The following is a 134343-nucleotide window of genomic DNA, read 5'->3' on the forward strand; positions in this document are numbered from 1 at the left end:
TATCAGAAGTCTGCCCTTGTATTACAGATCAACACCTGAGATGAGATTAAAACCAACAAAACACGTCTAACTGCTAAATGCATGAACCGATGGTTGGTTCATCCATCCTGGGATGAAAGCACGAGTCTGTGTGGCATCAGCGGCAGCTTTATCTTGGCTTTTTAATAAGCAGAGATGTACCTTCGTCTGGGCAACTGACCTGAGTGCAGGTGTAATTGTGAGGTTCAGAGCTGCCTCACGTATCAGCCACGCACACACTCCGAGAGATCCAGTCGACTGTAGAGACACAGCAGGAGAAGGTTCAGCCCAGGCTGTGACGGGAGGGGGGGTGACCAGCAGCGAGGCGTGGGGGCGTGTGTGCGTTGTTGCTTGTTCAGGGGTCAGACTGGCCGCCTGTAAAGCTCCAGGACACAGATGGTGCATGAAAAAAGAAATCCAAAAAACATTGTGAATATCAGAATGAATAAAAAGGGAAATCCAACCGTTGTTACAGCTGAAATGCATTTACGAAGAAAATAAACTCAGATAACGAAGACACGGGAGGAATAAGGTCAAAGGTGAACGTCCAAAGGTGGTGAAGCTGTCAGTTGAAGTTTAACGAGGAGCTTACAGGAGGATGATGTACTGGACTAGAACCAAAGCTCAGACCACCAAGCCGCTCAGCTGCCCACACATTGTTGCTTAAACACATAGTTCAGCGTGTATAGGCAGCTGTAACAAGGTTACGTAACATAGTAGGTCACTTTATGAGCAGAGCTCAATAGTTTTGATCATCACCTTTGATCTTTGGAAGATCAATGGTCCAAGTCCCTCCAGAACATCCAAAATTTATTTTCCTTGGCCCATAATGATTTCATTAAAACCTGTTCATAACGTTTTGGGTTCTTATACTAAAAGGCAACAAGTGCCAGCGGTCACATTAAGCTCACTGGCGGAGGTGACGATTACAGCGTTCCCAAAACCTCTTGATTTTTAAAAACCTACATTTGATTATGTTTTGTTTGATTGATGGATCTGTTAACATTTTCCGCCCCACTTTCCAGGCCTCTGATCCTGCCCCTCTGCTCTCCCATCCCTTGTCGCCTAATTAAAGCGTTCAGTATCAAAGCGGCCTTTTCCTTCTGCCTCGGACCCGCTCGCTCAACACCTTCCTGGTCAGTGAACACGGTCGGTCATTTCAGCGGATGCATCTGTGAACGGCTTCCAAACTAGCTTCTGTTAGACGGACTCAGGTCGTCAAAGGTGCCTAACCTGGAAATAACACAAGAAGAATGTAGCAGTAAATGAACAGCAATGCGTAAATAACTCTGTCACCACATGAGATGGTTTAATCCGGTAAAGAGCGTAACTGGCATGAATGAGGCACTAATCTGGGTGTGAGAAGAGCAGCTATGATGATAAATCATGAGAGGACTGAGCCTGTTTCTGCCACAGCTACGTTAATGACGGAGCTCCTTCAGGTGCCCGCAGCAGCGCTTTGGTCAGCTGATCCATCCGGTGCTCCCTGTGGGACAGAACGGGAGGTTTCACCCACCCACATCTGGTCCGTGGTACCTTGAGGTTCAGCCCCAGCAGCTCCACAGCATCCTCCGCTGGGCTGTTTCTATGGCCCCCATCGGGGTTCTGCTCTTCATTGAGAGAAGGAACGAGGCCCAACCTGCTTCAGTGACGCTAAATTAAATTATTATTAGGTCTAATCCAGAGTTGTCCGATTGAAATTTGGGTTTTAGAGGTCGTCGCTGGCAAGTACGGTAATAATGATACAGATTTGTTGAACAGTTCCCTCAGAGCTGCCTGAGAGCTGATCCTGGAACAGCACTTTGAAATCACATTAAGTTTTCTAAACAGCTCCGGCCAAAGGCAAGTGTGGCTACAGGAAATCCAATGTAGCTGTGCAAGTATAAGATTACGATCGCTGGATTATGTTCTTTTCGGCCGGTTTCTTCAAACAGAATCAGATGTGTTGGCAGACGCCTTCAGCAACAGTCTGTTCTTCGTTGATGTTCCATATTCACCCACCGCCACAACCCTGGGCAGGCCCCCGTTATGTCACCAGTGATCACTTAATCAATAACACGACATTCGTATTGAAGCTTTTGTAGCAGCAGCTTATATCTGAGCATTCTGGGCTGGGTTCTCATGAAATTTAGATGTGGATCCTCACATCAACACAGTTCCACAACAAGGAGCAGTCGGTTGATGAAGCCAAATATTCTTTTTAACTGGCTTCTGATCTCTCGCTCAGATCACATCTCTGTGGGAACTGATGCAGCCGAGATGGACACGAGAGAGATGAAATGGAAACACACAGTAGCTTTGATGTAAACGCAACAAAACGCAGCAGGACATGTAATAAATATGATCCTGCTGCGTGGAGCCACATTCTCAGTTTGTTCTTAAATGGCTGGTGACTGACGTCGGCGTTCAATAAACCGGGGTCGATCAGAAAACTTCTCACTGTCACAGCTCGACCCGCTTCCGTGACACGTGACTGATGTAAAAACAGGCTGACGTATGACAATAATAACCAAGGGTGCAGTGCTGTTATAGCAACGAGAGGACGTAACACGGCTGACCTTAAGGTTAGACTGAAAAACTCTCTGAACTGCAAACTAATAAAAACACATTAACGTCTAACCTTTAAGATGGCCGTGCTTTACCAGAAGCCACTGATCACAACCACTCAGAAGTCCTGGCAGTCGTGCAAACCTTCAAGGCGTCCGTCACACTTGGGCAAATGTGAGGGTTTTTACCCCGTCAAATTCCCCCCCAGAAATGATCCATTATTACAAAAGAACAACATCCCAGCATTCCCGGTTCAACAGGACCACCACAGGGATTTTCAGCTGCTGCCACATTTGCATGAACATGTGACATTCACAGTTATCGGAGTCACCACTCGCAGTAGTTTGCATTTCAAAAGATCTTTGTGAAAAGCTTTCAAGATGTGCATCCTCCCTATTTCCAGCCAAGCTGCTCCCTGCCTTTAGAGCAGAAACATTTTAAATCCAAGAGGAACAAATCCCCACATCCCTGAGGAAACATGAGATGGCCTCTAATGGCTCAGCGGTGGTGTCGCCACATGAGCGGTACCTCATTGTGTCCATCGATTTACAGCTTGTCCATCATCACCAACATGCATTTTCCCTGTTGTGTCCACTGTTTCACAGAAAAGGACAGGCGTAGAGGAACGTGGGGTTATTTTGGATATTATTTCAACAGTACAAAAACACACAGTACCCTGTGTCGGAGACATGAAATGCTTTATAATAGCCTAAGAAAATCAACGATAAAATATTGCCCACGTCTGAAGTGGAATAGAGACCTGTAGTATTTAGACTGCGTCCACGGTAACCGTGGTGCTGAACACACAAGAGTGGGAAAATATAATAGACCACCTGCGGAGAAAATAGGCTCCTCATTGAAAGAAAAGATGAGGGAGAAAGAAATGAATTAGCAGCTCAATCAGATTCTCTTGGAGATTAAAAATCTCTTTTAAAAAATGTACTTAAGCAACGCGAAAGAAATATGCTGGAAAACAGCGCCACCCGGTGGAGACTTTATTATTTACAGATTATTTCACCTCTTAAGATTCAGGGTGACACTAAATCTCTAGATTTATTTAAAAAAAACAACTTAGAAATAGTATTTTTACAGCTTCTACATTGAATTAATTGAGCTTGTTGAACCATTTCGTTACTATCAGTGCATGTTTCATCAGAAATGCTTCATATTAAGACATTGTTTTGTTATATATTAAGACATTTTTAAAAACAATCTTTGGGAAAAGTGCTTAAAGTTTGCTTGGCTGTGTGGCAGGTCTCACTCTTAGGACACCTTCCTGGGAACATGACACCGCCAGCACGCCATCCCTTCGCCACAGTCGGCCCTGGACGAGGCCCCTGCTGCCCCCTGTGTGCGCAACACACAGCAGGAACTGAGTTAACGTCCAGTAACCTGGTCTTGAACAGCTGCACGCTCACTATACTGACCTGCCCAGGGGCTCTCGCACTCGTACAACATCCACTCGTCAGTGCGGAAAGTGCTGTGGAACCACATGGCGTGGTCCAACGAGGCTGAAAACTTGGCCCTGTAGTTGGGATAAGGTAGCAGTGCTGTTCCCAGGAATGCATAATCCGACACATAAGCAGCAACACAGCAATGCAGCTTCATGTTGCCTTCACCTGCATAAGTCAGATGAAAAAGTATAAAGTTGCCTATCATCAGTATATACACATAAACCACATCGTAGTGCTCTTTCCCCCCATTGCAGCTTCACACAGTGCACGTAAAAGCAGAAACGTGGATGTATAGAACTCAAACTTATAGCCGTGTTACCGATATGTCCTCGTGCTCGCACCCAGAACAGCTGCTTTGGCTGAGTTGCGGTGTGCCTGTAAAAGTGTGGCGGGTTAACTGGTTTTATCTCAATAGGGACCTCATTGGCCAACAACTTGTTGAGACCTTGTCTTGCAGTCTCTGCCAGGTCTGGTTTGCTGTAACATAAAGGAGGGAAAACGGATCAATATTGGATTTCCACAAAGTACTATATTGATTTTCAACAGGCACATTAGTGGTTCAAGGAACTAAGACAGTCTGACTGCATATGTCCTCTCTGCAGTGTCAAAGATCTATACATTGCTATTATAAGTTAAGTGGCACAGCCTTCCAATCTAACCGACTGATCACGGTAGCCAGAAAGACCTCACCAGGCTTACCTGAGGTACTGGTGAATGAGCTCTTCCACAGTGAGGAGGTCCTCGGGCTGTGGGACCACCGGCATGGTGAACTGATGCTGCAGGGGACTCTCCTGCAGCATGTGGAAGGATGCTTGGCAGATGAGGATGGGCTGCCCATGCTGGATGGCCTTCACGGAGCGCACACAAAAACTGCGACCGTCTCTAGTGCGTTCCACCTGGTAGAGAACAGGAACCTTGGGATCCCCTAAGGAGAAAACGCCAAATTCGGATGACAAGAACCATAACTGATATCTAAAGTGATCCTTATCTTACCCGCTCGTACGAAGTAGCAGTGAAGAGAATGGGCATAATGGTGATCACTGACAGATTTAGCAGCAGCTACTAGGGCCTGACCAACTATTTGACCCCCAAACAAGCGCTGAGTACGGGGCACCCAGTGGTGAGTCCCTCTGGGCAGAATAGAAAAACAGTTGAAATCCATAAGATGGTTACATATGGCAGCAACTAATTCCTGACTGGTCTATACGCGTTATATATGCAGTGACTGGACCGCCCAAAATCAGCTTTATTCGTGTCAAGAAGAAAGAACTAAAGAGTAAAGGATCAAGAACAATTTCTGTCATCAAAAGTATACTTGCTGCCGGATAAACTCGGTTAGCTCTACCTGTACAGGTCTACGTCAAGCGCTTCTAGGTTAAGAACGCTGGTAACTAGGACGCTTTTCAGGTCATTATTGAAATGTGTTGCAGAACTATGAGGGATCCCCTCCTCAGGCGATTCAGGTGGAAACACGACCCCTGGAGATTCACCGCTGTTAGAAGAATCTAAAGTTTTGGTGCCATCGTCAGTTTGATCCGCCATGATTGCCTAATTTCTTCTTCGTGTCTTTTCTGTGGGCTGCGTTCTATCGCCCCCACTCGGTATGGATAGGTAATACAAGTACCCATTAATATACTTCCTGTAAACAAGGGAAATTGTGTGAGGTTATATAAGCTAAGCATATGATCATAATTACTAATTTGGTTTGTCAAATACATTCTTTATAAAAAGAAGTATTATATTTACGCCAATTTCTGGCACTTTGAGAAAATGCATGTGGTACAGTGTATTACTGCCCCCCTGTGGAACACACTCGTTACTGTTTCAGTAGTCGCTGTAAATAGTTTTTGTGTCGTGACTGTAAAGATTTATTAACTCTGTCTTATGAAAAAAACCCACTCTCACTACTATTTCGTAGTTTAATCTTTAAAAAAATCCAAAACCTAATACTGAAAATGTGGATACATTAATGATCTTCTTTCTTTTAAATCACCTTTCATTGTTCACCTCCCAACATTGTTCTATAAATTGCCTTAGTCTGGTAATAGTCTTTGCAATTTTTCTACAGAGTTACAATATTACCGTTTTTAATAAAGTGACCAAAAAGAGAACGGCTGTTTTCCTTCTATCCACACACAGCTATAGCCTTCATATTATATCTGATATAAACGGTTTAATCAGTAAATAATGTGAGGTGTAAAAAAGCATTAAGAAAGTGTTTTCAGGCACATGAGAGGAGGAAGCAAATATGTCTGTCGGCAGTAGATCTGGGACATGCGGAGAAAACTTTGATTAACGCTGAAACGCAAGCTGTCAAGTCCAGCGAAGCACGGATTAACTGGCCCTAAATGCCGGACTTTGCAGATGGCGGGTCAGAATTTTCGGATAGAGTTCATGGATTTATCCGAAATTGGGCTTACACGACCGTGACGTTGCGTTCATCAATTTGTAGATCCACTTCAATTCCACTTCTCAAAGCGCACCAAAGCGGGTCCACTTGGGTTTAGCTGTTTAAAGTAGAATTTTACGAGCAGCGCCTGAAGGGGGCATGATGCTGTGCGCGTAATGGATTTCCCCTGCGCGGCTCCTTATCGTAGACCAGGAGCTGCAGCCGCAGCACTCCAACCATCCTAAATCTGCTCCAGCTCTACGTGCCGATGACCTTGGTTGGTTACGTCTTTGGAACTGTGCATCTGTGGTCACCATGGCATCGTCTGACGGGCTGGATGAGGATCGCGTGTTACAGCGGGGGAGATCTCACAGTGACCCGAGCAGCATCACCGAGATCCGCTTGGGTGAAGCGCACAGAGCAGGTAAGAGGGGAGGGAAGCCAGCGGCATGTTGTCATGTGAACGCTCTCCGCCCGGACAGGTGGTTGGGCAGGATGAAAGCTGCGCTCGCCTCGTCGTGTTTGCACTGATTTTCTATGCTGCAGACGTAGCTTATGTGGTTAAACGTGCGTCATGTCCCCCCCTTCCATGTACTCCCTGCTGCTGGGCCTTTAACGTGAAGCTGCCTGATCGATCCCAAAATGGATCAGTGTTTATTTTGCGTCACGGAATCACCTGGTGACGCAATATATTTGCCTTAATAACTAGTCATTTGAAAACGCATCGATTTATTGATCTATGCAGTGATCGATGCAGGCTCATTTGCTCGCTGGTACCTCACGCCCACCTCCTCCAGATTCTTCTTCTCTCTACATCACGGTTTAAATCCCTGCAGCTGACACTGCTAATAAACTACATGTTTGCATCAGCCACCGACAGGCCCTGATTACCAACTTGTGTTTTTAACATGGAAAAGAATGCCCAACCTGTAGTTATACACACGGGATGCAGCATGTTGAGCTGAAGCAGACAGGAGTGCTGATTGTGTATTTGGCTGTTTCCATGGTGATCCAAATGGCAGAAGGCACCACTTGGCTCTCCAGCTGAGCCGACGTGTTTGTCTGCTTTATTCCCTGCTCGCCCTCCCAAACGCACTGAGTGATGTACAACAGCCAGCCATTCAGAACGAAATGCCACATAGACTGTGAATCCTGTTTATTTGGGAGTTGGGAGACGCATTGTTCCCGGGAGTTTCTGACCAGGCATTCACAGCTCGCCACACAAATACACTACGAAAGCTTTTACAAAAGTCATTGCGTGTGGGAATATCACTGATGGCTGGAACCTCCTGGCTGTAGATGTGTGTTCCACTCAGCCCTGTCAGCCTGCATGCCATGAATGCAACTGGTTCCACGGCTGAGGAGCAGCTGGAAGAGGGAGAAGCTGATACTGTGCAGCTGTTGTATCTGTACCCGGGGCTCAGCGACTGACTCAGAGCGTTCGGGGTTTGTGGCATAAAACCCAAGATGCTCGCTTTCACATGACTGCTAACAGAATTGGTGATGGTTGTGATGCTGCAGCCAGTCTAAACATCGGACCCTTTCACCCCCTCCTGCTACCTTCAGCTGATGCTGTTGCGTTTCTGGTTTCGAGGGCTTGTCACGTTGTTGTGGTTGTTATGGTTACATAACCGCGTTGGTGCAACTCTGAGGCAATGCTGGAGAGACCTGTCTCAGCCTATAGCCTTCACTGCCATTTTTAACTTCAGCTCAGATTCATCCAGCAACCTCGGAGGGGCTGAATTCATCCAAAGCATCAGTCAAACCGGGCAAAGGCAGTGGAGTCCCCACCCCCTCCCACACACACCCTACCCCCAACCCCCCACCCCCCACCCCCCACCCCTTTGATTAGCACTAACCCTTTCTTTGCCCTGGCATCACCTGCTGCAGATTTGATCCTGGCTCTTGAAGAAGCGAAGCGTCTCCATTTAAGGGGAGAAAAGGAGGCTGACGGCTCCCGTGGACGCTTGGCAGTGAAGCAGCCCAGAGTTCAGTTGATGGAATGCTTTGATAACGCCTGCAGAAGTTAAAAACAGAAAACCCATTGGTCAGTTGTTCTGAGAGAACATTAGTTTCATCACCAGTTCTGTGATGATGCAGAACCTTAAAGTCCATGTGAGAGACCATAAGTGCGGAGGGATTTCATTAATTTGGAGAAGCGCGGCACAATCAAAAGGGTCCTTTTACGCATTCACATCAAGCTCATTGAACCAAAGGATGGTTAAAACGGCTCAGAGCAGCTATTTTATAACAAGAGTAATGCACAAACTTATCTGTACTTATTTTCATGATAATGAAGTTAGTGTTCCAATCTTGTAGTAACTATACCAATAATAAAAATGATGATAAAGCCGTTTGAAGGTGTGCTGTTGGGTGTGCAGAGGATTTCAGTTCACACCGGCCCTCCTGCAGACAAACACCCTAGAATCTGCCCTCTTACAGCCTGTTTTGACTCCATTTCTCATGTTAACAGGCTTAAAACATGGATATTATTCCGTTTTTTATTTGGTGATGAAAACGGGTGTCTTGTGATTTGAACAGAAGATTGGATTATTTTCTATCACGCTCACAGGGCTGTGAAACGATATAAATATGGAGCTGCGCGTGGACATATCTGCTGTTTTGGGTTACTTCAGTTCGCCCTTGTTTGTTTTTGGTGCTGATACCAGCTTCATTCTACTCTCTTCACGCCATTATTTGATCTAACGCTGCTTCACCAATCTGACATGCTGCTCGAGCATGAAAGGCTGCATCCTCGCTCTCCTCTGCCGTCCTCAAACCTCCACCCCCACACACACCCTCTGTAGTTTTTCTTTCACACAGAAGGGGCCTGATGAGGACATCAAGATGTCCTTCTTTAGATTATGGTGCATAAATGCTCTTCTTCTCTGACTGAACGGAGAAAACAGCCAGTTGCTGTTGAGGCTTCTCAGCAGGGAACATGTGCGCCACGTGAGGTTTGTTCCAGCTACATTTAACCATCAACAGAGTAGAAGGGTACTAGCCATGCAAAAATGTTACTTTTTGGTCACTGTTGTTCGCATTTGTCTCCATGGAAACCTCAATAAGGAGCTTTTACCACGTCGCTCTACTAAATCATCGCATGCATCAATATTTCACATTTTACGTCTTTGCAGACTGGATCCAGATGTGGCGAAATAGTTTACATTCCTGATTGTGGTTGAAATATTTTAACTAGGTGATCAGTTTTACGTCATCGGATGTCCACATTTGTCTTTTAACATATATTCCTGCATTGTCTACACTGAAACTCGCCAGGACGTCATATTGAAAAGTCGGGTTTCAGATGTTGCAAATGTCACGCGTAGGACTGAGAAACTGGCAGAAGGAGGATCGGTGACAGGAAAGGTTGGTGCTAAAGGTCCCAAAATGCTGCAAAGTGGGTTCAAGAGCAGCCGAACGTGAACCTGTGAGAGGGAAAACCACAAGAGGGCTCTGCCTGGCACGGGGTGGGTGTTGAACAAATGAGGTAAGTTGTCATTGTCACAAGGAGTCCGGTGCTGCAGTCACCTGACGGCTCAGAATGAACGGAGACAAAGGGTTCGTACAAGGTCGCGCTGCAGCCGAGGATGACTCAGCAGAAACTGCAAACCGCGTTTTTTGACACGCGCTTCAAAGGAATCGGCCCTCAATGGCAAATCAAGCCTCAGACTGTGAGACGGGGATGAAGAGCCGCAGACAGAATTAGAAGAAGACCTGGGATCCTTTCAAATTCAATCAGAGAAGGCAGGAACAGAAACTCTCCACACAGACGCACGGCGCTCACTTTAGCCACCGTTGGGGTATTTTTAGAGCCGATGCAGCTCCTCAGTTATATTTTTTTAATTTCATGTTTCATTTCACAAGTCTTAAAGCAGAAATGTGGCTGCGGCACCGACAGCAGTCGTGACGTGAGTCTAATCCATCACTGTAAGTGAAAATGGCAACTTTGCACACCAGGAAGCCATTTTCCATTAGTGGCTTTAGGCTTTATTACAGGAAGACACAATAGAATAGTGCACAATTCAAAAGTTCCTCTTTTTTTTTGCCAGCTCATCTCTGTGGCCATTATGCACCAGACTACGCAGAGACGTCCCTGGGTGCCACCGACTGCGGGGCCTCAGAGAGCAGAACAGAGGCAGGACAAAAACATGACATCACCCCCCACCAATGTAGTGAAAGGAGATAAATGCCACAGTGTAAGTGGCTCTAGTGCCGCAGATGCAGCGCTGTAGCAAGAACTCTAAAAAAGACTGAGGTCACGGGTCCACAGTCGCGCAGCACATCTCTATTTGATACATTTTGTCATCAGAATTCAGCCGTGACTCTACAATAGTCCACGTTTATTGCATTTGAATGAACTGATTTGAGATGTAAACTAGTCACTTCATCAAAAATGTAAATCACAGTGCAGTGAGGATGCAGAACAGGCCATGAACTCTCTGTATATGAACTCTCTTCAGACAGACAGCTGCAGATGGACCCTGGTTTGCTGCTCTGGTGATCAGAGTTCCTCCACCTCCGACTGCAGATCAGTGCGGAATCATACGGAAAGATTGTGGACAAGCAAACAATCAGACGAGGTGGTTTAGTGTGGCCGGCAGCAGTACCGTAGAGACTTTCCTGTATGGAACAGAAGCGAAATCATCCAGAGGTCTGTACACAGCGGAGAAACATTAGGTCGATTTTGAGTCAATTCACAAATAAAAGTAACATTCAAATGTTTTCCAATGGTTGATTTTCCTGGAGATGAAAGGAAATTTGGACTGGATTGATCTTGTGTGCCGGCGTCACTGGCTGCAGCGCACACATTAGAGACCCCTCCCCCACTAGACACAAGCACACACACACACACACACACACACTTGCACTGTATCCCTCCCCCACAACTAAATATTGGAATGCTGGATTTTTTTAAAACAATGATGTCACTCGTGTCGGGACGTAAACATTGAGCCCTGATGGGTTCAAACCAACACAATTCTGTCTTTTTCTCCGAGCAACACGTGTTTCCCCCAGTAAAGGTGCACACGCCGTTGTTTCGTTTTAAGCGAGGGTGCTTTCTGACGCCACGTATATCATGGGGTAGAAATCTGCCCAGCGACTGGGTGTACTGGGGGTAGCTACTTAAGTTAATCTGTCAGCCGTTTACACATAATGTATCTTTTATGAAGGCTTCATGTGATGACCTAATTCTTCTCAGAGCAGCAAAGAAGCAATATGGTGCAGATGAGAACAAGCCCGAGCATCCAGCTGATCCTTTTACTATCCTCAACCCAACGAGGGAATACGGAGGCCCGACAGCGGCCGACCAAGCAGGCGACCGCTGATGCCTTGTGAGGGCGATAGCGAATGGCTGCGGACCATGGCGTCGCCAGCTTTACCCAAATCTGCGCTGCGTCCCACAGCAGAAAAAGACAGCCGAAGCAAAGAGAGAGAACTCCGCTCTCTGGGGCTGCTTGATTAAAGCAACCGCTGGCTGCCACAGTGGGAACGGGAAGGGTTCAAATACCAGAAAGCTGTGCAGTTATTTTGATATTGACATAGATTGACAGGACCGTGACGGCGCCGTGTCTCACGCACCGGTAAAAGACGCCACCAGAGGTGGTTAAAATCCTGCAAAGCGGCTAAAACTAAAAGGAAGCTGCTTAAGCTTTCACCCCCACAGCGCACTGCTGTACTGGGCCCAGTGGTTTTCGAGCCTGGTGGACGCTGGCTTATCTCTGACGTGTCAGTAGAGGTTCAGGACTGTCGAATATTCTGAACTGTGAAGTGACTGAACGCTCAGCTGGAGCCGCTTAATGTTCTGTATCTCAGCTGCTCTGAACCCCCCCAGGGCACCGGCATTTCTAACAAAAGGGGAGGCAAATGCAGAAAAAAAATTAGAACTATAAAGAGCCAACAGTGAGGATGGGAGCTGAGACTGAGGGACTGTGTTCTCTTCCGTCTTCCCTCTGTAATACTGGGATGTTGCCGTCTGTGACTGTTTGATAAATGATTCAACACATTTTAAAGGAGGCTGTAGTGGACTGGAGCAGCAGCAGGATTTATACACATACAGTAAACTGGTGCAATGTTGTTAAATGCCAACCGGGTCACTGAAACACAATCCACCAGCTTGTTGAGCAGCTACGAGTTTTATCAAAGGTCATCCGACACAAGCGGAGGGAGATATTGCATCGTCGTGTGCAGTGGCATTTACAGGAGTGACGTACGGATGAAGGTTGTGCATGAAACTGTCGGGAGGACCTTGGCGGCACAAAGATCAAGTCAGAATTCTTACAGCCATTTAAAGACGGACAAAGCAGCTCTCCAGCCCATCAGAAACCAACACTCAGAGCTGTTGTTGTTGTTTTTGTGGACTGATTCATCACACGAACGCTGGCTTCCAATCAGGACATCAGAAACATCCTCTGGTCTGGGCTATGAATTCAGCGTTGGTTGCCATGGTGATAATAGCAGGGTTAAAATAGAGCCACTCCGGTGACAGTGAAACTCAGGATCAGCCTCGGTGCGCCCGCCGCTCTAACCCATTAATCTTGTTTAGTAGCGCATGTCATCTAAACAGAAGATAATGGACACAGAAACATCACTGAAACACAGGAAATGAGCCTGGGATCAGACAGATTCATGTGTGATGAGGCAACGGAAGACAAGGAGGACGGACCAGCAAGAAGCCGAAGTGAAAGACACGATAAAGACGGGAATAATCCACGAAGAAATAGCCACTGTAGGTTTAAGGTAGACGTTGAGGTTGATGGTGAGCTGGTTGTGGTGCCTGTTCTCTGTAAATGTTCCAGGGAAACATAAAGCAGAACTGTTTTATCCTTTTCTCAGTTCCTTATAACATTAACGGTCCGTTAACAACATTAGAGATCTGATTTCTTTCATTTATAGGTCGCACAGTCTCGTTCTTTTGGTGATAAAGTCACACAAGAAGAGTAGAGAAGCAGGACAAGCAGAAAAATCAAATCCCTGACCTGTTTCTCTGGCCTTTATCTCCTCCTACAGCGGCCGAACCAGCACAAACCAAACTCACCCACCAATATTACCTCTTCAGTACTTATTAAAGGGTCCAATTCAGCTCAAAGCGGAGGTCACACCGTTTTTGTGTTAATAACTACAACTTGTGTGCAGATGTCCTCCATCTTTAACCTCATTAATATTAAATGGGTTTGTCTTCGCTGAGTGGTCCACTCACCCTTCAGAGTGTTGGATTATTGCACAGGCGTCCCCGAGGAGGAGTTCAGCTTTAATCACGGTTGATGTGTCCTGCTGTTAATGTTCCAGAGCTCCTTAAAAAAAAAATCAATCTGAAAACACAAACTGATCCGTTTACACTCCAACTCATGTTGTCTGAATTATTGATAATGTGTCTCTTGTGGCCTTCAGGTGCAAAGTTCTGGACTCTGGAGGTATTTGCAGGGGCAACGAGCCCAACGTAATCATGCAGAACTATTTATTTATTGTTTTGATACCTGGAAACACCCCTCTCTATCAGTGTGTTCTGGGGTTGTGATTTCATGGATGTTACTGGCCAGATTACAATGTCTATCCTTAAGATTTAATGCTGCACATTCTAGTTTTAAGTTTTCCCCACATTCATTCTTAACATCCAGAAGGCTCATTTGTTCCAGCACCTTTAAAACAGACACGAGAAGTTATGAAGAATGGAAATAATTCGGTGTGAATGAGCGCTCAGACTTGCGCGCATCATCGGAGGCTCCGGCGGTTGCATGTGTTAGTTTGCCCCCTCCCTCAGTCCACAGGGGCGGGGCCCGCAAGGCTCATCACCATGGGCCGCCCTCCGTGGAGGGTCCAGAGCAGCACCTTTCCGCCGGTCGGGGACGCCCACCGCGGAGAACAGCTGCTCATCATCATCATCGTCATCGTCATCGTCATTACCACAATTATTTGGTTTCTTTATTTTCTTTGCGCTCGTCTGCTGAAGAGGTCCTGAGCTCTTCGGGAACATCTGCTGGACTCTTTGAGTGGTTCCGTCCTGATCAGTGAGTGCTGCTCTCCGATCGATTACTCGATCTCGTTTTGATCGATTTCTTTCCTTAAACGCACAGATGTGTGAAATGATCCGTGTTCATTTATGATAAAGTAGTTAAAGGTTATATTTCATTATGAATCTGACACAGTATAATATGTAGTGCATAGTAATAATAATAATAATAATAATAATAAAGGTAGTTGTTGTCACAATTGCGTGCATTTATTTTTAGATTCGTAATCGTTTTTTGTCTGAACGATTAAGAGCTTAAAGAAAATGTATTTATTTATTAAAATTACGTTTCAGGAGTTTTACCAGGAATGGACATGTCATGTTTACATTTGTTCCATCTGGAAATGTCATTTAAACGTTTTCCCTTTCACTTAAATCTATTTTTTGTCTTTCATTTACTAAAATATTTACAGCCACCAAACTTAAGAAATGCAAGTTACACTGATGTTTAAACATTTTTCTGCACTCGGCGTTTCAACTTTATGTTACCTTCATTTTACTGCCGCACTGAAAAGACGTTTTACTAAAGGGGAAAAGAAATATTCACTCAACACTAAATATTTCATCATAACTTACAAATTAAAAATACAGCAACTCCGGGACTTGCATTATACATCGCTGCATGCTGGCACGTGATTGGCTGTGGGCCCGCCGACACCCTCCTCATCCACCCAGCAACTCCCTATTCCTCATGCCACGGTGGTTCTTTGCCTCCGAGGGTCTTTTCTGCAGCATCCAGCGTGGTAACCATGGCAACGGCGGCCTGACCCCGCGTACGCCGCTGCAGCTACGACAGGCTTGACCTGAATTCCTCGCTGCATCTGAGGCGGGCGAGCAGGCACACATGACTTCAGCAACTGACCCGTTTCTCATTATTGGCAGTCAAGACGCACAAACGTCGATTCTCCGGCGTCACGGCTGACCGGAGACCGTTGTGCTGCCTCTGCCCTGCAACTCTTGTGCATCAGCCCCAGGCTCTTTCAGACATTTGTGAGTGCTGCTATAGAAATGTAGGCTGAGAAAAGAGGCAGAAAAAGTCTTTATAATGCTTTGATGAAGAGTAGCGCCATCAGATCTCTGTTGTTAGCTCCAGTTTCTAGTATTTTTAGATGTTAAAGTAGCGGCAGGGAAACATATTTCCAAATGTCTAGATGGAATTTTAGACCCTAGGTTGACTGGTTTAGACACTTGAGAGTGAATGTTTTACGGCAGGAAAGAAGGGATGGGCTGTGAAATTATGATTAACACAGAATGACAGGACAGTTCCAGAGAAAACCTGTCTGACATGCAGTTTCCTTGTGAGGGGGGTGTATAAATGTAGCAGCTGCCCCAAAGTTTGACTGCTCAGCTGTTTGCTGCATCACTTTATACAAGAGGAGAGGACAAATTTCATCTGTCACTTAGACTACGACCTTGATTTTGGTCTCATATTAGGAATGTGTTGCCCTTTTGGCGACGTCGCCTGCTCCCTCTTCCCTGCACTGAATCACTGTCAGAAGTGTGCACGTCTGGAGCGTAATCGCCATAAACATCTATAAATATCTTCAGTGTCCCTCTCCCAGTAATGTGAAAATGGAGGAATGAAACATTGATGTCCTTGGACGATATCAATGAGCAGACGTTGTGGGCTTAAATCAGCAATCGTGAAGTGTTCGGCTCTGGTCCTCAGAGCTCAGCTGTGGCTTCCCGGAGGTGTCAGTTGGTGTCAGAGCCAGACTGTGTGGGAGCGCCTATTTCTGTCCTTCCTTCAAGGAGCCTCTCTCTCTTTTTCGCCTGCTCGTTTTGCCAATTAATGCCTCTTTGGTTCATTCTGTCTGCCGCCGTCTTGTCCTCACTGTTTAGTCTACAGATTAAATCGGTGCTTCCTTCCCCGCGACGGCCATGTTGCATTGATAAAACGTAAATCTGTAAATTGCAGTGAGCTACATTGTTTCCTCTTGATTGCTGATGGAAATTGATAATGAAAGCTAAAGTGTTGTTTGCAGCCTGAGATTAATATTGCAACAGAAACCAGTGAAGCAATACGTCATTAATGCATCTGTGGAGGTACCGGGACCATCCTTACCCAGCACCTTTACCAGGTTTTGAGATGTTGGAGGCGTATTTTTATGCATTCTGGGCAGCCTGAGCAGATGTGCAGTGAATTTAGAAGAGGCCATACTGAAAGTTGCATTTATCATCAGTGCGTCTTTTTAAATGCACTCTTTTGTACTTGTGTTTGGGGCCAGCCAGGCCCCCCCCCCTGCCCTGAAACCATGTGACTCACACGCTTACAATGCAGCTCTCTGTCTTCTCTTACTTGATTCGGTCTGGCATTTACAGCATTGAGCCTTGCAGTTGTTACTTTCACATGGAGCCGGGCTGCTGAAGTGGCCACCCCGTTGGAGCACAGGCTGATGCCAGGGCTGCTGTTGATCCTGTGTTGTAGATGAGATGGACCAGCAGAGGGTGCTCCACTCTGGCGTCCTGATCTCGGGGGTTCGTACGCCCCCTGCACGCCGGAACAGCAAGTTAGCGAGCCTGGGGCGCATCTTCAAGCCCTGGAAATGGAGGAAAAAGAAAAATGAGAAGCTGAAGCCTCAACCAAGTGAGTGTTACATCAGACATCGGCTGGTTCAGGAACCTCCCGGAAAAAAGGAACATGGAGGCCGTATTTGCAAATAGACTCATCGCGCAGTTGTTTTTTTTTAGTAGAATCGGTGAAGCAGGTTCACGAATGTGTGTCTTTTTGCAGTGGAGAAGAAAGCAGCTGCACGGCAGAAGCGAGATGACCTCATTAGGAGAAACCCCGGGGAGATGGAGACAGGTGCAGCACGAGAGATGCACACAGACCTGCACACTGGTCCGTGCACACATCCAGCCTGCTGCACAGATTCACGTTTGCCCTCTTCCTGCCTGCAGACTCGGATCTGGCCTGTGGGGGGAACAGTGGAGACCCAGACACCCCGACCCAGTCTGATGGGGAGGACAGAGAGGAGGAGCCCATGGCACCTCTGGCCAGCACCAGTGAAGACCTCAGCAGCGATTTAGAAACTTCCATGGGTACAATGCTGCTCTGTGATAATTGTAATATTTAAAATATTTCCTCCTGCAGCCACTGTTCATTCTGCCAGTCAAATAGTATTTATGTCATTCTTAGTTAGGCGTACTGTTGGTGCGACTCCAGAGCAATTAAAATAATAATATATATTTTAGATGCTTGGTCTCTTATTGTCCACTAGGAGGCAATAAAGACCTACCAATTAAAGCAAAATTGTGCTTTCGTTTCAGTGCAAGAACTGACTGATGCGTCAAACACAGCAGGGGGCACATGTGAAAGCACGGACAGGGCGGACGAAAGCGCCTCACAGGGCCAGTCCACCAACGAGGAGGCAGCGGTGAAGATGGAGCCTGCAGAGGTGAAACAGGAGGTAGCAGCGGCCCCACCTGCAAGACGGGCCAGCACTTCAACTCCATCCAACCTGCCAGTCCGGCTGCTGACCAGGCTGGGCAGCCTGGACGGTGAGTTTACGGGGGAGAAAAGGCAGCTTCGCTGGTTCCCCTCACTGGTAAACTGGGACGCTTTTGCCCCCAGGTGCCCTTCCAGTGCCGGTTAAAAAGTCTCCAGCCACTTTACCCAGGAACTTCACTCTTCCCAAAGATCCTCACAGCTCCTTGCTGCGAGGGAGAATCTCCACACCCCCCATCTCTGGGTCTCCCCACATTGGGACTCTTCACCCTCACCTGCCCCCTAGCTGTATCATTGAGGAACTGCACCGTGCTCTGGCCACCAAGCACAGACAGGAGAGGTGGGACGCAACAAGAGATGCATAATAATGAACGATACACTTATTTTCTTACATTACCTTTAGACATACAAGCTTCCTACCACATGCTCATGATCCTATGATCACAGTTTCCAGGCAAAAGAGGGGCGCTCATCTCTGAAGCGCCGTTTGGACGGCCGTCTGTCCCGCACGTCCAGCACGGAGAAGGAGCCCGCCGGCGAATCAGAGGGCAAGAAGGAATCTGATGAGAACAAAGAGAACTGGCGCCTGGATGAATACTTGAGCGACCAGGACAGCTGGAACGAGTCAGTGATCTCGGGTAGGTCTGCTGGCGATACACGTGCGCTCCAGTATTTACTCGGCTTCCATTGTATAAAGCCAGTAAATTGTGGACGCGCAGTCAGCGGATAATGAAGCAGCCTAATCTCTACTGGTGTTTACAATGACAGCATGAGGCTGCTAAGTTACAGCAGTCTCCCAACATCTGCTCTGGTGGCCTAATTCTTGGTCGCTCACATGTGGGTCAAGCATGGAGTTACGCTGGATTTAGGGTCCGATTACTGTGTGGATCTTGGGGGGCTTTTTCTCAGCTTGTTGGATAGTCAGTGTTTTAATAATTGGGATCATTTAGTTTGCTTTGGTGCTAGAGTTCATATTTGCTTTCCCAGAATGCTTTGGGAAATCCTCACTGTACTTTACATAAAACAATGTCTTTCCCCCAATGACGCTGACCTTGGCTCGACCCTGACAGGGACCCTCCCACGCAGGATGAGGAAAGAGCTGCTGGCCGTGAAGCTCCGGAACCGTCCCAGCAAGCAGGAGCTGGAGGACCGCAACATCTTCCCCGTCCGCAGTGACCAGGAGCGGCAGGAGATCCGGCAGCAGATAGAGATGAAGCTGGCTAAGTAAGTTATCGTGTGTGGATCCACATCAGCACCCCCCCCCCCCCCCCCCCCCCACACACACACACACACCTCCCCCGCTCCATTTATGCCTGTCTGATTACTCAGCATGGCAGGATTTCGGCAGAACAGTTGGGATGACAGATGACCTCGTGAGGAGTGTTTGTGGAAGAAACAGGTTTCTGTTTGGTGTGAGGTCAGACTGCACAAAACAGAGCCCAGATTTGGGCTCGGTAGGGGGGCGGGGTCAGCACTTTGGCCCAGTTTGTGCTCAAAAACCCTCACAGACACTTCAGTTCAGCACACGTGGCCCAATTAGGTGGAGTCAGGAGGAAGCTGGACCAGATATAGATGAGTCAAAAAGAACACAGTCGTGTCTCCTTGTGCATTCTGGGACTGCTGGGATCGGGTTGTTCAGTTACAGTGGTTTTTGTTTCATTTTTGCAGTTCTTTCTGTCCTTAACAGGGTCACACAGGCTGATATTTAGGGGATTTTGTGCAAGGCGGAGGAAGAATGCGCCCTAATCGTGTTTGTTGGGTTATGTAAAAGGACTCGGGCTGTTACAGTGCTGACTTTAATAGGCTTAAGAGTGAAATCAGGTTGTTTTATTTCAGAGGTTTATGCAGTGACCTGGTGAGCTTATGAAACTCTGTCCTCTCTGAAAACACCGTCGCAACTCCGAATATGATGTTCCACTTTAGGAGCTACCAGTTGTGGTCGCGTCAATGCATTTAGTTGTTGCAGAGCTGCATTTAAGATGCAGTCATAAAGAGTTAAAAGGCCAAAACATTCCTGAACAAATGCTGCTGTGTGCTGTTGTTGGCAGGCGTCACATGACACTGCTAACGTGGCAAGATCTGCACTCACAGAAGGTGACTGTATATTTGGCCGCCGGTGCCGAATTAAATGTTAAATGTGGGTGCCGTCAGTTGAAAGAATTGAATTATAAGCAGCGATGAGCCGGTGTGCGTTTCATCACGGCTGGTGCGGCTCCAGAAAGTGATGTAACGCCGGCGCAGATGGTTTCCTTCTCTGAGGCGCTCTGTTCATACGTCTTTGTTTGACGCACGCGTTCTTTCAAGGTTTCAGACAGGAATCTTAAAACAATCACTTTTAATTATTATTATTATACTATTATTAGTAGTAGGAGGAGGAGGAGGAGTTTGTGTATGTTGAGAAATGGAGCGTGTTTTTAAGAGATTGACAAGTGACGTTAGAATTCTATATTCTTGTTGAGGTTAAATAAGGTAGAATATACAGTATATTTATACTATTTAATGAAAAATATATGTGAGCATTGGGGCATTCTGAGTATGATGCAAAGCTGTTGCTGTTAATTGGATGGAATTCTAGTTTTTTTTTCATTACATACATTTTTTTTTACATTAATTTGAAGATTTATTCACGTTGAGCTATATAATATTCAAACCACAGTCTTATTAATGTTCCATTATAACAGCTGCCACCAGTACAGTGGTCAGGTGAAGACAGATGAAAATGTTTGTGGAGGAGAAAATGAGCTGGTGTTTGCCCCCCCCGGAGAGACGGTGAAGGTCTGATGGAGCCTGTCAGCCTTTTGTTTAGTGCTTAACTGCAGCTCCTTCTCCATGAGCCTTTTTCCTCCACCCCCATCCAAGACATTTCACAGGTGTGTGCCAGTCTGGATGTGTGTTCCCAGACACCTGTCGTTCCATGTGAGCTACACGTGACGTGCACGGAGAAACTCCCGAATGTACTAACAGGAAGATCTTGCTTTATGAGCAGTGTCTGATCTGTACAGTAGTGTTGAAGTCACCAGCCGATGCCATCAGCAGCAGACAAACATCAGCTCCCTTTAAAATAACGCCCGTAAACACCCGCACTGGGTCAGAGCATTTAAACTGCTTATGCAAACTGGAGTCCCGGCTACGCTTGCATAATAAAAAGAGGAAGCGATCAATGGTGTGATGGTTGTGTTCCTGTTCCGGACGGTGACACGGTCAGTTTGCCCCAGAGCTCACAGCTGTTGCGCCTCAGTGTCGCTCTGACCGAAGCGTCTCTGCCAGTTTCCACCTCCGTCCTCACACATCAGTGACAAACCCATCAGGTCACGAGTGGACGGGCTGTCGTCAAATATTTCTGAGCTTTTTGTTTTTTTAACATTTGTGTGCAATAAAATGTGTCAGCTTAGCCAATTTCAAAAGAAGCAAACTACTGTGTCAGTGGTTGACGATCTGTTAAACTGACATGGTGAAACGAAGCTTTTCATCGTGGGAATGACGCATGTAGGGGTTTCATACTCCTCCTGTTGGAGGCCAGTTCTGATTCCCCAGTTAGTTCCCCAAGTTAACACACTGGAAATCAGAAAATATCACATCATACACACATAGTTTAATCATGTCTGCTCAAAATTCCAACACTTCACGACTGAAATGTTTCAGACGCTGAAAGAACAGTTCACTGCTCTTTATAGTTTGGTCTAAAATATTCTGCCAGCTCATCACAACATGGCTGCCCCTCTGGATTTCTTCTCTAAAGTTAATAACTCCCTGGTGCCGGTCACTGCCAGACATGGAGGATTCAGAGCTGCTCGTTGTCTCCTGCTTCCAGAAAATGGAATAATCTGTGTTCAACTAATCCCTCATGATTTGTTTGCATGACTGTCTCCTGGCTGTGCTCTTACAGGTCTGAGTGACAGCAGGACTGGCTGTCACTCAGACCCTGAACAGCTCACATGTGCCTTTGTTGGGCGCTGACCTCACCGTGTGCCCCCCCCACCAGCGTCTCTGTCCCGCAGACCACACGGTCCTGCAGTTAACCCTCGTGGGATGACTCATGCTAAGTCTGCTGAAGGGCCACAGACCCGCCAGCTGTCCCATCAGGAACAGAACCACACAGAACAGTTTGTCTTTTTGATTTCGATTCTCAAACGAAGAGAAGCAACTGTTGAGCAAAAGTGAAATTTGAAGTTACTGTTTGGACCAGGACTAATTTCAAGATTTGAGGGGAATTTTTTGGTGTTTTGGGACCGGGTGTCACCTCTGCAGCCTGCTATAGCCCAATCATTGCTCAGACCCTCAACTACCAACGTTACAGATTTAGATCTCCTCCAGGCTTGTACCTGATTTATAAACATATTTTAATAGTAGCCTACGTTTACTATATCGAGCACATTCGGCTGGTGTTATTAGGATATATTAGAGTGACAGATTTGTCTAAATACACAAAAATTGTAACATCAAAGAAGAGGTTATGAAATGCCTTAATAGCAGACATGACTTTGAGTTGTGATGCAACACCTCTGGTTTTGCAGCATCGATCTGCATTCTGCTGAAGGCTGCAGAGCAGCGGAACAGCCTGGGACAGCAGAAGGGAACCCTCTGCTTCTAAATTTAGCTTCCAGAGGACAAACGCTGCTGCTGCAGCAGCCATAATCAATGACGCGTCTACGTCACAGTTGAGTTTACCTCCTGTGCTCTGGGTTGGTACAGTTTCCATTTTTTACCCTGTGATTGAACCGCTCCCCACCACCCGGAGGGTTTGTCCTAAAGAGACGGATGCACTGCAGCATTCATCGCTGTCCTCCATTACATGCCCCTGGCTGAGGGTGGTGTTATATAAAATAGGACCTGCTTTTGAATCTGAACGTAACTGGATGTGCTGAAGTTTCAGAAAAACATTTGGTTTTCGTCTTGGAAGAGGAGACATTAGTTGTCTGTTGTCGGGCACAGTTGAGCCTTCATACGACAGAATTGTGTGAATTAATGCTCATGTTTTTAACGCTCGTGCGTCTCATTGGCTGCAGCTTCAGCCTCTTGAGCCTTAAACAGGTAACAAAAATTCTTGTCTGGGAAAGTCAACGAGGGCATCGGGCTGTCAGAGCAGAGGCCAGGAGTGGCAAAAGTGTCCTCGGAAAAGTGGAGTGAAGCTTGTCAATAAATGCAGCGGAGGGGAAGAATTTAATGATGTACAAGAATGTAAGAGAGGAATTAGCAACAACTGACCTGACAGGTCCACATATTGTGCTTTTCTTACACAGACAGTAATTGCAGCAGATTACAGCAACACACAAAGTAAAAGCAGCACCAGACGCAGGTACCTCAGTACAAAGGTGCCAAAAGTGGGACAGTATAAATTATTGATAGTCAAAGGAAGCAAAAGGTCTCCTTGGTACTTTCCCACCATTCCTTTAGGGTATTTGCATATTTATGGCCTTTATTTAACCTGGTTGAATTTAGGCCGAGTCCACTTTCTGCAGACTGGGTTATTTAGCATGTGAAGCAGGACTGAGAAGCTCCACAGCTGCTGCCCAGGACCTCTATAAATACCACTGCACTGACCACACAGCAGCTGACAACAATATTAAAATATCTCAGTGCCTTATTTCATTTAAAGTAGGAAAGGTATTTTTCACTGTTCCTGGGCTTTTTACGCACTTACTCAGAGTTATGCTTTGATCAGCTCAATAGCAACATCATGGCTAATACACAGTCTCGGTGGGCAGCTAACCTGGCGTATAAAACCAAAATAATGACTTCCAGATCCAAGGCAGCCGGCGGCTGCATCTCTGTTTTGTCTTATTTCGTTAAGAGAATGAACTTTGTATTGGTTTGGATTTGTTGTTTTTTTTAACTTTTTTCACAGTTTTTTTCCACAAACAAGCTGGTCACAAGACCCAAAACTGCTATCCAGCAGAAGCAGAGCTAACGCCGTCGGAGCCTTGCAGGGCTCCAACTGCAGGACTAAAGTTAGCAGATGTTCTGCAGTAGTTGGGGAGACCTAAGCGCAGGAGGACAAAGCGTGCACATATATAGCACCAGGCGAAATCGTCAAATTACACGTTGTCACTGCTGAAGCCCATCCCTCCCCCACAGGCAGTAATTAACATTGTACAGTGGCTTTTTTCCTCAGGCTCGAGCTGTGAGTACCCTCTAATCCAAGTGTCAAAAGTCTGAAAGATTGTGCACCCACACGCTGCAAACGGCTCGGTTTCCCCTCCTCCCTGACCTCCCGCTAAATTAGGGGTCGATCACCGGGGGCACAACCTGAAATAAATTAATAAGTTTGTGTTCGTCCCACATTGCTGATTATCTAAGTGCGCCAGTCTTGTTTTCTAATCCACTTGTTCTATCACATTTAAGATCTTGACAAAGTAAATTTGGATCAGATCAAATGAGAGACTGTGCTTTTTTTTTTTTAACCACGCCAACAATTATGCACTTGACCCATGCAGACAGTTTCACCTGTCATTGGATGTGAAGTCCTCCTGACCTTTTCTCAAACACCTATAATGGACCTTTGCGCTGACAGAGTTGAGCGCACGTGTACAGTAACTGCAGAGTTGGAAGGATGGCTGCTATTTGAGGTTGGCTCCACACTCCCAGCAGGTTGTTCCAAGAGCCCGACATGATGCCCGGCATCCTCGGGCCTAAAGGGCAACACTTTGGAAACAAACGGCCGCTTTCATCAAGAATCAATTGTTGCTTTCATGTCCGAGTCTTTGAATGTGCCCCGTAAAACTGTCCTCAATAGCTCAGCCAGCCTTTGAAAAGATCGTTTTTTCCATGGCGCTATGAAGCGGTCGGGGTAGAACAGGAGTCCAGGCAGCATTGTTCAGATACAGTGGGGGGTAAAAACACAACATGCTCTCAATCACCAGGTTACATAAACACCCAGCTTCCGGTGGGCTGCCATTAAAGCGGCTTCCTTTATTTATTCATCTCAACATCACCGCTGCTGCCCTCACCCAGGAGGCTCTCCCCCTCTGAGTCTGACCTTGGCTCCCCTCTGGCTCTGTCGCTGCTGGGATCGGGTGAGGAATTAGCGCACACCTCAGTGGACGGAGCGGGCCGCTGCCCGGCCCATGGCGCCTGACTCATCCCATTCTCCTCCGGTTTTCACGGGCTGACATTCCCATCAGCCCCTGTCCTTTCAGGCAGCGCATTGCTCTGACACGCGGCTGGGTGCCTCAGTACACCAGGAACTTTTACCTCTGATCTGAGAGGAGTGGGTGAATACTGATGAGGCACAAACTGCTGCAGGAGGCCGTGACTGAAGGCGTGAATTTAACCGACTGACTAATTTTCATCAAATAATTTGACTCTGTTTAGGTGATTATAGCTTGATTATATACACCCATTCACAGGGGACCAAATCCATATGTACAGCAGTGTTTGTTAGATTTCTACTGACTAAATAAAAATGTTTAAAAGGCCAGTTTGATTTGAGATGAACTGACTAAATCCGCCTTTTCTCAACTGAAATTCTACTTTCACAGAACTTCTCCAGTGACATCGAGAGCTCTTTGTGGCAGCACCATGTCATTGGAGGAAGCCACATCCTAAATCACGCCCTGCTGCATCTACTACTTTACTAGTTAGGACCATAATTTAGCAAATGAGCATCAGGCTATAGATGGAGCCTGAAACTGTGTGACTGAGATTCTAAACACGGGAGGAAATAATAAAATCAAGTGAGAAATTCGCTGTCCACAACACAGGACTGCTCGTTTTCTTCTCTCCTTCATGATGCTGGAGCTGAAGTCTTGTTCAGAACCAAAGAATGCTGACTCAGGGTGATCCAAAGATCTAAATCTGGTCCGTGGGTTTATGTCAGTCTTGCTGTTTTGTGCGATGACGACGTTATTTTGTAAAAATGTGTAACTAATGCTCTTAAAAGGATAGAGCTGAATTTCACATCCCTCTGCACTGATTAATTGATAACAGAAGCCTTTCAGCGCAGGTCCCTTTAAAGTTATGCGCATGCGGGCGTGCGTGGGGAACCTCCACCTCAGTCCCGCCCCTTATTTAATATTATGCGTGCGTAAAAGTCTGTCCGCTCAGTCCTCGGTGGAAGCGCTCCGCATCTCCTCCTCGCTCCTCAGCTTTTAACCGGTCAGGTTCTTTTCTTTCTCCTCAACTGTCTCTGACGCGTGAGTTTAAACGCGCGACCGGACTTTTTTCCCCGATGTGGATTCTTAAATGTTGTGACAGCAGAATTATCCGGGTTTTGGACTGGAGCTCGGGCAGGTCGGCTGCTGGATGCGCGCATCTCGGCGCAGGCTGACGCACCGACAGTGTTTGCGGTTTTAAAGAGACTGAAAGGAGTTTGTGAGGACGGAAACTTCAGCAGCGCCGGGGAGAAAGGATGGTCCAGAACGTAATCTTGGTGTTTTTCCGCAGGAGACTGAGCCAGAGGCCGGCCGTGGAGGAGCTGGAGAGCCGCAACATCTTGAAACGTGAGTGCCAACCTTTCCGAGGCTGAGGTTCATTAAGGTTCACTTTTTAGCACATCACTTTAAACGCCATCTGTAATATGAGCTATTTCTTTTTACTGTTAAATAGAGGTAATTGTCAGATTCCTTTTGATTCTCTTTAGCAGTCTGAGTGGCTCAGTCTGAACAATTCTGAACCAGGCCTGAGAGAAATGGGATGCCACATTTCTAGAGAGCCTGTCTCAGTTCCCTGTGGAGACTTTACACCTGTCTGAGCTCTGAGCAGCTGCTGGCTGCAGCCAGGACAGCAAAAAACCTCCAACACAGCAATATCTCCAACACAGCTTTGCCCCTGAACACAAACCAGAAGCAAATCCAAATAAATCAGGCAGAAGATTTAAAATGATAAAGGAAATCTAAATTAGGCTCTAATTAGGCTCATGATGTAGTCCCAGGTTCCAAAACCAGTCCCATAACAATGAGATTTTGGGGCAATTCAAATAGATTTTATTGATTCTCTGGGTGTGATTAAGGAAATGAGGCAATCAGGCGACTCGGACTGGATTTTTGATCTGTTTTTGTGCGTCAACAGAAAGAAACGACCAGACTGAGCAGGAAGAGAGAAGAGAAATCAAACAGCGTCTGAACAGAAAGGTGCGTTTCATCTCTACAGACACACATGCAAAAAGAAGGCTTGGCTGGTTTTGTCTTTCATGACCGAGGCTTCGTTTATTCTGTTATCTGCGTGATTCATGATCCTAATGGGACGCGGGTCTCCCAGTCGACACGTTTAGGCTCCCCTAATGTTGCACCGGCCCACTGGTTCGAGATGCAACTCAGTCATTTTGTGATGTAATCTGCTAAAACACTTCTGGCCGCTTTGCAAATCGCCGCTCTGCTTTCAACGCGCACGTGTCTTTGCGGATGTGGCAGAAACGCTCTCATGAGCTGACAGTTATCCCTACGTTCCAGCTGAATCAACGGCCGACGGTGGACGAGCTGCGAGAACGAAAGATCCTCATTCGTTTCAGCGACTACGTGGAAGTGGCCAAAGCTCAGGACTATGACAGACGTGCTGACAAACCCTGGACCAGGCTGTCAGCGGCTGACAAGGTAGCAAACACTCCAATACAACCTCTGTTGACCTGTGGAAGCGGCCAAACGTGGTGTCAGAAGCCATTTTCTGCTGCGTTTGTTTCTAAAATTTATCCACATTTGCGGTTTGGACCTGTCAATTAAGAACCCGACAGTCATGAAATAGGAAGAACTGTTAAATGGCTCGGTCCACAGTAGCAGGTCGATTTTGAAGGCTGAAGTTGGAAGGTTTAAATTCCGCTTCAGCAGACACAATCTGGACCCCCGGGCATCGCACCTGAGCTGGCGCTGATCCGCACTGTTGTCCCGTCCACAGGCAGCGATACGGAAGGAGCTGAACGAGTTCAAGAGCAACGAGATGGAAGTTCATTCATCAAGCAAGCATCTGACAAGGTCAGTTTCAAGAAACCTTAGCGTGAGGCGACAATGCTCACGAGTTCAGCGTGACTCAAAAGTGCATCATCTTACAATTTCGGAGTGCACCCAGCAGAGGCGAGGGTTTTATTTTTAGCTGTATCCGGGTCCCCGGAGACGTGAAATGTGCACCCATTTGCACCAGCTCGCAGCTGGAACAAATGTCTCCTTGCTTGTGTCAAAAGAAAAATAGATTTTCTTGGTTGTAGTAACAGGGATGGTGATTAATGACAGGAAGATGACTCTAGTCCGCCCTCTCACTTCACCCTCTTGCTGCCTCGTCTAGGTTCCACCGGCCCTAGCGCGGTTTCTTCTGTGAAGAATTGCTGATATCTGATTCTGTCAGTGAAGATCTGGAGTCTTCCAGCATCCTGGTCCACAGTCAGTAGATGTCCTGGTATTTGTGTCCAGTTTGGAGGCTATGTCTCCAGAAACGAAGGCTGCGGGTGGACATGGACGCATGCAGCCAACTCCACGTGTGCTCGGAGGAACATGACCTTGGAAAAAACATTAGGTCACCTATTTGCCATAAACATTTTTCTATACTGATTTTTTTTTTTTTTTTTTTGTATGGCATTCTTTTTGATGCCACAGGGGAATCGTGCATGTGACTGAGTCAGACTCCAGGATCAGTCGTCAAATCCCCGAGCTGTGTCTGAGCCTCACTGATCCAGTTAATAATGTTTCATATCAGAAGTGTACGTGGAAACCTGTGACTGTCAGCGTGAAGGACAGGAATCCCCTTTGTAAGCACTATTTATTGTCTGCACAATACAGGTTTTTGATTTGTAACAGACTGGTTGTTGTGTATTGGGTATACCTGCTTTTGCATGAGCACCTTAAGTCACATTTTCATAATAGCAATGATTTGAAAGGTCTGATATGGCGCAGCAGGAGGGCGATAAAACACTGATTATCTTGGATAATTGACCTGAAGCAGATTTGGAATCGGTTAGTTTAGAATGGCGATCTGCCGCTGACGCGTTCTCGTCTCATCACCCGTCACCCTCAGACCGACGATGACGAACACGGAGAAAATCGCTGAATAAAAATAGCAGAGGCCCGATTGGGCGACATCGCTGTCGACCACGCTGGAAGCGGCAGTCGCAGGTTCCTGCTCCTCCTCTGTCGTCAGTAACTTGAGCCACGCCTCCGTCAAGGCGCCGGTGGAGAAACAGATGGCGGCTCCATCCAGCGCTCCCGCAAGGCTCACGTGGTTGTCAGGAAACCCAGTAGCCAGTCTGATCCAGAACTGCCTGGTAACGCTGTGGAGCTGCATGAGAGGAAAGAGGTTCGCTGTTCTGGCTGTGAGCGGGAGATCCTGACTTCCGGTTATCTCGCCAGGAGGTGAGGGGGGAAGACTCGCTGCACATATGCTCAGCAGTTTTTAGCCAACTGTAAGCATGAAGATCCAGTGATTCCAAACAGACCTTGATTCAAAGGTCAGTCCCCAATGAGGGCCGTACTCTCTGGATACGTAGCAGAATATCATTAACACAAATCCCTGCTACTGTGTAAAGTATTATTTAAAAGCACAAATAGGCCACATAACAAAACAAAGCTTCTACTCAACCAATTCCCTCATCTGTCACCTGAGATCAAGCAATGATCTCACTAGGGCTCATGACGATGCTGGACCTTTACGCTTCACTCAGCAAACGTCACTCTGAGCAATAGAACCGGTCCTAATAGGGTTGCTCCTCATATAACAGCTCCGACAGTCCCAAATAAAGCCGCGATGCTGCAAACTAGCACTGACGCATGCCTCAACAATGCCCTGGGACGACAGCTCGGTGAGGAATATTCACACAAATGAGAACCACGTCAGGGCAGTCCTGGAGAACCAAGAGAGTCAGTCCTTGGTTCTGCAACCATGTCACGCAATTATTGCAATTTACTATCATTTCACTCCTGACCACACTTCACGTATGACTACTAATTTAGATACAAACAGTACAGCTTTTTTTTCAGGCTGATTATGAGGAAGAGGAACGAGTGATGCTCAAATCAATCACATTTGTTGGTATAAAGCTCAAGTGTTGTTTTTTAAAATTATTTTTATTCATGTGACTTTGATACACTTTGATATCTGACATGGAGACATACACTTCCAACTCAATGAAAAATAATTAAATCTTTATCTGTGAGCATACATGGGGTTTCAAATGTGACTTCTTCCTTCACTGTCAGTCAAATTTGTACATTTTATTTCATAAATTTGTATATGGCAACAAAACAGTTAACTTGTACCAGCAAAGATTAAGATTTTACATACAAAAATAATCAAATAGCAAGTTTTGATAACTAGAAAAGGATTTTTTTTGTGTTTGTTTTTTACAGTTTTAGTTACTGGGGAAGAGAAGCTCTCTGAAATGCATTATGTTGAGTTGTGGCGCCATCTAGTGGTTATAAATACGACGCGCTCCTGGATTCAGCGCACATGTTTATTTACCGTCAAAATTTACAATTTAAAATTCAGTAGAAAATTGTCGTGAGGTCATAGATGGGATGATCATTGCAGATGTCAACATATCAGTGGCGTCAAGTGAGTCAAAATGTTTTTGTGTTCACTATGTCAAAAAAACTTGACTGCAAAATAAGCAGTTTTTATATTACAATTATTATTGTCGTTCTTTTTGTATTTGTGGATAAATTATAACCTTTGCATATATAAAAAAAAAGTCTATGTTTGACTGTTAGAACAGCAGCGTCTGATGTGGATAAAAGAATGATCTGCCTTGAACGTTGGCGCCAGCGAGTTCTCTGCTCTCTCGGTGAATCATATCAGTGGAAACCTTTGAGTAAAAGGTCAGCACGGTCAAGGATTTAAGGGCCATAGTGCAACCGAGGGGCTGGCTATAATCTTCCTCCAAATCAATGAGGGAAAGGCCACTTTGATTAAAAGTGATGTCAATAGTCAGATCATTCATCTTCTCCACTGAAATCAATAACACTGATCTGTATCCCCCAACAAACTGGCTGTAACAGTTAAACCATAAAGTTCCTGGCTCATTCAGTCTGCTGATAGAAATTTCATTTAAATTAAAAAAAACATCAGCTTACAGTTTACAGCAAATTTGACAGGAAACAGAACCGATCCCTGATTTCCGTTTTGGCTTGACCGTCACTCAGGAGAAATGCAGCATGCTGTCCTCACACTCCCTCGGCACTGTCACCTTGTAGCTGTGGCACGACAGTTTGTAATTCTGTCCCTTGTTGTTATCCCAGTAACTTGACCCCTTTACATGGTAGCAAATGGCGAACTCTAAAATGGCTCCTGGCTGCAGAATGAAGGGCGGTACAGGCATTCGGAATCTGAAAATATCTGTTTCTGCAGCCTCAGGTGTAGCACGGTTCCCACTGGAGACCCAGGATGCAGTTGTTTCTGTACGAGTGTGCCAGCTGGTGAAAGAATAGTGCACCGTGACCTTTTTCTCATACGCTAAATTAAGTACTTGTATGGTGCCAGTTATTCCCTGTTCTGAACACAGGATCTGCTCCAAACATACCGTCTGTCTGCGGAGGTGGTCCAGGAATTCTGGCCTAGCTCCTAAGTTCTCAGGGAAGCAAGCTTTGAAATAAGGCAGGGACAGCTCCAGTGACTTCCTGAAAGCCAGTTCAGAGCTCATCAGCAGTCTGAATATAACATGCTGGGGTATTTGGGGCTGCTCTTGGACTTTAAAGACTTTAACTTCCTCCAAATCCAGGCCCAAAGAGTCCACAAAGCGAACCTGTTGGCTCCTGGGTTCCCTTTTCCTGTGTGGACACGCTGGCAGAGACTGAGCTCTTCTTCTCATGATTGTCTTGGTTGGAGGATCGGTGGACGAGCTCTGCTTCAATGTGTGTTCCTTCCCCGGCGGAGCCTTTGGACCCGGAGGACGGATCAGAACCTTCGCAGGTTGAGGCTTGGGATCATAAATGTCTCGAAGACGAATAGTGGGACCGCCGATAAGCTTTGGCCCAGCGGAATCATCCATGTTGATAAGGCTTTACTGACGCTCAGAAACACACCAGCAGCTTTGATCCATTCACTAATTGGTTCATTTGACCTCAGTTTGGTGGTTTTATCAGCAAATAATTAAAAAAAAACCCATGCAAATGAAACTGCAAAATGCTGACAAAGATCAGAGGCTTCAGGTGTTGTGTTATGCTGTTGCACTGACCTGTTTCACTGTCTGCAAGCAGCCTAAAGCCAACTGGAGATGAGAGAAGAGCTGCATGTGCCAGAAAAGGACCCCACAGAGAGCCAAAGGCAGCGACGCAGCACTCTAAAACTCTGGTAATCTGCAGCAGCTGATGACATTAATGGAGTTGTCTCGATATTAGTGCCACCAAACAAAAAAAACCTGCAGAACAAACTCCAACATGCACGACTCCCACTCCCTCTGCTGAGCCTTTGACTTGTAACAGAAGACTTATGGTGGGAGGTGCTGAGAGAATATTTATAGCAGGTAGGTTGTGTCTGGTCTCTGAAGATTCTGGTTTCTCTATAATACACGTTTTAGTCATCGAGCCAGCGGTGGGTGGCAGAGACAAGTCAGGGTTGAGCCACCCTAAAAGATAAAGTATTAATATTGTTTTATTAGTTAGTTGTGCAGTATAAGATGATAAGTGACAGTGGTCATCAGTGATCAGGATATATGGCTGATATCTCTGTTAGATCATGGAAGGGCAGGTTGACAAAGACAAACAGTATCAGGATCCTTCAGCTGGCAACACTTTGGGTCCAATGAGCACAAACAGCTGCTGCGCGCTCCAGGTATGAAAGCCAGTCCCAGGAGTTCCCTGGAAATGATGGAGAAGCTGAGGCCCCAGGTCCCCACCAGAGAGTCCTCCAGAGTGATCTGGCTGGAGGTGATGCCTCCATACCTGCTGGCTGGGCTGGGCATGATGGCGGCAGGCATGTTGCTGGACCGCGTGCAGGTGAGAGAGGTGAACTGTCTGAAGTAGCCTAAACTTTTCTGTGGCTTCCTTTTTCTGAATTTAAAAATGTGGTCTTGATAAAACAATTCAGACCACCAACGAGGCTTCCCAGTCTCTCCGAGGGGAACGCAATGAGCAATGGGGTTGACAGAAACCCAACGGGTCAAGTGACCTTGTCCCTCGGAAACAAACAGATCAGGTCAAACTAGCTGCACTACGACACACACACACACACACACACACACACACACACACACACACACACACACACACACACACACACAGAGATAAAGGCATATTTACATACAAAAATACATCTAAACTCCAAAATAAGCCAGATCGAATGTTTAAAAATAAGTAAATTAAGATTGAAAATTTCAATTAAAGTATCAGCAAAAAGCTTTGCTGTTGCACCAAAGTCTGAAATCTACTCAATTTGGTGGCGTCTGCAGGAAATGTGGGTATTCATCACTTTATTTCTAGCATTTCTTTAGCCCTTTTATTTGTTTTTGACTCAAGCTTAACATCAACATCATGTTCCTCTTCTGGTAAAAGGCCAGAAGAGGGAGCTGTAGTACTTGTTCTTTAGGCAAGGACATTTTCCTGCTGAGTCACTCTGTGTGTGTGTGTGTACACGTGAGTATAGTTATAAAAGACGCATATAGAAGCAGGAAAAAGTATCAGAAACCCTGTTTAGACATTCTTCTTCAGTTCAATGAGACACATACGCGAGTGGTTATTTGTGTAATCAGTGTACGGGACATAAAAAAGTCATTTTGGAGGACGATGATGCTGGAAGCAGCCACGTGTTGGTGGCAGGTGTAGCACCTGATGCTGCTCAGAGTGTAACATCACCACTGGAGGACGTGGAGAGGAGGAGCAACTGAATGTCAGGGGAGGGGGGCATTACTGCAGCGCTCTCGGCTGAGATGAATAAAACCTGGAGGCTGCATCGCAGTCGGGTCACCTTGTTTATACGCAGGCATCTGCAGCAGCACCCCTCCAGACACACACTCGCACAGACACGTCGCCTCGTCCCTCCCATCAACACAGACACGACTCTCCTGTCTGGACTCAGAAGGAATCCCTGGCATCACCGTCGCTCCACCAGGCTCTCCTCTGCATAAGTTGCAACCTGCAGACGCCTCAGCGTCCCCCTGATTATAATGAGGAAGGGGCTTCACAGTGGCGAATCTGCACAGAACGCTGGCGAGGACAAAGAGAAGGACATGTGGAGAGAGAGTGGGTGGCAGCACAGGAGGACTGAGAAGAAGCTCCTGGCTTTTTGGATGACTTTGTCCCTCAGGAGCTGGACATTCATCCGGCCCCGTGAGAGAGCGAGCTTTCAGCGCTCTGCCTCAGCTGCCCGGCTGCTAAAGAGTGAGGCGTGAGGATGTGGCGTATGTGTGTGTGTGAGACCATAGTATGTTTGTGTGTGAGTGCCTGTCAGTAGCAGAGTGTTTAAAGAGGCCCCACAGACCTGAAGTCAAGTGGACCTGTGTGCGTGTGCGTGTGAGTATGTGTGTCCTTATCTGTGTGTTACGTTCAAGTGGATGAAGGCTTCCTCCTCTGCCAGATCGCCATTATTTTCCAAAGCACCGCTGCTGCTCCTCCAGCACGGGAGTAACAGGTGAAGGACAAGGAAAAGGACAGCGTCTTTTCTCGGCTAGGAAATTAATCCAGCCGGTCACAGCGGATCGTTGCATCCTTCCGCCGGAGCAGAAAACATGAAAGTGGGTTCCATCCAAAGCAGCGCTTTTCAGGCAGACATGGGTTGGCAGTGATCAGACATGGTGGTCACCCATCTGGCTCTGGAGCTGCGTTTCCAGGGGCAGAAACTGAGGGGATTCTCATGCAAACTAACGCGCTCAGCCAGTGGCTTCCTGCCAGAGAACTCGTGGATCATCGCGCTCCAAGTGCTGCTGCCGTACCTGCTGTCAGGTCTGGGCATGGTGGCGGCGGGGATAGTTATGGATAAAGTGCAAGTATGCAAAAAATATATACCATTATATGCCTGCATGTGACTTATTAGGGTCTTAATATGTTTATAGGCCACTGGCTCCCAGGAGGGTGAATGAGGTAGATTAGTGAAGAGATAAAGGGGTAATTAGACGCTAAATAATGTTTCCTCGAAACAGATGGTTCACTTAAACATTCACCACAAACATCCATTTTATATTTAGACACATAAATATTAACGTGTGTGTGTGTGTGTGTGTGTGTGTTTTAGCACTGGGAGGTATTTAAGGAGATCTCAGAGGTTTTTATTTTGGTGCCAGCTCTGGTGGGGCTGAAGGGGAACCTGGAGATGACATTGGCATCCAGACTGTCAACAGCAGTGAGTGGAAATGCACTCAAAGGCACACACCCACCCACACACACACACGCCCACACACACGCGTGCAAAATACGATAAAGAGTGTATTTTTACTGATAGCGATTGCAAAGTAGTAGGAAGAAATACATAAAAATGGTTAAAGAGAATATAAAGAGAGTGCTTTGAACAACACACTGATGCAAACATGATCCCACATGGTTCAGTTTCTGCTCAGCGGTGTGTTTTTAAAATGTCCAAACCAAATCTTGACACGCCATTAAACGCTGAGGGCCATTTACAATCCCAGCATCCATCTTTCTTAGCACCATATCTTGGAGGAAGACTATAAGGTGACCCTTTTCCAACCCACAGGCAAACACAGGACAGATGGATGAGGGTCAGCAGCAGCTGAGGATGGTGATGAGCAACCTGGCTCTCATTCAGGTAGAGCCCTGCTGCCACCCTTGGTTAATATTCAGTGTTCAATATTCAGTCGTCATGGTGTGATGACACGCGACTCTTTCATCTGCAGGTCCAAGCCACGGTTGTGGGCTTCCTGGCAGCAGTTGCAGCAGTCGTGCTCGGTAGTCTGTCCAGGGGGAAAGTGGATATTAGCCAGGCTGCTATCCTGTGTGCCAGCAGTGTCACCACAGCCTTCATTGCTGCGCTGACCTTAGGTCGGTTCAAAAGGCGCATCGACAGTCCAGAGACTCACAAACCTGCGGAGAGGACAGAGCAGTGAATCTACTGCCTGTTGTCACTCTGTCCTGTCCAGGTCTGGTGGTGGTGGCGGTTATTATCGGATCCAGGAAAGTGGGAATCAACCCAGATAATGTGGCCACACCCATCGCTGCCAGCCTGGGAGACCTCATCACTCTGTATTTGCTTGCGAGGATCAGCAGCATGTTTTTCTGTCACAGAGGTCAGAAGCGGCTTTATTTAATGTGTGTCAACGTTCTGATAGTTTGCTGGAAACCCAGTTGTAAATGCCACCATCATGCAGCTATGGGGTAGTAGATATCAGAGGGGAACAACGAGTAACAATGTCTAGTTTTCCTTGTTAAATGTCTATGGCATCACAATCAGAGATCTGTTGATCTGCAGACATGTGGTTCCTTCCTCCCACTGTTTGTGGATTCTTCCTGCTTCTGATACCAGCCTGGATTGTTATTGCACGTCGCTCTCCAGCTACCAGACAGGTCCTGCAGTCTGGCTGGTATCCTGTCATCTTAGCGATGTCCATCAGCAGGTCAGCCAACATCTGCCTCAGAGGCCTGATCCAAAGAAAAGAATCCACCGTTCCAGACTCACACCGTCTTGTCCTCTTCCCAGTGTCGGTGGCCTAATTCTGGATATGACAGTGAGCAATCCAGACTATGAAGGTATGGCTGTGTTCACACCAGTAATCAATGGTGAGTAGATACCGCTGAGGATGGAAGAAGAACCTGTTTTTGACTACTGTTTACTATGGACGGGCTCGATTCTTTTTCTTTATCAATGCAGGGGCAGGCGGGAATCTGGTGGCGGTCCAGGCCAGCAGAATGTCCACCTTCCTTCACTACTGGAGTGCTCCTGGAGATCTCCCATTAAAACTGACTGGGAACTGCCTTGATGTGTTCTGTTCACCAGGTTAGATGAGCAGGCGTGAACAAATGTCGGCTGGGAACTTAATCCAGCTCCTTTCAGGGGTCAAACAGTCCAAAATGAAACTGTTTTGGTCTCGCAGTTCTTAAACAAAGTGGTTCAAAAATGAGGACATTATTTTAGTCTCATTGAAATCTCTCAAGTCACATGCAAACTGTTTCAGACGGACCCGTCTGCCAGGGTCACAGTCGACGTGAATATTAAAGTATCCTCTTTGTTCCAGCTGTGAACTCCAAGTCAGCCAGAGTCCTGGTTATCCTTGTGGTCCCGAGTCATCTCTTCTTCCTTTATATCGTCCACCTGATGCAGGGAGGTCACACGGCGATGACCCCCACCTTCATCATCTCCTACCTATGTGCCGCTGTCCTCCAGGTTGCAAACACCACACAAATCATCATTGTGTTTCTGTCCTTGTGGGGACATTAGTAACCTAACCTAACCTAAACCACAAAACCATGTCTTCATCCTCAGCTGTTTATACACACACACACACACACACACACACACACTGGCTTCCCTCTTGTATTCAACAGCTACTCTCTGCAGGTGCTGATCTTGCTTTATGTGGCCAGCCTGATGGTGCCGTGGTTGTGGCGAAGGGGTCTGGACCCAGACAACTTTTCCATCCCCTACCTCACCGCTCTCGGTGATTTACTGGGGACAGGCTTCTTAGCTCTGAGTTTCAGACTGATTGTCATGGTCCATTCTGCCGGGACGGATTTTTGACACGCGTACTCACTGAATACTGACAGCAAAACCGTTAAACAAGCCCTGGAGGACGTGACTTTAGGCTAGTTGGCATTAACGCTGTGCTTGTGACAGGATCGACAAATGTAAAAGCACAGTTTATATGGTGTTTAAATTATTATGCAAATCAACAGATTTTGGCTTATTAATGCTTTTGCGAGTGGAGCACCATAAACCAAAATAACATATCCAATATATTTAAGTGGTGGCTTAACACTCATAACAATATATGTAATAACTAATAATTGAATAGCTAATGACCTGGTGAGAAGCAGCTTAAGGTAATGTTAAGTCACAACATCAATTATTATAAACTTAAACTGGAAAAGAAGGAAAATCAATGCGTGTTTGTACTTTATTGTGATTTATCATAAATGGACACTATTTTGTCGTAATAGCATAATAATAATCTCTGTTAACTTCAGTGCTTAAACTATTGTGCGCTGAATCTGTCGTCACCTGCAGGACTGAATCACAACTTTAACACCAGCTTGGCTCTGTGGAAACATCAAACTCCCTGATATTTACGCACATTTTATCAAACATAGTTGTAAACTACAGGCACTCAATGTTAATGGTAAATTAGTCAATACCTGAGTAAATATGTTCACATGCAGCACAATCTAGATGAAAGCTCCAGTTTATTGTCTATTGTATGAATGTAGACTTTGTGCCTTTAAACTCTGCTAAGCCTTTCGTTGGTTGATGTTCAACTCTTTCTATACTTTATTATATTTCAGCAGCACATGAGACGGTCTGTAGGATAATATTGTTGCTGCAGATGTCAATAAAGATACATTCAGGATTGAGCTCTCTGTGTGAGGCCTTTCAATATTTTCAATTTTAGAAATTGTAATTATCTGTATATATGCCCAGAGTTGAAGTTGCTTTCATCGTGAAGGTAAGCATGACCGACTTGTTGCTGCCCACACGACTCCTTTAATTGTAGGGTTTTGCAGTCTCTGAAATCGACTGATGTGCAAATCATGACTGCTGAACGTTGTTCTTTATTTCTTATACACGGGTTTGTCCTTGGCTTCTTTGAAACATTCATGTAAAAAAAAAGGCTGGATTTTAATTCAATTTTAATTCTGAGATTAAATGAACAATAATAATAAGCAAGCCACATGAACGTTGACAAACAGACAGACAGAGATGAACTTGAACTTGTTATGAACTTGTCAGGAGAAGCCTCAAGGTCATTAAATCTGCCCCACGCTCATGTCCAACATACAGTCACCCAGAAACATCATTCATATGCAGAACTCTTATGTCTACCACAGAATCTGTTTATGTCGGTTTTGTGTGATATCCTACTGGTCTGGAATCAGCCCACTACTGGTGATCTTTGAGTCTGGTCACCACGGGGACACGAGATCTCCTGACGGAGCAAATGGGAGTGGGCTACATGAACGAATCAGTGCATTATTACAACCATCAGTCTGTGCTCTGAATGCTGGGTTCTTATATTCGAGAAGACGTTCACATGTTGAAAAAAAACCCCTGAAAAACCAACGGCTGGAACTGTTGGGGTCCAGGGTTGTGTCTGGTTTTTCCTGCAGGGGGCGTGGAGGAGCTCAATTGGCGGCAACTGGCACTGCAGGCAGGCAATTAACATGGCCACCTACATAAGGAGGCAGCGCCTGCCTATCAGGACCAGAGTGTGGTGGTGCTTTGTGGAGTGTTTCGTTGTTGCTGTAGGGGCTTCGTTGCTTTGCTTGGTCTGTCTTCCAAGTGTCTTCCCTGGACATTTAAGGTCTTCACGCTGTCTGCTGGACCTGAGAAGTGCAGAACCTGTCCCCCGAGCTCCCTGCAGTCCAGGGGGACTGCTTCTGTTTGAGGACTCACTGCTGGACCTGAGAAGTGCAGAACCTGATTCCCGAGCTCCCTGCAGTCCAGGAGGACGGCTTCTGTCTTCTGTGTCTCCCCGGCACGTTCAAGTTCTCCATGCCGACTGCTGGGCCGGTGAGCGTGCCGAGCCGGACTCCTGAGTTCTCTGCAGTCCAGGAGGACTGCTTCTGTCTTCTTTGAGCGTTCCTCAGTCAATAAAACTCATTTGGACCCGTTTACCACTGTGTTCGGGCCTGCTCTAGGGTCCTGTTAAAACCAAAACCCTAAGAGGAACAAACAATCTTCTTGACTGTAAATCAATTTGGCTGCTCTTGTGCCGGACTTTGATCATGGTTTGAGCCTATTTTCATTGATCGGGGATTCCTGGCAACCGCCAGTCATCCGGGTACAAATGTGGTGGTTCCTCGATATCGTGAGGCGCGTCTGACGGCTTCCGTAGGATGTTCTTCGTAATCCAAGAGCGCACCTTCTTTTGAACTGGCTCATTGCACTTTGAAATATGATTTTTCAGTTTTGCCTTTGAGTTGTGCGCCTCGACAATATACTTATTGATCAAAGTGACATATTTCTCATCCCTCTTGGCACACACAGTGTCCATATCGGAGAGCTTCTCCTCCAAACTTGCTTTTGCTTTGAGACTAGCTTCCAGGAGAGCTGTGCAGTTTTCCATCTTTGTTCTGAGATCACTCATCTCACGTTCATTGTGCATTTTATGATGGAGTTTTGCAATTTCCAGCTCTTCTTTCGTCTTCTGGTGAGCTGACTTTTCCATGCGGTAGTCAGTTTCAAGAGCCGCAAGCCTCTCCTTTATTCGTGACACTCGACTGTGGGTTGGACTACTCTTTTCGTCCTCTATTTTAATTTGGAGTTTTGCAATTTCCAGCTCTTCTTTTGTGTTCTGGTGAGCTGACTTTTCCATGCGGTAGTCAGTTTCAAGAGCAGCAAGTCTCTCCTTTATTTGTGAGACTTGACTGTTGGTTTGACTACTCTTTTTGTCCTCTATGTTAATTTGGAGTTTTGATGAATTTTCCAGCTCCTCTTTTGTCTTCTGGTGTGTTGATTTTTGCAACTCACTCTCATGTTCCAGATGTGCGATCCGTTCCTTTGATTGTTTCAGCTCTAGTTGGACAAGGCTTAGTATGTCACTCACTTTTGTAATTTGGCTTCTTCTCTCTTCCAGCTCTTCTTGTGTTTTTCTGTGAGTTACATTTTCCAGGTTATTTGCATTTTCTAGACTTTTTATGATTTCCTTTGCCAGCTTTAGTTCACTTTGGGTTTCACTTAATTTTTCTGCCAGTTCAACCATCTGTTGACCACCACCATGTTGCTGTCTCAGTGAAGGTTCTATGCTCCAGTCCAAACCAAAATTCTCTTCCGACTGGTTTAAGTGGACGGCCTTTTTCTGAGAGACTTTTTCTCCTTTCTCTTGCAAACTACAAGGGTCTATCTTTTTTCCTGAGTAGGAGTCAAAAAATCCTTCAAGTTCCCTAAAGTCATTTAAACAACACTTGTAAACATCCCATACTTCTGCAACAATGTCCGCCATTATTTATGAAACTGCCAGTGAAATTAAATGTGATCATATATATATATATATTACTGAAACCTTAATTAAATACTTGAATGGACCAAATTAAATGGCCATTTTTGATTTCAAAGCAACAAAGGACGAAAGCAACTGATTAGCAAGCAATTTATTAAAGCAATGTAATCTTTCATAGAAAAAAATAAATAAAAAGAATTCCTTAGAATGTCAGGTTCTCCTGTGTCCTGTTCCTACTCCCGTCATCCAGGAATGCCACATCTATCGGAAGAGCCCTTTCGTCCACCACCACAATGTGCGGCTGGTTGGTCCTCCCATCTGTCAGTCCGTATCTGGTCGTCTAACTGGATCGTAGCCCAGTCCTGGAGGTGTGTCCACATCTAAACTCTGAGTTTTCAGTCTAACCCTGGTACAGATGTTCCTTAACAGTGAAGATGAATTTCCTCTTTCACCACAAATCTTCACCAGGGATTTTTGGCAACCGCCAGTCGTGTGGATACACATTTGGAGGCTCCTTATTATCACACGTCGTGTCTGTCGGATTTTGAAGGATGTTCTCATTAATCCAACAGCAGATTTTTTGCTGTATTGGCCTTTTACATTTTGCAATATGATTTCTCAGTTTTGTGTTTAAGTGGTGTGCCAGGACAATGTGCACATTTAATAATTTGACATATTTCTGCTCTCTCATGGCATACACAGTGTCCACTTTGGAGAGCTTCTCCTCCAACCTGGATTTTGTTATAATGCTGGCATCCAGAAGAGCCGTGCAGTTTTCAAGCTTTGCCCTAAGATCATTAATCTCAAGTTTATACTTTTTCTCCAAAATGTTATTCATGTTGACGTCATTGTGGTATAAGTACTGTTTTTTGAGCGCAATGACGGCCTCTCGCAGTAGGTTGGTCTCACTGATGACAGACATACAAGTGAGGAGATCCTCCTTGATTTTTTTCTCAGTGTTCCGCAGTTGATTCCTCACTTCCTCACAGGTTTCGCTCAGCCCTTTGATTTGGTTGTTTGCCTGTTCCAGCTGTTCTTTTGTAACTTGGTGTGTTGCCCTTTCCTCCTCATAATCCTCCTCGAGACATCTTTTCTCTGTTTCGGTTTGCTGTAGCTGACCTTTGAGCGCTTTGATGGCAGTTTCCAGCTCCGTCGAGGAGTCCACCGGGGGAATTTCCATTACATGCTCCCTTTCTGGAGTCTTTTTCTTTTTAGGTTGATTATAATTCACTTTGGTTGCCATTGTCCTCCGTTGACTTTTAGCCATTAACGCTTCATGTGTCTTCTGGTGTGCCAACCTTTCCAAATGGAAGTCCTTTTGGATCTGCTTTATCCTTTCTCTTAAATGCCTCAACTGATTCTGGATTTGAATATTTTTTTCTTCCTGTGCTCTCTTTTGGTTTGAGGCAATTGCCAGTGCTTCTCTTGTCTTTTGGTGTGCAGATCTTTCTGTATGGAGGATATTTTTAAAAGCTTTGACCTTTTCTTTGAATTGCCTCAGCTTAGTTTGGATTATAAGATTTCTTTCATTCTGATTTTTTATTTGGATCTTTGCATTTTCGAGTGCTACTTTTGTCTTGAGGTGTACCAAGAAGTCATTGTCCTTATGAGAACGCTTAGCGGTTTCCTTCTTCTTCCTTAACTTACATTGGGTTTCACGTTTCTCCAGTTCATGTTGTAGGTCCAAATCCATACTCTCTTCTGACTGATTGAAACCAGCAGCCAGTTTACTAGTGTTTCGGTGTGTAGTTAATGATCCAACACCAAGGCTCTTTTTTCCGGATATGTCCTTGTAAAACCTTTCAAATTCCCTCATGTTATTTAAATAATTCCAATAAACTATATGTAACTTGGCAAAAACACCTTCCATCTTCACAAATAAAACGTTTTAAAATAACATTTTTTTTTACTTATAACAAATGTTCAACATAAAAAGTCTGATCAAAGTTGTTGTTGCACCCTTAAATTACTTTTGTTTTTAGGACATCAAAGGACTCAAACAGTAAAATGGTAGTTATTAGACCTAACATTTCATAGAAACAGAAATAAAAGGCATTTCCACAGAATGTTGGGCCAGCAGAGTTGTCGGTTCATAACTTCACTTTTCATAAACACTGGATTTTGCCATTGAAGTGGCTTGGTGGTCACCGTCATGGCATTGATGTATGTAATTCCATCTTTGAAGTTTGTAGCGTCAAACAGTTGTTTTACTGCTGCGTTAAATATTAAACATAACCTCATGTGAAACAATTATAAATTCTTTCAAAAATGAAATGTGAGGTTATCTTATTACCTCCAGCAAGGGGGTTTTGAGACAGCCGCCGCTCGTTTGTTAAATTATTTATGTTATGGACAGATTTTAAATAAGATTCAGTAAATGTTGAGAGTTGGCCAAAGAAAAGTCTTCTATATTTTAGTAATGTTCTGAATTCTGAAGGGACTTTGGCGTGTGATCTTCCAAAGATCACAGGTGATGGTCAAAGCCAATGGGCAAACAACTAACTATGTTATGCAACCTTGTACTAATACTGCCTATGTATACTACTACAGGTGTAAGTTACATCATGTGGCAAAGGTTGGCACTCACCGGATGCTTTGTTTCAAGTTATAGTAGTGATCAGAAAATATGAGGGCAGAGAAAAGAAGGAAAATAAGTAGTATTTCTTTTTTTTTTGCATTCTTGTTCCACCTTAACATTGGGTAATCTACAGTATTAGAGGCCGAGGGAGCAACGTCCAAAGGTTGAGCACTGCTTTTATTTTGAAGGGGTCACTGCGGCACCATCAGTTCACCCTCCTCAACAGTAGGTGGCGATAATGTTGTGTGGTGGAAAACAGCACCCGCTAATTGACAGCGCAGAAGAGCAGCAGTTTACCTGCATTATTGGAGCATAACGCTGCAAATCTGCGATAGTTGTTTCTTTTTTAACATAACCACAAATATTTGACGCGAGAAGCTCCTTCTAAAGACTGATTTTACCCGACAGTTCAGTGGTGTAAAATAAGTGTACATGTGATGCAACTGCTGCTCATTAAATTCTAATTCCTGTGCTGTTGTGCCCAATGATCGATGGTTCTCACGGCTAAAATTAATCATCTTGAGGTAATAGTCACTAAGATGCACTTTTGGGCTTCAGAAAATTGAGTTTTAAGCCTAAAGTATCTCTCTGCCACCTCCACCTGTTGGTCGTTTGTGTTTACCATGAAAGTTTGTGCACTTTAGAACTATCCTCCAATCTGAAGCAAACGACCATTATGGTGCGCCAGAAACCATCAATGATACACAATATAAAAGAAAGATGCTTATCCTCCAACGAGAATTAATTCCATTAGACAAAAAGCCACTTAAAACTATTCAAGATGTCTCAGTCACATTGAAGCCAGACACGAAATATCCAACAGAAGCAACAGTGTTGACCCGATAAAATGCATATACAAGAAATGTAAATAGAAATCGTTCTACTCACCAAAACGTGTGGTTATCTGAAGACAAAATGCGTCCTCCTTTATTTTCTTACAAAGCTTTTTTTTTTTTTTTTTTAAATGTCGAGGGACACCATTAAGTCCCTAAAACTTTATTAGAACCAATTAGCCAGTGCTGCTCTCCACAGACCCACCGGGACTCCATAAAACCCATTTGGTCCAGATATGAGCCAGTTGTCGGAGTGTAATACAGCCTTTTCTCCAAGTGATGAAGACGTTTGGAACCGTTCGAGCCAAGTAACTGTGGCGACCTCTGCCGGTCGACCTTTGACACAGCATCCGAATGAAGCAAGAAAGGACAAACAAGTGTTAAAAGTGTTGTATCTGTGTCGCAGTAGACTCAATTTTCATTTTGTTTGACTAGTTTGTCTTTTAAAGTAATTAGTCTGATACTTGATTCTACCTTGATAAATTACTCTATGTGTACATGTGCTTTTGCATAATAAAACACAAATATGGTGGTTTAAAAGCAAGATTTGCCTGAATGAATCACTTTCCCTCATTAAACCACCTCTTAAAAACTCCACCTGCCCTTAAACTCATCTTTGACTGTTTAGTTCCATCACAGTTTAACTCATCCTTTCAGGTTTTCCGTCACTGAAATAAAAGACCAATGTGCTATGAAGGATGAAGGTTTTCCCCTAGTGCTGTTTTCTTGGTAATTTAGTAAAAAATATATGCTGAAATGTTTTTATTTAAAAAAAAAAAAAAAAACTGACAGTTTTTTCCATTTGTTTGACTTTGTAAAGTTAAACATAACAATAAATTAAAACATATAATTACAATGAAATCTCTTTTACAGCACAAAAATAAAATCACAGTAACAAATGTCTGCAGGGATGACACATTCAAAGCCACATATGTCGGTACATATGTCTAAATATTCTAACACTTTCTAAAGCATGCTGCAAATGCTCAAAAGCACCGTGATCATTTGATCCCTGCACACTGTCCATTTCACCCCCCTCGGCTAACTCGTCTTTTATGAACTGTCCTCTCTGCACGTGAATCTATGTGGAGGACACATCTTTCAGGATACATTTCCTACAGTGTCAACATCAGCTTTTCACAGATAGAATTGTCTTAAAATGATCAACTTTAGCAGTTCGGTTCAAGTGATGCTTCAGCTTTATCTGAAATTGAGATACTCTGGTACTGAGTAGTTGAAAAGCAGGAAATCCATCCGATAAAGGTTGTACAGCCTTTTCTGGTAGAAGGGGCTGATGTTGTGGAAGAACTGTGCTGCCATGTCTCCTGTAGTCCTGGTGCTCTTTGATGAGGTAGGGAAGCTAACCTGGTCCTCCACCCCAGCCAGCTGCAGTACATAGCGGGAGTCCTGCTCCAGCGTCTCGTATTTACCCACCACATCATAGTGAATGAGGCAGGGGTGGCAAAGGGAGTGGACGCGCTCCCAGTGCTCATTGAAGGGCTCTTCTCTCTGGGTTGCTGGGTCCACGAGGTAATACACAAACTCCTCAAAGGAGACGTCGTTTCCTCTCTCCAGTGCCTCGGGCTGGGGATCCATCCGGTGCCGCTTCACTATCTTTCTGCCGTATCTTTTGTGAAAAGCCGTGTTGTAGCTCCGTGTAAATTTGTTGCGGTAGGCAGACACTAAACGCTCAAAGGGCTCGCGTACGAATACAAACTTTAAGTAGGAGCGCAGGCGCTGGTTTATCTGGGCGGTGGAATATTCTGAGAGAGTGCGGAGGTTTTTTGGAACGTGAGCCTCGTTGGCCGGGATCGCCAGTGGGTCTCGCTGCGATCCAGCAGCCCCCGTCAGAACCATCAGCACACGCTTCCAGTTGGTGCAGGCCACTTTCGGCACGTAACAATAGAGCAAGCTGTGCTGGTCATCCACGATGATATGTTTCAGGTCATCGGGAATCAGCACCCTTCGCTTTCGGCTGTAGGAGCGGCAGGCGTCCTCCAACACCTCCCGCCGCCCCTGATGGATCACCTGCACTCCTGACTCCATCTACACACAAAGTTTAATCGCATTAGTGGTTTGTTTTCAATAAAAATGGACTCATCATGGGGCTGCTTTTGTGTTACTTCTATATGGGACATGAGAGTCTCTGAGGTTTGTTTTAAAATATTCCAGTTTAAGTAAAAATGCGACAATGTTGACAATGATTAAACCTAATTTCAACAAAGTTATAGTATTCAAATGGTTTCTTACAACAGCTCCATGTGGACCAGCAGTAAAAATGCAAAATCTACTCACCGGGTCGCCATCGTAAAGTGTCTGTAGGGGACTCCTCCGCGACTTCCGCTCACTTCTGCCTTCGCTGACGGGCTCCAAAGCTGCAAACATGTGGAAAACGGGAGAAATGTGGTGAAGCGGCTGCTTTTCAACATAAACTGGGACTTCACAATAAAAAGCAAAAGATCAGGAGCAGACAGAACTTCGACCTCCCTGCTCATTTATTTCTGCCTCTGACTTTGTTATGGAACAGTTTGCACTGATCCTTTGAAACACTGTTGAGGCTTGAAGGGAAAGTCTCATCAGAAAGGGAAAAAGTCAAAAAGCAAGCCAGGGTGGATCCAAACCAGTGGGGAATGAGTGCTGTGAAGCATTGTTAAATACAGGCCTCAGCTTCCATCCCAGCATCAGATTACATGAGGTCAGAAGCACAGGGCAGCTTCACCACAGTGGATCTCTAATTTCATCTGGGCAGATGTCTTCTAGAGGCCTCGGTGTGGCACCGACTGCAGCCTTGGAACAGTGGAAACTTTAGCTCAGCGACCATAAACACGGCAAAATGCCAAAGAACTAGTTTCATTTGAACAGATTTTCATCTCACATGGAGCCCGATGTTAGCTGGCAAAGAAGACAATTTGTGAATTAAATGAGCACTTAAAACATTTTATAAGGAGCTACAAACTGGTCCAATTACCTGCTTGTAAAATCTGGAACGCTGCGCTCCTTCCAAAAACTACAGAAAGGAATCAGCAATTAAAAAAAAGAGACATTAAGTCAGCTGAACTTTTAGGGTCTAGCTGTAAAAGAAAATGAGTTGACCTTTGAAAATCCACTAACAACAGATGTAAATGCGGACAATATGTGACGTGAAATCTAAATTTAATACGTAATGTTGTGGTTTGTTCCTTCTGGCTTTTATTGTACCTTTTTACTACACATTCATCCTGTTTTCAACCAAAAAAAATGATGCGAATCTTGTGTGTGAAGGATGAGATCAGTTCTGGACCCAGAACCCAGTTATCAGCGTTAAAACATTCGATTCCTGTGTGTCACCTGAATTCATGCTAACATCTTTCCATCCGGGACACCACTATTGCCTGTCCGTCTTAACCAGTGCTACTGGTTCCAGGGCCACATGTTACTGGGAGTTGCTGGGGTCGTTATTAGAGACGTGGTTCAATAAATTGTGAATGTTTCTTGGAAGCACTGAAACTTGGCTTTTTGAGACCCAAACGAACCCCAGATGCGCCACTGAGTACAACCTCATTCTTGGAATGGAAAAGACAGATTCCAAGATACTGGATACTCCGGCCAAATGGAGGTTTGTGTTTGTCCCAGGAGCGACTGAGGTGATCCGCGAAACATATTTCTCACATAAGCTTTCCCAGAGCCGCCGTTTCTCCCTCATCCGCCGCCGAGCGAGGAGCTTCTGCTCTAATTTAGGATGCGAGCGCAACCTGGCAGACCGAGAGACGCGTTTACTGACATGACTCAGCTAATGTGGAAAATTTAACTCCGCAGTTTGTCAAACACAAACGACCGCTTGAGTGTAAAACTGCTGGGCTGCAGCTGAAACCAGAGCGGGGACGTTAACATCGAGGAAAAACGACGCAGAGCAACTATAAACCACCCCAAAAAAAAAAAAAAACCTGCTGACACGCAAAACCTCTCGAGCCCTCAACTGAATACACGATATTCTAAATAAACGCCTTCAGTTGGATATGAAACCCGAGCCAACAGCTGAGCGCGTCGTCAGCTCCACCTAAAGAATACTCAAAGAAAGGAACGAGTTAACTGGACCCGACCCCGCAGCATTCCTCCCGATTCATATAGAACTGAAGGCCTTAGGAAATGCAAAATACAAAAAAGGCTGATGTGTGTTCCTCCTGTCCAGCACATAAATGGAGCTCTGTGTCGAGGCCCCACTGGGACCACCAGACACCCCCCCCCACCCCACCAATTCATAGGTTTCTCCTGCCAAAGGCCCGCTCTACTGAGGGAGACACTGTCCGAGGGAGAGCCCGATGCACAACCCGCAAAATGTGTGTAATGGGTGTGAAGGCAGGAGGTGGTGTCTGATAACCGAGTCCCAGAGAAACGTCTGCGCGTCAGATGGGGATCGTCTCCACACCCGCCGGGCCTCCTCCAGCTTCTGGGGGACAGTTGTAGGCCGACATCTTTGCCTTTAGGTTGATCTCTGACAGAGCAAATCCTCCATCGTGAGACATTTAGTTGGAGAATCTGCTGCTGGTGACCAACTGTCTGAGGACCGTCTGGTTCCTCGCTGTGCGTCTGTGGACGGTTCCTCTACACGTAATGTCGAAAAGATGCCCCGACTAAAGGCTGTTCAGACGGATGCAGGTGTTGCAATAAAGCTGGCCGGCTGCCTGCTGAGCAGTTTTACGACTCTAACGGCCTTTAGTCAAGTTCAGACATGGAAGGTATGAGGAGGGAGAAGCTCTTCAGGACCAAAATAACTATTTCAGCCCAACGGCTCAAACCAGAGCTTCCGGTTCTGCCCCTAATCAAACTGGCAGGACCGATTACCACTAAGCTAGATCGAAACCCCGGGGTGGATTTCCAGGAGACAGCAAGCGACTGTAAAGCATTCCAAAGCACGTCGCACCACGTGCGCTTCTTCCGTCGGCGCCTTTATGGAGACCACCAGCAGCACGTGAGCCATGTCACGCTGCAGTGGCTCCGGAACGTCGGGGCTCCGCGTGCATCCACGTCTCAGCGGGAACTTTTCTTTCCTTAAAGGGATTCGAAGCAGCTGTAAATTTGAGGGCAGTCTGGTCAAACCTTTTAAAATTTGAATAACGACTTTGTTTTTTAAGGAGTTAAATAACTGTGACGGGTTTATGGCGGTAGTTTCCCCCAGCTTAAACTACCATTTCTATTGTCCGTGTCTCTTATGGTGCAGCAGACACAGTTGCAACATCTCATTATCCTAAATTTGGACCAGTCTGTCCCAAACAGTGCAGGTCCAAATCGAGGCCCTTTTATAATGAGTAACTCTAACTTGGGTGCACATTCATTTGTGGCGGCTCTGCGCAGCTTTATATAGAAAACCAGCGGTACCTTTGGCCCCGATGAGCCATGAAAGGAAACGAGAAGCTGATAAAATGGCCAACTTCTGAACAGGAAGTACGACATGTGAAACAGTGTTTTGGAGTGGCGTCATGGTTAGATGTTCTAAGATGGAGCTGCGATCTCTCACATGTAGCAACGACTCGGAGGTTTGAGGTCAGGCTCACACATGCTGATCGAATCTGTCTGGAAACAACACTGAACGACACGTTGTGAACCTTCTGCACCAGGCACTTGGCACTTTTTACAGAACCCAAGAGCAAATGTGGTGAATAACATTCACTGGCTGAACCATCCTCAAGAGTAAATATAGCAAACTTGTTTTAATCAAGGCGCGAGAGGATGGAAGTGCCCCTGCGAGCATCACCAGCCCAGGATTTAATGTAGTAATGGAGACCAGCTCAGATTCCAACATCTCCCGCGGCGCCGAGACCTCGAGGTCCTCCACGAGTGTCTAAATCACATGGATGTAGCTGTGGATGGAACGGTGCCTTAGCAGAAGCGGGCAGGAAATTATTTTTGGCCGGAAGACCTTTTTGAGCATTTCCTGGATATTCTTAGAAAGCTTACACAGCATGTGTGAATATCACTCCCCCGCATGTCGAAGGGCTGACGGAGGAAGCGTAGACTGAAGAGTCCATCTTCAGTTCACATCTTAATGACTGGGAGCAGTGTCCGCCCCGTGTCACATGCAGCAAAAATTAGCAACCCCTTTTAAAAACCCTGGGCTAGAATCCCACTTTGGTCCACGATATGAATGGGACCATTGTATGTGGCAGTATGGGGGACCTGGAAGGCCTGGAAGGCCTGGAAAACTGCGCTCAGGGAGGGCCGACCTCACCGCCAGCCGGCTGCAGCCTCTCCCAGCTGCCCTCTTCAGACCACTGGGAAGGGCCCGCTAATCAGGGGAGTAATTAATTAGGTCCTCAAATGAAGGTTGTGGTTCTCAGGGGGAAAAAACAGAGGAAAACCCGAAGAAGAACATTCTATTTAATCTATAGAACATATGTCAATCCCTCTTTCTTTCTTTCTTTCTTTCTGATAGATAGATAGATAGATAGATAGATAGATAGATAGATAGATAGATAGATAGATAGATAGATAGATAGATAGATAGATAGATAGATAGACAGACAGACAGACAGACAGACAGACAGACAGACAGACAGACATTACAGTTATTACAGTTATTACCGTTGGGGAAGAGATTTAGTGATAGAGATCTCTTTCCTTTCGTAATTGATGCATATTGTTATTAATTTTACAGAAGACTGATCAACTTGACGATGCTAATGATCAAGAATGTGAGCTCACCTGGCTTCAGACTGCTGTTAAAGTAGAGGATGACCATGAGGAAACAGCCCAGACACAGGGCAAAAACCAGCCGGTCCACTTTTGGTTTTCTCATGCTGAGAGCTGGAGGGAGGGAGGGAGGGGGACCGGGGGACCGAACCGACTCCGGCTGTTGTTCTGTCTACTTTATCACCGATAAAAGCCTCGATCCAACGCGCTGACCTTTGTCACGTCGGATCTTGTCGTACATCCTTAAATGCGCAGTCTGCGGTGAAGAGCGGAATCGGAAGCGCTTCAAGATTAGCGGAACATTCTCTGAGAGAAACCGGGCCGCCCGGGCGGTCCCACCGGAGGCCACTGGGAATGGCTGTGGTCGTCGGCTGGGAAAGTTCCGAGGGGGGTTGTCGAGGCTCTTTTACTTTTTAACTCCTTTCTCCCCAAACACAAGTTCTCAACTTTCGAGAGCGAGTGTTGCCAGAGACTTCCGCTGGCACCTATTAAGTTAAAAGTACAATTCTACCCGCGATTTCATGTGCGCTATTGGACCATTTTGCCAGGACAGCTGATCATTCTGACGTCTGTCACGACCAGAACTAACCGGGTTGAGTACCGGTACATTCCACACAGGCTCAGTGTTGGTGGGGGGGACTTTTCTCATGTGTGGCCTTGGCATGCTTTTATTTTGAAAGGTCCCAGATCTGTTTTCACTTTGGTTTCATTTTGCGTCCAAAACCAACTTTGTCCGAAAACTGTCAAACTAATAAATAGTTCATGTTGTAAGGCGCCTGCTCTTAATGACTAACTTTAGTTTTTCAATACGAGCCCGTTCGTCCTTTCCAGAACGTTGGTTCAAACCGAATCAGCAATTATTTCTTCAGGATATAATACAGAAACTTTTATTTACAACTATTCTGCTTTCTTCATTTATTCCTAAAAGGACAGTATGGGAGAGCACAGGAATGGAACAAAACTGACTCAGAATATAATCAGTGATAAAAGTTTCCTCCATCCATCACAGGGTCGAAGCCCAAGCTTATGTGACAAAGGAAAAACTTCCTGCATGGCTTCTTTTGACCTTTGACCTTTTCTACATTCCTCCTCTCCATCTTGCCAGGAATCATGGAGCAAATATGCGTGAAGAGTCAGGAGAGGTTAGACGCCACACGACTGATCAAACCCTGGAACTTATGAGGAGTGAGTGTGAAGCTCGCCACTGTTTACTGCCGGAGCCGGTCAGGGGTCAGCGCATCGCATCACACTGCCCTATCAGAAAAGAGGTGTAAAGGAAAGTCACATGACGGAGTACTTTGACCACCAGACAGTGTCCATTACACATTTGAGCGAACTTTTGTGTTTGATATCTTCGTGTTTGCATCAATCAATATGTTTCAGGTAATAATGCTCCTCAGGCATTTTAGTGTGAGGAGGATTTAGTGGATCAACTGGTCACAGAGGTCAATCTAACCTGTTTAAAGGAGTTCATCTGGTCCAAATTTGACTATTTCAGACGCTGTTCAGACACAATTAAAATAAGTTCAAATTTTACCTGAGAGGGGAGATATTGCTTCTCTGAACGCTCCCTGCACAGGAACATTTTGTTCCTCTTTTCCTGACACGTGTCCCAACAATGCTTTGCAAAGATGGTTCTGCACTGCAGAAAGCACATTAAAGGCCTTATTAAATACATAAACCCGTCACCCTGCAGATATTCATGATAAAGTGCTGCCCTCTAGAGACCAAAAACAACCACACGATCCACTGTTGGAGTACATCATAAACTGCGGAGGTCATACTTTCAATATCTGCTTTGAATTAGTCGACATTCAAGCCATACTAGTGGAACTAATACACCCCATCCACCCTCAGCATGCACGTTTTTCAAATTCACAGGATAGCAGTTTCTGTTGCCTTCAGGGTTTTATTATTGAATTTAGATATTTGGAGAGGTTTGATACCTTTTCTTTGGAATATTTTAAAGCAGCCGCTCAAAAAGGGCAGTTTGATTGCCATTTCTAATTGACTGCATGTTGTGTAAGATGGGAAATCCTGTCGATATCGTTCATGATCTTTACAGGAAATTAACTCTGAGCAATTTCCAGGAAAGTCTGTGAGAGCGGAGCCATTACTCACTATCAGGTTAATCTGTTTCTACCACATTTGTGATAATAAAGCATTTAAAGGGGCCTGCCTGTAGCTCACAGTCTTTCTCTGCAAACACATATGAAGAGCCATGACCAACAATGGGTCCTGACTGATAAGGTACACTGTAAAAACCTGTAAGTAGGAAAGAGCCAGCTGTGACCTTTGACCTTACATTCCATAGAATAAGTCCATGTGGTGGTTTGCAACTACACCCAGCTGCTTCCAACCCATTCCTGCTTTTATGGATATAAAGATCAAAGAAGTATAGAAAAAAGATTGCAAATATACAGCAGACGAGGCAGCTGAAAGGCCTGCTGCAGATTTAGAAGTATCGTGTTGCAAGTTTTAAAGCGTGCGTTTTAAGATCGAGTTTACAGCTGTCGGAGGGACACGTTGTACTTTTAAATGGGCGCCATAAACATACAACTGTGAATCTTTTAAATCGAATTAATAATAGCTTGTCTTCATTAGGGAATCAAATAATCCCATCAAAGCCTCAGTTGTCATGACAGTGATGCAGGTGAGAGAAACCAACAAAGGATTTACTCCATTGATCAAGACCGCCGCTTGTGGAGGCTGAATAGCCTCACAGAAAGGAGGCCATTATGTCTCCACAGCCCTCTGAACCGACCACCTTTGATCCACTGGACCTGCGTCTGAACAGCATGTAAAACACGAGGACAGGTCACGATTGCACCTGTGCTGAAACCCGAACACACCCTTTCACTTTCCTCCGGACAGTGTGGGAGTGCACGAGGCAGGTTTATTCATGTAGCGCCCTTCAGACAGGAGGCAGCGCTCAACCAGACAAGTAATTACAGGACTTTTTAGGTTGTGTAGCAGACAAAATGTAGCTTTGTCAGACTTGTCAACTAGAATCTAATTTTGTTGAGCGTTCGGAGATGCCAGTAGAGCTTTATGCACATGTAACTGATCATTCCTGTCCTCTCTTGACTTACCAATATGGTTCCTTACACATGGATATCAGGGGTGCCTAAACCCCTCAAAGGCAGCACCCTGCCCTCCCTGGCCCAGGCGAATCTGGTTGGATCACAGCCACCAGAACTGGGTTTCACGACCAGTTTTGATATAATATATTCCTGTTGAATTGCAATTCCCTGCCAATTATAGAGCCTCACACACCAGATGAATTCAACTTTTATTGAGACAAATCTACAGTGTTTGGACGCCGTGAAGGATGTCATTTGTACAGCAGCAGCAGGCAGAAGACGGTCCTCTGCGATACTGAGGATACCATACAGATATAGAATGCAGAAAGCAAACAGCAAGATACAAACAGTAGAGTACAAACTTCTGCTGGAGACAACATTAATTATATTTCAGGTTGTTTTATCTATGAATATCTGAGTGCCGCCACATGTTGGGGCAAATTTTACAACTGTCTTGGTACTTTAAAAGCTTTGGTGACGATAAGAAGTCCTTTCAAAGGCAAAACCGCCCCGATGTCTCAGCTTCACAAAGGCAAATATTAACCACTACACTGATAACTCATAAGTTAAATTTGACATCTTGATTTTCAGAACGTAATTAAGAAACCCTAAATTCTGTCTACATTCCATTTGGAGGTAAAGAGAGAGAGCAAAGTTTAAAGTTTGGGGCTTGGACGAAAAATTTAGGCCAACAAGAAGTTCTTCTGCAGAGACATCAATCCTTGCCCACCTCACTAGTTTGGGTTACGAGCAAAGACCTCACAAACAGCCCAACTCCCACGTGCGTCAAACAGCCGTGCTTGTTGGAGCTCCTCTGAGAAGGACAGGGTGTACGGCCTGGTAACATACATCAGCAGAGTAACCCCGCTGTTCAGCAGGCTGCCCTCATATCAGAACACCTCAGCCAGAGCTGGAGACTCTCAGCACACTCAGCACTAGAGAATCGGCCACACAGAATGTGGAGCCGCCCGAGCGGAACAAATGAACTGAGATAAATATGAGGGCAGCCAGCTAAACAAGCAGGGTTTAACCTCAGCAGCCAGACTGGTTGATGTTGCCACCAGAGCTCTTGGTCACTTCCATAGTGGTGAAAATCTGCAGAGCGAAAAACGTATTTAACAATATTGACAGACCAAGTTATTTTTACATTTTTCATCATTGTGGTAAATAAGTGAGTCAATAAAACTTTGCTGTTGAGCTCATAATCATGTTTTCTGTACAGATACCCTCCTCTATTTGAGTGTTTATTCATTTAAGAGCACCGAAAGTTTATATCTATTTAAACATCTTTAGGAATCACGAGTGAAAAATCACATTTTCAGTCTGAAATTTAAAGGGAACAAGAGAGTTTAAGTGGCCTCACTTCAGCGCAGGTGGGATGGATGCCGATGGTACCATCCAGCTGCTCCTTGGTCGCCCCGCACTTCATAGCTGCACTGAAGCCTTGAGTCACCTCGCCGGCATTTGGACCCAGGTAGTGGAACCCAATAACTCGGTCCTGCGGCGCGCCGGCGTCACAGCAGAAAACATCATTGATCAGACACGAGGCTTCAAAAAACCCGGCTCTATCAGATCAGAACCGGCGAGAACTGTGAAACGATCTTACGTTGTCTAGTTTATTGCAGATGATCTTGGCGTAGCATTTGTTGTTGTCTCTGCTCGGCACGGTGAACTCCAGAGGCCAGAACAGTGTGTGGAACACCTAAATAAACGATAATATTAAAAGACAACAAACCTTTTTAACCAGCAGAATTTGCCTTCATCTTATTTGGGTTCGTTTTAAAATTCAAAAGGTGGCTCTAAATATTTGCAAGCGCCTGCCCAACTCGGATCGTTTGACATGTGTTTGACAACAGTGATGGATTAGTCAATGTTGCATCGCAGCAGCTGCTCATGCGTGCACGTTACCTCGATGTTTTCCTGACCATAAAGCCCCACGGCTCTCTCCTCAGACAGTCCACAAGCACCATACTCCATAGGGGTGAAGACAGTGGTCGGAACGTTGACGTAGTCACACTGCGAACAAACAAGCATCTCCAGAGTCCATCGCTGCTTTATCGTAAACGTCCTGCCATACATGCATTCCTTATGTCCAATTCAGAGCGGGATTCGGTTCACTATACATTCATGCTGCGGCTCGGTTCTGCTCCATCTACCTTGGCTTTGGAGCCGCCATACAGACGTCGTGCCAACAGCTTCCCAGCCTGGATGGCCACAGGCGTCAGCTCCCACTTGTCTTGCAGAATGTCTCCAATGGCGTAGATGTGGGGCACATTGGTTTGCTCCTCATCATTCACTGGGATTTTTCCATTTCTGCAGATCCACAGAGGTCAGTGACACTCTAAACATTTAGATTTTGTGGCTTTTTGTGGGGAAAACTACTTTTTTGCCCCGTAGCATCCATTCTAAAACATAAATGAAGATAACTGCTTCTTCAAAGACCAGTACGCTCGTGTTTACAGCACAGTGTTGCATACAGAATTACAATAAAGAGGGTCAAAGGTCATGAGATAGAGGGAAAAGCAGGTTGTCACAATGCCCATTCTTCCACAATGTGAGGAGCAGAAAAAACTAATCGTAGTTAACCGAGTAGCCTTCTGACTGTTGTTAAGCTTAATTTAAATACAACTTGGGTCACAAGACTGGATCATATGATTCACTCAGCACTCTTCTAAGCTGCCTTCATGCTGTCTTAATCCCTGCAGGTCCAACAGGATGCCTCAGGCCTTCATCGAGGAGGGGAATAGTTCCAGAAAGATTATACAATTATACAGTCAACTGTAAAACACAGGCCAATGGGTTTTTTTTTCCATTTAGACACCCGACACCATTAAAATGCAGCTAATGCATTGTAGGGGGGGTCCTGTTGATAGCATCCTCCACATGTCAGCAAGTCCCACAACAATTTCGCAGCACCCCTGCAGAGATCCGTGCCACAGCAATAACTGCTGAATCACCCTGACTCTTCCACAAGTCTTAAAGGGACAGTGCACGCAATTCTGAGGACAAAACATGGAGATCTAAAGAGATTCTAAGCTTACTTGGGGTTGACTTTGACCCCCACTTTGTCCAAGCCAATCTTGTCCGTGCAGGCATCCCGCCCCACAGCAATTAATACCTGAAGGAAAAAGAGATATATTATGTTTAATTAAAATCAAAAGTAAATAAGTGTCATAAATATGATTCACTTAGACCAAAATACAAGGGCTCAAACTGGTAAGTGACCAACTAGATCATGTAGACGTTCTTAATGGTGGTCAGGTCATGTGATCATTTGTTGTGAAAGAGAAAAAACCAAAACCATAAAATACCATTTCCCCATAATTATTACTATTAGAATTAACCTCTTTTGGTTTTTAGCTTGAACACTTAAAAACAGCTGTTCTGATGCTAAAGTAGCATGAAAGTGGCAGATATGCCAATAGGGCGAGCAGATGTGGCCGGGCTGATTAGTACTTACAGTGTTGTACTCCCCCTCGATGACTTCCTCAGAACCTGTGGACTTGGCCGTCACCTTCAGCCTGCCAGGAGTTCCTGCTTCCAGTTCTTCGATCTGTCAGACCAACAGAAAGGTTCAAGCCTTTCAAAAGAACACAAGCACCCACTGCAGATACCCAGCATGCTTCACTCCGACAGCGTTTCAGTTCCGACCCACCTTTGTGGGGACGTATTCGCGGAGGAACTTTACTCCATGCTCCTCCATATATTCTCCAGCACGATTGGCCATGTCCTGGTCAAAGCCCCTCAGCAGAATGGACCGAACCATGACGGTGACATCGAGACCCAGGCCAGCGAGGAACCCCCCGCACTCCAGAGCCACGTAAGATGCCCCGATCACCAGGGTCTTTCCCGGGCAGTAAGGCAACGAGAACAGGTCATCACTAGACAGGGGGGTCGTAGAGAACACGAGTAAAAGGTGAGGTTTCAGTACTCTGGAGATTAATGTCACTCTAGAATCAGTGTTAATGTGTTCTCACCTGGTGATGCAGTGCTCCTTGTCCCCAGGGATGTTCAGGTAACGTGGCCTCTCACCAGTGGCCAAGACAAACCTTGCTGCCGTGTAAAACGTCTCCTTCCCTCGCTTGTTTGTTGTCTGTCCACAGGAAAACAGTGATAAATAGTTAGATAGTTAACAGCTATTGCTACAAGTGCACCAAATGAAGCAGAACTTTGTTTTTACTGATCTTCCCAGTGACTGACCTTGATTTTGTGTGGATCAATAAACTCGGCATAGGCATTAACATAGTCCACCTTCTTATCTCTCAGAGCAACCCTGTAGTTCCAGTTCAGCGAGCCAATGTAGTTATTTATCGCCTCTTTCATGGTCTCCCAGTTGTGTTTGACTACGCAGACAGATTACCGATTAATCAAGTGGATTTTTACTTCTGTGACATCCCAGGGGGAAAACTGGATCCCTCACCCGTCTCATCGAACTCCCAGCCGAACTTGCGGGCATCCTGGATGGCCGTGCGCAGCAGAGCCGTCTGGTGCATCAGCTTCTTTGGAATGCAGCCAACGTTGACACAAGTTCCACCAAGACCTGATCGCCATAAGGAAGTGACCATGAGCCAGCAGGAAAAAAACGTCCAATAAATACAAGAGCGTTACAGTAAGTGGAGGGACCGTACCCCAGGACGTTCCTTTGGGTGTGGGCACGACATAGTCCAGGACCATGACCTTCTTTCCCAATAGAGCCGCTTCCTGTTGGGAAAAAAAAGGTAGGTGCGGTTGACGATTACAACAGTATCTTCAGTTGCATATCGACTGTTTGAACCAAGACATTGCACAACTGGAAAAAAAAGAAAAAAAAAGAAACAAGGATTCAATGCTGCTTTTGTTGCGGTAAACTTCTGTTACCTTTGAGCAAGCAAGACCTCCAGATCCTCCCCCAATCACAATGAGATCATAGTCATAGGATTCATTCTGTCCGTTTAGCAACTGCTGCAGGCTGCCGTCTTTATGAGCCTAAACGTAAAAACAGTGGTAGGTTGGCGGTCGTGTACATCGACTGTGTTGTCAGGGCGTTACAGGGTGAGATTGTCGGCACCTGCAGGGTTTTGTCACAGCCACCGACGTGGGTCTTGTTGATGAAGACATTAGGAACACTTTTCTGCCCAGTCATCTCGAGCAGCATCTCCTGGTAGTTGGTTCCATCCTCTAAACAAAAGCATCAAGGGTGAAGACAAACGCCTATTTAAGTTCCATCTGGTAATATTTGAACGGTTCCCTCGGCACCAGTTTGTTTTGGACGTAGAGGAAGAGCTCGGTAAATAAATGACAAGCACCACAAAAGCAGAGGGTGAAATATTTAAACAAGCCTTTGTGTTCTGTGGGGAAACCCTCGTCTCTGCATCTACAGACCAGTCATTCAGCACAAACTCCTTATAACACTACAGACACCTTTTAGGTTTAGAATTTGGCCTCTGAGCAGGAAGGTTGGGTTTTGTTATGAAGTCACACCGGCCAAGATAGAGACGCTGGGTGACTCAGCAAGTTTTGTGGCGCTGCAACAGGTTACTTTAAATTACAGCCATAATAGTCAACGCTCCATATTTACATTGTATCAAGGACATGACTAGTTATAGTCATTTAAAACATGACCAATGAACTTTATTTCTTTTAACCCTTCCTGTTGTCCTCCCCACTACTCACGGATCCTGATTCACCATGACTAAAGTACATCGGAATACAAAACATCGATGATTCATTTCAACCAAGCGAAACATCCAGCAAATGTATGGAGGCAAAATAAAGCCCTTACAGACCTAATAGAGTACTTTTATTAGAATAAACCTGACTGAAGTCGTGACCAAAGTACCAGGGGTTGAATGAGGAGATTCTGTAAAAAAATGAGTGATAAGATAGAATAATCTTACCTATCAGATCCAACTCCACCACGTTACACTCCACCTGCAGCTCTTTGAACAAGTCTTTGACCTGACAACACACAGACATTGGTGCCATGAATAATTCACATCAAATCTGAATGCAAAAGAAACACATGCACATAAATGCCCCCCCACAAATGTGCGCAGCTTTTAATCAGTTATTAAAAAGCTGCAAGTTGATCGTGGACTCAATCATTTCTGCAAGCTGCTTCTCTTCTCTGCGGTTAGCTCTGGGTTTTTAAATGTTCATCTTAGATGGATGAGTGATGAAAGCCATCTAGCGAGCATTAAATGGAGTGAATGTGTCGGTCGCAGCAAGGACAAAATCAGCAATTAGACCGAGCCCATCTTCGCGGGACCGGATGGAAGTTTCCCCTGAGCAAACCCGAAAGCTCGACGGCAAAATGACCTTACCTTCACGCAGTATGGACAGTAGCTTTTACTGAAAACCATCACTTGGTTGGAGTCGATAAGTTGCTGTATTCGAGATTTGAGATCATTTTTCCCGGATTCGTTTTCGATGGGAGGCATTTTGAAGATAACTCCACCTGCCTACAGAGGCATGCGTCGAAAGATGGGTGATTAGAAGGGGTAAAAACCCGCTGACGCCACAGCAACGCTCTTTTAACGAGTGTGTCAAGAGCTTTCTAGAAGAAAACACTAGAAGGCAACTTGTCAGCGTCCAGTGTCGGCACCTAATCTACCCACCCCGCCAAACTAGTTCTTGCCTCACTTCTGTCGGTGCGCTCGTTTACAGACACCTCGTCCACCCAAACGGCCCATTGTTCGACGGCGACGACAGGAAGTGCACCGCCCGCGCGGTTAACGCCGTATATCGAAACGCACACACCTCGAAGACGTAATATGGGTGCCTTTTGATATGCCATAAAACTAGAAGAAACTTAATCTACTAATTTTTTAATTAAATACTTCAAACGATTTTTTTTATTCCAAACGTGCGTTTTTATGAGATGTACTCGCAATATCCAGGAGGATATTATGTTAGGTGGGTCTTGCGAGCAATATGACATAAATATAACACAAACATTGCAACGAAAATTAAGAGATTATTTTAACCTTAGATCAAAACAGAAGAGGAAAGTAGTTGCAAAGATGGAAACAATCCTTTTCTCTGATTTCCGCTGTCTACTTTTCGCGAATGATTATTTAGCAACTGTCGGTTTTTAGCGCCATCTAGTGGGAAATTATCCCAATAGATTGTTCGCGATAAATTTTGAAAATAGATTTGTCTTTATTCTATTTACTTGTGATTCTTGGTATTTCCACAGCCCAACTGCATCATAAAGAACTGCAGAGTGTTAAACTGTACATCCCACCGACAACACTTGCTCTGAATAGTGATTTTATATCTACATTAGGTGTATCAGTGTTGCCAAATTCTTCTGTTGATAATCACGATAAATATTCAAATCAATGGGTTCGTTGGTCGTCTGTTGATTGTATTTGTCAAATAATATTAACACCATTATTTTTTAATTACCAAACACACCAGCTTTCCGTTAGACCACCCAGTAAATCGCAATAATCCACTTTTACGCATCAGTAGGTGGCAGTATAACATGTCATTTCTGAGGCTGCATGACAGCAACAAACTTTGACGTGACTTCGTTGGGAATTCATTTATTCTTTATTACGTTCCGTGTTTATGTCACACGGCTGAATCCGGTAAGTGAACGCATCGCCATAAAACGCAATCCGTGCACATCCTTTCCAGGTGAGCGTCGTTAGATTCCCCTTCATTCTTCTTCAAACCTGTGACGCACGGCAGGATTGCACGCCTCAGAAACGTCTCCCCCATTCCTGCACAGGTTTAAAACAAGTTTAAACAGCCCCCCACCCCGTCGTGGACGACGGTGTGACGAACCCCCCAGCTGTCGGTTGTGAGCGTATCTCGACACTTGCGTCGTTGCTCCACCTCCATCGCCTTGAACTGAAGTCGTCAGAGGGAAGAAGGCAGTTTGAGGAGGCAGCGGACGCGCGCAGGACTGAGTTTGGTGCGGAGCAACCGAGAGCAAAAAAGTGACGATGGCAGAAAACAAGATTGGACCGAACCTCCAGGCTGGAGCTGGCTTCCTCGCCAAACGGGTCCAGAAGTCTCTGAATCGAGCCCAAGAGAAGGTGAGTCAGGGGAAGCGTTCGCATTGGCTCAGTATAGCTCCAGAACCGCACACAGTTGTGTCAGTCCTCGGGTCCGTCCTGTAGCCCCTAGAATGAGACACATCTCTCTTTATGAAAGCAGTAAAATGTGGACCAATAGTCGAGCAGTTGGTCATGAAACAAGTTGCATCATTTCCCCACGTTTCTCTGCCACAATGTAACAGTTCTGCAACAGTTCTAACAGTTTTCTGTTGCAGATTTTAGTGATTGGAAAGCTGATCTGAGCATCATGGGCTCGTTCAGTGCTGTGCTGACACAAAAGCTGCCACTTCCTGACTGCACACTTCCTCTCGGCGAGTGTTTCCCACAGAGGTTCATTTTTCTGCCGTAGCAGAGGTTTGCAGCTCCAGAAGGGCATGTTGTTCTTATCTAGATAAGGACTTTGAGGGGCAATTGTTACAGAGTTATAGGTCATCTGGGGTGGTCTTCAGCTTAAGGTCATTTGGTTGTGGCGTCCAGCCTGTCAGGCAGCTGCAGGCTGTGGACTGAAGGGTGGCGACATGGTTGCTTGTGTGTGTCAAAGTGAAGCGTAGGTGGTGTCTGAGGGTGGACAAGTGTCTGAACAACATCAGTCACGCTGAGCAACAAGTTATCATCTCCACCAGCTCCTCGGCCTCCAGGTCACCCTTCTGAAACCGGCCAAGCCTGATTTATTAGGGTTTGGGCTTGAACAATGCTGGTTCTGGTGACCCTGCAGAACAGCAGCTGGGCATGTTCGTGGGTAATGTTTACGCTAGGAACAAGAAGGTCTCGGCGATATCACTTCTTCAAAGCCAATCAGACGACTTTATGTCGACTTTTGAGTTGTTTTCAGTTCTGTCGTAGTTCCATTCTCCCTCTACAGCTCTCATCTTTTTAAAACACCTTTTTGGTGCACCATAACCAGATGAATATATAATCAGTGGAGCAGCTGAGGATCTTCATCATCTTAAGCTAGGATCAGATTTGCACGTTAATGAAGCTTTGAGCCACAGACTTTTGGCCCAGTGAGGGCCAACAAACTCCTTTTCCTGCCTGTTTAGTACGACAACACAATATTCCTTCATTCTAACCCTCACTCTGCTGTCCTGTAAATGTATGTTCTCTTTTAGGTTCTTCAAAAACTCGGCAAAACCATGGAAACCAAGGATGAGCAGTTTGAGCTCTGTTTTCAGAACCTCAACAAGCAGCAGGTAGTACCAAACCCATGTTGGGGTGTTCAGTCATCGTCATGGAGATGAATTACTGCAGTAGGAATGTAATGTGTGGGCACCACCTTGATGAAACGTACTGAAGGTGATTTCTGTCCTAATATAAAAACAGTTGTTGAAAATTAAGTTTCTTTTTGAAATCCTCTTTTGGAATTCCTCGGATTGGTGAACCTAAAATTTTGATCCTGAATGTAACGAAAGGAAAAGATTAATATGTGCTGAACTAGTTGATGTTTAAATTAGCAGAAAATGGAATCAAACAGGAACTCTCTAAATGTAGCTTATGATTGTACTCGTGCCTCCTTTTTAAGACAACAATCCTCTGTAATTCATCACATGAGCCACACAAAGTTGCTTTAAAGCTTTTGTCTTAGGTCTTGAAAAGAACAGGTCTCTTCTTGCTTTGAAATACCAGCAGGTTCAGACAGAAAGTGAAACAGGATGTACTGGCCTGTTATTTTTCAGAACCATTCTGTGTTTTCTAAAATCTCGACACCACTGAAACAAACACATCCAAACCCTTCGGAGTTCATCGCAGCCAGAGATTTTCATTTGAAATGGAAATGGGAAGGAAACATTTTCTTCTACTTTCACTTCACTACAGACGTCCCACCACCCACAACTGTGATTCCTATTAACACTTAAACACGTGGTGGGAGTTTAAGAATAGAAGAGGAAACTTCACTGGGTTCTGATTGGCCTCCAGTGACCTTGTTGCTGAACTGAGGCTGTTTTCTGTCCCCAGGTGGACGGGAACAGGCTGTTTAAAGATGTCAAAGCATACCACGCTGCAGTGAAAGGTGGGTTTACACTGTTCAGGCAGCTGCTCACACTCAAGCGCTGGTGAATAATAAGGAAGTGGGATCCTTGGCAGGTCTGCCTGTGTAGGGATGTCGTAATGGAGAAAACAAAACCCTGCAGTGAAAACGGCCGATTCAGCGATGAATGCGTGATTCACGAGCCACAAGCGTTGCGGCTTCTTGTTGTTGTCAGGAAACCGGTGTTGTTCTGACCTTCTCTCTCCAGCCTTGAACACAAAGCCGCCATGATGCCTCCTGTGCTACTGTCACTGGTTGTGGATTTATTTTAAAAAATAATTTTTGTCCCCCTCCAAATTCGCCGCACCCTTCCGAAGCCGTGCACGAGACGTCCAAGCGGCTGTCGCACACGCTGCGAGACGTCTATGAGTCAGACTGGAACGGTGTGGAGGACCTTCCTGTCATCACAGAGGTGAGTTTAGGATGCATCTAAATAGGGGACGATCATAGTTGTCACAGCCTGACTGTTCTTACAAAATAACCTGCATGACCCAGTAGAAGGCAAGTAGCTTCACTGTAAATCTAAGAGTCCTAATGCATTGAAACCCTTTTTTGGTTGTATTTAACATGAAACAAAAGCGGTTTGAGGTGTGATATCGAGACTGAAGGGAAAAAGAGGGGAATTTTCAAAGTGAGTCAGGTGCATTCAAGCTGTTACAGATGTACAGCATGAAGAATTCTGGCCCCATAAAAGAACCTAGAAACCAGCTGAGATCACACTGATGTAATATTTAGAGTTATTTAAAACCGTTGACACTGTTGAGACTAAGTGACGGCTTTACAGCTTGAAATAACCTTTCCCAATGAGCTACAGGCACATTCCAATGAGAGAAAAGTTCCTCCGAAGGTACCTGTTTCAGAGAAGAAGTTCCTGCACTGAACATATGATTTATGGCACAATGGGGACGTTACTGAGAAGAAAGCAGGAGAAATGTGATCAGGAGCCAAAAGGCCTTTCGGGAACGTAAAAAACAATCTGTAGCGAAGTGGCGCTCGCTCGCAGGGTGGCGACACAGATGCATTCTGTAAACAAACAAGTCCTGCTTGTCAGAAACCCCCTCTTCCCCCACCGTGTGCGATACTGCGCTATAGTCTGCAAATGTCCACTTACTCTTGAAGCTGTAGCTGCTAACCACTGAGGAGCCATCAGCCAGAAGTCCTGGAACCTTCACTTGGCCTTAGTGGCTGCTTGTTGCTGACTGGACGTCCTAAATTGAAGGACTGAGCAGATCGCTCTGCAGGCTGCCGTCTGATTACGGAGCGATGAGAGACGACAGATTAAAAGGCAGATAACGTTATTTTTTTGCACCCATCGCAGGAGATCCCAGCGGTGTGGGTGCGCATGTGAACAGTGAGCTGTCTCTGCCCTCTCTGCAATGTCAAACTCGTCCCCGTAGTTTGGTGACATCGTGTCTTTTCTGTTTTGTGTTTCTTCAGAGCGAAGATTTGCTGTGGAACGACTATGAAGAGAAAATGAGTGACCAAATCGTGCGCACCATGGAGAACTACACGGGCCAGTTCACGGAGGTCAAGGTAACCTGATGCTCTCTTCGAAACTCCGCACAAATTTATCTACGTACCGATCACATCTTTGGTTTCAGCGCGTCGTGGCGGATATCTGGCGTAAGCCTAAGACACCAGGAAATTTGTGCTTGAATATGTTTCCAGGAAAGAGTGGCGAAACGCGGACGCAAGTTGGTGGACTACGATTCAGCACGACACCACCTGGAAGCGCTACAAAGTGCGAAGAAGAAGGACGAAGCCAAGATAACAAAGGTAGCGTTTGAGAACTGATGGGAGGAGTTTCGGTATGACCCCTGTTTAAACACATCTGCCTCTCATTCACCCAACAGGCTGAGGAAGAGTTCACCAAAGCCCAGAATGTCTTTGAAGAGATAAATAATGAGCTACGGGAGGAACTTCCTGTCCTCTATCAGAGGTATGAATGTGTTCCAGATTAAGCAGAATGTCCTGCTGAACTTCTGGGCCATGACGAGATGAAGGTGTAACATTTGATTAAATTTGAAGCTGATTTGAGAAAGGTGGACGCAGATGCTCTAGAAAATAGTTTTTACAGTTGAAGATGAAACAGATCAGTGTGTGTGTGAATAAAGGGAAATTGACTAATATAGAAAATGGGGTCTTACAAAATTTGCAGCTTTTCCACTGACAAAGTTGGACTAATATTCAAATGAGTGCTGCCCTCTTGTGTTGGGAGACGGTATTACTTCTCAAATCAGTCGGTTTTTATGTAAATATTGTCTTTCCAGTATGTGGATAGTTTTCACCTGGTGCTACAGACTTACAGCTGTTTGATGGGTTTTCGTAAAATAAGTCATCTTTATTGAAATGTTATTTTTTGACTAACTGAGAGCTGGGTTTGTCCCTACAGCCGGATTGGTTGCTATGTTACGGTGTTCCAGAATGTCTCCAACTTGAGGGATGTCTTCTATAAAGAAATGAGCGTGGTAGGTCCAGTTTATACTCCAACGCTGTCTTCTGAAATCTGATGAACGATGTCAGAAATGTGAGATTCCTGCTCACGATGCCGTTTGTGTCCAAGCTGAACCGCGAGCTGTACAATGTGATGAAAAAACTGGAGACCCAACACTCGGGGAAAGCCTTCATCATAAAGGGTCTTAACAGGTGAGACCTGCTGGAGTCAAAAGTTTATTTAGATTTCTGACTTTGTGCCTGCTACATGCTGAAAACAAGCATCTGCCTTCTTACAGCACATCAAGCAAATCGAAGAAGAGGAAGTCGCTGGTCATCTCCAATCCCATCCCATGCAACACAGCTTTCCCTGCCGACCATGTTTCCATCCATTCCTCTGCTGACACCACAAAAGATGCCCCCTCCTCCCCCACTGCTAAACTGTCTCAAAGCATCTCTGAAGGCGCCGACCTACCAGAGGAGAATAACGACTCGTCCAAAGATGTCAACTCGTCCGACTCTGATCTCAGCTCCAGTGGCAACAACACGCCAAAGCGACAGTCGGCGTGCGATGACGGCGACGGCGACGGCAGTTCAGGGAGTCGAGAGGAGGCGGAGGAAGAGTTGGGGGCAGAGGCAGAGCCGCAGGAGGAAGAGGAGGAAGATGAAGAGGCCGAACTTGCTACCAACCAATCGGACGACTCTGGCGTGGGTGTTCTGAAGTCAGACGCTGCAGTTCAGGAAGTGGCCTCGGATTCTGCAGAAGGTGATCCTCCACAGGACCTGGAGCAGGAGCAGGAGCAGGAGCAGGGGGTCGCGCCCCCATCAGAGGAAGCTCAGACCAAACCGGCTCCAGTTCCTGCCCCTCGCAACTCTTTCCGCTCCACAGAGGGTCGCCCCCTAATGACAGCGAAGCAGCAGGAAAGCAGCGAGGAAGAGAACACAGCTGACTCGGGGGAGGACTCCAGCTCCATTAACCCCCCAGGGTTACTTTACAAGGTACAGTTAAGTTGATGTTCAACATTTTAGAGGATATTTGAGACGATCGGTGAAGATCACAACGTCATCAGATCATCATGCTAAAACATTAACCAAAAAAATTAAATAAAAAAGTAGACTAGCTTTAGCAGAAGAACTGGAAATGTGAGTTTTTTTTAGGAGGATTTTTAAAGTTAAATTTAATGTGAGTCTGGTTTCTGACCAGGCGGTGGCGTCAGCGAGTCAAGCCACGACTCAAGATGGGATGTTGCAGTTTGACGAGGGAGACGTCATCTTAGTGCTCAGTAATGACACTCAGGAGGTTGGTGTGTGCACGTTTCTTACTTTCTCTGCCAGCGCGGGGGGATTTTTTCCATCGGAGCCTGATGGAAGTCATCTTGATAAAGTTTCTCCTTTGGGCTGTTTCTCATATCCAGCCGTTGAGTTCCACTCCTTACGCAGCTCAACGTCACTCTGGGATATTTCCACTGTGGCTCCAGTTGTGTGATTCAATGAGTGAAACATGGTTACCAGGTTTTAAGAGTGTTTTGAAGGATGGATTCACTCCATCAGCCCACAGAGACGCAGCAGTCACGTTGGATGTGAACAAAATTGCTCAACAATGGTGGGAAAATCCCACTTTGGCTCCACTGCTGCTGAACTTATAATACTTAAACTGTCCTTGAGAACCAGCAGCTGAACATCCTCAAACACCCCGAACCAAACTGAGGGGATTTCTTGTTGATTACGTCTATTTTAGAATCACCTTCAACATACAGTAAACTCATATTATTACTGTAAATCCTGACATTCCCCACTTTTTTGTCAGTCTTGTGGTTTTAAATGTTTTGTTTAGTCACTATGTGTCTTCGTCAGCTGTACAGATGTGTTGGCTGTTGAGGTGTGCAGTCAGTCAACCGGGCCCCTTCGCCAGAGTTCCTTCACCTTCCTGTGGAGGGAGAGCTGATTTGATTTAGAGCAGAAGTCAAGAATGTGTTTTATGTGTTTGATCATACTTTAAATTTCCCCCTGTGGGGATAAATAAAGGTTATCTTATCTCGTCCCTGTTTCTGTCAGCATGAGGGCCTGCTGAAGGGGGTCAGAGAGGAGAGCTGGAACCTGCACGGGGATCTAGAAAATCACTCTGGCTTCTTCTCAGAAACACTCGTCCAGCCTGTTCAGGAAGAGTGAAGCAACCGTCATCATTTCTCCTTCCATCAAACAGCTGGTGACACACACACACGCTCACACACACACACACACACACGCTCACACACACATACACACACACACACACACACACACACGCACACACAGACACTCGGTGAGAGTGGATCCATATGCTTTGGGTGCAGAAGCTGTTCAAACAGAGCAGCCAACCACCAGGTTCCTCACATGCTCTGATGTTGCAATTCGTGGAACACGAGTGAGTGTTACCTTGACCTCCAAGTGAACATTTTAGAACATTTTTGGACTTTTACAGTATTTGGTTCTGTTTATATCTGCAATGACCTAACGTGACACTGTGAAACTGCAAATCGTTTTATACTGATGAAATGATTTTATGTATGACTTCCTAATAAAGCTGTAAATAAAAGAAGAGGGTGCTGGTTTATGCTTCTGCCGTGCATTATTCCGTAGAATCACTTATGAGGGAACTTCCAGTTTGAGAGGGTTGTTCTGTTCACTGTTTCACTGGAGCACAATGAGTAAAAGAGCTGTTAGCAGGGCTGCTGGACAACCTCGCTCTTGTTCTTTAGCAGTTCCCCTGTGAGGAACCAGAGTTTTAAAGTGATGGTTCAGCTTTTACCTGTGAAAAGTGTCTGGTAGACCCTGAATCTTCACCCACGTCTCCAACGAGAGAGTGGACAGTAAAAATGGGTCTGAATTTTCCTTTTTATGGTGAACTTCTGCTATTAGCCAACACCAGGAGGAGAGTTTAGAGGATGGGATGAGGTTCCTGCCTTTAAAGCAGCAGTGCGGCATCATGGGTGTTTATCGGTCCTCCAACCGCCTGCTGACATTTGCCTGCTGGGTTTAGACTTGGTTTAAATGTGGTTACAGTCAGGTTAGAGAGCTGGGACTGTCAACATGCCCCTAATCTGACATCACCAATTTCCCATGATTCCAGAGGAGTGACACGCGGAGGAGTGACGCATTTAGTCTGAAAACTGGCAACAATTCCTGTGGGGTTCCACGCCACTCGTCCCATTTGGGCTCTGCTTTCCCAGACGACACGCAATCTGTGCAAATTGCTGTGATGAGACAACATTCCTTGATAAATGTTCATGCACTTTAAAGCCTCAGTCAAAACAAGCATCATTTAAAGAAAGATTTTTGCAATCATTTGAAAACAAAAAGCCTCACCAGATTCTGCCACCCACCCTGTGGGGAAGGGGGGGGGGGGGGGGGGGTGCTGTGGTTTGGCTGCAGGAACTGTAAAATCACAAGAGAACCAAAATGATCTATAAGAATAATATAATTGTAGGTAGTTCACTGTTGTTTGGAAAGACCCCTTTGAATTTCTAAATTCTCAAGAAACTTATATAAACCTAATTCCACTTTGTGGCTGGATCCTGTGTGGTTATTATGGTATTTTATGGTCTTGTTTTTACTTTCTTCTCCATGTGACTTGTTTACTGCTACCACATTGTTTCAAGTTGTCGGTTCCAGTTGGTGCTGGATGCAATTAGCCGCACGTTGGGCCAAATTAAAAGCTTTTTCTTGTTGGAAAGGTCACAATTTCCATCCCCAACACAGCCAAGGAAGCCTCTCCTTCAGGTAGAAATCCAAGAGTAGCTCTAGGTGTGAGTATTGAACAGTCAGAGTGGGAGAATCAGCTCCGCTGTGAACAGAAACCGTTGTTCAACTATTGAACGAAGCCTCTTTCTCTCAGACGTCTGTTTCCTCTTTGCTAACCTCGTGCTGTTCTCTGTGTTTATGCTGTCAAGTTTCCCTGGCGGCTGCTCCGGGGAATAGGCGTGTAGGTTACATCAGGAGAACTGCTGGGGTTCATTTATTTGTCACGTTGAGAGGGCGGCGGCTCGTAGATAAACTTGAACACATTCTCTGGGAGTGACGTTGCTCCTCTGCTCGGCCAGATTCATGCAAATACGTCCTGCTTAATGTTTAACAAAAAAGGGACAAAAACCCAAAAACGCTGGGACAAAAACCCTGGAAAACGAGAGGCGCAATCTTTAATCTTTATTTCTTCCTGTAACAATATACTTTTCCTCTCCCTCGGCACTAATGGAGATTAGAGGTCAGGGAGAGGTCAGAGGTCATGCTCGAAAACACACAAACATTCATGGAGCTGGTTTTTGTTCCAGCCTGATGACACAGGAACCGTTTTTTTTATCATCTTTCCCTCTGAAAACCAGCTGGACACTAGAAATGCTGCATGAGCTGACTGTTGTAAGTCCTGATTCCTTCTTGCTTTATCACCATTACAATTTTTAATGCTAAATAAGGTCCATTTGCTGAATGATAGCTTTTAGTAAACAAGTCAACAGCCAGCACGATACGAATCAATTTCCTCTTAATATCTGAGGCAAAAACCCTCCGGACAGGAAAGGGAAAATCCAAAATTTGTCCACCAGCTACTGTCATATGTTCTGCAGCACTTTTCATCTTATATGTAACACTTGACCTTAATCGTAACAGGTAAATAAAACACTTCACTGTTGAGAATACAGCAGTTCTGGGTTTAATCTGTTTTTAACCGTATAAACATGGCACTAATTGTAAACATGCATAATAAATCTCCCCAGGCCGCCGCCAACGCCGACATGTTGCACCTGTTTTATGGCTCATCGTCCACGCAGGAATTGCTGTTTGGGGTGTTTAATTACACCACTGGTTGATATGACGCACATCTGGATAGAATATATGGATTAAATGTAATTACTCATCCTGTATTAGAATTGGATCCCTCAATGAGTTTATAGTGGTTAGAGGCAATGATCAGGAGACTTCCTGTGTGTGTGTGTGTGTGTGTGTGTGTTGTGGGCTTTGTGCAGGTATGTGTGTGCGTGCGCTCCTTCCTTCATCTTTGTGTCAGAGACAACATACAGACACTCATACAAGGTGTGAGTTATGTCTCCTATCACTGTTACTTTGAAATGATGCAGACCTGTGTGTGTGTGTGTGTGTGTGTGTGTGTGCGTGCGTGTGTGTGTGTGTGCGTGTGTGTATGTCTGTGTGTGTGTGTGTGTGTGGGGGGGGGGGGGGGTCGGGTGCTGGTCTTGCCCAGAAAGACATAAATAAAAATCACCCACCACTGGTGATTTGGCCTGCCAAAAAAGGATATTGCTCCTGTTGCTCCTGTTGCTCCTGTTGCTCCTGTTGCTCCTATTGCTCCTGTTGCTCCTGTTGCTCCTGTTGCTCCTATTGCTCCTGTTGCTTCTGTTGCTCCTGTTGCTCCTGTTGCTTCTGTTGCTCCTGTTGCTTCTGTTGCTCCTGTTGCTCCTATTGCTCCTGTTGCTTCTGTTGCTCCTGTTGCTTCTGTTGCTCATGTTGCTCATGTTGCTCCTGTTGCTCATGTTGCTCATGTTGCTCCTGTTGCTCCTGTTGCTCCTATTGCTCCTGTTGCTCCTATTGCTTATGTTGCTTCTGTTGCTCCTGTTGCTCCTGTTGCTCCTATTGCTCCTGTTGCTTCTGTTACTCCTGTTGCTCCTGTTGCTTCTGTTGCTCCTGTTGCTTCTGTTGCTCCTGTTGCTTCTGTTGCTCCTGTTGCTCCTATTGCTCCTGTTGCTCCTGTTGCTCCTGTTGCTTCTGTTGCTCCTGTTGCTCCTGTTGCTCCTATTGCTCCTGTTGCTTCTGTTGCTCCTGTTGCTTCTGTTGCTCCTGTTGCTCCTGTTGCTCATGTTGCTCATGTTGCTCATGTTGCTCCTGTTGCTTCTATTGCTCCTATTGCTCATGTTGCTTCTGTTGCTCCTATTGCTCATGTTGCTTCTGTTGCTCCTGTTGCTCCTATTGCTCATGTTGCTTCTGTTGCTTCTGTTGCTCCTGTTGCTTCTGTTGCTCCTGTTGCTCCTGTTGCTCATGTTGCTCATGTTGCTCCTGTTGCTCATGTTGCTCATGTTGCTCCTGTTGCTTCTGTTGCTCCTATTGCTCCTGTTGCTTCTATTGCTCCTATTGCTCATGTTGCTTCTGTTGCTCCTATTGCTCATGTTGCTTCTGTTGCTCCTGTTGCTCCTATTGCTCCTGTTGCTTCTGTTGCTCCTATTGCTCATGTTGCTTCTGTTGCTCCTGTTGCTTCTGTTGCTCTTGTTGCTCCTGTTGCTCATGTTGCTTCTGTTGCTCATGTTGCTCATGTTGCTTCTGTTGCTCATGTTGCTTCTGTTGCTCCTGTTGCTCCTGTTGCTTCTGTTGCTCATGTTGCTCCTGTTGCTGTTGCTGCTGTTGCTCCTGTTGCTTCTGTTGCTCATGTTGCTTATGTTGCTCATGTTGCTTATGTTGCTTATGTTGCTTATGTTGCTTCTGTTGCTCATGTTGCTCATGTTGCTTCTGTTGCTCCTGTTGCTCCTGTTGCTTCTGTTGCTCATGTTGCTCCTGTTGCTGTTGCTGCTGTTGCTCCTATTGCTCATGTTGCTTCTGTTGCTCCTATTGCTCATGTTGCTTCTGTTGCTCATGTTGCTGTTGCTCCTGTTGCTCATGTTGCTTCTGTTGCTCATGTTGCTCCTGTTGCTTCTGTTGCTCCTATTGCTCCTATTGCTCATGCTGCTTCTGTTGCTCCTATTGCTCCTGTTGCTTCTGTTGCTTCTGTTGCTCCTGTTGCTGTTGCTCCTGTTGCTCCTATTGCTCATGTTGCTTCTGTTGATCCTATTGCTCATGTTGCTCCTATTGCTCATGTTGCTTCTGTTGATCCTATTGCTCATGTTGCTTCTGTTGCTCATGTTGCTCCTGTTGCTGTTGCTCCTGTTGCTGTTGCTCCTGTTGCTCATGTTGCTGTTGCTCATGTTGCTTCTGTTGCTCATGTTGCTCATGTTGCTCCTGTTGCTCATGTTGCTTCTGTTGCTCATATTGCTCCTGTTGCTGTTGCTCCTGTTGCTCATGTTGCTTCCGTTGCTCATGTTGCTCCTGTTGCTGTTGCTCCTGTTGCTCATGTTGCTGTTGCTCATGTTGCCAGTGAAAACCTTGCAACACATGCAGCTGTGACAGTTTTCAATTCTAATGACAAAGGTCCTTATGTGTAAATGCATTAGAAAATAAACTTTTTGTTGTAGATTTTATGAATGGAACGTGCGTGAATTGACACGTGCACGTGCAGTATGTGTAGAAACCAAAAATGGCGCTCAATCGTGGTGCAGTTCAGGATTTGTGCCAGTAGGGGTCAGTGAAATCAATGTACTGTAACGTTGAACTGTTTTAATTTTAAAAATACCGTGTTATTATAATATTTTAAAGGACTAAACTATATTGACCCGTTTCACCCTTATGATGCCACCAGCTTCATTTCTACCTACAGCATTTGTATAGATTTTTAAAGCATATCCCAGAGAATAAATAGAAAGGGTCGATTTTAAACCCAACAGAAGAGACGTTGGCATTTGTAAGGAAAGTAACAGCATTAAGGTTTCCCAACATGTTGTTGTGCTTCTGTGCCATGAGAAAACCTGACAAACTCTGACAGAGAAAACTCTCTTTGTCTGGCCTTTATTGCCTTTGGCAGGCACTGCTTGACTCGCATTTTTTTTTTAAATGTAGAGGCCCTCTTTTCCTACACACACACACACACACACACACACACTCACGCACGAGCAGATGTGTAGGACACTTAGCAAGTTCAGTTCCAGCACAGTGATGAGAGATGGAGCTGGAGATTGATGTGTGTGGAGTTTCCAGGTTTAGTCACACTTAATTTTGCCCTGACATGTATTTTTGAACAATGCCAGGACTCCCTGACAGTCAGCAACTTCTGGTCCTTTTCTGGCCCACGATACTTTGAGTTCAGATTTTGTACATTGTGAAGTTTTGTCCAGGTGAAGATGCGAATGTTTCCTTGCGATTTTGCCTTTATTGACTGCTGCGGTTGCTGGTTCAACATTAAATTCACACAGATCCCCCTTGAAGATGTGGGGGAAAGTCAAAACATGTGACAAACACTCTCAAAAATGTGTTTTTGTAGGAAAGACAGCCCCACATTTCTAATTTTTGATGTCCTTTTCAGCAGTGATGCTGTGAGCTGGTCAGTAATGTCAGTAATGTCAGTAATGTTACACCACAACAAAACGTCTCAGTTCGGTTTTCAGAGGGAATATCTGATACTCCTCAACACTGAGTCATCCGGCCTGGAGTATTTTTACAGCCCAGCACATCTGTTAAAAAAAAAACAACCAGTTAAATGTGGTTGCTCTGCTTTTTAAACCAGCTCTTTTAGATTGATACTCGCACCAAGTCACGACTTGGGGTCATTTTATGATTTCTTCGTGTGGAACCGAACCTTGACGCGTTTCATGGGTTGTGTTTGGGCAGTAGATTGTAATTTTTAAACTCCACCCCAGCGAGACTCTCCTCCTCCTCCTCCTCCTTCCCTTTTCCGTCGGGCTCTGTCCTGCCCTGCCTTCACATTTCTGCGCTCTCTGCGGGGCAGCACACCGGACCTGCGGGCGCGGATCACCGATGACCTGCACGCACACTGCCGCGCGTAAAGAACGGCGCAGATGATGCGTGTTTGGCTTCAGCTGTTCAATGAGACAGAAAACGCGCAGAAAAAGAGATGGACATAGTTCGTGGACCTTTCTCTTGCCGGCCCCGGGGTGGATGTTGTCGGCGCGCCGTGTGGTGTGTACCTGTAGTGGCGCTTCTGCTGCGTCTTTGCGCGGCGTTTAACTTGGATGAGCAGCAACGCGTCGTTTTCAGCGGACAGCGGGGAAGTTATTTCGGCTACTCGGTGGAGTTTTTCAACAACTCATCCAGGTAGGGGCTGCTCACGTTTTCACAAACCGCCCCTTACGCATTCGGTTAAGACATGTGCTGCTGGTGTGTTGCGTAAAATACTTTTAATCAATATTAATCAACAGAAAACTGCGGGCGCATCAACGCAAAAAGCATCAACAAAATCTAGCAAACCACGCTGCAGGAATCATCTCATAACGAGGAAGAATATTAGAAGGTCTCTGATTGCAGTCGGATTAAGGTTTAAAGGGATCGTAAACTCAAAAATGACCCCGTCAAAGGGGTTTCTGAGGTCATATTCAGCTCACTGTTGCTACACACGAGTAATCAGCTGATCACATGTAAACACAAACACCAGGATGACAGAATATCAATAAGAAAACAAGAAATTTGGATTTTCTGTCTTGTATGAAGAAAGGGATCCTGGACATTTGGTATTAAAGTATTTTTTATTTTATGGAAAACTTTTTATGGGTAAACTATGTCTTTCATATCATCTATTTACTTGATTGATTGATCGCTAGATGTGCAGGGACTAAACCAGGTTATCAGTCTGTTTACTAAACCAATTTTAACTAATCAGAACTTTTAGCATTTTTCAATATCTTGACACCTTTGACTCTCTGTCCCTCTATCTCAGGGTCTCTCTGTCTCTGTCTGTCTCTCTCTCTGTCTCTCTCTCTCACACACACACACACACACACACACACACACACACACACACACACACACACACACTCACTCACTCACACTCCCTGGATTCCGGCCCCAGTTTGATTGAAAACAGCCACATTGCGTGACTCAGATAAAGGGTTTTAACCTGATGTCCTGAATATGAACTAACGAGACAGAAGGAGGTGACGAGCTGCTGCGCAAGACCAGACACACCCTTTTATTTACAAAGATGTCTCTATGGTACACAAGAAAACTGGGGCTTTATGGTGTTTTATATGCTACATAAGGAGCTGCAGTTGGAGCATTTGTGCATTTAGTTATTTGTCCAAACATCCTTAAAGAGCTACAAAAGGACTTGGTCGTGGAGGAACAGAGACATGGTGTAGTCAGGGGTTCTAGGATGGGGAGGACCCTGAGGTTCCTCATGTGGGCATGTGATGCTCCTCCTGGGATGATTGTGGTTCAGATTTGATCTGAGAAGCTTTCAGAACTGCTGTCATATAAAGAACTTGTGACACACAGACGGAGAAGGAGCCAGAGTTACCGCCTTCTGTCATCTCTGTTGGGCTGTAGATGTGAGACTGTCTCATTAATGCTATATAACGTAATCTCAGGCAAAAGTCAAGCAGAATCGCTTGTCACACTCTATTGAAGACAAATGTTTTCAACACTAACTTTTGAAAATACCCTCTGAAGCAGTAAAGGAGAAATTAGTAAATTGATTCCTCCAAGAATGTGTGATGACACTGCTGGAACACAGAATGTTGCATATTTCCGCCTCTTGCAGCGGTCAAATACCTTCTCAGCCAGCTGTTCGCAGCTGTCAGAGCTGTGCGACCCCCGTCTGAGGACTCAGCGTATGATAAAAACAGCAACCTCAGGCTTGTCATCTGCTGCGTCTTCTGTGACAGAGCAGTTATCAGAGTTATCATAACCTGTTGGTCAACAGAACACTGGACCATGTTTGCTAGCTGCTCCTCTACCTGTGCAGATTATTGCTGTTCCAGTTGTATCTTATCAGCCGTGTCTCAGCTTTCTACTGCTAACAGTGGATTAGACTGAGCCTTGCAGGTTGAGTTTTCTCCATTTTGTAGCCATTAGACCCCCGTTAGTCTGGGTGCAGCAAACTCACAAGACTAATATTCCTGTTGGAAATTGCCGCGAGAGTATTCCATCGTGATCCTTGTCTGGTTGTGCACAAACAATGCAGTTGGAAAAGGATCCGGAATGATTTGGGTCTGCTGACGGGATTGCCCGTCCATGCTGTCATGCATTCTACCAATTACCAGATTGTTCGTCTGAGGGGAGCCTTGTTAAAGTTGCTTACCGCCATCTCTGTTGGCCCTCAACACGCGTGTGAACTTTACGTTGGGACAGAGTAACATGCATTTTCATGGCCCACCTCAATCAGAATCTTAAACCAGAAGATGTCTTACAACACAAACTAAATTCAGTCTGTGTGTAAACTGTTGTTGATACCAACTATAATCTAAGAAATGTGATGTTTTTAAGTATGACCACATTGATAGCAATTATGCTAATGTGACCCTTGTGTGACTTACATAGCTGTAATAAATAGTCGTTCTTGAGTTACATGAATGTTCTCGATTCACCTTAAATCTCACCAACCTCTTTATTAAATGTAAAGAGTAAAACACTGAGGTTTCCGCCACAGTTCCACAGTAAAGTCATCCCAGCCATAACTGTACCTCAGTCGGTCAGAGGCAGAATCTGGACAGCTACTGTAAAAGTGTGGTATTTCACTCAGAGTTAATATTTATCTTTGTAATTCAGGCTTTAGTTCATGCAAACACAAGATAAATTAGAGTTATTTCATTCTTGGCCACCCACTGATGTACTATTCATAAACCAAACACAGCAGATAGATATCTGTCTCATTTATTATTACAGCTACTACAACAGCCTCGATTAAAATCACTACTTTCCAGTTATTCTCTCCTGAATTGAAGTTGTTTTCATGACCCTCTGCCACTTTTATGATGTCACATTAAGAGGCAAACAACACACACACACACACACACACACACACACATTATTACATTTAATCAATGTTAGCCGGATAAATAGTGTTTTGAAGAAATGAAGTAGAACCTAACAAAGTAGAATTCACCAGCCCATAAATCCTCCCTCACAAATTACATGTTCCATCCTTGACCTCGCTGCACCTCCAAGTCATCTCCCGTTGAGCAGATGTTTGTGCCAATTTGAAGCAAAGGAATTCTTATTGCAGGTCTCAACGCAAGCGTCCGTCGTCGCGATGCTGCACATTAACTGCATTTTATTAACTTACAAATCCACACATGCAGAGATCACAGGGAGTGGCTAAAGGCTCCAAGTCCTGGGCTGCTTGAATAGAAAGCCACTAAAAGCCCACACTGATGTCAGAGGAGGAGCTGTGGAGTGAGAGGTTTATAAGGAAAACTCATCCAGCCATGTAAATATTCCTCCTCTGCATTCCAGACTATTTGAGGGAAGGGGATCACAGAGTCTGCCTGATATCTGCTAATGTCATCAGTCACCACTGTCTTCAGTTTCCCTGAGCACTCCCCCCCAGAAACCTTAAAAGCATCACCAAAGTAATGCTGCAGAAACAGTCACACTCTCACAGAGACAGCCATCAACTGAGGGAGCGCATGAATCTTTCTTACCTTCATTATGGTTCCAACCATAAAATGTGTACATTTTTAGTGCAAACCTGGTTGTTTAAGAATGAAAAACAATGGTGATTTTTTTCATCATTTTAAACCCGGGGGACGACTTTTATCCTTTCGGCTGCATACACCAGCACGATTTATCCAAAATAAGAAGCTGTGTAGAGCTCCTATTATTTCCTCCTTTCTGCTTAGTTTCAGTATTTTGATCGGTGCTCCCAAGGCCAACACCAGCCAGCCCGACATTGTGGAAGGAGGAGCTGTGTATTTGTGTCCGTGGAGCCAGACCAACTGCAGCATTGTCAACTTTGACACGGAAGGTAGGCTGTCTCCTTAAGGGAGAACTAACGCTTATTTCCCTTTGGAGCCAAACTGTACCTTCGAATCCCAGAGTCAGGATGTTCCTCACCCTCATATAGTGACTTTCAGTGTTCCAGGATACAAAACTGAACCTTGAGACAGAGCTGTAGAATCGCGCGTGTGGCCAACTGACCATAAAAGTGGTTGAAGAAGCAGGAGGCAGCGTCCTGACTGACACTCCTGTGTTTGACCCTCAGGTCAAAAGTGCAGCTCCCCGCCTCCTTTGAACAGTTATAGTTAATTCCATATGGTCACAACCTCTGTTACAAATCTGCCCCGTCATAAAAGGAAATACTCTGGAAAGAAAGGTCTCGCTGCTTCGCTGCAGCTCCTGATCCAGCCGCTCTCTCCTTCCCTCAAATTCAGCCTTTGATGCCTCTGCTGTGTTTTAATGGTGGTCCACTTTGGGTCGCGGGCCGCTTACACTATTTGCAGAAAGCTTTGATTTCCTGTCGGCCTCCAACCCAGAGTTTGTGCTGTTTAATTAGGTCCGAGTCATTACGGGGACGAGGACCCCAGAGGGCCCGGACTGCCCCGAGCTCTGCGAGCAAAATAATCGCATTCATCACAACTGCAGGAAGCGATAAGGACCACCATTTGAGGATCACAGGGCCTAAATGATTGCACACTAACATGCCAATATAAACTGGCAGTTTCTGGAGCTGCGTGCACAAGCGCACACCTACGGTCTGTTTACCGTATCTTGGATTTCCCATGAGAGGGTTCAGGGCTCGCCGTGTGTTTGTAGACGCTGCCCAGACGCTTGTTAACCCAACAGGCACGCCAAGTGGTAGCAACACACAGCAGACGGGACGGGCAGGAAACATGCCATGTGCACGTGCTTCAGCTGGGAAGGCAGGATTCACTCAAGGCTTTGAGGGCGGTGACGACTTTTCAAGGATGCTGAATGAGGGGCGGTGACTGTTTTGTTGAAAGGAAATTGGTTTTTACTAAGAAGAGACAATGATCAATGACTAAAATAAAATAGAAATTAACAATTTGGCACACGTGCACCCAGTCGCACACACTCGCCTGTGGCATCCTGCCAGGGCCTCTCGTCAGAACAGACCCCGACACATGAAGGAAGAGTGCAGGAAGCGTCTTCATAAAAGCTCTGACGCCTCCAAAATTCCTGCACCGATTTCTCATCTTTTCTGTTAAAATGTGGTTTCGTTTCAGCATCCAGGAAACCTTTTTGGAATGCGTTTTTCCCCTTTTTTCTCTTCCAGGTGATCGGTATTTCTATATAAATGATGTGAACACTCAGGTTGAGTTCAAGTCCCGTCAGTGGTTTGGTGCTACAGTCCGTTCCCATGGTAACCGCATCCTGGTAAGAATAAGTGAGCGTGCCACCAGAGACGCTCATCTTCCAGCAGGATTTTAATGGAGAGCTTAACACCACATTATTAGCCGCGATTGCGCAGCCTAATTTTTGACATTTCAACCTTTTTTCTTCCATTTTAAAATGCGAGGTGTCCTCTTTGCTTCCCAGGCTTGTGCTCCCAGGTATTACTGGAGGACCGAACACAACACACCTTTTGCTGATGTTACTGGAACGTGCTTCCTCTCAGTGGACAGCCTGGAAACATTTGTGGAGTTCGCCCCCTGTCGGACAGGTGAGTTACTGCAACGACCAAATATATCCTCAAGATAATACAAAGAAGGGGCAGGATCGCTTACAGAGGCAACAGTGCACAGAACAGCCTGCGTCCCTCAAATGGAGGCAGTCACGCTGGAGATTGCTTCAGCTTTCACTTTTCCTGATTGTTTATTAGCGTTTCTCATGTTTTGTGCTGCTCGCTGCAGAACGGCATGGACCTGCTGGACAGGGCTATTGTCAGGGGGGCTTTAGCGCAGACTTTACCAAGGTAAGAAAAACACTGACGGGAGTTTTCCTAGGAGCTCGCATGTTCTCCCGTCTCGATTAGCAGAGATTGTTTGAAGTGCTCGGTGACACGAACGCTCCTCAGCTCGGGCCGCTGCTGTGTGTTGCAGGACGGGAGGGTCGTGCTCGGGGGACCCGGCAGCTTTTACTGGCAAGGTGAGCGCTCAAGAATGTGGAACCGCCTGGGTTTTCTGAAGCCAAGGAAAAAGCGCCGAAAGCTACGACGGCCAACAGTTGACCTTTAACCTTTCTATGAAACACCGCAGGTCAGCTGATATCAGCCACCACAGAGGAGATCGTCAAAGCCTACTACCCATCCTACTTCCTGCTCTCTGTCGACGGGCAGATTCAGACGAGACAGGTGGAGGGCAGCTACGACGACAGTTACCTAGGTGAGTTATTATGGGCTGTCAGCTTCTTAGTCCTACTACTAACAAACTTCTTCCACCTAAAATCACGATGGAGCAATTTGTAGTCTTCTATGAGCTATTTTTTCCATTTCATTTCCATATTTTGTTGGATTTGGGAAATAGCTGCGTAAACTGTGAAACAAAAGTCAACCCAAAGATTGTAGCCTGACTCTGAACCCGTGCGTCCGTGCACGTCTGTCCTGCAGGTTACTCTGTGGCTGCTGGGGAGTTCAGCGGGGATGGTGAAGAAGGTGAGGGTCATATTTACAGTACAGGGAACCAGCGTGCATGGCTGGGTCCAGAGTTTAGTGACCCCTGAGCACCTCTGTCAGTTATTCATCAGTTATTCTCACACCATGTGTCAATCATGCATTAATGTTAACAGATGCACACAAATGAAGAAGGTATGTGTTTTCACTCTGTTAAATATTTGTTCTTTTCTTCCCTCGGAGCAGATTTCGTCACAGGAGTCCCAAAAGGACTCATGCTGTATGGTTTAGTAAGTGACCCGCATGTTTTGCTAGCACAGAATTCTACATACAGGATAGTGCACGTGCAATAACTAGAGCTGCAGAATGAATCATCGTAGCTTTGAGATGTTCACACGTTCCGATCAACAGTGATGTCGCCCGTCTCGTCGTAGGTGTCCGTGTTAAGTGGAAGGGATCTGAAGTCTCTGATCAACCTCACAGGGGAGCAGGTATGTCCAGTGGACATTGTCCAGATGAGACTCTTGCATTAGGTGGGGGGTGGGATGAAGGAATTTGCCCTGTGGAGAGGAGGGGCAAAGGTGTAGCTTACAGTATGCACAGCTCATGGGCTCCTAAAGCTGCAAATCAAACCCAGAAACAGCAGGCTACAAAGACGCTCGACTCGTATTGGTTCAGCATGTGCTGTTGCACTGGAGGGGTGGGGGGTGGGGGGGGGGTCTGACAGCCCTGGCCAGACTCTGGGAAAATAGAATTGGCGGAAACTTGCTCACCTTAAAGATGTGTTTGCAATTTCAGCACCTATATTAAAGCACGTGGAGCCAGAGAGGATTCTCTTCTGGTCACAAATAGTTCTTCTTTTTCTGTTTTAGTGAATCTGATGTCAGTTTGAGGCTTAGGGGGGGATCTGATTCTCTTTCTGAACGTTTGGACTGTTTGACTCGAGTCAGCTGCAAAAACACACCCGAGAGACTTTATGCAACAGCCGCTGGCGTCTGGCTGAATGAAACTGAAACTGTTGCCATTTTTATGCTCTTCAGCAGCAGATCTGTTCAGCTGGGCTTTTTGTCCTAACTACACATTCAGATTGTTCAGTTTATTCTCCAGCTGACACCACAGTACTATAAGATCAGGGGTCTGCTATTAAGACTGAGCCCCAGAATGATTATTAGAGTTATCATTAACAATAACGACAATAATTACAATACTAGGTTTGGACCCTCAAGGTCACTTTAAAGGGTAAAAATGGAGAACACATGGGAAAAGGTTCATTTTTTGTGTTTATTTCCTGTTTATGCCCAGTCCCACGTTGATCTATTTTGATGTGTTTTAGAATGATACGACAGGATGTGGCGTGCACTTCTATAATAGTAGCGGTGTGTAGTGGTGAGCTGTTGTTTCTATAGAATGACTACCATGTCTGATGAAGCGCTTCATCCATCAGTACACAACAATGAGTCTCTTGTTTTGGTTCCATATAATTACAGCACTTTTGTTTGATTGTAGCTGGTGGTTAGCATTAGCTAAATAAATGTCGAGCTGAGGAGTGTGAAAACCGAACTGTTCAGTGTTTTCCTGCCTTGCTGCTCTCACCTGTGGCCAGATGAACATTCCAGAGGTTTAGATTTTACAGGATATGTTGATCCTGTTTCTGAGAGTGCTCGGCCGACCTCCTCCATGTTATCAAAGGGAATTACAGCAGAACCTTGTTCTGAGCCACTTACAGTGTGCTGGTACAACCAGGTTTACACGTGTGAAAACACAGAGTCGCTGCTAAAGCAGAAACCTTCATCTTTTCTTGTGTGAGGGTGTGTGAGACCTCTACACCCAGACCCCCGGCCTCTCCGAGTTCACAGAAGCTCTAACAGAGCTTTGTGGAGCAGAGGAGGAGACAGAGGGGACCGAGTAGGACAACCTCCATGAATGATACAAAACAGAAAAGGAGAAAATTGAGAGGGTGAAAGAAAATTAAAGCAAAGATGTAAGCACATTGGTGTGATTACAGGCTAACTGAGTCACGTTTCTAATGTCTTCCAGATGGGCTCCTACTTTGGCTACGCAGTGGCAGCAACTGACATCAACAACGACGGGTGAGGGACCAGAGTAACACGGGACAGATGACGGTGGCAGTAGTGGTGGGACCGTGACGTGAAGCGTAGGCTTTGAGGGACAGAGAGTAAACAAGGCAGTACTGGAAGTTTCCCACACATCAGTCAGCTGTTCTCATCTAGAAACTCTTACTTTTGCTGCCCCCAAGGTTGCTATAACCATCTGCTTTAGCTTCCATTTGTAGAACAAGACCATGTTCTCTCCTCAACTGCATTCATGCAGAAAAATGGAACCCATTAAACTGAAGCTGTTATAGATTATTATCATCATTATGATTATTGTGTGTTTGTGTGTTCTAGTCTCATTTCTCCTCCATCCATCTTCTTTCACACCACTTGTCTCCTGTATTTGTTTACCTGTCCAGTCTGGACGACCTCTTGGTGGGAGCTCCCATGTTCATGCGTCAGGGATCCAGCGGCCGCCTGGAGGAGCTGGGTAAAGTTTACGTGTACCTTCAGAAGGGCCCGCTGCTGCTGGAGCCCAGTCAGTCCCACCTGATGGGTAAACAGGCGTACGGCAGGTTCGGCAGCTCGCTGGCTCCGCTGGGTGACCTCAATCAGGATGGATTTAATGGTATGTGAGCAGAACGCTGCAGCACTTTCGGCCAGGCCTGGTGTTGTTTGCTAAAGAAAATATGGTTTTACACACGTCACAGATTGGCTTTGTTTGATTATACAGTATCCAACTTTTAACTTCTCCTTTTTCTGGGTTGTTTATCACCAGATGTGGCCATTGGCTGCCCCTACGGAGGAGACGACCAGCAAGGACTGGTCCTGATCTATAATGGCCGTTCTGGAGGCCTGATGGACACCCCCACTCAGACCCTCTCTGGCCAGTGGGCTTTCAGCTCTTTCCCGGCCAACTTCGGCTTTGCCCTGCGGGGCAACACAGACCTCGATCATAACGGGTACCCAGGTACTGCAGACGACCGTCGGGTCTCATTCGTCCATGAACATTGGCAACCTGCCGTGAACTCACTTTAGCTTCTTGCAGATCTGATTGTTGGTGCGTTTGGTGTCGATAAAGCGGTGCTCTACAGGTACGTTACACTAAACAATGTTATTGACGGATCGGATGTGGAATCTTCTTGTTTTCCTACTCATTCTTGGCCTTGCTGTCACTCAGGGCTCGGCCTATCGTGAGCGTCAGTGCGTCCCTGACTGTGCAGCCGACCCTGTTTAACCAGGAGGAGAAGACCTGCGAGCTCCTCACTGGAACAGGCCCCATAGCTGTGTCTTGGTATGGGTGGAAATATCTGCCTTTGAAACATACATTTCCATCAGGAGATTATATGTATTCCATGTTTATATAAAGGCCCCCAATCTACAGTATTCAGCGTCATCACAGCAATATTTTTACAGTCAAAGAGTAGCTAAGGAGTGAAACAGAACATGAAAAGCAATTCAAATGTTATGTAACAGCTTCAGTTTCCAAACGCCAGCTCACGACATGTCAGATGACTTCATGCTTGCCAGTTTCCTGTCCAAGCTGCTCTGAGCTCTACTCTCAGTATTAGATCCAGTCAAGAAAGGGGGAATTCACTCCAGCTCCAGCAAAACTCTTTCCACCAGTTTCACCATTTACACATTAAACCCCCATTATTTTTACAGCACTTTGAGCTGCCTTCGCCCAACAGGGCGGCATTTTAGATTCTGTCCCTGTAGATTTATGCGAGTTAGTCTCATTTTGCCTATTTTTGGTGCTTCCATGAAAATACGTTGAGCAGAAGTGAAAAGGAGAAGTTGGAGGGAGGCGGAGGAGGTGGATGGAAAGTTGGGTGCTGTTATTACAAGGCTGGAAAAGGATGTTGAAATCAGCGAGAGCGCCGGCTCGCACTTCCCTCATTTGATTATTATGTCACAGCTGGTCTGTGAATAAACACACGATGACGATACTCCATTATACATATATTAGTTTGAAATAAAAGGAAGTCAGGATGTAGGCGGGGCTGAAAGGTTTCTGCACGATTCCACAGCTCTGTGGGCTCTAAACGACTTGTCTTATTTTGTAGAGGCATTTTTCACGAACGATTGCGTAAACATATCGTGTTTTCCTGCCTCATTGCATCAGTGCGGTTCCTCTCCTGTCAGCCCTGCTGAACCAGTCCTTACTGGTTGACCTAAACGTTCTCTGGTGAATACTGAAATCCGTGTGCAATCCTCCAACGTTGCGTACGGGCTTGGCGCCGACGTGCTGGCCTGACTGCAGGTTTAAACAGGAAGTGCAGAAGCCAAAACTCATCTATGATCGCTGAAGGTTTTGTTCTTCTGGTTTTAGCATCAACGTCAATTTCTGCCTGTTGGCTAATGGGAAGCACCTCCCTCCTCATCTAGGTGAGACACACACACACACACGCACACACACACACACACTCTCACAGATGGTCCCTATTATCTTGCTTTCTTTGTGCTGCCACAAGTATGCTGGACCTCACTGTGGTCAATTTGGCAGTTAGGATCAAGATAGAGGAACAATAATGTAAATACAGCATGACTTGGTGGGCTCCAGCACTTTATAAAGTGAGTGTTTAGGTTAAGTGCATCGATGTGTACGCTCTGGGCTGTCTATAGAGCAATGTGGTTGATAGCAGTGCTTAGAAATACACATATACTGTTAACTGCAGATTCCTTCTACACACTTATGCATGTTGAACTGCTGACAGTGTGCATTGTGTTTTGTATGTGAAGCCTTTGTGGTGGAGCTCCAGCTGGACAGTGTGAAGCCCAGTCAGAAGGAGTCTGTCAGGAGAACTCTCTTCCTGGACAGCCAGCAGCCCAGTTTGCTGAAGAACTTCAGTCTCTCTGATGGAGGCCGCTCGTGTCACGACACCCAGATATATCTCAGGGTCAGTCACACAAAACAGTCAAATTCAGGACGACTACAACTTTCTATCAAAGCAAAAATAAATGTTTTACAAATGCTCGCAGCTGCGGGAGAGTAAACGTGGGACTGCAAATCATATTAATGTAAATATGCTAGAATGCTAATGCTTTGCAGACACGTTACACATGTTTGTTTTTTTTATACACGTGCTCCTGATTCTCATGGCTGTGCTGTTTCCTAACATTCATTTATTATTACCAAGCCACCTATTTTTCACCAACGTGCGGTTTAATCGAAGCGGAGACTGAAAAAAAGTTTCATTTCCTTATTTTTCTTTTCAAGCCACAGCAGGACGAGGACGTCATGTCTCTGTAGGAGAGCTAAAGTTCAGCAACAGACGCTGACTATAAACAGTTAAGAGTTTGATTATGAAGACAACATCACAAACTGTTTCAGGAATGACATATTTTTGGGTTTCCGGACCCTTTAAGTCCTCCAGACGTGTCCCTGCTTGCCAGAGCTGAGCAGGATGGGCGTTGGACACGGTTGTGGACAGAAACGTTCCAAGTGCCTGTTCTTGCTAATATATTTAACGGCATCTTAAAATCGACCTTTCTGGATTTTTGTGGATAACACTGGATCCTCCTGCTGGATCTGGCTGAGCCTCTAATTCCGGAGTGTTTTGCACCTGTGTCACCAGGTGAGCGTGATTAAGTCGTCAGCAGGTTGGAGGTTAACGTCGTCCCTGACAGACCCGGTTTGAAGTTGCTGTTTGAGGTCAAACTGCTACAGTACCGGCGGTGTCGTCACTCAGAGGTCGACCTGATCAAAGAGACGTTTGCTGTCGTCAGGCAGCGATCTGAGCCCGGAGCTCTTTTCACCTCAAAACAAACAGTTTGAATGATAAAAGTCAAGCAGCACAGGCTGAACGCCACTTATTCCCCTTTTAGTCTTTCTTCCATCGTTACAGACTTCACATCAGGTCTCGGAGATACACTCAATCATACGTTGAGGCCATTTTTCACATTTCTAGACTCTCCGTTTGTATTTTGTATTATATTATTACATCTTTAATCAGGAAACAGCCCAATAAGACAACAGGTGAGGGAGGTGTGTGCATTTAAGTTCCCACATGAAAGAATCTCTCTGTCCCTCTGCCCCTCTGCCCCTCTGTCCCTCTGCCCCTCTGCCCCTCCGACCCTTTGTCCCTCTGTCCCTCTTTCTCTCTGTCCCTCTGCCCCTCCGACCCTTTGTCCCTCTGTCCCTCTGTCCCTCTGTCCCTCTGTCGCAGGCTGAAGACGAGTTTCGGGATAAGCTCTCTCCCATTTACGTCAGCCTTAATTTCAGTTTGGATCCTCAGGCGTCGGTGGACCAGCACGGCCTCAGACCGGTCCTGAATTATAACACAGAGCAGCAGATACAGCAGAAGGTACAGTACGTGTGTTCACTCTTCATAGACGAGGGTTAAATAAACACGACAAAGCAGAGGTCAGGAGGTTCTTTGTTGGTGGAGGCTGATAATTCAGCCACCAACTGAAGCTGTTATTTACCTGCCTATTAAAACAGATCGTCCCTGAAGGCATCAAGTGCATCCAAATCCATCCGTCTTTTCCCGGAGGTCCCATTTTCTAAATTTCTTGATCCTCCAGATATAAACTAATCATAGATTAGAGCTCTTATAGAGCCGCGCTCGTTTCTGAGCAAAACAGATTGTCACCATGATAATTAGCAGTGTGCAGAAACAGCTGGAGTAATTGAATTTCATTAATTGGTGGTTTGCTCTGCGTCCACCCATAGTTTACCATCAGGACATTTTCAAAGCTGGATGACGTAATTGGCCATTTTTAAACCGACATCAAATAGAAGGCCCCTCTATAGCACCAGAGAGCACGTGGTTCTGGGTCTGTGGGCGGTCCTGACAGAGTAGAGCTGATTACTGCCTATGGGCTCCATCGCTGGTGTTTTTATTTTCCGATGCAAAGAGTTAGAAAGTTTATGGAGCACCAGGGAGTCACGGCTGTGCACAAACACAGAAGGGAGGCTGACAGCGCTGGCTGGGTGGGGCGGCACCCAGCACATCTGGTTGTGGTTTGTTTATGTGTGCTGCCAGTGGCCTCCACTATCACGGAAGAGACCAAAACGCGAGTGATACATGACAGAGTGAGTGTGTGATGTGGGTGTGTGACTGCGCACGTCACGTGCTTGTTACTGGCTGGTTCGATCGAGCTAGAAAGTCAAGGCAACAGTTTCAGACGTTTCTGATCGGATATGAAGTGACTCAGCTGCGTTTTGCTTCCGAATCAATCGTTTCTGCATATTGGTGGGTGTCGTCCCAGAGGAAGCTTTTATTTACTTTATTTATAGTCCGTGACGGATGTCCTTAAAATAAGGAGCTTTGAACATCACATTAGCTGCTTCAAACGCAGAGGAGCCGTCCAGAGCGCTTCTCTAAAGCCTGCACATACCTGGAGGATTGATGGATTTCTAGGCCTGTTTGTGGAGGTGTTTTAGTATTCCTCCAGGGAATAAACGCTCATGTTAAGCCTTCTCCTTCTCCAGATATAGATGGATGTTTATGTTGGTTGGGTACGGTGAGGCACGGTGCTGCCCTGAACAGAAAACACTCACAATATGTTGAGCATTTTTCTTGCTATGTGAACTATGGGAACGTCCCTCAGCCCGTGACTCGCAGTGACCCTTTCGCTTTCATCAGTGTCCCCCGAGGTGGCCTTGTAGCATTTCTGTCCGCATATGCACATTAATCTAAATAAGGGGTGTTGAGACCCAGTCCTCCCGGGCCTGATCCGGCCGGGTCTTCTTTCCTCCCGGGCAGGAAATCGCAGGTTTACCTGGTAGGTCAGAAAATCTGGTGAGATCTCAGTCATGGAGGCCCGGGTTTCAACAACCCTGATATAAATGAAAACAAACCTATCATATGGCTCTCGTGTGGCCGGGCAGGTATGACGTTTACAATATGTGTATGTTTTCATCACTTCTGGCTTTGAATTTGAATGAGCCGACAGTCGGCGTGAGCTGCTGGGAAACCTGGCTCACATATGGAGCGATGAGGAGATGAAAGTAAAGGAAGATGAAAGGTGGTTTGAGGAGGGGAAGATAAGTCGAGGCTCATCATTTCATCCCAGCGAGTCTATTACAGAGTGTGCATGTGCCTGTCTGTTTGGTGTTAACGGACCTCTCCTGTCAGGAGCCAGTGTAAGAGCAGCCGCTCCGCACTCAGACACATCTAACCATTGCCAGGTTGATTCCTCTGTAGCATTCTTTCAGAATCTAATGCTTCCCAGATGTTGAGAGGGATGAGAGCCTGGCAACTGTGGCACTGTAGAGCTACACGGCAGAGAAACGGTTGACCTAAAGAGAGGAAAGCAGGGGAAAATGTAGCGGCGGTAAAAGAATCCGTCCAAGTCACATGCTCCATTAAAAACGTCGTATTGTGCAAGACTGAAGGACAAACGATGTTACAAAAGTGAGTCTTTTCCACAATAATCCCATTTTTGGCACTCCTAAGTCCTCTCCATGGTGTGCTGCCATTCATCTCCATCTTTCCCACGTGCACACGTCTCATTACTGCAGCTAGCATGAAAGGACAGTTGTTGCACATATGCAGGATATGTATGTTATACCCTCCCTTATCCTTTTATTAAAGCATGAGCTTCTGTAAACATCCACTTCCTTAATTCCATTTGTTTTCTTCATAGCTTTGGATCCGTTCCCCGGATCAGAACCAGCGCTCCATCCTTCCCGTGCCTCCATTTATCTCTCCCTTTCGCCTGTTTTCAGGTCCAGATTCAACTGGATTGTGGGGAGGACAACATCTGCGTCCCTGACCTCAAGCTGGCTGTTTACGGGTGAGCGGACGTCATTAATCTACGACTTTACCTGATTTATCTTCACACAGAGGTGCTGGAAGTCTGACTTTTCTAGAAAATTCCACGTTCATTGTATGGTGGGGAGTTAGTGAGCTGCTTTTTTGCCTGCGTTGATCGAGGCCACACAGTGTGTCATTGTTGTATCTAACTTTGTTGTTGTGTTGCAGTTCAGGGGCTTCATGTTGCGTATTAATGACTCACAATATCTATTTTATTGACATTGTACACTTGATGTCTGGGACGTTTCTCCCAGTAATTTCCCAGCTGTTCTGCAGCTGCATGAAAGCTGTTCTTCCTAATTTTTCCTAATTCCTAATTGCTTCATCTTGTTAGCTATTAACAAACCCCTCACAAAACGTGTCTCAAAGTTCTGGCTTGAGTTATTTAAGAGCGTAACATTATATTGGAATGGCCTAAATGGTCTCTTGGGCCGTGCCCACGTTGGAAATGCTTGAATGGGAGCCATCAGTAAAGATAAAGTGAGTCATTAATTTGCATGACAGTCCTTGTTTCAGTGTGCAAGCATGGATGGAAAATTGATCACATGCTGTTTGGTGACTGTTTGGTGTCCGATTTCACTCTGCGTGCCCACTTTTGACTCGTTTGTGGGTCTGAAATATAGAGTACCATTTGGTAAACGGTCACGTATAGCCAGAGTTCAATGTTATAAACCTTCCAAAAATGGCTCGGGCCACGTTGGAGGGCTCCAGGTTTTTCCTTTTTTCTGTTTCTCTCTTCTCCTGTTTTAAATTTATGCCATTTGATAATCTCCTTTCTAGGCCTCAACAATGCACATATGGTTGACTTTAAACTGAATGTAAACCCGTTCAAGAACTTTGAATTCATGGTTAGTTTTATAGATGATTAAAGGTCCTGCATGCTTGATGTAAGAGGAGAGGACGCTTCTTACTTGTGTAAATAATTCAGGAAACAAATGATTGGACACAGTTATTAGCTCATAGCATGCCTACGCTAGCATGATTGCTGGAGGAAAGAATGACGAATCTTGGTGCTCACTTGTTATTGTTATTTATTAAGTGTTCTTTTTTTATGAATGAACTTCAGCACAATGTTTGGCTGCGTCTCAGCTCATTCATAAAGTGAACACACACCTTTTTCTGCAGTCTGCTGAGTCTTTATGGTGCTAATTTTATCGTCCTGGAAGGTGCAGAAGTGAAGAGCGGAAACTGAACATCTGCATCTGTCCCGGGATCCCAACTGATGAAGCACTTTAAAAACATAATTTCCTTTCGCTTTTGTCTCCTTAAGCTTAGAACGAAAGGTCCGTCACTGGAGATTTATTGTTTCCACTGGCTTCAATCATGTTTTCTGGGCTCAATTATCTGGTGTTTAATGTTCCCATGAACTAAAACTCAGTGGTGAAGAACGCTGTACTTCAGGCCTGGTCTCACCATCTGCTTAGTGTTGCTATTAGGGAATCAGGGTTACTTTCTCCATATTTGCTAAACTTGCCTGAGCTTAATCAAAATCATCTGGTGGTTTCTTTTACCTAGTGAGGGGGTCACTGCGTCCAGGCCCTCTGAAGACAGGGGGGAGGGGAGGCGGAAACGGAGGAAACAAAGAAAGAATCATTATTCTGACCTCTACCAGACTTTCTCCTCTTTCTGCTCAATAGAAACATGAATTTACCACCACAGAACTTGCAGCTCTTGGAGAGAGTTGCAGTCGCAGGGTGTCAAAAGGATTTATGGCTGCGCCGGAGGCAGCACACAACAGTGTCACTGTCAACGTGCAGGAGCGGGGAGGGGGTGGCGGCAGCAGGGTTGGGGGGGTAGTTTCCTGAGACGAATGGCCGTGATCAGATTATTTGTTTGCAGACAGATGTGCATGAGGAATCAGCCTCTGGGAAGCAGCTGAAACAGAGGAGCATTGTCCCCTAAATGCCTCACATCTCTGCGTTTTATTACGTTTTAGGTTTGCTTGCTGGGTATTTTGTTGTGGCTCACACCAAATTACAGGAGTCAAATGAAAACACACATGCAGGCGCGCGCACACACACACACACACACACACACACACAGAAGCAATGGCACCAAGTACACACTCCAAGTGTGTACTCCAGGCATTCACAGGTCTGTGGCAGTAGTTAACATCTGTGCTAGCTTGGGTTTCACCTGTGAGGAGGGGATTCTTCTGCCATTACCTGCTCTGTCCATCTGGGAGGAGAGAGCGTGAATGTGCTTTGTGGGTCAGATGGTTTCTGAGGAGACGGGAGCGTCCGAGGAATAACCGAACTCTGTTTACTGGCTGCTCGCTCATGTGTTAGAGCAGCGTTTACATTGATCAGAGCAGATTCAGTCAGAAGAGATAAACTATCCAACACAGGCCCACGATGTAAAAGTGTTTCATTTTGAGTGACGTCGCGGCGTTCTCTCGTAGTGACCGTTCAGAAGTTTACCTGGGTGAGGAAAACGCCGTCACCCTGACCTTCAACGCCAGGAATGAGGGAGAGGGCGGGGCTTATGAGGCAGAGCTGTACGTGGCGCTGCCATCGGAGGCCGACTACAGCGGGATATTGCGCAACAACGGGGTGAGCTCCACAATCTGGTGGCGACTGCGTGCGACTGCTCTGATCTTTAGCAGTGAAGTAATGAAACCACTGCAGGTTTAGCTGTCAACATCTGACTGACGGACGGTGTTTTTCTGCCTTCGCCAGAACTTCACTCAGCTGACCTGCAGCTACGAGGCTGAGAACCAGACCCGCTACCTTGTGTGCGATCTAGGAAACCCCATGAAGTCTGGTACCAGTGTAAGAACCCAACATGTCCTCCTTGACGTATGCTTCTTGATTTCTCTGCCCTAAATGAATCTGAATCGACCCTCTGTCATTGGTAGTTATGGGCTGGCTTTCGGTTCACTGTTCCCAGACTGAGGGACACCTACAAGACTGTGATGTTTGAGCTCCAGATACGAAGGTGGGCTCAGGGCTGTGTGACCAGTTAAGGTCAAACAGCACCTTTTCCTTGGTGAGTTTCCCATGTTTCCGTCTTCACCTCAGTCCACAATTACATGTTTCTCTTATTGTAGTAAAAATGCAAACAACTCAGAGAGCGAGGTGGTGCCGTACGAGCTGGAGGTGGCCGCGATGGCCCGGGTCATTCTGCAGGGGTGAGGCGGCATTTCCAAAACATCATTTAATCATAGTTGCCGTTGTAACTGGGCCTTCCTGTCTCAGCGTGTCCCATCCAGACAAACTCTTCTTCCCCCCTCCGAACTGGAGCCTCAGTCAGAGTCTGAGGGAGGAGCAGGACATCGGCCCTGAACTCCAGCAGATCTACGAGGTACAGCAGCTTGGATCTTTGGAGTTGTGGCTGGTAGCTAGTAAAGACGCCTCAGATCTGATCTGTTCTCGTTGTTTCCTTCCAACTGCCCTCTGAAGCTGGTGAATAACGGCCCCAGTGCGTTCAGCCAGGCGACCTTGGAGGTGAGATGCCCTCTGAGGGCTCAGGGACACCCACTGCTCTATCCCGTGGAGGTGGTCACAGAGGGGCCCCTCAGCTGCTCCTCCAAACACCTGAACACCTTGAAACTGAAGGTGAGGACGCTCAGACGGGCGTCAGAGATCCGGTCGCTCCGCAGAGACCCTCCAGTCAACGTGACTGCCGATGTCTTCCATCTGCAGCTCCGTCCTGCAGCAGCTGATGGTCCCATGTCAGTGAAATCCAGAAGGGAGCATCAGATCCAGAGGAGAGAGCTGCACGCCGAGATCCTCGCTGAACACGGGAACCTGGTGAGAGAGAAGCAACACAAGTTTTGCTGCACTACAGCCAGGGCGGGTTCTGGACGCTGGTGTAATGAACTTACACCAAAATAGAGCCATTGTATCAGAGGCCGCTGTGTCCTCTGAACTGGCAAAGGATTGAAACGATGATGAGATTTCTGCGGAGGAAATAGATCAGCACTAACGAGCTCTGGACATCATCTCCGGCCGCCTGCTGTAATTGCGCGTGAGATGACATCAATTATCTTTCTGACTGTAGCGACGTGCATCCAGGCAGCAAACTCCTCTTCCTGCTGCTGCCGTCTAGAAACATGTTTTACAATCATGATCATTACATAAATGAATCAAATTAAACGCTGGAATTATTTCCAATAACAGCGATGTAACCGTAAAGCGTAGTAAAGAAAAACTCACCCAAAAAACTCACCTTTTAATAAAATAAACGTGTTCTAAAGAAATAAGTCATCATTTATCCTTTTATACAACTTTATTCTCTTAAAACTTCACGTCGGGACACAGATTGACATTAAGACCCAGACCGACTGGGTGTGGTCAGGAGAACACCATAAATTAGTGCTTACGCCTGTACCAAAGATAGAAACTGCTGCACTTATGTATAGCTTCAAAAATGACTCTGCATGCGCCAGATGTGCTGCTAAATTTAGATGCATCAGTCCAAAATCTCTTGTTAGGAGGAAACGCCGCAGGGGGACGCTAAGTGCTATGCTAACGCCGCCACGTGCGGCCTCGTCTTTACCGTGTGTCTGACGTCCTCCTGCAGACGTGCCCTCTGGTGGAGTGCTGGCAGCTGCAGTGTCACGTTGGCCTCCTGGAGAGAGGATCCAGTGTCATCCTGAAGGTGCGCTCCAGAGTCTGGGCCGAAACCTTCATCGAGGTGAGTGGGCTCGCCCGCGTGCACGGTGCCCTGGCGGGAGGCCTCCGCGCTCCCTCCAGGCTCCCCATGGAGAGGAATCACAACCGATGCCATTGGCATCAACACTTCCTGTGCAGATTTAATTTGGACAAAATGATGCACTGAATATCCGATCATTTCCATCCGCCATGTCCCGGATTCAACGATGCTTCTCCGTCCTCAGCGGCCCTACAAGCATTACCTTCTGGAGTGTTCCGTACACTTCGCAGTGGACAAGATGCCTTATTCCATCCCTCCCAAATTCAAGTCATCCGGATCCGGGAAGGTAAACTCATCAGGATTTGCTTATCGGCTTATTTCTTTATCGCGTGTTTCAGTCCAAACCTCCGGAAGCTGAATGGTTCGATTGTTGCGTTCAGGTGGTGGCGGCTGTCACGTGGAAAAGGACGGACAGTTTGTTCTTTGTCCCAGTGTGGATCATCATTCTGGCTGTCCTAGCTGGCCTGCTTTTACTGGCCCTGCTCATCTATCTCCTCTATAAGGTAAAGCGCCTGAACGCTTCAGCTTCGGATGGATGATCACACAGTTCTGGCTGAGAGTCTTACGATGTTGTTATGAATCTTCGTATTTAAATCTGCCAAAAAAACTGGCTTAATCTGTTTAGAATTGGGGGCTCAGAACAAATATTTGGAATTTAAATGGACCCGGAATGTTGCGAACACATTCCTCTGATGTGGAAATTACATTGTACAAAGAAAATGCCACCATAAACATAATCTATTACTACAACAACACATAAAATGTGGCTAAAAGTTTCTGACCGCTCATTTTCCTGTGATGTTTGAGACCATTGGGGGTGTTTTCCTGACCGCTTTCTAACATTCATAACATGTTGTCATTACTATTGGCAGAGAGCGACGTAGAGAAACAGTTATAAATGATGCGGTGCAGATCTTCTATTAGAAGGAGGACATATTCTAATTGTCAGATATGTCTTGGATCGATCTGTTTTGGATTTTGCTTTCATATATTTCCCTGCAGATGGGCTTTTTCAAAAGGTCCGATCCATATGGTACGACCATGGAGAAGGCCCAGCTCAAACCTCAGGCATCCTCTGAAGCTTAGATCCAAGACGGAACCTCGACTGCAGCTGCTCCAAACAACTGGAATTATTATCACGTTGGCAGGCAAATAAGGAAAGATGTAAATGGAAAGCAGGCAGCCTGAAGGGACAGTTGTGGGCGCCGTATCACTGGAACACACAATATCTGGTGCTGCACTAAAAGATGCCGAAGCAGGAAAGTTGACAAGGGTCAAGCACTGGTATTTCATGAACTTGTATCTGAAGTTTATTGAGATTTTAGCAGAATTAGCAGCAGCCAGGATTTGCTCCCTTTGAGCTCACTTGAGGGGGGGATATTTTCTATAATGTGCTTCATACTTGATAGATTTGGAATTCACACCCTTTTTAGTACAGGGGAAAATGCACCCCCAACAAAAAGGCACTAAAGTTGCAGTATCTTTATTCCCGGAGTGAGTGTTTGCAATCCTGGTGTTCTTCCTTTTGTATGAATTATTCACAAGATTTTATTTATGATGCAGTGTCTTTGCTACCAGTTGCTAAATGTTGTGCTGTACTCTCTGCAGGACAATCCTGAAGAAACTGCAATGTTTGATCTGAGTCTCTCCCACATTGGGAGGTATTTTTTGTGTCTGTTGTGGTCTGTGTAATGTATTCTTTTGTTGATTCATCAATGTTGTCACCCAGAATAAATCTTAATGTGTATTCTGACAACAGCATCGTGCTTACTGTAATATGAGTTTTTTTTTCTTTTTTAATACCATCAAAGTGCTCATGATTCAAAACCGTTTTTAGGGATCTATTAAAAAAATACTTTGATGCCAAGTTGTTACATTTTTTTTGGTCATTGGTTTCTATGAAGTTATTTCAATAATATATAACAAAACTAAACAATTGCCAAATACAAACAATACCTCGACTGTCCACTAGAGGGAGGTCTGAAGTCCAGGCGGCCTCTCCGTTGATGGTCCACTACCTCCCCCTGCAGTTCATTGTTGTAATTACAGCACCGGAAGTGTCTCCTGATGCTTTACGATGCCGACACAAATGAAATAAATCCAAAAACTCTCCCAAAATACATCTTTTACTGAATGTTAAAAGTGAAATCGGTTCAAATTGCACCGTTGCAAAAATGATTTAGTTGTCTGACGCTATTAATCTACACCAAATTTTACTTAAAGCACTAATGAGAAGTATTTGTACAATTAATACATCACATCTAAATCACTTTTTTAAAGTGTTCAACCGAGTGCAGAACGGTCTGTTTCGCCGTTAGTGTTGACGCGTAGTTCTGCTGAGTTCTGCTGAATGGACGCTCCCTCCCAACTTGCAGATTCCTGGGTGTATTGTGTTTGTCCCTCTGTGCCTCCCTGTTCGTGCATGTTCACCACAAGGCCAAGGTCCTCCTGCAGAGGAACGACGTCATAGATCAGAAACTGGATTGATTCTTCCTTTACTGACTGTAAGTACTCGTTGTTTCCTATTCGCGCACAGCAGATTTAATTGACATTACACACGCGTGCACAACGACAGCCAGAGGGTGGACGTGCACATGACTCAGCTGTTTCTGCATGAAAACAATGATGCGCAGAATATGGAACCAAATTGTGTAACATGCGCAAAACATGTCGAAACACAAGATTAATCTCGTAACACGTTTTGTTTGTGTAACCTAGTTGGAGGTTTGTTCCATAAGATTTTAATCGCTCTATCTGGTTACGAGCAGGAGATTAAATTTGTGATTTCTCACTGACTGAAAGTTGTTTTACTTTGACGTTAATGTGATTGTTTTATAGCTGTGCCTTTGTCCTGTGGTGCACAGTCGTCTGTGGTGTTATTAATACTCATGTGGGCCTATAGTTCACTTCAAGGTTGAACAGATATGAAGATTGGCTGGTGTGAGATTTACTTATTTTATACTGTTTTTCGTTATAGACAGAAACGTCTCTACGCAGAGCAAAGGGCAGCTTCCGCTGGTTTGAGACCAGGCCAGCACAGGTGGTTTTCTGCTGACTGATGTCTGGCTGATCCTCTGTGATGCCCCTATTCAGGGTGTAAAGACAGCTGGATTTTACGCAGCCTGTTGTGCAGTGAGTCAGCAAACAGGGAATTAACGTTTGGATGTGGAACCTGACCCAGATTAGAACTCCGTTGTAGTTTTTACATCCATCTGCTGGGCCCAACACTGGGGCCACTGGCTTTTTTCTGTCACGGTGCTCAAATAATCACATACATAATGAAATCTACATCATTTCCTGGCATGTGGGGGGGGGGATAAAGGCAGTCTGGAATGAACCATGTTTAAATATAGGGGGGGACAAGACACTGATCCTGTAGATGTTTCATACCTGTATTCCTTGCAGGCCACCTTTCCTTCTTCATTGCCTTAAATCATGACCAGAAATCTGCTGAAGAACCCAAATGGAGAAGGTAAGATGTTTTTTTGTTTTTTTTTACTGAATCCACTTGTGTTTAACCAGCTTGAGATGAACTGGAAAATAAACCTAATTTTAAAGAAGAATGAAAATCTAAAGGTATAAAACACAGTTTATTGTGCTTGGTCTTCACAGAAGAGCTGGAGTTCTGGGATCTGACTGAGAATGGAGGAAGTCAGTGGAAGGTGGAGGAGATGCCAGGAGACTGTGGCTACGAGTTCTGCAACAGCGAAGTCACCAAATACTTTGCAACTTCTTTTGAGTGAGTGTTTGTTCCCCTGAAAGGAGCCTGTATTAGCAGCAGATGGAGCGGCAACGCTAAACTGCTAGCATGGCATTCAGACACCTGATTAAATGACACGAGCCTGATACCAACTGCCTGATGAGAGTCAGAGATCTGATGCACTGTGTTGTAGGCTGTGTCTGAAGAGACAGGTCATCGATCTGGTCGCTGAAGGCTTCACGGCTGCACAGCTGGATGCTCAGCCTGCTGTGAGAGTGGAGGACTGGTGAGACCGACGTGTCCTTCTGGACAGCTCATGCCCTTTGTCCTGGTGTCAGTGCGGCTGACAGCTGACTCCCCCCCGCAGGTACTGTGGGAGGACCGACTGCGGGTGCACCTACCAAATGACCGCAGCTCTGTTGGATGAAAATCACTTGGTCATCCAGGAGTTCAAACCTGAGCCAGTGACCCTTGACCCCGACAGTGACGACTGCTCATGGAGACAGGTATACCGGTCCAGTGGTCCGCAGTGTTTGGTGCAGCCCGGCCCATTCCTTCACAGCTGTGACGGCTCTCTGGGACCAGTTAACACATCTGTTGACACAGTACAGTTACACATATTTCACTCGGGAACACGCTGAAGTACATGGTGGAAAAATTAACTTGAACAAATAAGTCTGATCAGATGTAGCTTCGGTAAATATTAATGTACGCCAGTGGGGTTTAAATCAGCATCTGATGATGATCCATTCCACGGGGATCCACCAGGTCAACAAAGGATTCTTTGTAGTCTGTCCAGAACAAAACCCAGAGACAATTACCACAAATATAGAGAGCCGTCTGTGGACGTCTCTGCTGCATGAGACAGGCCGACGTTCCCACTAAAGCTCCCAATCCTGTCTTTTCCAGTTAAACCAGTCTATCTATCCACCGTCTCTCTGTCCCATTATGACCAGCCCAGTTTGACCAAACCAGTGTGCAGTGCTGTGATCTCTGATCTCGAGTTACAGTCTCAACCGACACATTTCTTAACACCTCCTGAACTGTCTGTACTTCCTGTCTGTCTGTGTTTTGAACTCCAGGTCAGCCATACTTTTACCGACTATGGTCCTGGATTGAGTTACATCTCATTTGAGCATGGAGGACAAGACACAAAGTTCTGGGATGGCTGGTTTGGGGTCCGTGTGACTGGGAGCTCTGTGACGGTGGAGGTCTGAATGTAAGAAATAATTTATTAATGATGAAAGAAAAGTGCCTCTTGATTCGGCATTCTGTAGGTTAGGGGGCTTTAAGAGGACCAGCTTTGCTTACACAGTATTAAATCACTGCTGTTGCTAACAGACGGTACTTGAATAATGTTGAAATTTCAGCTCTACTAACCTTACATAGATTACTTATAGATTTAGGGCCTGCAACAGTCCTGAATCATCATGAATGGCTACTATCCCTGCAGAGACTAATCCCACTGTCATTAAGTAAAAGTTACATTAATAGCTTGGTACCTTGTTTTGTTGTTAAAGCTGTGATAAACAAACATTATCTGACAATAAACTCGCCCATTACACTTATCCTAATGTGTTTTGTCGCGTTGTTTTTGACAAAATACAAATTCTGTTTCAACTGAGATGAAACGTCACAAAATTGTCATTGTGAGCGTTGTCTCCACCTGCTGGTCGTGAGCAGCATTACACAAACATTTCCTCAACCTGGATGAGCGTAGTTACTGACCAGTAAATCCAACTTAATTTTGCTTTTTTAGGGAAAAAACGACATGGATGTATACAGTGTTTAACTACATTATGCTCAGAATTCAAGTGTTTCCAAATTAGACAACAGGATATTAACACACAATGAAGACACAGCTCAATATAAACATTAAAAACCTTTATTTTTGTTATCTCAAAATGTTATACTTTAAGTGGCTCATACTAAACAAAATAAATATTTTGATAAGAAATTCATAGGGCACGTACAAGTTGAAGGTTTGGTGAAAATTACAACTCAAAGTTGCATTTTTCCAGATAAAAGCCAGAGAACTGACAAGGCCGTTTATCACGAGCACCATCGTTAGGAGTTAATCAGAGGGCCTGAAACTTCGGGATGTCGGTGTGATTCGAGAGGTGTAAATGAGGTGCACAGGTTTACAGGGCAATACTATAGTGTAGAAATGCATCACCGATCAGAGAGCCAACAACCGTCAAGGCTAACAAACGCAGTTACCAACTGATGATACTCACAAACACTGGTGGAGGAGGACAGGGAGAGAAATGTACGTTATAAAACCATTAATAGAGGGAATGCTCAAAAATACAATCAGTATGATAATGTGGTGCAGTATAACAGACAACATTAAACAGTTTTTATCTGGGCGAGTGAATATGTCTGGGTTTACAAAAAGACAACTGACCAGCTGTTTATCAGGATTTTCAGAGATGCTGTGGCTGACCGCTGCACAAGATCAAATAAATAAAGTGTAAACAGATAAATAAAATCTCAGTCAGACACACATACACTGAGCCTGAAGGTGATAAAAGTCTAATGACACCTGTAATGAAAATATAAATCCTTTCAGTTAATAAAGCCATGGCCTCGTTAAAACAATACTCTCTGGTACACTGGGGACACAGGTGTCTGCTGGCTGTGCTTCTGTGATGTGTAGGTACGATGTTTGTGACGAGCATCAGGTCCTGGTCCTGGTCCAGATTAGAAGGCTGCAGAGGAGATCTCACGATTCACTTTGTGACTGCATCTGTTTGCAGAAGCCCTCAAACTGCTGCTGTTCCAGCTCTGTCATCACTTTGTTTAAGGCATAAATCTGAAAATAAAACACGGGAAATAAATCGTAAATTTAATATGAAAACACAGAGTGCAGTGTACCAACGCGTTTGAAGCGTGTGCCGGGGTTAAAGGTCGGGGCCTTTACGCCACCTCTGCTCTCTGTCGGTGTTTGAGCTCCTGCTGTGCAGATTTCTGTCTGGACCGGTCTCCTCTGGTCGGAGTGGAGTTCAGCTTTGGCTTGTCTTTACGACAGGCAGACTCCATGGTTACAGGCGTCCGACAAACCTGGTGAGTTAAGATAACATAAATACATCGATGATGTTTGACAATCTGCATTTTACTGTGTACACGAATATGAACTAAAGCACCAGACTAGTCCATTACCAAATAGACGCATACCGCAAATATCCACCATAAAATGACTGAAGTGGTGATCATAACGAATAGAATTTGAACCAAACTGCGGAAAGTGTTTGCTTTAGATGTTAAATTTGATTATTTTCTGCTTAAGCACAGGTCACAAACCTAGGCTATGCTAAGAGAGGCTAACGACGCTAATCGGTGCTCTCCCGTTTGTGAGAAAACAATGAGTATAGTTTGTAATCGAATGAATTTCACACTTGTTCCTCGCTGTAGTTTGATACACAAAGAGTACCTGTGCAAAAATATGTGCATTGAAAGTCGTATAAAAACATCAACCTTGCCCACTTCATGCTAATAAGCTAGCCTTCTTGCTTGCTAGTGCTACATGTATCAATTTACCCCCCCATAGGGCAACGCAAGCATTTAAACAAGACTAACAGCTTAAATTTGGAGTAAAGACGTATTGACTTGCCTTTCAAAATGAGAAAAAAGATTGTATTATGCGATGAAAGGGCTGTATCGCCAAGTTGACTCAAACAACCGTTTTGTGTTACCACAAAATAAGTCCGATCTTCTAGTGAAGTGTGTGTACAAGGTTCCGGCCACGTACATCTGTCATTTAGTGCCACCTGGTGTGGTGACTGTGAATTGCAGTACAGCGGCATATTTTTTGTTATTATTGTCGCCATACGATTTAATATTTCTTGTTTTGGCAGGAAATATGCAACATTAGTAACAGTAACATGCTTTGTTGGGGAGAAAACACGTTGTTTCTTCAGTCCGCAGCAGTAAGTTTCATCTTAGCAGTAGATGAGAGGAGAATCAGTGGCACCATTGTTTACTCTGCCGACAACTGAGCTTCATCAGACCACAAGATGTCAGTCTTGGCTAATCGGCCAGTTGTTCATTATATCCCATGATTTAACGTTAACGTGTATTTTAATGAATTACTGATGTATGTAGCTGAAGGAAACCACTGACTGTTCAATATCTGAAGGATGACATGTCACTGAGCCTCATCCATCACTACACATCCTCCCTTTTATTAGTGATAATGGGCATTAAAACAATGAAATGTGTCTCCAGAATTTTCCATTTGGATTTACCTGGTAGGCATCTGTCTATACAGACCCCCCTGGGGGTATTTCTTCAGTTTATAAATGAGCAGGGTTATAACCTCACACCTGTAAAGGGTTGGTCTAGATTATCTTCAGAGCAAAAACAGTCTGTATCAAAGCTTGGGATTATCACACACACGCACAAAATGAGTAAGCCTTCTTCTCACCCAGAACTACGTGACAGCATTTGATGTCTTGTGTTTTTTTTGGAACGCATTTCTGAATTTGTGCCCTCTGGCAGTCGTCTGCCACAGAAATGTATCGTTCAGCATACCAGCAGTTTACCTGGATTTATCTCCCAGCTCTACCAGAGTGCCCTCCTTCAAAACAATATCCTGCCAGGAACAACCTACTGCAGACAACAGTCAGACCTGCTTTATTCACCCAACGAGACGAAGGAAAAGGAAAAACTCAGGCGTGATTGTCGACCTAAACATTTGCACGTACTGTGCAACACTAGTTGTTAAACCCTCTCACGTGGAAGAGTGTTGAGCGTCGTCATTTACCAGCCATGCTGCTGTTGTTGCTATCGCTGCTCCTTTAGCCTCGTCCTCACTGTCACCATCAGCGACTGTTGCGAATGATGTTACTGAGGTTAATGTCGACCTTCTCTGTGGCATCTACGGCACGTCTGTCTGTCCCAGGCAGACGGATCCCTCCGCTGTGGCTTCTTAGGGTATCATCTTTTCCCTAAAAGGTTTTTTTTAAAGTTTTTCCTGACCTGGTTTAAGCTTCTAATAACAGAGACGGTCACAAGTGCAGTGTGACAGTGTTTTACTATCGGGGGGGTAGGACCATGTAATTATGTATTACTTCTTCCTACTCCTTTTTAATCACGTATATTACATTCAAAAATGCAGGTGGAACTATTTTTTATTTATTATCTATCTCTAGAATTACAAACCCCACTGTTTGGCTGTCATGGCGACAGCTGCAGGGACCGACTCCACCTCAGCCAAACCCAAACTCTGCGCTGTTTGATCGCTGCCTTCAGTCTCGGCAGATGCATATGAGTTCGGGGGCGGGTCCAGTTTCTTACAAGTGGTTTTGTTTGTTTGATGATGAAGCAAGAACTGAACTGGAACCACGGCTCAGCAGAAAATCTGTCTCTAAAGCTTTGAGTTGTTTCCATCGGGTCAGATGCTGCTGGTGGATTTCTTTGAAATGAGTCTGTTTCTTTGACAGGAAAATAGACGTGAACTGTAACACAAGTCCCGAGCGACTGTTGCCCACAGAAATACACCTCTTAGTTGAATCTCTGTCACATTTTTTCACCATGGTACCTGAAACATAAGCTCATGTTGTGCTGGGTGCTTCAGCACCAGTGAGATGGTCCCGGTTCTGTAGAGTGGCCGAGGCGCCTGGTGGGGGGAGGTGGGGGGAGGTGGAGGGATGAGGTGTGGAGCGATGGAGGACGGCGACGGTGGCAGCAGAAGTGTGTGTTAGGAGCCTTGTTCTTCTAAATTAAACTCTCTCCAGAGGGAAGCACAACTCTGACTGCTCCTTCACACCAGTGGCCCTGAACACACAAACTCACCACCAACCTCCTCATCCTGCTCGCCAAACCACTGCCAAAACACACACACACTCACTCACGCGCACACGCACGAACATGCATACACACACGCGCGAAACATTGACACGCACATGCGATGCCGTGCACAGATCCCCACAGACGTGCACACATGCGTGCGTGCACACTGTGTCTTTCAGAGCTAAAAATACACGAGTGTGGCAAATGTGCCCAAAATAACTGGGCACACAAACACATTTGCTGTCCCCTCACCTGTAAAGGCCTCCAGAAAGGTGCGCTGATATGAAAATGAGGACGCCTTCTCACCTGAACCTCGACAGACCTGCAGCTGCCAGAGAAAACAGCGGGCAGCAACTGGCGACCCAGAGAGATACAGCCAGGATATGAGGTCAGGGGAGGAATGTCCGTCGGTTTCCCGTATTATGCCTTGTTAACACTGCTCAGCTTCACATTTCCATCTTTACAGGATGCTGCCTGTTAGAACCAGGGTCCAGAGAGACCTGTCAGGTGGTTCAGTGGTTCCTGAGAAAGTCTGCGTATGATCATTATTGTTGTGGTTTTATTTACTGCTGGTTTAAAAAGGTGACCTTATCTTTAGCTGTATTTTAGAGAGTTCGGCCCCACCCTTCCTAACGATGGGCGGCTACTATCCAGAGGTTTTAAAGGTCGTCAGAGAAATAAAGATTTTTTTTTCAACCTGCGTGAATGTTCTGATATTCCATCATTGTTCGGCACAACTTTGCCATGTTCCAAACACAGACTGGCCTTGTTCTTCGCGTCGTTCACGTCTTGCAGAGGCATCTCGCCTCCTTCACGCTCACCTCGGCAGTGAATAGATGGGGGGGGGGGCAGGAAGGAGGAGTGAGAGGGGTGAGGGTGGTGAAGGTGATGGTTGGTGCTATAGGACAGAGGGGAACAGTGTCTCCTTTAAGTCCACGTGAGAGAGACAGCGGGGTCAGTGTGTTTGGCCTGGCCTGCTCTCCTCCGTCTCTCCCTCGCTCTCTCTGTCCCAGAAGCTGCTTCTCATTAAGCCTGTTTGTTTTGGCCGGCGCACGGCGGCACTTAGCGGCAACACGCTCGGGCCCACGTGCACGCGCAGATGCACATGCAACGCCGGCACGCGCACGTTCCCAGCCTTGTTTGTTTTGGCAGTGACCAGGTGCCACTTACTAGAACCTCTAAACGCCAGCAATCAGCCAAACACACCAGCATGTTTACATTTACCGAAGCGTGGACACACACACCCCAAGAGTGTAAACATGATTTACCAGGCGGACTGTGTTGGTTTGAGGCACAACCTGACTCTCACAATAACCTCAGGTGTCCTCTACAATAAAAGACCTTCAGTTTCAACCCCTAGAAACTAGAGTTTCAGTGGATTTATTGTTACAAACAATGCTTGAATTCACAAAGTCTAGTGTTTATTTCTGAAGCACAAACCAAAGAGATCCCGATGATGCAACATGAAGTTGAGTGAAGCTCAATTGTACCAAACTGAACGGTTTGAGGGACTTTGATCACAACTTATTTTAGTCACATTTCAGCCAATTTTATTGTTCTTTTAATGGAACAAATGTAAAGTGAAAATTTAGATACATATCAGAAATCGTAGTTAAATAGTCTTGACACGACAAACTTAAATGGTTTTATTCTCCTCAGTACGATCCAAATGATTGAATCCCAACCCAGAACCTGCTCCTGCTCAAGCCGAAAATGTAATGGTCCTAGTTTCCATCTGAAAGAATCACACGAAACATTGCTTCAATATATATTTTATATATATCTCAATTTCCTGCTGTCAGAAATGCTGCACAATTGCTGCAGTTACCTTGGCAACAGTGTGAATCAAAGGGTGGCAACAACACCAGGATTTTGCTAATATGATGCTAATATGAACTACATGCGCCCCATAAATGTCTGCCTCAAGTCAAGAACATCTGACCTTTGCTGAAGCATTTTGGGTTATACGTCAAACTAAAACCACACACCACGGTGAAGGGGAAAATGCTGCACCGTAGGCCGCACCTTCAACCCAGTAGAGTACAGCACAGGACTGGAAAGGCTGCGGCTTACATCAGCTACAGCGGCGTTAACATCATTAGATATATTTGAGAAGAATTGATGCACTATTAAAGCCGTCATCGGTTTGAGGGTGACTTGGACCTGGCGCTCCCTGAACCTTATTCATAAAAACTACGGATTCAGAGCAGGTTTGTGATGAATTAAACCCCAACAGTCTCCTTCCATTGAAACCCAAAAACATCAAGAATTCTCCTGCATATTCTGAAAGCTGATACGACTGATAATACCTCATAAAGATCCCATCACAGTCTAGCTGCCCCCCCTCTCAAACAGTGGCTCAAGCAAGAGAAAAATTACACCCATTACACTCCCTAACACACACTGTCACTGTACACATTCTGACACACACAGAAGGAAACAAATGCAGCATTCTCTTCTCTCACCAGGGGTAATTTGGACCCCAACCCTCCTAATTTTCTGTCTGAGCCAGCCGCTGGATGGGCTGCGGAGAGCAACAAGTGCAGCCTACACTCCCCTGCAGGTTAGGTTTCCCAGCCCGTTTCTCTACACACACCAAAAAATGTGATGAACAATAACTGCATTCTTGGGATCTGGCAAATGCCCACACATACGTGGACACACGCGGACACGCGTGCAGCCTAACACAAACACACACATACAGACAGATCTGTCTGCGCTCTGCAGGAGCTATGAAAACTATTGTGGGTGACATAGGTTGGAACCTCGTGGTCTCACAGTAGGACCACGAACACACACTCAATTCAGTAAACACTGACCAGAGGAGAGCGTTTCCAACCGGGTCCCGGCACCCTGGATGGAATCATGTTGAATCCTAAGCAACAGGCACTCTATTCTTGGGGGAAAATGGGACTAAAACAAATCCATTCACCTCAGTTATGTCCTCATTTCACTGTATCAGTGTTTTGTCAAGTGTTTTTTTTTTAATTCTTGTTTTAAACTGGGATGTTTTAATTTTACAGTAATTTCTGCCAGCCATGGTTCAAATACCAAAGGCAAGCACAGGTGCTAATGTGCCAAATCTTAAACACCCAAACACAGGTGCTGTTACTAGCACGTTCCAGAGCCAGTTAAAAGGGGAAAATGAGACTTTTAGTGCTTCTTGTTTCACACAAATGACAAACCCTACCTTCATCATTTTTAGAGGAATTTTATTTGCTTGTTCAACTGAAAGTCTTCCGTAGGTGTGGGCATGCTGTGCAGAGCTGAATGTCAGATTGTGTATGAAAACATGCACTCCAGTAGCGTCTCCACGCAGTTCCCAAAGCATTAATGCTTCTTGCTGCCTGACCTGGTGTGTGCTGGTATCGGGTCAGGGCGTTAAGGTTTCTGTTGGACGACTGAGGACAGCCCGCTAAATCCAGCTGTCAAAACACACGTGCACAAAGGAACATGCACTCCAAGACATCCAGGTGCCTTTGTATGAATGAGCGTAGTGTATGCCACCTGCACACACACTTGTGTCACATTAATTCAGTGTGTAGCCGCAGGTCAGCTGAGGCCGATGACTTGAACTGGGTATCTGCAATGTGGGTGTTATGCAAGAGGCTTCCAGAGGGGGCGCTGTCCCCAAACTGCTAGCTTTCAACATTCTACATGAAATACTGTGCTGTGAGTGTGTGTGTGTGTGTGTGTGTGTGTGTTGACTCAGTGAGATTGGCAGCTGCGTCTCTAGAGAGCTGTGGCTAGGCCGACGCCAGCGAAATGTTGAAACTAAACAGTCCTAATTGAGGAAGATGCTTACATACTCTCCCTCTCACAGAGCATGGAGAGTGTGTGTGTGTGTGTGTGTGTGTGCGTGTGTGTTAGGCATAAGAGGAAATGAGAAGGTGTGACAACAATGCAATGAATGAGAAAGACACTGCAAAACAGGTATTTGTGGCCCATAATGCTCTTCCATTTCCCCCCACCTGCCTAATGAATTGTGGGTAATGTGTGGGATTACACCAGTATGTACCCATATTTTAAAGATATCATGTCCCAAACTGGAATTGTTCACTATTGCTTCACTTATTCTTGGCTTGGTTGGTATAAAAACATTTTGTAACCTGTGAACGTGTGACGCACGCATGCACATCGTGAGTTCTGGTTCTTGGACACAGAAGAATTCAGATTAATAACTGCAGGTTATGTTGAATTAAGATAGACCAGGGTCTATTGGCAAACGCACGTTTCAAATATTTTTCATTTGGGAATTGACGTGAGCGTCCTTTTCACTGTGGAATTTCATATCTCCTGTCGTTCACTCGTGACGTGAGCGGAGCGTTCAGGCGTGCAGGTGTTGCAAGCATCCTAGGTCTGTTTTGGAACACCAGCAGGGTTTACTGGGAGCATGACAGCTGCTGGAATACCTGCTGAAATGCCCACAGGGAGCCAGACCAGGGTCGGGTCACACCATCAGAGCCACACAGGCCCGGGCAACTGTCACACCCAGGGCCTCGTGCACATATCTTGCCTAATGTTGCCTATATATTGTGCCTTCTGTGGGCTGCTCACTGTCTCTGTGCTGATTCAATGATCTTAATATTGACTAATTCTTTGGCCTCGCTTTTCTGCATAGCGGTTTTTGTCCCTGACTCACAGCTTGTCTGTAGAACATGTGCCAGTGCTGCAGGACTCCCTCCCGTCCTCTGCAGGCTCACCTGGGAGCAACCGTGGAAGGCACGCTGGTGCCCTGCCTCAGCAGTATTTATTTCCTGACTGGCAGCTCAGTGATGCTAATGGTGGTTCGCGTTAGTCATGGCCGGGCATCTGAGTTACTCTTGGCCCGCTTGGGTCACGAGCCGGATATCAAATCTTTGGACATGCATTCACGGAATTGATGATTTATTAACCTTTGCTCAACTCAGTCGTGGAGAAATGCAACAATATTCATTCGTGTTGGGTTTATTGAGCTTATCAGTGCTTCCCTGAGCAGCGAATGTAAGTTTGTGCCAACTTTCTTGTTGCTCTGGGCCCCAGCTGAGCACAGTTTGCTGGTCGGCAGCCATGATAAACAGCTCAGTGTGAAAGGTAACGTGATCCATTAACCTAATTGACGATGAGAACCGATGTTGGACTGGTCTTTGGCGTGAAACTGGCACTCGGAGATCCTTCGTGCGAGACAGGTATGAGTCTGAAATTTGTAAACACGTGCATACTCATAAAGGTTCAGAGAGTTTGGAAGTGAGAAGGAAAGAGGCCTGGCGTGAAGCCATGCCCTTATCCCCCAGTGTCATGCTCTAGCTGCAAGAGATAAGAGCTCTCACATCTCCAAAATCCATAGTCTACTGAAACATGGCTTCTTGGCTCAGAGGGGAATGTCAGTCATTTAATCAGCATTTTATATAAGCATTCCACAAATGCCGAACAAAACCCCAAACTGAGAGGATGTAGGCCTAATTTTTGAATAATTGAAGTGGACCCCCCCCCCCCCACACACACACACACACCTGGGAGAGCCAAGTGGGATGTTTCAACAGCCGTTAGATGCAGTTTGAGTTGAACCGTGCTCTCTCTCTCTCTCTCTCTCTCTCTCCATCATATTATAGAAAGATTAATTAGCTTAGCTGTTGAATAAAAATGGGCTACCACCAACACATGTAAAAGCTAAATTCCGTGACAGAGATGACTTCCTGTCCCAGAGGCTTCTAGTGACGTGCCTGATGGACAATAGACGACTCAGCATTTAGAAAGAGAAAATCATGTTGAACAGAGTGAAGTCGTGTCCTTGTGTTTTAAAATACACCCCCCCCGCCCCTCCCCCCCCCGTCCTCCCCACAGCTGCTTGTCATTTCGGCCTCAGCGCGAAGGGCCACCTGTTCCGAGTAAAGCGGCACTCCCTCATTTATCATGTAGTTTACAGTAAAGTGATATTCAACATGAGGGCTTTGGTCCTCGTGTGCTGCTGCAGAACCAATCAAAGCGTCCGAAAACTGCGATTGTGGCTCCGTTCACGCTCAACTCTTCCCTTCTAACAGGAAAGCTGCAGTGCGACAACATAATGGTCTTTATTTTATCAGCTAAAGAGTAATATGTTCTTACTTTCATCACTATAAACTGGAGTTTATCCAAGGATTCCTCCCCACCTGCGTGTTGGTGTTACGCCTACAGGGAGATCAGTCGGAGGGAGCACAGCCCCATCAGATAAGGGGGGGGGGGGTGTGTGTGTGCAAGTTTACACCTCGGTGAGGTGTGTGTCTCAGGTGTGGTGTAGCATGAAGAGCAGAACAGCACACAAGATGAGCCAGATAAGAGGATTAATACTTTATAAAACATCTGTGCACAGCTGGGCCGGCAGGAGAAGCCCCCTGTAACCTGCAGTCAGCAGAGTCATGTGACCGTCATGGATCTGGTCCTCGTGTTTTTATACACACGCACGCACACACACACACACACACACACACGCATATCCAGTTCCTCGTGTTATTGAGGGTGAAATCATTATTTCCTCATCATTTCACCAAAAACACTCAATTTCCCGAACATCCGACCGATTTCTCCGTGCAAAAGGTACTAGATGAAATTCTTGGAAACAGTTCGGTCACACACATGTGGGACGTTTGAGTCTCTATAAAAATGTCCTAGCTCTGGTTCTGCCTTTATGCTGTTTGAGTTGGGGTTTTGAGTTTCGGAGTTAGTCATCCCTGTTTGATATTTGGGCTATCTTCTCTAGTTTGTTGTTTCCTGTTTAATTTTGAAGGATTCTTCTGTGACATGTGCTGATTTATGATGCTTTGCTTTGTTCTCTTCCCTCTGTTGTTGAGTGTTCTGCCCGGCCCTGATTAGTTCCTCCTGTGTCTCATCGTCCGTCTCTGGTTCTGTGTACTGAAGTGCATGTGCGCCCTTTGCTGTTTGTCAAATCGTCATGGTTCACTGTGAGCCTCTTTTCTAGCATCAAACATTATTTTGTTTTACTTTCCGATTGTCTGGACCTCAGAAGATTCTCAGATATTGAATTTTTGCCCCTGTCCCATCTTGGGCCTGATCCCTACCCATCACTCAATGTTTTGGTTGACAAGATAAACAAATAAACCATAACCATGGAACCGAACTCGGCTCTGGGTCTGATTGGGACCTGGACCCCTGTATTGGGGACAGCTCATCTTGGCGCATGATTTGACACAATAGCTGCTTTCCAAATACAAGAACTATCTATCAAGAATCTTTGGAAGCTCTCTGTGCTGAGCGGTCCAGTAACTTTGGTCTTTATTTGCTTCTATGATGGCTTCCTTCCTGACATAAAAGCAAGTCTCTGCTCAGCGCGGCTGCAGGAAGACACCAACAGCGTCACCTGTTTGCTTCCCCAGAACTTATTTGACCCTCCTACTGTGAGCTTGTCTGAACCAAAAGGTGCAAAAATTCTGATCTGATTCTGAGACAATCCTTCAGAATGTCTTCTCTGTCTGATTCAGATTTCTCGTCAGCAGGTTACGATGCTGACTGTTCTGTAACCTCTTCCAAGCCCAGCTGAAAACCCTCCTGGATCTCCACGTTTCCTGATGTCCTGGGTTGAATTTCTGCAGAATTCTAATGAGCCTCTGTAAAAAAAAAAAAAAAGGGTGTAAAAAGAAGACGGGAGAGCAGAGGAAGGAAAAAGAAGGTGCGAGGAAGAAAAAGTTGAGTAAAACTGTTCGGACGCTCGCACCATCGTGCGCTGCTCGCACCCACACTCGCTCGCTCCTCAAACAAACACCAGCGCTGCTGCCGCCTCCAGTCCTGCTAATGTGTTTGAGGCGTTCCAGACGGCTCTAATATCCTGACCTAAAGAGGCAATGGGCTCTGTGCCACACACATTATTCTAATTACCCCCCCCACACACACACTTAAAGGTTTTACTACCGCTGTGTAAAAGTGATATGGCGTCCCACTCTGAAGAGCCGAGTGGGCTGGGCTGACCGATGCTAATAAAGCTGTTTGAGAGCGGCGAGGACTCGCGTCTCGTGATGGATTATGCAGGAATTTTCAGCTCCTCTGGTCTAAAACAGCAAACGCTCCATGATGAATAATCTGCATGAAGGAATCAGATGTTTTCCTCCTCCAAACCAGCTCGGTGCTGTTTCAGATGTCCTGAAAGTTTGGATTTAATGACCGAGTTCATGATCTGTGAACTGTGAAGTCCAACTCTGTAAATCAGCATAGCACTTCATCAACAAACGCACCATCGTTGAGATCTAAAATGCTCAATGCAGATTAGATTCTAGTCCTCTTCTGTAATAGTCAGACCCGATGCCAAGCACTTGTTGGCAGACGGCAACCTAAACACACGTTTTTAACAAAAGCCGCACTTCAAATCTCTGTCTCCCTTTTATCTTCTTAGAACTCTTTATTTAGTTCCTTTAATTTAATATATTCACTCTACGTCCAGGTGCTTTAATTACAAAAAAAGTTAGCTGAAATTTTGAGGCATAACCACCATATTCCAATCTAGAAAAGACCTTAATCAACAAAGGTCCAACTACTGAGGGACCGCGGTTCTTTAACATGGTCCAACGCTGACAGAGACAAAGAAATATTCTGGGAATTTTCGCTTTGTTGAGCACCCATGCGGATTCGTCACCTATCAGACTTGAGAGGAATTTAGAAGAACCAAACTGTAGTCCAAGTGTAGAGAAGACGTGATGAAGTGTCCGTAGATTTACGCTGAGCGGTGGGACAACCCCGCCCAGATGCTGGCTGCCTTTAAAGCTGCCTAAATCACTTCCTGTTACCGAAACTGAACCTGTACAAGCAGATGAATCCGTTTGTTTTAACGGGAGGTGAGTAACTCCTGTTCACAGCGATGTATGTCAATCTCACACATTCTCATAACATCTTCTTTTTATGTAAAGGATGCAGAGTGTTCATAATCTGCGTGGTTTCTGACAGCAGGACAGGGTTTCACAATCAAAAGAGGCGTGATATGTCACACGTTAGCGTCCGAGTCGTGTTTATGTGCAAGAAAAATGCCTTTCCAGCACTGAAAAGAAGACGGCAATAATATTCAGTGGTTTTTGTATTTTATACTCGTCATTCCTGAGGTTATTAAACACCCAAACACCCCAAACGCTGGTGTTGAACCCAGTTTCTAAGGTCCCAGGACTGGTTCCTGCTAGACATCAATTAGACATCAGCTGTCTGATGTTTGACCTCACATTCTCCAGTCGGGGATCTGGTGATTCCCAGTGTTTGCGGCATCACCGCATACGTGCACTGATACATGTGTGCCCAGAGAGCGGGGTGGGGGGTGCCATAACTGAGCCCATTTGTCTTTAATTTACATTTGGAGCAAAGAGGACCTGGACTGAGACACCCGTCATCACTCTAAGAGGACCGCTCCGGTCTGCTCAACACCCTTATCGCCATAATGGTTTCCAGTTGCTCGTAAATTTGGTGAACCGAAGGCAACCAGGACAAAAGAGCGGCCGTCAGAACTGCCACGTCTGGTGCGACTGGCTAGACGACTGTACAGCCGTCTGCACACCACAACAAAGCATGGAAGGAATTATTTCCTGCTCTGGGCATTTAGCAGCTTCATTCTGATTCGCTAGCATCACCTTTGGCAGTGAACATAGAATAAATTAACGATGATTAATGAGCTATGACTGGTTACTCAAATATACTTCAGAGGTCTATATTCCGCTAGAAAAAAGGAGCTTATAATAATGTGTAGTTTCTCATGCGATGCCTCTTTGAACGTGTCATGTGGGTCATTGTGGTTGGTGTCAGGTTGCCATGGAGTTCGGTTGTGGTGTTGAGGAGGTCTCAAGCATCCAGCACAGACCTGCATCATATCTTCAGTAGCAGAAGCCTCTTTCTGGGTCTGGGCCACCAGAACCATCGACCCGTAGGACCTGTATACATGTAGCGGTGAGGGGAGCGAGACTCACCGACGGAACAAGTGACCTAAAGGGGAAAAACCGCACTGACAGGTTATGACCTTGATGTGTCAAGGTCACAGCTATATACAGCTCTTTTTAAAGTTCAACGGCGCTGCTGGAGTTGATGCGAGCGAGAAGCCGACACGTCCGTGTGTTGTTCACATATGTGTTTACATTTATGTGAGCAAGTGGTCATATGTTTGACCAAGTGAGTGAAATGAAATGACTTGCACGTGTGTGATCATCTGCGTGTTCCCAGTTAGTGGAAGCCTCAGATCTATTTTCACTCGGTCTTCTTTGTCCTGCCTGGAGACAATTAGAGAACCTGATTACAGGACAGACACGATGTGTTGATGCCGAGAAGCTTCGTCCTCTGTCCTGCACACACGAGGACGGCAGAATCCTCGTAACTCTGTCACGAAATCACACACACACACACATCAGTTTGTCCTGGTCCACCCATCAGTCACCACACGCACAAATGTGCTGCTGGCCACTTCTGATCCATCTGCCACACGCACATGACTGTGGTCCAGATCAAGTAATCTATCAAACATGTGTCCTTTATACAAAGCGCACACTCACACACACGTACATGATATCAATCACTTTACTGGCGTTCTCACATACTCTCCCACAGTAAAAGTGCATGTGTGTCTGACCACAGATTCTTCTGGCAGGAGACTCAGAGGAATGTGACAAAGACCCAAGCAAATAATTTTTTGGCCTAGGACACGCAGCCAGTGACCGGCGTTGGTTTTTATCATCTTATTGTTCACCAGGACCTGCATTCATTAGCTTCTCCTCACCTCTCTGACGTCTTCAGACTTTTGCGGGTCCGTTTTGAGGGTCGTGATCCGGCTGTGAGGTCCAGCTGCAGATTTTACTGCTGCTCGGGGTCATCGTGAAGGGCTCCAGCGACGGAAATCTAAGTTGCGACACACACACACACACACACACAATCAAAGACATGAATACACATGCAGTCATACACACATTTATTCAGCTTGAGGATATTGAAAGTGTTTGTTCAAGCCGAAGGTGTTTATGCTGGCATGATTAGTGCCCGCAGAGCCACAGGCGGTTACAGCTGTTACTGCAACCAATAAAACACAAATCTGTTGACATGGATCAGGAGTCAAGTGGCTACATGGAACGTCTCCAGTAATGCTACACAGTCCATGTAGGCCATAGGGTAAATTCTTGTGGAGATTTGTATTTTTCAATAAACTCTAATGATCACTATAACTCATAAGGAATAAAAAAAAAAGGCCCACTTTGGATAACAAGGTCAATAACTCGGTTTTCTTTGAACTGCGCTGGCCTTCAAATGACATGTTGGATGGGAAATCCCAGTCTTCTCCCTCCTGTGGATAGCAATGGGAAAGTCCTAATGTAATAAGTTTGATAAGAGAAAACACTATATCACACACAGAGAGTCTCACACACTCACGCGGGAGGAGATTTATTGATATTGTGATAACTCGGGAGTCCAGCAGTGGTTCATTGTGGTTTACAAAAAGGGCTGTTTTATTAAGGTCTAATTTGAAATGGAACTTACATCCATGAAAACATCTTGGAATGTCTCTGTCTCTCTCTCTCTCTCTCTCTCTCTCTCTCTCTCACACCCTCTCTCTCTCTCTCCATCCATCCTTCTTGGCTCTTTCTCACACTATGGTTTCACCCTCTATGATCTGGGTGTGTGCAGGGCCACAGCGGCGCTCTCGTCCTCCTGTGCATCTGAGGCTAACCTTGGACTCTGTTTTGAAATATTTTGATGCTCTAAATAAGCTGTTGAGTTGAATAAATTAAGCTTTTCTGAGAAACAGTTGGAATATTTATGAAATGTTGGGTGGATTTTAATGAAACGATAACAATCTGTGGGAGCATTCCGCTAACGCTAACAACCCTTTGGTGTGCACTCTGCTGTGATGGAGCTGGGATGAATGCTGGGTAATGGCTAATAAACCAATTATGCTCAGTGGATCATGGTGTTTTCTGGCAGATTATTGTGCTGGTTTAAAGATTTCTGTGCCAGACAAAATGTGCTCCAATCCAATAGGCAAAAACACTAAACATGAGCCAGATGTTACTGGGAGTTTTTGACTGCTTTTTTTTTTTAAATTTTTTACAAGCCCACTCTGATGACAGACATTTTAAAATCCTCTCATTCTTTTAATTGTCTTGGGGAATTAGACAGTTCATCTCTCCTCTCCAGCTCCTCCCTTGACTCCCATTAAATGATTTAGAGACGGCATGATAAGATCATGATCATAGTGTCTTACAGGCCTGTTAATTGTGATAATGTGACATATTGCAGCCCAGCATATTGGACTGACCTCATCCAAGGTTGTAAAGGAGTCACTGTTATCATCTCAGATATACAAAGTGTGCAGGTTTCAGGCTTGTTGAGACTCGAACTCCTGTAAAAGTCATTAAAGCCGGGGTGACTCAGGTTTTAGCTCATGTGTTTGTCTGATATCACTGGGGCAGTTGCACCTGGCAGACTCACTTATGAAACATAAGTAGGATGCTGCACATACAGAGCACATCCTGGAATGGATAAAGGAAACAATGTCTTCATGACTGGCATGTGTTTTATTGCTTTTCAAACCAAGGCTACTAATGAGGGATGGAGCGGGCCTGATAAGGAACATTTCACCATGGTTTCTTTCCCCGCAGAGCTTAGAGAGCTTGTCCTTCTAAATCTGCAGGGAAACTGAAAGCAATGGAATGACATTATTCACTAAGTATCTGAAGTTGTTAGCGTGAAAATCTCTGGGTTGGATCTTTCCCACTGTGGCTGCAGGCTAATGTTTGAGAACAGTCTTATACCCCTAATTACAGGATCCATTCCCAATTAACAAAAAGGTCCCTGTTGCATATATGATTTATTTGAGAAAATCTACATTAGTATCAAACGTGACTGAACGCTATGATGAAAGTGCTACGGGAGTATTTATTTAGGTTGATATTTCAATATTATTATTGAATCTGAGAGCTGACAGCTGCAAACAGACAGGAGACATGAAATAATTTGGCAGCTGGGACACTTTTCCTGCAGGATCTTTGGATGGAGCGGCGCTCCAGGTGGAAGGATTTGCACTGAAGTGAAACAAAGGACATATAAGTGGACTAAGAATAAAGGGTTTAGTCCTGATGTCCTTCTGTCACGGTCTAATTGGAAAATGCTCTTCTGTTTACTTCACATTTCATTAATTACTCATGTGACTAAATGTTTACAGACAGGACCTGCCACATGTAAGATTCCTGTCTGGCCCAGAAACAAGCTATTCTCTCTCTCTCTGTCGCTGTTGAGAGAGCTCTGATGGATGGATGGTGTGTATGAATGACTGTCTCTATTTATTGAGGGTGGGGGACACAGACGTTGTGTTGTTGGGACAGGACTCAGACTGTGACCCCGTGACCCAGCATCTCATACACACAATTTCATCTGGTTTCATAATGAGCACGTCACAGTCACAGCAGGCCCTTTCACCTGACCAGGCACACACACACACACACACACACACACACACACACACACACACACACACACACACACACACACACACACACACAGATCAGTCATCATGTCTCTGCAGCCACTAATGACACAGAAGGATGTTGATAAGCTGCAGTGGACCAGTCTAAAACTTCCCTCTCCACAGCTGTCCAATCACTAAAGATAATATTAATATCTATTTTTAGAGCTCTTTGTACAAAGTTTTCCATTTTTGGCAGAGAAAACATAGATGGAGCATCTAGTCCAAAAACCCCGGATATTTCAGTGAACCAGTCTGAAGCTTCACCCACAATGATGATGTTAAAACGCTCAGAAATTGTGGACCTGTCGTGTCCTCCAGCTTTATTTTGGTCTGTGGAAATAAGTTCTTTATCTTCGGTTTCAAACAGGAAGTAAACGCAAAGGCTCCTGGCTGAGTGGGCAGGAGATAAAACCTGAAGGAGGCGCATTGTTGCGTGCAAAAAGCACTAAAACCTTGAATGTTGGTCAATGCTGGTGCTGTTCTGCTCAGAGAAACTACTGCAATCAAACGGATGCAGAGCGTCACCGATGAGCTTCTGAGTCACAAAACAGCCAAGATGATGAACTGGTTCACCAGGAATGCAGCTCTTAAGCAGGATTTTCTGGAAAAAAGATCATTGGGACATGGGAACATCAGTGGCAAAATAAAGGTTAATAACAGGAGTACTTTCACATCCTTCAGAAAAGTTCTAAAAGTTCAACCTTTGGCGGTCAAACGTTTGGCTGCTCTGAGACAAACAAGCAGTTGGCTCCATCTCTGCAAAGCTTTCAGTCATAATTAGGATTTGCTCGCTGGCTAGACAAGACCTCATTGAGCATCTGCGCCCGATCGACTCGGCGTGACACGCTTGCCGAAAAATATTGGTACTTCAAAAAGTACTTTACAGATTACTCCTCCGCTGCAGAGCTTCATCACTCAGACTCGTCTGCTCCTTCACGTGGTTCTTCAGAGGTTCAGCCGGTTCATGCGGTTAAACTATAAAAGGTTCCGGTTCATTTCCATCTACTTGTTGTGGGCATACGGGACAAACGAAGGTGAGACGGGTTTTAGTGCATGTGAGACAGGTCATGAGCTGTCAGAGCTGAGTGATACAGGCTGCAGGTCCTTCCATAAACCCTCCTTTATTAGGAAGCGGGGAGCGACCTCTCTCCCCCAGGACCTCCTCATGAATGAAGCACTCAGCTCTCCCCACAGGTCTGCTCTGGTGTGTGTTTGTGTGTGTGTGTGTGTGTTTGTGCTGACACGCTCCATATCTGACTTCATGTAAGTCTCACATTAGCCGCGTTGTCATGGATATCTCATCTGACATCTCTGATCTGGAGTCAGACACACTGTAATAACAGTAACTCTGAGTCTTTGCCTCTTGGCTTCTGCCGCTCTTATCTCGCACACAAACACATTCAAAAGTACTCGTCCTCGTGCCAAATAAACAAGCGCGGTCAACCGTGGAATGCCGAGCTATTTACGCTAAATAGTGAAAACGAGATTCCATCTCAGAGCCCCGTGTTCAGTAGGACATTCCTCTGAGAACCTCAGACTGACTCCCTTCAGCTCCGCGTCAGTAAAAATCCTTGTTGGTCCCGGCAGTGAGTTTTAGCACTCGGAGAAGTTGACTAGATTCCAATAATGGTGACATTTTCTGATAACAGCAAGCTGCTATCGGAGCTTTTAATCTCGATTTGAGCGTTTAGCGTCCAGCACAGATCATAAGTTGGTTAATTTATTAAGGCGTTTACAGGATCAAGTCCTGATTAAGCAGGTTAATGTGACTGCAGACACACTGGCATCAAACTAATGAGTCAATTCAGTAGAATTTTATAGCATCAAATCACAACAAAACGAATCTCCTGAGACATTCAGACATTATCATCGTCTTAAATGTTTCGCGTCCTCATTAACATTAATGAGCAACTGTGACTGGAAAAATAGTTTCTGATGCTAGAGAACAGAGACCTTTTCTCCATCAAGAAAATAGATGTAGACTTATTCTTTGAGGAGATCCACTTGATAAATGTAAAGTTTGTCTGGTATTGTGTGAGTCATTCATCCATTATTGATGGTTTTGGATCCTGCTGGCGGCTCAGCGCACTTCCTGTCTCTCTGTTATGATGGATAGAAGCTCCCCCATTAGTGCAACAGAAGAGCTGACAGTAACGGTTGATTTATTTATCTCATTTCTGGATTGCTGCGGTGTGTGCATGTGTTTTTGTGCATTTCCCTGGCTGCAATATTCTAAATTCCTCTCCACTGTACATTTGTCTTAGATGCTTTTCATAGTTTGTTTAAAGCTTGTTTAGTTTATAGCTGAAGCCTCCATGGGTCATTACTGGATGTTGCACATCGGAAATAATTTTCACTGTCTACTTTTTTAGAATGTACACATATGCCATTGTGTGATTCTAGTGTTACAACATGAGGATTTGAATATTTATGATGCCCTGTCCAGGCTTTATTGGGCGTGATGGAAAGCAAAGATGGCGGTCAAGCAGAAATGCAGTTCACACACTCACTGAAAGGCTTTACTGCTTTAAGAAACTGTGGTCTTTGCAACCACACACACACACACACACACACCACTGAGAAGGTGATTACTGAGACAGCTATGTGCTGACTTTATGTGTTTCCAGTCAAAATTAACCAGGAATGAAGACTGACACCCCAGAATTTAAACCCACCTCGAATTACAGTTAACCGGTAGAGAAACACACACAGGTGGGTAAGGATTACTCTGTGTGCGTGCGAGTGTGTGTGTGTGTGTGTGTGTGTGTGTGTGTGTGTGTGTGTGTGTGTGTGTGTGAGTGAGAATCTGTGTGTGTGTGTTGTAGCCTGAGTCATAAACTTAAGTGATGATCTTAGTGCATGCAAGTAGATTTCCAGTGAGAGGTTTTTGTGTCTGCGATTAAGATTATCCGTCATCATTACACACACACACACACACACACACACACACACACACACACACACACACACACACACACACACACACACACACACACACACTCAGACCACAAATACCACATTCAGGGTAGCATCAGTCAAAATAATGATGAGCTGCTGAAAACCAATCCATGTTCTTTCTCTGTCTCTCTTACTGTCTGTCTTTCTCAGACTTACACACACACACACACACACACACACACACACACCCACCTACCCACACACACACACACACACACACACACACACACATACAGAACTTTGATGTGTTGAGCCTGGGAAAAATGTCAGATTTCCATATTTTCCCCTTATTTCGGCTGGTTTTGGGTCCAACGTCGTGGCCGTCTTCCTGGTTGTGTTTGCTCATCGTGGACGTAAGCAGAGGCCTGTGAACCCACTGGAGACCTGATATTAACCTCCTCTACATCCTCTTGCAGTTTAGTCATATGCTCGTCACATTACTGTCATTAATTTTCTTAATTTTATTGTCTGTTGACAGCAGGAATGGCCAAATATGTTAGTGCTGGCTGAGTGACAGTTCATGACACGGGCAGGAAACCTGAATGGATGTTATGATTTGTTTCCCAGATTATCCTCAAATATGCAGCGTGAATAGGAAATTGCTGCTTGTAACCAGATTACATAAAATCTCCACTTAATCCCTTGAGTTAGCAGTCTACCATCGGCAATATTATGGGACGCTTGTTTTCTTTTAACCACAAATGACCATGTTTTGAGTCTATTATGACATAGGGAAACTAAATTAACACCATCATCTCTACTGTATATGGGAACAAAATGGAAATCATGTTGAAATACTGACAATGATTTACCAGAAAACAGCCCATAACCCTTCTGGTTTATAAGACGTTCTTTATTTAGTCGTCTTCTCTACAACTCTGTATAAGATGACCAGAGACATGAAGGAGGAAGTCGTGATTTACAGATATTCTATCAGATTTAGAAAGGGTTTAAAGGATTCATTTTCAGATTTCTGCCTTCAGCCTCCATCGCAGATTTATGATCGTGTGAAATTTGCGCTGATGTCTCAGAACTACAACGTCCGGAGTCGAGGGTAAGAGCTTGCGGTCCTGCTTGCATGCAGGGCCAAATCTTTTGGGTTTGGCTGTTATATAGATAAACAGAGCTTCTGCAGGTGTGTGTGTGCGTGTGTGTGTGTGAGTGCACATGTGACTGGCTCATGTCAGCAGTGCAGTGTAAACAGCAGCTATGCTAATATCATCCATACTAGCGTCCTACCAAGCCACATATGAGCGGTGTTTTCTCAGCTGCTGGTGGCTGTTGGGCTTCTGAATTCTGCCCACAATGCTGCGCTAAATACGCGTCTGTTGCTGCACAACAAAGCACAACTTGGAAACAGACCTTCTCCTCTGGAGTTGGTCCAGGATATTTTTTTTAAAATCTATGGTTTTGTATGGGGTGTGACTTCAGTATTACCTTAGCCACGTTTGGAACAAAGAACCATTTTAGTTCCTGGAACCTCGGCGGTCTTCCGACCCAGGACCCGAGTCACATCTTTTATTTTGAAAGCTAGTTTTAGCTTCTCTCTTGGATGCATATCATTTTCAGTCTATCTGTCCACAACGTTTGAGTCACCAAGAACAACTGGAATGTTGGATTTTTTAATTCAAGTCCAGGTCGTATCAAAGGACTTTGGAGTCCTAGTTCTTTATAGAAGTGGAAGAAAATCCCCTGTACTGTGTACTTCCACGTGTAAATGTCTATTTATTTTTTAGATATTCTGGGTGTTCCTGCTGTCAATCTTTTACTTTCTTTCCAATTTTGAAGAAACGTAATCTAATCTTCTAAAAAAAATGTTATTCCTTGGAGGAAATTGGCAGATCTGTGGCTCACAATGGTTTGTTGGCGTGATGGACTTAAACATCTAAAATCTGATCAGAACCACCTAAGACAAACCTTCTCGTCTCAGACCTTTAACCACTCATGACCCTGTTACGTGAGGCAGTGTGACGGAGGGAAATTCCACCTCAGCGCCTGTCGATTCAGCCTTGTTTGCAGCTCAGTTCTTTAATTGAATTAGGAAGTGGTGGGAATCTAAAGAGCTGCAGAGAGGGTTGTAAGTAAACAGACATGGCCTTTTAATCCTCGCCTCCGTTTGAAGTGCATAAACCCCCCGAGTCCTTTTATGAGGTGTACTTCTCTCCGTGTTGTGCTGTGGAGGATAGAGTTTCACAAGCGGGGTTAGTTAGTTTATTTTAGAACAAGGCAATGAAGGTGAAGGCTTATGAGGAAGAGGAGGAAAATAGTTAGGATAGATGGAAGTCAGGGGTGAAAATTGAGAAGAACACTGAGTCAGAGGGAGAAAAAGAGGGAGTCACAGAAAGTTTAAGTTGAGGTGGGTGGTAACAGTTTGTTTAGGTGGTCAAAGGTCAGGGCCAGGTCTGATGCTGGAGGCACAGGATGTAAGCGCTGGGAAACACGGCACTTACTACTAAATGCCCACAGTTTCTCTCAGAAAAGATGCCTTTTGCTGTGTTTTATTGATAAGATTACATCATTGCCAACACAGAGTACAGTGATGCAGCTCGATAACGTGTTTGGTCTCTAATACTTTGGATGATTAGCCTGTTTCAGTGGTTCCATCATCACCTGCCTCTGATGAAACTGTCCCAAACACTCGCTGGCAAAAGCCAATAAATATTAGTAGTATTAGTTAGTATTTTGACTGACGATCATCATCTCACCGCTTATAATAATTAAAAAAAAACAAAAAAACAATGTGTGTTTAGCTGAAATAGGCAGAGTTGTTTTTGCCGGTCACTTGGTGCTGGGGTCATGTTGACATTTGTGTGGCCATCAAACTCATGGCGCCGCTCTTCCAAACATGAATGAAGAGTTGGCTAAACAGTGGTGCTAATTTAAGCTCAAATTTGGGATGAACGCTGCCGTTGGAGGATGAATAGAATATTGCAGCCTATGGACCTTCATGTAGTGATGGACAAAAAAACAAGAGAATCTTCTGTTTTGGGGCCAATAATGAGGTTTCACATGATTTCATCATCTTGAATATCTTTTTTAATGATTAAAACTGTCAGAGAAAGTGTTGCAGATACACCACGTCTAACTCCGCCCGGGAACCTGAAGCTATGTGTCCATTTCATCGAACTATTTTTCTCTAGATTACAGCTTGGCAAAACTCATGGCTGCTATTTTAGATCTGTCTTCCTCAGCTCTTCTGCTCCCCTCAGTGTGAGGTCCTGAACCTCACTGAGCCACATGGAGAATTTATGACAGACTTGAGCTGCATACCTTAGATTTCTCTTTAAATAGATCCATCTCTAGGTGTGCACAGGCGCTCAATAAATCACCCCGAGGAGAGCGTATAAAAAAGCGAGGCGTGCTTCTATGTGGGGCGTGTGTCGCACCCCGACCTGAATCAAAGGCATTCAGCTGCATTCTTGCATGCTCACAAATACTGAAGACATTGTGCCAGCATGATGTATTAATCCCCCGGTGCAGCTCCAGCATGCATGGCTAGATGGCGTTGTACTTTCAGAAGCTAATCTAAAAACAACAGGGCTTTGTACTGACCCACTGATACCACAGAAGCATCTCAGGTATCACAGCTGCACTCTCTCACGCTGCAGAAGGGGACCGCATCAGCGGGGTCAACAGGATGGTTGATGACAACAGTTTTGCTAAACGTAACCGTGCGCGCTAAGAAATGGTGAATATACTTCGTTTTAGGTGCAGTACAACACTGGACGCTCGCGGTGTGTCAATATAGGAAACAGGAAATCAGAAATACTTGATAAAATACTTCAAGTAGCTGAGTAAACTCAAAACCTTGAAGTGCACATTTGGACTCTGGGCTCTGCTGTCCTGTTTGGCTGCCATGCAGTACCGGCGCTGCCGCCAAGCCAAACACCCTGATACTCTCTCTCTCTCTCCCCTCTCTCTCTCTGTCACACACACACTTGCTTCAAGTCTTAATTTAGATTAGAATATTTTGATTTCTCCTCAATCTGTGGGTGTTGGATGCTGCTGCAGCAGTTTGACGCAGTTTAACTCAGCTGTTCCCGTCACCTTATTTAGTTTCATTATTCATCTATCTGACAAAACACCAGGCAGCCACAACATTAATACCACCGACAAGAGACGCACATAACAATAACACCATCGTTTTATTACCATTCACCGTCCTGCTGGGGACTTTGTGGATTTGAAGCTCGAGTACAGCCACTTCCTAAAATTGGATCTCAAATATCATCGAGGGAAAAATTATAGAGAAAACCCTTTAACCAGTCCCTCAAACGCTACAGATCCCAATCATATTAGACATTCTGGTTCTAATTCTCAAAGCTGGCAGCATTTAGCTGCTCCCACATGGACAAAGAACCAAAAGCTTCAGAAACATCTGCAAATTCCAGAAGCAATATCAGGTTTATGACTCACAATGTGGGCAGAATAGAACATCATATGCCACAGAAGAGGAACATCTGATGTTCTCTCCTCATTACAGGGTTTAGAATGTGCCAAAATCACCTCAGTTTTCAACTTTATTGCACACTACAGTAAGTGGTTGGTGCTGCCTGTGTGACTGCCTGTGTAAAGAAGAAGGGGTGGGGTGGGGGGGGGGGCTCATTAAGGAGGTCATAAATCAGAGGGAGCAGTGCCAGAGAGCGATCACTCTCCCACTGTCTAAACACCGCTCTCGCTCTCGCCTTATTAGCAGGAGGCCAGATCTCACCCAGACTGGAGATATAACCTCCTCGCTTAAGATAATCACAGAGATTACATTACAGTTGTCAGAGGTAAACCCAGCTAACAGATGACTCCAAGTTCATGGGAGGTCTGCCCTGGAGGCTGATACGTAATATTATCCACTAGATGTTGGTTATTTTTATGTTCCTTTACCAGTTCTTGTATAAGAGCCTCAATATATTCTGCAGAAATCAACATTTTTGCCATCGTGCTACTGTGGTAACGCCCTCGTGGATTATTATAATGTTTGCATGCAAGGTCCACCCTCAAAAATATGGGATTTTTTAAACGATCTCGACAGGAATTCGGCGGAGACGATAAAAGACGCATGAAACTTAATAAATTTCACATTTCTTTGACGCAACCACGCTGTCTGCTATGATTTGACCAAGAGTGATTCCACTCTTTTGACAAATTTCTGGCCTTCGGCCTTGACAAGATTTATGTTCATGGTCTCTGGCTGCATCATGGTAAAACATTCGTAAAAATGGTTGGTAACCAAAACAGCCCATTTGAACGCTAGAATAAATACAGATAGATGTGTAGTTGTTGTGATCACATCTATTGTTCCTCTGCTTCCATGATCAAGTGCTTCCAATTATAAGATTTGGCTTCTTTATTATCTTTTAGCCCTCAGTTGCCATGGATACCCTGGCATCACTTTTCCATCTTGACATCACCAATATCATCAGTCAGAGGGGTGTAGACTAAAGAATTCCATGAACCATTCCAGCAGCAGACAAGCCCTAATCTGAGAACTTTTGCTGTCTGTTCTGTAAGGTGCAGGCACCACAGGATGGTGTTTTAGGGACATAAATCTCTAATTACAACAGTAATAGAAGAGCTAACGTCCTTTTGCTCGTGACTTGGGATCCTTAAATAAATCATACATACAAAATGCGGAAAAGCCATAAAACATCTGCGTCTGATTGGTGAAGTTTCATGCAATAATGGCACCATAGAAACCTCCCCTGTCCACTCCGACACATGATGACACCCAATAACAATGCAACAGGCAGCCTGCGCTCATAGCCTGGGAATGGCTGAAAGGCTGTATAAATAGCCTCCGAGTGGCCCAGCGGCAACACCCAGAGCCACCCAATGCAATGATAACACGCACGCACGCACACACACACACACACACACGCACACACACACACACACACACACACACACACACAGCAGCTCCTATGGGAAACTATTAGAATTCAGGGAAAACTGTAAAACAGTCAACACCGTCAGGGTGGATATCGGAGCGTCTCCGTCAGGGGATCCATGTTTATGTCACCATGTATGTGTGAGAGGCCATCGTTATGCAATTAATTGCACGCATATGCCTCTCTCTCTTTTTTACATGCAAACACACACACACACACACACACACACGCACACACACACACACACACACACACACACACACACACACACACACACACACACACACACACACACCCCTCTTATCTGCTGTGAGGGAGTGCTTTGTAAAAGCTCTTTCTGGTTGTTTCCCTGTGGTTGCCTTGGATACCGGTCAGAGCAATGATGGTAACGTGTGTTTGTTTATAGTGGTGTACCTGCTGAAGTGGTTTTCCTAGAAAGGAATGACCTCAGGGAGGGGATTCCAACCTGATTCCAGTCTGTGTGTATTTATGAATGGATTCCCTCTGCAGAGTGGAGGAATGTACTCCTTTTGATCGTTGACACTCTGTTAATGTGTGTTTATTATGGGACATATTAACTCGTTACATTATTATTGAATGTGAGCTCAAGTCTGCAATACCTTATAAACACGGACATGTCTTGTAACGCACGCGTCTCTCTTTATTGCTATATTCACTTTTGCAGGTTTCAATACAGAGAACATTTTAATGAGGAGTTCTGGGATTGCAGACGCCAGCTTCAAGAAAAAAAAAGAAGCAACCGATTTGATTAACAAGATTAGAAACATGATAAAAAGGCAAGAGGAGGGAACTCTGTCCAGGATTCCTTATATGTGAATGCTATTTAAAGAAAGCTTTAAGGAGGAAACTCTCCTCTGCCGCTCCTCCCTGAGCGCTGGGTTCCACAAAGATCCTTCTTTTATTCTTATTTCATCTCCTGATAGAAGAGAAGACGAACCAAAGCTGATCAATAACTGGACAATAATCGGCTCTGGAGTGTTTGGTGAGCAGCATTTCAACTGTCCCACATGCACGAAATAAGCAATAATAGTCAGATTTATCTGTCAGGAAACAATATTGCAAATTTTTTATGTACAGCTGTTAAAGAAAAAGTCAAATCCAAGAAAGAGCAAACAGGTGGTTTTGCTATATTTAAACAATAAAATATATTTTATTTATCGAGGTGAACATATGTGTGAAATTCCACACATATCTCAGCGGGAAGCCTGCTGCTGGGAGGTTAGAGTCTCCCTGTCCAGGTGAGAAGCATAGCGCTGTCCCTCCACACACACACACACACACACACACACACACACACACACACACACACACACACACCACCACCACTCTCTGTACTCTGGACTTTAAGACAATGGGATCCAGCTGTGAGCTTGTAAAACTGTGGAATGTCACTAAAGATGCAGCAGAGTCGCAAATGGCTCCGATCAGCCCCTCAAATGCCAATAAAGTTAGTTGAAAAGAGGGACATCTCACTCACACAAGCATGCATATGATGATCTATATGAATAACATATGCACCACAGCAGGAGATAAAGCCAAGTCTCACACACACCTCCAACTTCCGCAACACATTTTCCATGGAGACACATGTGCCACCTGTGCACAAACCTGTCCAAACACACGGAAATGTGCAGACAAGCGTGCAGCGAGACGTCCCCGACGTTCCGGTGCTCGCTCCGGGACTTAATGAGTCCCGGAGCGAGCACCGGAACGTCGCTGATGGCCCACAGTGTGTCTTCCTTCTAAAAGGTGGAAAACTGACATCCTCATCCTCACAGCTCTTCTTCCTTTGTGGACCAGCTAGACAGGAAAGCCCAGTTCTGATGGCACATCTAGACATTTGGTGTGTGCTGGAATACGGAAGAATGGAAGATCAAGCATATTCACACATGTGGGATGTTAAGATAAACATTCAATCAATTACTAGAAAGATTGTTCAGCTGATGGCAGACAAGATCACCAGCAGCATATCTACCCCGAAGAAGCTTTGGTGTTTCACCACGTTGGTTCCTGCTGTATCTCTGTGTATGTCAGCTCTTTGGGATGTTGCTCCATCATCACACCCTTTTCTGACCACCCACACGATTTCCATCTCAGGCTTCATCTTTTCTTCCTCATCTTCCTCCGAGTTTTGCTCCCGAAAAGCCCAAAATCAAACGGCATCTTTCCATTTATGAAGGGAGGATCTGACATTTCCTCATCTGACTCCAAATCTTTTTATTAATAGTGTATTAACTTTAATTTTTATATTTAATTTGATAAAGTCGGCACGTAATGAGGTAGGTCGAGGAGGTAGCTATTGTCCTACCAGAGGTTTGAAGTAGGTGATAAATGTATAAGCATCCTCAAATCAGAACGAGAAAGCAGGAAAAAAAAAAGAATAATCTTGTTTTGTCTTGATCTTTGTATTACCCAACCCTGTCTAACAGGAAACAGGACACAGGGAGTATCCTGCTGTCTTCCCACCACCAACTGGTTTCTATTGTCTTCTCTGATGACATCATCAGGAGATTCGCCAACACTGTCACGAAATACAGTAACTTGCATTAAAGGTCAAAGTTCAGGCAACAGGAGAACACGCTCTATTGTTGTGTATCAGTAAACATTAGATTAGGAGTCATCTTTTTTCTTGCACATCCTGCACTGAATGAGCCGGCTGTCAGATCCCATCAAATTCAAGTTTTATTTGGATTTCACATTTTGTACGGCGTAGTCACCCAGAGCTGTCCGTGCACGACATTTTAGAGGTGGTCCACGTGTCCGCCCCTCACAGCAGAAGTCATCGGCTCGGGCAGAACAAGTGTAGACCAAACCGTGTTATCAGCAAGAGCAGATAAAGTTGTAGTGTCTAGTCAAACATCAGCCTTCGCTGCACAGCAGCTATTAACCCAAAACTCTGCAGCGTCGCGGCACGACGTGCACAAGTGGCGAAACTTGCAAAATGGGTTCGTTTCCCGTCACATGCACACGCAGCTCCCGCAGAAGGCTGCAAGGAGAGTGCAAAAATTCCAGATAATCACCTCTATGATAGCCAAATGGAAGGAAAGGTCAGCATGACTGGGCTTTAACGGATGGATGTCATCATATATTTCCCCCTTTTCTCCAGTTTTTTTTACAAATTGATGTGTTTTTTCACTCTATCAGAATATAGAATTTGTGGATTTGATTTATGTGTGTGAATGGATTCAAAACTAAAAGAATGCACGATAGCTGTGCATCCTGAAGCTCCGGTGCAGATTTATTCCCCCGGGGTCTTTTATCATATTAACTTTTGTACAAATTATGGCTACAGATTCTCTCCACCTCCCCAGACTCATATTTTGACTAGAATTTATTGCTAAAGAGAGACAAACAGCACGTCAGCATTTATGGCTCTTCTGTTTCTCCGTCTTATTAATGTCTGGAGATCCTGCTGATTTAGAGCGGAGTGGAAATGGAGGACTCGGCATTCCGGCTGATTTGCTACAGTTTTTAAATCAGCACAGCTGAGTCACATGTGAACCCATCTGTGATGCTTCAGCGTGTGTGTGTGTGTGTGTGCGTGTGTGTGTGTGTGTGTGTCACCCCACACGCTCACGTACCGCTACACGACCACATGGCGCAGACCAACGGCTTTAGAAACAGACACCAAACGCTTCACTTTCATTTGGACCTGGGAATTCTCCGACCTGGAGATCCATGGAGATCCGGGAATTATTCCGAGTTTAGTTCACAAGGCAGCAGCTCTTTATCCCCCCGAGTTTGTTCAAGCACTTTTAAGCACATCCATTAGGACCGAGCGCCACAGGGTTTGAGTACCTAACGTGGCACAGATGGACTGGTCGTACATGCCCACGGGTCCGGATGAGCCAGGCCCAGCAGGGGTCTGGGACTGTTTGGACAGATTAACTGCTCCGAGTGGACGGAACGCTGCACCTTCTCAAAGAGGCTTTTGCTCATCTCTCGTAAACGCGTCTGTGTCAGTGGCGGCTGACGTCGGTTACCTGGATACTGCGACTGGAATTCTGCGGCGGGTCGGATCGGGCCGTGTGTGACACTGTTGTTGTCTTTTCTCAGCGGTCTTTAACACCCACATTTAAAGACCTTTACGGCCTTGTCGTGTGGGGTGACAAATGGGGGTGTCGCTGTGGTCCCGCTACTGTAGATGCTAACTAAAACCCAGATATAGTAACAAGATGATTCTTAAAGAGTGATGTACGAACTTACTTTCTCCTTAGGTTTTGACAAAGAAGAACATAAACATCTGCACTTCAGAAGAATTTAGGTGCCACATAAGCAACATTAGATGTTGACCTTGATGGTTCAGGAGGGAAAATGGGAAAATTTGTGAGTGTAAATGACAGTAGCTGTTTTAACATAAGGTTATAGTTTTGCTTAAATCGACTTTGGGTGTCAAATATTGTGCTCACCCATGTTTAACAGCCATTTTACACCCAAGAGGGCAGCATGTTCTTTCTCCTTTGGCTCTGTCAGAGTTGCAGGTGCATCCTAATCACTGTGCAGACACAGTGTGTAACAACAACAAGCGTTGCCCTGTTCTAATGTGCTGCAACACACTAACAGTCGCCACTCTGACAACACCGGCCCTGTCAAAAAGAGCCTCCTGCACGCTAAAGGATACTTCAGGCTTATGGTCGCCCAGTTTAATATAACTCGCCCAGAAGAGAAAAGACCGTATTGTGTCCACATTTTGAACAAACACACATTTCCCACAGCTAAAATGCACAAATATACACACATGCACACAGACACACTCTTGCTTACGGTTTTCCCACAGTGCTCGGCACTCCTGGGGGAGTAAACTGCAATAATCCTGGGCAGCAAATTCAGACACAGCAATTACACCATGGTGAATAGCTTGGGAACCTACATATATACGCACGCACACACACACACACACACACACACACTTGTAGCCTTCTGAGTGTATTGGCCAGTTTGGTTGTGACATTTTAGATACTGTTTTGTCCATATAAACAAATTTCAATCTAACATGCAAACTTGCAGGAAGATAAAATACATGAAATTACATAAAGACACGCACGCACACACACACACACACACACACACACACACACCGTTCTAAGGAGCTATCCACCTGTCAACACTGCAGCAAATTAACTGACATCAAACACCGGTGAGCACAGGCTTAGACATGTAGGGGACACAGACTGACTGGAAGAAAAGGAGGAAAGACAGGAGGAGGACTGGGATGACATGGGGGAGGAAAATGGGTCAGGAGGAGATAATGAAAATTAGGGAAAGAGGCAGAGCAGGAACGGGGAAGCATGGATGCTAAGAGAGGAGACAAATGAAAGGTGTGATGACAGCCTGGCTGTAAATACAACAATATAGATCACAAATTTGTCATTGAATGTTTCAAAAATCACGCTGACTTGAGCTTCGGTTTGGTTTAATAATTGTTGTAAAGTGATAAAAGGTAAACGGTTGAGTAGCTCCTCTACCAGGTGGCCTCTACACCATTATTGTTTGCTCTCACCAACACACACACACACACACACACACACACACACACACACACACACACACTGTTCAGCCTCATTAACTGTAATGCCATCAGGTATAAGGCCAGGTTTCATTGAAAAAACCCAGAATCTGAGGAAACAAAGAAGGGAGGACACGTTGTCAGCGGTTTGACTCCCAGCTGCCTTCTATTTAGCTGTAAACCGCTGCGCACGTGCAGCCTCCAACTAGCAACAGCTTTCAAACAGCTGCTAAAGTTATTATTTCTGTAAACAGCGGCTAAACCTCTGCAGCACGGTGGAGAGGGCTACATTTGGGGAGCTGGACATGACATTACACACATTAAAAATATGAATGCTTCCAAAATATTACAGCCATGTTAACAGTTAATGCTCAAAGTGTTCAAAGTGGTGAGCCTTGGACACCACAAATGTGGACAAAATTAATGATATAATAAGTTATAAGACAACATATGCAAATGAGGTTTAGCCTGTGGGAATGTATTGGTTATACTAATAAAATGCCGTGTCATTGTTTAATAGGGAAGTTCCGCCAATGACCACGTCTTGTGTTTGGTTCATTCTGAATCTGGTCAGGATTACTCTGAGTAACAACAGGTTACTCTTTCAACTGTGCAAATTCTTCCTTCCCTGAAGAGTTCTGTGGCAGATTTCCTGGAGTAGCTGTCACAACTCTCTCAGTGTAGAATTCAGGCAGCTCAGCTATGAACAAATTAGAGCTCCTTCCCATCCAAAATCATTATTGTCCTTAGGATAATGTCCCATTGGCTTTTGAAAGTGGCCTCATTTCCTTTAAAACCCTCATATGACAGATGCCATTTTGAAAGCAGAAGGAAAGGCTCCATAATTTAACCCTAAATCAGCTGCCCTCTTTCTGGTGACGAGTTAGACGCAGCCACTAACTGACCTCAGATCAGGACATTAGTTAACTGTAGCTGTGACAGCTGCAGTGTGTGTCTGTGTGTGTGTGTGTGTCTTCACATGTGGGTTGGTGTAATTAGGGTCCTTGACAGGTACGTATTAGCTCTGTAACTGATCTCAGGGGGTGTTTTCTTGCCCGTCAAGGTCGGCCGCTCCAGGAAAGTTCAGTCTAGCGTAGCCGCTAACATGTTATCATTGGTTTGTGCTCGTCTTCAGGGGTCAGAGCTGAATATACTGGAGGTGACAAGTGCTGCGTTTGGACCCGGCGGCAGCAGCCGGACTCGGCTCATTTGTGTGAACGTTTCACACCTGGAACCTGGTTCTTCACTTCCCTGCAGCGTCTGTTAGAGCTGACTTTGCTCTGCTGATAGCGACATGTCCTCCAAAAAGATTAAGAACACAGCCTGACCCAAACACACCCTTAATTTCACTCCTTTCTCTGCTATAAGAGTTTAAGATTAATTTCAGACATAAAGTGCTGAGCTCCAGCTGTGTTGTGTCTCCTCCCCTGTATGTCCTTCGCTAACACAGCTGGATCGCGTCACTGTCTGTGCTCCTGCGTTTGTGCATGCTAAGGTGAGCTTGGTTAAGGTTAGCGCTAAGGTTAGCGCTAAGGTAATGCTCGTGTTTCTTAAACTCCCTCAGCTAAAATTATCATTTTTGTTTTAAAAATCTGTTTGTGTACCACACACATAAATATAGGATAGATACATAGCGTGTGTGTGTGTGTGTGTGTGTGTGTGTGTGTGTGTGTGTGTGTGTGGTGTATATGATAGCAGAGATAGTGGCCACCAGCTCTGACACTTGTTTATTTTATTACTGAGTCATTTTTCTGCCCCGGAGACATTAACTAACATTAACCGATGATTTATAGGTGGTGGACATTCAGTTTGCTTTTCTCAAGAGTCTTTGTGACATTTTAGGATAACCTATTTGATGACAGGTGACACACACACACACACACACACACACCTCACACACACAGTGAGAGAGGGAGGGAGAGAGCGAGCTTGTGTTTACAGTGTTTTCATTGTTCTTTTTATGAACTTTTTATTTTATTAAGTTAACAATAA

At 45.4% G+C, this 134343-nt stretch overlaps 10 protein-coding genes and 1 long non-coding RNA gene across 17 annotated transcripts; 6 read left to right on the forward strand and 5 right to left on the reverse strand.

The window, feature by feature from the left end:
- Positions 1-3543: 3543 nt before the first annotated feature.
- acot8 (acyl-CoA thioesterase 8) lies at positions 3544-5597 on the reverse strand. The gene is made up of 6 exons (XM_003973774.3): positions 5365-5597; positions 5013-5149; positions 4719-4944; positions 4339-4496; positions 3993-4184; positions 3544-3912 (listed from the first exon to the last, which is right to left on the reverse strand). The coding sequence occupies exons 1-6, from the start codon at positions 5559-5561 to the stop codon at positions 3794-3796; spliced, it is 1029 nt and encodes a 342-aa protein (XP_003973823.1). The 5' UTR covers positions 5562-5597; the 3' UTR covers positions 3544-3793.
- Positions 5598-6600: 1003 nt separating this feature from the next.
- On the forward strand, positions 6601-28589 carry phactr3b (phosphatase and actin regulator 3b). 2 transcript variants are annotated; one of them, XM_011614394.2, is made up of 13 exons: positions 6601-6832; positions 16848-17006; positions 17154-17225; positions 17321-17461; positions 17690-17920; positions 17994-18207; positions 18315-18505; positions 18938-19091; positions 26250-26305; positions 26874-26935; positions 27254-27394; positions 27693-27769; positions 28077-28589. In XM_011614394.2, the coding sequence occupies exons 1-13, from the start codon at positions 6724-6726 to the stop codon at positions 28090-28092; spliced, it is 1623 nt and encodes a 540-aa protein (XP_011612696.2). In that variant the 5' UTR covers positions 6601-6723; the 3' UTR covers positions 28093-28589. The 2 variants fall into 2 exon arrangements, with proteins under 2 accessions (XP_011612696.2, XP_029682979.1); XM_029827119.1 differs by lacking the exon at positions 6601-6832 and adding an exon at positions 14288-14417.
- A 2504-nt stretch (positions 28590-31093) lies between these two features.
- Positions 31094-31931, reverse strand: LOC101073702 (protein phosphatase 1 regulatory subunit 3D-like). Its single transcript, XM_029827120.1, has 2 exons — positions 31300-31931; positions 31094-31192 (listed from the first exon to the last, which is right to left on the reverse strand). The coding sequence occupies exons 1-2, from the start codon at positions 31765-31767 to the stop codon at positions 31130-31132; spliced, it is 531 nt and encodes a 176-aa protein (XP_029682980.1). The 5' UTR covers positions 31768-31931; the 3' UTR covers positions 31094-31129.
- A 400-nt stretch (positions 31932-32331) lies between these two features.
- slc41a3 (solute carrier family 41 member 3) lies at positions 32332-38214 on the forward strand. 2 transcript variants are annotated; one of them, XM_029825891.1, is made up of 10 exons: positions 32332-32713; positions 34944-35051; positions 35403-35474; positions 35563-35707; positions 35806-35952; positions 36135-36279; positions 36363-36442; positions 36534-36659; positions 36898-37046; positions 37221-38214. In XM_029825891.1, the coding sequence occupies exons 1-10, from the start codon at positions 32552-32554 to the stop codon at positions 37398-37400; spliced, it is 1314 nt and encodes a 437-aa protein (XP_029681751.1). In that variant the 5' UTR covers positions 32332-32551; the 3' UTR covers positions 37401-38214.
- Positions 38215-44337: 6123 nt separating this feature from the next.
- On the reverse strand, positions 44338-51507 carry LOC101068940 (carbohydrate sulfotransferase 11). 2 transcript variants are annotated; one of them, XM_011614393.2, is made up of 4 exons: positions 50905-51507; positions 47195-47233; positions 46522-46601; positions 44338-46272 (listed from the first exon to the last, which is right to left on the reverse strand). In XM_011614393.2, the coding sequence occupies exons 1-4, from the start codon at positions 50996-50998 to the stop codon at positions 45427-45429; spliced, it is 1059 nt and encodes a 352-aa protein (XP_011612695.1). In that variant the 5' UTR covers positions 50999-51507; the 3' UTR covers positions 44338-45426. The 2 variants fall into 2 exon arrangements, with proteins under 2 accessions (XP_011612695.1, XP_003973800.1); XM_003973751.3 differs by lacking the exon at positions 47195-47233 and having other exon boundaries at positions 50905-51502.
- A 2664-nt stretch (positions 51508-54171) lies between these two features.
- On the reverse strand, positions 54172-60605 carry txnrd3 (thioredoxin reductase 3). The gene is made up of 16 exons (XM_003973749.3): positions 60278-60605; positions 59852-59912; positions 59023-59132; positions 58833-58940; positions 58604-58676; positions 58396-58515; positions 58176-58318; positions 57953-58068; positions 57631-57856; positions 57436-57528; positions 57017-57093; positions 56132-56288; positions 55884-55991; positions 55582-55677; positions 55339-55473; positions 54172-55070 (listed from the first exon to the last, which is right to left on the reverse strand). The coding sequence occupies exons 1-16, from the start codon at positions 60392-60394 to the stop codon at positions 55008-55010; spliced, it is 1803 nt and encodes a 600-aa protein (XP_003973798.1). The 5' UTR covers positions 60395-60605; the 3' UTR covers positions 54172-55007.
- A 1127-nt stretch (positions 60606-61732) lies between these two features.
- On the forward strand, positions 61733-69071 carry bin2b (bridging integrator 2b). The gene is made up of 12 exons (XM_011614391.2): positions 61733-62002; positions 63133-63213; positions 63977-64031; positions 64367-64461; positions 65487-65582; positions 65718-65825; positions 65903-65988; positions 66442-66517; positions 66613-66695; positions 66782-67481; positions 67687-67782; positions 68538-69071. Exons 1-12 carry the CDS (start codon positions 61910-61912, stop codon positions 68649-68651), a joined length of 1683 nt encoding a protein of 560 aa, XP_011612693.2. The 5' UTR covers positions 61733-61909; the 3' UTR covers positions 68652-69071.
- A 5944-nt stretch (positions 69072-75015) lies between these two features.
- On the forward strand, positions 75016-96910 carry LOC101073028 (integrin alpha-5-like). Its single transcript, XM_003973770.3, has 30 exons — positions 75016-75380; positions 78902-79026; positions 80296-80396; positions 80559-80682; positions 80873-80934; positions 81062-81107; positions 81218-81343; positions 81568-81612; positions 81817-81860; positions 82005-82061; positions 83608-83660; positions 84044-84252; positions 84403-84594; positions 84673-84718; positions 84805-84918; positions 85957-86012; positions 86367-86524; positions 87794-87931; positions 90301-90368; positions 92790-92940; positions 93067-93159; positions 93246-93325; positions 93438-93518; positions 93586-93691; positions 93790-93945; positions 94033-94140; positions 94913-95026; positions 95229-95330; positions 95425-95547; positions 96047-96910. The coding sequence occupies exons 1-30, from the start codon at positions 75181-75183 to the stop codon at positions 96128-96130; spliced, it is 3162 nt and encodes a 1053-aa protein (XP_003973819.2). The 5' UTR covers positions 75016-75180; the 3' UTR covers positions 96131-96910.
- A 388-nt stretch (positions 96911-97298) lies between these two features.
- On the forward strand, positions 97299-100318 carry fbxo2 (F-box protein 2). 4 transcript variants are annotated; one of them, XM_011614390.2, is made up of 7 exons: positions 97299-97548; positions 98450-98516; positions 98657-98783; positions 98938-99030; positions 99112-99250; positions 99827-99963; positions 100145-100318. In XM_011614390.2, exons 2-6 carry the CDS (start codon positions 98480-98482, stop codon positions 99959-99961), a joined length of 531 nt encoding a protein of 176 aa, XP_011612692.1. In that variant the 5' UTR covers positions 97299-97548; positions 98450-98479; the 3' UTR covers positions 99962-99963; positions 100145-100318. The 4 variants fall into 4 exon arrangements, with proteins under 4 accessions (XP_011612692.1, XP_011612689.1, XP_029682433.1 ...); XM_011614387.2 differs by adding an exon at positions 98022-98084 and having other exon boundaries at positions 97305-97548; positions 99827-100318; XM_029826573.1 differs by adding an exon at positions 98022-98176 and having other exon boundaries at positions 97306-97548; positions 99827-100318.
- A 289-nt stretch (positions 100319-100607) lies between these two features.
- Positions 100608-102505, reverse strand: svbp (small vasohibin binding protein). Its single transcript, XM_003973769.3, has 3 exons — positions 102358-102505; positions 101673-101807; positions 100608-101559 (listed from the first exon to the last, which is right to left on the reverse strand). Exons 2-3 carry the CDS (start codon positions 101784-101786, stop codon positions 101470-101472), a joined length of 204 nt encoding a protein of 67 aa, XP_003973818.1. The 5' UTR covers positions 101787-101807; positions 102358-102505; the 3' UTR covers positions 100608-101469.
- LOC105417880 (uncharacterized) lies at positions 101660-105238 on the forward strand. Its single transcript, XR_965352.2, has 3 exons — positions 101660-101810; positions 104798-104925; positions 105004-105238. It is a non-coding gene; the product is annotated as an uncharacterized lncRNA (long non-coding RNA).
- The last annotated feature ends 29105 nt before the right edge of the window (positions 105239-134343 follow it).

The sequence above is a fragment of the Takifugu rubripes genome, chromosome 19, assembly GCF_901000725.2.
Source record: "Takifugu rubripes chromosome 19, fTakRub1.2, whole genome shotgun sequence".
NCBI lineage: Eukaryota > Metazoa > Chordata > Actinopteri > Tetraodontiformes > Tetraodontidae > Takifugu > Takifugu rubripes.

What these genes read in the sequence shown, in the direction of transcription:
- acot8 (XM_003973774.3), bottom strand. Translation starts at nt 5,561, where the DNA reads ATGGCGGATCAAACTGACGATGGCACCAAAACTTTAGATTCTTCTAAC. An exon ending in CTTGACGTAGACCTGTACAG is followed by an intron (nt 5,150 to 5,364) that starts GTAGAGCTAACC and finishes TATTCTGCCCAG; the next exon opens with AGGGACTCACCACTGGGTGC. An exon ending in GTGCGAGAGCCCCTGGGCAG is followed by an intron (nt 3,913 to 3,992) that starts GTCAGTATAGTG and finishes TTGCGCACACAG; the next exon opens with GGGGCAGCAGGGGCCTCGTC.
- phactr3b (XM_011614394.2), top strand. Translation starts at nt 6,724, where the DNA reads ATGGCATCGTCTGACGGGCTGGATGAGGATCGCGTGTTACAGCGGGGG. An exon ending in CAGGCTGGGCAGCCTGGACG is followed by an intron (nt 17,921 to 17,993) that starts GTGAGTTTACGG and finishes TTTTGCCCCCAG; the next exon opens with GTGCCCTTCCAGTGCCGGTT. An exon ending in GAACGAGTCAGTGATCTCGG is followed by an intron (nt 18,506 to 18,937) that starts GTAGGTCTGCTG and finishes CGACCCTGACAG; the next exon opens with GGACCCTCCCACGCAGGATG.
- LOC101073702 (XM_029827120.1), bottom strand. Translation starts at nt 31,767, where the DNA reads ATGGATGATTCCGCTGGGCCAAAGCTTATCGGCGGTCCCACTATTCGT. An exon ending in ACCACCTCCGCAGACAGACG is followed by an intron (nt 31,193 to 31,299) that starts GTATGTTTGGAG and finishes TTCTTTCACCAG; the next exon opens with CTGGCACACTCGTACAGAAA.
- slc41a3 (XM_029825891.1), top strand. Translation starts at nt 32,552, where the DNA reads ATGAAAGCCAGTCCCAGGAGTTCCCTGGAAATGATGGAGAAGCTGAGG. An exon ending in TGTTGCTGGACCGCGTGCAG is followed by an intron (nt 32,714 to 34,943) that starts GTGAGAGAGGTG and finishes TGTGTGTTTTAG; the next exon opens with CACTGGGAGGTATTTAAGGA. An exon ending in CATGTTTTTCTGTCACAGAG is followed by an intron (nt 35,953 to 36,134) that starts GTCAGAAGCGGC and finishes GTTGATCTGCAG; the next exon opens with ACATGTGGTTCCTTCCTCCC.
- LOC101068940 (XM_011614393.2), bottom strand. Translation starts at nt 50,998, where the DNA reads ATGAGAAAACCAAAAGTGGACCGGCTGGTTTTTGCCCTGTGTCTGGGC. An exon ending in TAACAGCAGTCTGAAGCCAG is followed by an intron (nt 47,234 to 50,904) that starts GTGAGCTCACAT and finishes TCCTTTCTGTAG; the next exon opens with TTTTTGGAAGGAGCGCAGCG. An exon ending in GTTCCAGATTTTACAAGCAG is followed by an intron (nt 46,602 to 47,194) that starts GTAATTGGACCA and finishes ACATGTTTGCAG; the next exon opens with CTTTGGAGCCCGTCAGCGAA.
- txnrd3 (XM_003973749.3), bottom strand. Translation starts at nt 60,394, where the DNA reads ATGCCTCCCATCGAAAACGAATCCGGGAAAAATGATCTCAAATCTCGA. An exon ending in GAGGTCTTGCTTGCTCAAAG is followed by an intron (nt 58,677 to 58,832) that starts GTAACAGAAGTT and finishes TTTTCCCAACAG; the next exon opens with GAAGCGGCTCTATTGGGAAA. An exon ending in ACCCAAAGGAACGTCCTGGG is followed by an intron (nt 58,516 to 58,603) that starts GTACGGTCCCTC and finishes TATGGCGATCAG; the next exon opens with GTCTTGGTGGAACTTGTGTC.
- bin2b (XM_011614391.2), top strand. Translation starts at nt 61,910, where the DNA reads ATGGCAGAAAACAAGATTGGACCGAACCTCCAGGCTGGAGCTGGCTTC. An exon ending in TCTATAAAGAAATGAGCGTG is followed by an intron (nt 66,518 to 66,612) that starts GTAGGTCCAGTT and finishes TTTGTGTCCAAG; the next exon opens with CTGAACCGCGAGCTGTACAA. An exon ending in ATCATAAAGGGTCTTAACAG is followed by an intron (nt 66,696 to 66,781) that starts GTGAGACCTGCT and finishes GCCTTCTTACAG; the next exon opens with CACATCAAGCAAATCGAAGA.
- LOC101073028 (XM_003973770.3), top strand. Translation starts at nt 75,181, where the DNA reads ATGGACATAGTTCGTGGACCTTTCTCTTGCCGGCCCCGGGGTGGATGT. An exon ending in CCCATGGTAACCGCATCCTG is followed by an intron (nt 80,397 to 80,558) that starts GTAAGAATAAGT and finishes TTTGCTTCCCAG; the next exon opens with GCTTGTGCTCCCAGGTATTA. An exon ending in AGTCATCCGGATCCGGGAAG is followed by an intron (nt 95,331 to 95,424) that starts GTAAACTCATCA and finishes TGTTGCGTTCAG; the next exon opens with GTGGTGGCGGCTGTCACGTG.
- fbxo2 (XM_011614390.2), top strand. Translation starts at nt 98,480, where the DNA reads ATGACCAGAAATCTGCTGAAGAACCCAAATGGAGAAG. An exon ending in GAAGAACCCAAATGGAGAAG is followed by an intron (nt 98,517 to 98,656) that starts GTAAGATGTTTT and finishes TGGTCTTCACAG; the next exon opens with AAGAGCTGGAGTTCTGGGAT. An exon ending in TACTTTGCAACTTCTTTTGA is followed by an intron (nt 98,784 to 98,937) that starts GTGAGTGTTTGT and finishes ACTGTGTTGTAG; the next exon opens with GCTGTGTCTGAAGAGACAGG.
- svbp (XM_003973769.3), bottom strand. Translation starts at nt 101,786, where the DNA reads ATGGAGTCTGCCTGTCGTAAAGACAAGCCAAAGCTGAACTCCACTCCG. An exon ending in AACACCGACAGAGAGCAGAG is followed by an intron (nt 101,560 to 101,672) that starts GTGGCGTAAAGG and finishes TTTTATTTTCAG; the next exon opens with ATTTATGCCTTAAACAAAGT.